This window comes from Nomascus leucogenys, chromosome 5 (genome assembly GCF_006542625.1).
Source record: "Nomascus leucogenys isolate Asia chromosome 5, Asia_NLE_v1, whole genome shotgun sequence".
NCBI lineage: Eukaryota > Metazoa > Chordata > Mammalia > Primates > Hylobatidae > Nomascus > Nomascus leucogenys.
In genome coordinates this window covers 77,177,777-77,321,955 of record NC_044385.1, presented here as the reverse complement: position 1 = coordinate 77,321,955, position 144,179 = coordinate 77,177,777, and the positions used below count along the sequence as shown (strand labels likewise).

The 144,179-nt window shown below is 43.3% G+C and overlaps 2 protein-coding genes across 2 annotated transcripts; both read left to right on the top strand.

The window, feature by feature from the left end:
- Positions 1 to 29,262: 29,262 nt before the first annotated feature.
- C5H13orf42 (chromosome 5 C13orf42 homolog) lies at positions 29,263 to 58,113 on the top strand. Its single transcript, XM_030812522.1, has 4 exons — positions 29,263 to 29,680; positions 52,859 to 53,006; positions 55,377 to 55,617; positions 56,636 to 58,113. The coding sequence occupies exons 1-4, from the start codon at positions 29,276 to 29,278 to the stop codon at positions 56,808 to 56,810; spliced, it is 969 nt and encodes a 322-aa protein (XP_030668382.1). The 5' UTR covers positions 29,263 to 29,275; the 3' UTR covers positions 56,811 to 58,113.
- A 20,426-nt stretch (positions 58,114 to 78,539) lies between these two features.
- Positions 78,540 to 134,806, top strand: LOC100600502 (guanylate cyclase soluble subunit beta-2-like). Its single transcript, XM_030813427.1, is given in 15 exon segments — positions 78,540 to 78,607; positions 93,438 to 93,532; positions 107,694 to 107,854; positions 111,640 to 111,739; positions 112,933 to 113,129; positions 114,537 to 114,648; positions 115,912 to 116,015; positions 117,035 to 117,173; positions 117,176 to 117,247; positions 120,627 to 120,947; positions 124,516 to 124,668; positions 125,256 to 125,398; positions 131,397 to 131,554; positions 134,483 to 134,634; positions 134,715 to 134,806. Coding segments are annotated over 14 exon segments (1,971 nt in total). The 5' UTR covers positions 78,540 to 78,607; positions 93,438 to 93,465.
- The last annotated feature ends 9,373 nt before the right edge of the window (positions 134,807 to 144,179 follow it).

Sequence of the window (144,179 nt, the reverse complement as noted above, 5' to 3'; positions counted from 1 at the left end):
CCTAAAGTACCCTAAGGTACCCCTCTTTATGACAGAACAATACAGAAAGACATACAAAGCACACCAGAGTCACTACAGCTTAAGAGTAGCCTTACAAATCCTTTTTCCTATTAATCAAAACTTTACAGAGGAGATAAACAGTGATTTTTACCATTCATTCAATAAGTTTGCACAGAAAGAGAGAGAGAGAGAACAGAAGTCTGCCCAGTAAAAAATTCTTACCCTTTCACCAGCATGCCAGACTTCTGGGTTTCCTTTCCATAAGCGGCCCTAGTGACCTGGCTGGCGGTACCATAGCCCTGGGGTCCAAGCTGCAACACAAAGGAAAGTTATCTTTTTCTGTTCTGGCCAGAGAAAAATATGTGTGACTAAACATAGACATTAGCCACTCTTTTTAGTACCCAGTATCGCACTGGCAAGGCTTAAACTTGCCCCTGGTTGGGCCCTGACATCGTTAACCCAACCTTCAGCCAGGAGTTTCAACATGTGGTCTCTGGGCAAGATTGTTGCCCTGAGTAACAGAAAAGATAAGAAAGGGAAAGGAGAGAAAGAAAAGCTTTGCCTGCGGAAGGGTGGGGAAGGCAAAGAGCTCAGGGAGGCCAGAGAAGACCCACCCATTGCAGTGACACTGAAAAGTTCAGGTGGTTGCTTGTCAGTCATGAAGGGATCTTTTCCAGCAGTCCCATCAGCTCTCAAGTTTCCCCTTTTAAGGAGGAAAAAGCTCCCTAAGTCCCATGATCATGTACATGCCTAATTCTGTCATCCCCAGCTGTCAGCAAAGAGTGCAAGGCAGATTAATCCAAAGAGAAGAGCAGGTAACATCCCATAGTGCCAAACTCATTCTTAGCCGAGAGGGACTTTACTGAGACGGGCTTCTAATTCCCTGAATCTTAGGAAGGACTCTAACCTTCCTGTGTTGGGCCTCAAACCCAAGTTCAGTCAAGCATCTTTGCCTTTTATTAAGAGGAGCCTTTAACCTACTCTGTCTTAGGAGAGACTGTAACTCTCCTAAGTTGGGCCTCTAACTTAGTCCCATCCTTTACCCAGGTAACCCCACCAGTAACCCGAAGTTGGCCGATTGGTGCTTTGGGGCAGGGTTGTCGTCAGTATCATCCTAATGTGGCTTGCCAGAAAGATGTTACCAGAACCCACCACTTACTCAACGTTAGCCTTGTCCGTTCCATGGTCACCAGAAAGATGTTACCAAAAGGAGGTTCCAATCCAGACCCCAAGAGAGGGTTCTTGGATCTCACACAAGAACGAATTTGAGGTGAGTCCATACAGTAAAGCAAAAGCAAATTTATTAGGAAAGTAAGAGTAGCCCCAAGGTTGCCCATTTTTATGGTTATTTCTTGACTATATGCTAAACAAGGAGTGGATTATTCATGCTTCCCCTTTGTAGCCCATACAGGGTAACTTCCTGACTTTGCCATGGTATTTATAAACTGTCATGGCACAGGTGGGAGTGTAGCAGTGAGGACGACCAGAAGTCATTCTCGTCACCATCTTGGTTTTGGTGGGTTTTAGCCGACCTCTTTGCTGCAAACTGTTTTATCAGCAAGGTCTTTATGACCTGTATCTTGTGCCAACCTCCTATCTCATCCTGTGACTTAGAATGTCTCACTTCCTGGGAATGCAGCCCAGCAGGCCTCAGCCTCATTTTACCCAGCTCCTATTCAAGATGGAGTTGCTCTGGTCCAAATGCGTCTGACAGTATAACAAATTTTATACCTGTTGATTAGCAATTCCTCTTTTCCTCATCTCCCCAGCCCCTGGCAGCCATGATCCTATCCTTTGCTTCCATGAGTTTGACTATTTTATTTTATTTTTTTTTTGAGATGGAATCTCACTCATTACCCAGGCTGGAGTACAGTGGCATGATCTTGGCTCACTGCAACCTCCGCCTCCCAGGTTAAAGCAATTCTCCTGCCTCAGCCTCCTGAGTAGCTGGGACTACAGGTGTGTGCCACTATGCCAGGCTAATTTGTATTTTTAGTAGAGACGGGGTTTCACCATGTTGATCAGACTAGTCTCAAACTCCTGACCTCAAGCGACCCACCCACTTCTGCTTCCCAAAGTGTCAGGATTACAGGTGTGAACTACTGCACCCGGCCGGAGTTTGACTACTTTAGCCACTTCATAGAAGGGAAATCATACAGTATTTGTCCTTCTGTGACTGGCTTATTTCTCTTAGCACAATGTCTTTCAGGTTCATCCACGTTGTTGCATGTTGAATGATTTCCTTATGTATATGTATTTGACATACATATATGTATATATATTCATTATCCATTCATCTGCCAATGGACATTTAGGTTGTTTCCACATTTTGGCTGTTGTGAATAGTGCTGCAGGGAACATGGGAGTGCAGAAATCTCTTCAAGATTCTGATTTCAATTCTTTTGGATAAATACGCAGAAGTAGCATTGCTGGATTGTATGGTTGTCCTATTTTTAATTTTTTGAGGAATCTCCATACTTTTTCCATAGGAACTATACCATTTTGCATTTCTATCAACAGTACACGGGGTTCCAATTTCTCCACAACCTTGCCAACACTGATCATCTTTGTTTTTTCTTTTCTTTTTTTTTTTTTTGATAAAAGCCGTCCTGAGAGGTGTGAGGCGGTATCTCATTCTGGTTTTGATTTGTATTTTTCTGATGATTAGTGACATCTTTTCAGATACCCGTTGGTCTTCTTTTGACTAATGTCTATTCAGTTTCTTTGCCCATTTTAAAATTAGGTTATTAGGTTTTTTTGTTTTTGTTTTTGGCTATTGAGTTGTAAGAAATGAAAGCTTTTAACCTACATGCAAATGTGCTGTACAAAATAACTGTAGTGTTCACAGATAATCACAGGATTTCTAAAACTGTGAAGTCATAATATGCCACAGCAGTGGGTGCTGATAACAGGCCACAAATTTAAAGTTGTGTAGTAGACATCTTTCCATTTTGTAGGTGTAGCTCTATGAGTGAATCCTGACATTTGGGGATCCTCTGCCCCTCCTCCTCACCAGGGCCTGCCCTCAGCTCATGGACATTCTAGAAGAATGGGGGACAGAAAGTAGCATGGAAAGGAAGGCCCTGGAAGTGCTAGGGTGCTGAGGACAGCACTGATAACACAAACCCTCCTGCCTCTACACCATAGAACACCATGTAGCCACTTAGAGAGAAGCTGAAGAGCGGTAGACAGTAATCTGAAATAACGCACATCCACGGCACATTTGTAAGTAACAAAAGCCAGTTTCAAAACCAAACCTTGTGCATTGTGGGTCTTTTTGGAGAAGGCATATATACATATGCCAGAACATGAAATCGAGATGAAAAACCCATGAACCCACTGTGGGATTATGTGATTTTTAGTTTCCTGGCTTTCCTAAAACTTCCAGAGTTTTTACGATGAATACATACTACTTTTGTAATCAGATAAAAGTATGTTATTTTAAAATGCTAATATGAAAGAAAGAGGAAAGGAAGAGGAAGGAAAAAGGGGAGGAAAGAGAAAGGGAAGGGGCCCCCTTTCTGTTGTGCTTGGTTGGCTGGTTTCCATCTGTCCTGGGGCTCCAGAGAGTGGGAGACAAAAGGACCGAGAGGCAAGGAGTGGTTCTGGGCCTGGAGCCAGCGGGGGGACAGAGTGGGATATATAGAGTCCTCCGACAGCCCCTTCAGGGAGGGAGAGCATAGACTGGGACAGTTTGTACCCCCAGTGGCCTCATCACAGCCCTGTTCAAGAGTGACAGGACCTGGGAACCCACAGACAGATGCAGACTGTGACTTGGGAGTGACTGCTGGGCATCCCAGGGTTGCACAGACCCCACATCTCCGAGGCTGTGCAGGGTTCAACTCCCTCACTGATTATCTCCATCTTTGGTTACTAGTTATGAAGCATTGTCTAGAAATGTGTCATAGTGTGCAATTTTGGTTAATCTATATAAACATATGTACTGTTTATCAATATAAATAATTTGCATAATTTGTTTAATTTCCACATGCACTCTCTTTAGTTTTCAGGATAACAACGAGTTGCACAGACACATAGCTGTGCGAGACACACACACACACACACAAACACACACAGCTCTTCTCCCTTATGGGGCCAGGTGCTTGACTTTTGCTACTCCCATTCCTCTCCTCTCCAGCTGTCACATCATGTCCCTGAGGGGTCACCTTGTCCCCAAGAAGCCCTCAAAGGAGAAGCAGGGACAGCAGAAACTGGACAGCAAGTTTTATGAGAGCTGGGCCACAGCCTTGCTCACAGCTATATTCCCGGTGCCTGGCATCTTGGTGCTTGTTGAATCTTTGCTGATGAATGACCCAATGCATGAATGCATCCTCAGCACCTCTGGCTTCTCAGGGCCTCGCTCCAGGCTCCTGGGGGTCCTGGCCCTGGGCGGGTTACCCTCCTGGTGTCACTTTTTCCTCCTTCAGGGCTGGGGAAGAATTGTCTTTGTGTGCTCTTTTCCCACTAGGAGTGGTCCTCTTCCTTTGTAGATTCCAAACTCCAGGATGCCTAAGAATCATTTGGGGAGTTTGCCCCACACCCCGGTGAGATCTGGGACCTGCTTTATAGAGAGGTGGCTCTGAAGTATACGGCCCCTCCCATGGGGGCTGCACTTTAGAGCTTAACTTTTTTTTATAACACTTAGATGGGAGCTGTCCAAATCCTTCTCTGCCACGACTAAAAGACTCAGAATCTGATTTGCTCCATAGCCATTTGTTGAGCCTTACGGTTCTGTCTTGACAAAGATGAGTCAGAGTCACTGGGGTTCTCTGGAGGACTCAGCCAGCCTGGGTTTTAGATTCAAGTTGACTTGGGTTCACCTTGCTTCTTATTTTGGGGGTGGGTTGGGTGTTGTCTGTGTCTTGCTACCAGTGGAACGAAACTCAAACACACAGAGTGGTTGTGAGCATTACAGAGATAGTCTAAGCGAAGTGCCTAGCACCCACCAGCTCAGCAATGGGAGCACAATGTGGTGGGGCAGGGGGTTGATCCCACAACCTGGGGTCTGGGGTCACCCAGTGGGAGGCCTGGGGGAGACCAAAGGGTGGGCAAGGGGAAGTGGGAAGTTTGCAGATGGATGGGGCTCTTAACTCTCACCCGTGACCTTGGCCCCAAGGGGTGGAGGTCACTCCCTGCAAATGCTAATCTCGAGTTTACCCTCATCAGCTGCTTGCCTGCTGGACTCTTCCGTCGCCTGTGTGACCAGTGCCCTGAATTACAGTTTCCAGTTTTCAATATACAAGTTGTTTCTACTTTTTTGGTTAGATCCTGACTGATACAGCGAGGAAATGCCACAGAATGAAAGAAGTGAGAGGAACTGCCTCTGACCAGGCCAGGGTAGGAGATGAAGGCAGATTGAAGGCAGATGCCTCTTGGAATCTTGCCAAGCCAGGGAGAGGGGAGGAATCTAGGAAGAAGAAAGAAGAAATTGTTGGGTTAAGGATCACTAGAGGAGTTTTCTTTTTCTTTTCTTTTCTTTTTTTTTTGGGACAAGGTCTTGCTCTGTTGCCCAGGCTGGAGTGCAGTAGCATGATCATAGCTCATTGCAGCCTCGGATTCCTGGGCTCAAGCAATCTTCTTGCTTCAGTCTACCGAGTAGCTGGGACTACAGGCGCCTGCCACCATGACTGGTCAATTAAAAACATTAAAAAAAATAGATGGGCTCTCTCTATGTTGCCCAGGCTGGCCTCAAACTCCTGGCCTCAAGCGGTCCTCCCAGATCCTCCCATCTAGGCCTCCCAAAGCACTGGGATCATAGGCATGAGCAACTGTGCCCTGCCAAGGGGGTGGGGATTTAAGCAAAGGCTCAGAGATCTGTGGCTGCCCAGGGAGTATCAGATCCATCTCAGCACCTTCTCTGGTTCTCTCCACCTGCCCTGTCTCCAGGCTCCTGGCTGCTCTACTCAGCCTCAATTGCAGCCACAGCTGCACTGAGAGCCTCTCGTACCCTCACAGTTCCACTGCCAGGCGAGCAGCTGTGGGCAGTCTGGTTCCTCCCTCCTCTGACAGCCACAGGTGCAGCTCCAGAGCAGGCCATGAAAACTGGCTCCCAAGAGGCCCTCCAGAGGGGTCAAGAGGTTGGGTGAGCTTTGCCCAGGGCAGGCAAGGGGTGGGAGAGGAGGGCAGTGCCTTCAGTGCTCTGATGACTGCTGGGCAGCGAGATTTATTCTCAAGCCTGAGAAGGGCCCAGCTGTGGCAAGGCAGTGGCTGGCACAGTCACGTGTCCCTGGCCTCTGCATCCCATGGTGCTTGCCTCTGTTTCTCTTCCTTCTTTCTCACTGCCTGGAGGATGTGGGCCAAGACAGAAGGTCTTCTGGTTTCCTAGATGAAGACTAAGGCTGGCAAAGCAGGCTAGGTCCAAATTGGGGAGGCTTCTAAATGGCCTTTGAGGAGCCTAGGCTATATCTGAAAGGCAACGTGGAGTCAGTGAAGAGTTTTCAGCAAGAAAGTGACCAGATTCACCTTAAAGAATGTTTACCGAGTCCTTCCTGGGTGTCAGGTGGAGGTTCTACTGGGGCTGAGTGGGGAATGAAAGGAGGCTGGGTCTGTGGAGCAGATCAACCTTGAGGTTGTGCATTTTAACAGAGATGGGGCATGGTCCTAGGGGTGTTTAATGGGGGCTGGGTAGGACTTCTAGAACTCCCTGAGGCCACATCATGTGACACCGCATTGAACTATGGCCCTGCTGACCATCTAAGAGCCATGTAGCAGGGCCCACCTCTCTCTGCGAGACCCTCCTGCAGGTCTTCCCTCTCTGAATGCTCTTCAGCTCTGCTGGTGCCTGTAATCAGAATGATGACAATATGTTAAAAATAATGGCATCAATGTGCTCAGTACTTCATTTAATCCCTCCAACAATCCTAACAAAGTGGGTATTTTTGCCCTCATTGATGAAGAAGTTGAGGCACAGAGAGGTTTTGTAACTTGCTCAAGGTCACATAGCTACCAAGGAGCCGAGGTAGGAGAGTGGAAGGAGCAACAGTTTCCAAATCCAAGAGAAGTCCGCTGCACCTGCCCCAGCCTGACTAACTCTGAGATCCTGGACAACTCACTTACCTTTCTGGCTCTCAACTTTCCCATAGGTAAAATGCCGAGAACTACATGAGCTAGGTACAAAACTGTGTGGTGCCTAGAAAGTAGTAAGTGTGGAATACAGGTGAGCAATTCCACTTCTGTTTTACTGTTACTATTGTTTCACCATGTAGAAATCCCTGCCTGCTACCTGGGCACTGGGCCGTGCCTGGCCCTTCCCTCTGCAGCCTCACCAGCCCAGCAAGCATCGGAAGAGGAGGCTTCCAGGATCATGCTGGAGGTGTTCTCTTCACAGTCAGGGCTTGCCCTAGTGGTTTTCTTTGCATTCTTCTCTTTGCTCCCCCATCATGAGCGCAGAGAAGAGGCCATCTCAGCTCCTGTTGTCAAGAGTATGGATATTCCTGCTGTTTTTTTCAGAGGTGAACTCCGTGCTTGGAGATAGATCAATGGATTCAAATTTTATAGTTAGAAAGGGCATCAGAGGGTTCAGTTTCCCTCATTTTACAAACGAGGAAAATGAAGCTCTAGAAGGGTGAGTGGTTGCTTAGCTGGGTATAACGGGGCTTTCTTTCTCTCCCACCTTGGTCTTTTCAGTATGTCTTTATTTTGTCTGTTCAAATGATACATGCACCAGCTCCTGGACTTCCTTGCTCCTTGCCTGCAAGCCTCAGCCTCATCGACTGCATCTATGGAGTGTGATGCTTTCAGCAGTCATCACTCTCTTATCCTCATGCTCTTAAAATCAGATGAGCTGAGTGCCCAGTGCAGAGGTGGTGTATACCTGGCATGGAGTCAGTCATTCACAAGGCCTAGGGCCTTTGGACTCTCAATCTTACCCCGCTGTGGCTGGTGGCTCCATCCAGGTCAGGAGAGAAGGCTGTGAGGTGTCACTGCAGGCAGACCAATCTCGGAGGCCATCAGACTTGTAACCTGATGTGCTGAGAGTTTCTTGTCCCCTTGAGGTGGCACCACAAAAGACCCCTTCCCTCTTTCTAGGTGGATATGGGCTTGTTCATAAGAAAAGGGAGGCAAACACCCTAAGCAGTCACAGAAATTGCTCTGGGGTAGAGAATGTGCTCACATCCTCTCACCTGGAGCTGGGTCCAGCAGGTTTTTGATGCTGGTGATCAAATTAACCTCAGATAGGAGGAATTTCCTGCCTTGCTTGTTTGTTTAATAAAAGAACAAGAATTGGAAAACAGTTAAGTTGGAAAAATAAGTATATGTTCATTCTTGCCTATTAACCATCATGAATCCCAAAGGATTTAGAGTTTATAGGAAGATCACTGACTCTACACTCTGTAACGGCCCCTTTGCTGAGAGGTGTCTATCCACAGCAGTTGAGTATCAGATGGGACGTGGCTCCCCAAACCCCACCAAAACAGCTTGGTGTTAAGGCAAAGCCAAGTTCATTACATACCCCAGTAAAGGGGATTCTGAGACTGAGGAGTACCTCGGAAAAGAGGGCAAATATGGTGGTCATTGAGTGTGTTGAATCCTGAGTGAGTGAATTTTTGATGTGGGGTTGGATTCGAATTGGGAAAGTTTGGGACATATTAGGGTCAAGGGACACAGGGAGGTGAGGATTTGGGCTAGACTGCTGCTATCTTTGGTCCTGAGAAGGCGGGTAAATGGACTAGATTTTCAGGAAATGCTGCAAACAAACCATAAATTACCTACAGGCTCACCTTCCCAAGGGAGTTTCTGGGAGCAGTGGTGTTGGTGGATGGTGAGTGGAAGGGCCATGGTGTGAGCATGTACAGGATGCTGCAGGTGTGTGGATGCTTGCTCTCCTGAAGGCTGGTGTAGAGGACCCCAGAAAGGCTTCCCTGACTTTTGTCCCCTGTCCTCAAGATAGCTTCTGTCCCTTGTAAAACTCCATGTTGCTCAGCACAGGCCCTTTGGAGTCAGAGTTTCCAGATGTCTGGTATCACAGAGCCCCCTCTTCTGTCTCATTTTTCTCTTGGACACACGGTGGCACAGAGTTCGAGATGCAGGAGGCAAAATGTTGACAGCCGCTGGGAAGGCCCATGTGCACCAGACCTCAGTGCACACAGAGTAGTGCTCAGACCAAGTGAAGGCACCAGGGCACCCACACCTTTCCTGGGGCCCATCGGGGCTGTGCTGCAGGGCAGGCTGACCCAGCCCCAGGGCTCCCAGAGTGTTTCTGAAATTGCCAAATTTAATTCAAAAATATATATTTAATAAATAAAAAAGTTAAAAATAGTAAATGTTCAGTAGAGGAAATTTCTCTTTTTATAGTTTTTAAAATTGTGGTAAAATATACATAACTAAAATTCACAAATTTAACCATCTTTAAGTGTACAATGAGTGGCATTAAGTACATTCCCAATGTTGTGCAAACATCACTACCCATCTCTAGAATTTCCCCATTCCCTCAAACAGAAACTCTGTGCCCATTAAATAGCAACTCCCCATCCTCCCTTCTCCCAGCTCTTGGTAGCCACATTCTATTTCCTTTCTCCATGAATCTGACTAATCTAGGCGTTACTGGAAAGGGGTACCAATCCAGATCTCAAGAGAGGGTTCTTGGATCTTGTGCAAGAAAGAATTCACGGTGAGTCCGTACAGTAAAGTGAAAGTAAGTTTATCAAGAAAGTAGAGGAATAAAAGAATGGCTACTCCACAGACAGAGCAGCCCCAAAGGCTGCTGGTTGCCCATTTTTATGGTTATTTCTTGATTGTATGCCAAACAAGGGGTGGATTATTCATGCCTCCCCTTTGTAGACCATATAGTGTAACTTCCTGATGTTGCTGTGTCATTTGTAAACTGTCATGGCGCTGGGGGGGGAAGTAGTAGTGAGGACGACCAGTAATCACTCTCATCATCATCTTGGTTTTGGTTTGGGTTTTAGCCAGCTTCTTTACTGCAAGCTGTTTTATCAGCAAGGTCTTTATGACCTGTATCTTGTGCCAACCTCCTATTTCATCCTGTGACTTAAAATGCCTTAACCTCCTGGGAAAGTGGCCCAGCACGTCTCAGCGTCATTTTACCCAGCCCCTATTCAAGATGGAGTTGCTCTGGTTCATACGCCTCTGACATAGGTACCTAGAATGAGTGGAATAATACAGCATTTGTTCTTTTGTGCCTGGCTCATTTCACTTAGTGTGATGTTTTCAATATGTATAGGTTTTTAAAAATGTAAATTTTGTACTACATTGTCTTACAGGGATATAAATTGTTTAAATTATTAACATATTTCAAAATTTGAGCAAGTACTATAATGGACACCCAAGACCCCCACCACCTGGATTTCATGGAAGGTAACACTTTGCAGTGTTTGCCTCATAATTATTTTCATAAAGTTTTCACTGAGTCAGGTTCCACTGACTCATAAACCAGTCTTCCTTGAGGGTTCACACACAGAGAAGCAGGGTAGTAGAGAGGATAATAAGGGACCCTGAGCTGCCTGCCTGAACTCAAATCCAGCTTCCCTACTAGCTGTGTGGCTATGGACAAGTTACACAACCTTTCTGTGAATCCACTTCTCTTCTGAAAAATGGGGGTGGTCATACTAATGTCTACCTCCTCATTGCTATCATCAGGATTGAGTGAGTCAGTAAATTGCCTAGACTGAGGCTGGTTGTTATTCCTTCAAGATGTGGCTACAACTTCTCTGTGGCCCTTTCCATTTATTCCCCCTTGTCTTGTATTTTTTTATTTTCATTTTTTTAAGACAAGTCTTCTGCTGTGGTCCAGGCTAGAGTGCAGTGGTGCGATCACAGCTCACTGTAGCCTTGTCCTCCCTGGTTCAAATAATGGCAGTTTCCATGAAAACCCCATCATCTCAGCCCAAAATCTCCTTAAGTGGATAAGCAACTTCAGCAAAGTCTCAGGATACAAAATCCGTGTGCAAAAATCACAAGCATTCTTATACACCAATAACAGACAGAGAGCCAAATCATGAGTGAACTCCCATTCACAATTGCTTCAAAGAGAATAAAATACCTAGGAATCCAACTTACAAGGGATGTGAAGGACCTCTTCAAGGAGAACTACAAACCACTGCTCAACGAAATAAAAGAGGATACAAACAAATGGAGGAATCAATATCTTGAAAATGGCCATACTCCCCAAGGTAATTTATAGATTCAATGCCATCCCCATCAAGCTACCAATTACTTTCTTCATAGAATTGGAAAAAACTACTTTAAAGTTCATATGGAACCAAAAAAGAGCCCGCATTGCTAAGTCAATCCTAAGCCAAAAAAACAAAGCTGGAGGCATCACACTACCTGACTTCAAACTATACTACAAGGCTACGGTAACCAAAACAGCATGGTACTAGTACCAAAACAGAGATATAGACCAATGGAACAGAACAGAGCCCTCAAAAATAATGCCACATATCTACAACTATCTGATCTTTGACAAACCTGACAAAAACAAGCAATGGGGAAAGGATTCCCTATTTAATAAATGGTGCTGGGAAAACTGGCTAGCCATACGTAGAAAGCTGAAACTGGATCCCTTCCTTACACCTTATATAAAAATTAATTCAAGATGGATTAAAAACTTACATGTTAGACTTAAAACCATAAAAACCCTAGAAGAAAACCTAGGCAATACCATTCAGGACATAGGCATGGGCAAGGACTTCACATCTAAAACACCAAAAGCAATGGCAGCTAAAGCCAGAATTGACAAATGGGATCTAATTAAACTAAAGAGCTTCTGCACAACAAAAGAAACCACCATCAGAGTGAACAGGCAACCTACAGAATGGGAGAAAATTTTTGCAACCTACTCATCTGACAAAGGGCTAATATCCAGAATCTACAATGAACTCAAACAAATTTACAAGAAAAAAACAACCCCATCAAAAAGCGGGCAAAGGATATGAACAGACACTTCTCAAAATACGACATTTATGCAGCCAAAAAACACATGAAAAAATGCTCATCATCACTGGCCATCAGAGAAATGCAAATCAAAACCGCAATGAGATACCATCTCACACCAGTTAGAATGGTGATCATTAAAAAAGTCAGGAAACAACAGGTGCTGAAGAGGATGTGGAGAAATAGGAACACTTTTACACTGTTGGTGGGACTGTAAACTAGTTCAACCATTGTGGAAGTCAGTGTGGCGATTCCTCAGGGATCTAGAACTAGAAATATCATTTGACCCAGCCATCCCATTACTGGGTATATACCCAAAGGACTATAAATCATGCTGCTATAAAAACACATGCACACGTACGTTTATTGCGGCACTATTCACAATAGCAAAGACTTGGAACCAAGCCAAATGTCCAACAATGATAGACTGGATTAAGAAAATGTGGCACATATACACCATGGAATACTATGCAGCCATAAAAAATGATAAGTTCATGTCCTTTGTAGGGACATGGATGAAGCTGGAAACCATCATTCTTAGCAAACTATCTCAAGGACAAAAAACCAAACACCGCATGTTCTCACTCATAGGTGGGAATTGAACAATGAGAACACATGGACACAGGAAGGGGAACATCACACACCGGGGACTGTTGTGGGGTGTGGGGACAGGGGAGGGATAGTATTAGGAGATATACCTAATGCTAAATGATGAGTTAATGGGTGCAGCACACCAACATGGCACATGTATACATATGTGACAAACCTGCATGTTGTGCACATGTACCCTAAAACTTAAAGTATAATAATAAAAAAAAAAAGAAAAAGGAAAAGGACTGGAAGGAAATGTGAAAAAATAGTAAACAAGGCAATTTCAGGGTGGTGAGATTAAAAGGCAATTTTAATTAAAAAAAAAAAAAGACACAGTCTTGCTCTGTGGTCCAGGCTGGAGTGCAGTGGTGTGATCACAGCTCACTGTAGCTTTGTCCTCCCTGGCTCAAGTGATCCTCCTGCCTGAGTTTCCTGAGTAGCTGGGACTATAGGCACCTGCCACCACGCCCAGCTGTCTTTTTATATTTCTTTTCTGTAGAGAAGGGTTTCGTCATGTTACACAGGCTGGTCTTGAACTCCTTGGCTCAAAGAATCCACCCGCCTTGACATCCCAGAGTGCTGGGATTATAGGCGTGAGCCACTGCACCAGGCCCTTCTCTCATCTTTTAAAATTCCTCAGACACCTGGCCCTTGACCACTATTGAATTCTTCATTTGTCAGAATAATCAGGTGTGGCATTGGCCTTGGTCCATCTGAAAGAACTGGCAACCATCTCCCCCAGTCTTGGGCAGGAACCCCCCTTGGTAGTTCACTCCCATCGTCCCTGGCCCTCAGTCCTTGGGTAGCCACTTCCCAGCCCAGGATAACGCAGACAGCACTCTCAGAAGTTATTTTGGACCTGGTGAGGGGCTTCCTTTTTGCCTGGCACCTTCCATTTGTAAATACATCACTGTTTGCAAATAAAGCATCACAGAACCCTGGGTGCATGTGGACAATTTAACAAATGGAGCCGAAGGTAATGCTTTTTAAATTTGTAGGTAAATTCTGGAATGTTTTAACTTCAAGGAAATAATTTTAATATGCCCTCCTGCATCTCTGTCTCATCCCCAGCTCATTAAAGATAGAGTTTTGCCTGAATGTAATTAATTTTAAAATGTTCTTCTTAATAGAATAGGTGCTTTATAAGCCAATTAAATGGCAGTCAACAGATTAGAGGGAAATGCTTATTTTACTTCAGTGTCAAAACAAATACACCTCAATGCATTTCACTGGCACTGCTCTTCATATAAAATGCTATTTATAAATAATTTCATTTTAAAGACAAAAACTAAGGCAAGTGGCACCAGTTTTGGCATATGGTAGGTGCTGAACGCATGTTGAACAAAATAGTGACAACGTCTTTGCCACAACTTTTAAGATGTGAATATACATCCACCCGGCCACACACGTAGGCACACAGGCACATGAAATTTGCATACATTCACTAATTCTGACAGGCTTCCTCTCCATCTTGGTGCACCTGTTATTGTAATGGCGTGGATTGTCCTTGCTTTGCTAGTCACACGGAGCAGGACCAGGGCTGATCCTGCGGACGTGCTGCCCCCTGGTGGAATTGAGAAGACTTGCATGGTCAGCCAAATGAAAGAAAACAGTCACCATATTAAGAGCTCAGTTAGCTGTCGTCATTGCATTTATTTAATGACCTGATAGATGAAGAGAAAACTGTGAAGGAGACAGAGAAGGAACAGCCCGAGGAAAACCCTCACAGATCCCAGGCCAGTGATGAGCACAGAGTAGCTCCCAGCAAATATTTGCTGATTAATTAAAAGGATAAGCCTAGGTGCTGTAGATGTTGATTCATAGACACTGTGGGGTGGATCTTGGTGCTGGCATCCACAGTGACCTCAGTGATTCTTCACAAGCACCGAGAATCCTGCTGAGTCTTGAATTTTTTTAATATTCACTTTCAGCAATTGATTAATCCACCCAGCACTGTTAGAGAGGTGTGTGGCTTCTCTCCATCAGCTTTTTGAGTTACAGCATTGAAAGGGCCAGCCATTTTCCACTCAAAGGGAGTTTAAAAGTGTAGGGATAAAATATACATTCTCCACAAGCACAATCTATGCCCTAAAAACCTCAACTGAACCAGGCACCAATATTTGATATGAAGTAGCAGTTTCACTCAAGTTCCTTCCAAGAAGAAAATAACATGCTTTGCTGAAAGGGGCAAACCAGGGAGCTGAGAATTTAGTGGGAAGATAATGCAATTATAGGTCAGGATAGACACGTTTGCCAATCTTCCTGCAAACCTTGAAAGATTTACGACCTCTAGCTATACCTGTTCCTAATTTACTTGTCACAAATAAGACTGGCACCTTTGCCCAGCAGAGAGGCTGTTAATGAATGGAGAGGCAAGGCAGGCTGCTAGCAGGTACTGTATCCTTAGAGCTCTGAAATGATCTTTAGGCCCTTTTTCCAGCTAAGACTTGAGAAGAAAAACACTAGTAAACCTTACATAGAGGGCTTGCCTACAGAGTAAATGTAACAAGTTTCTTTGGAGTGTGACCAAAAGGAAAAAAAAAATTCGTTTAACCCTCAGAAAAAATAAAGGAAGACCCTGCATTAAAGCCACTCTGTGTGTTATGAGGACAACGAGGTTTAATATAAGAATTAGGGTTTGTATGAAGGAACAAGAGCTGGGGGAGTGAAACCAGCTGGAAGGTCATGGAAGCAGCTGGAGGGTCAGACTGAATACCTAAGTGGGTGGTTCTCTAACATTTGCCAGGAAACTGCTGCAATTTTCAAGAAACTCTGGAAAACCTCCTACCAAACCTGGTGCTTGACAAGAAGCCTAGAAGCCATTGTGAACCTTGTGTCTGCTGCGGCCCCCATGACCTCAGGAGAATTGCCTCTCTTTACTGTCTTCCAAAGCTTAGGCAAGTTTCTCTCATTGGGAAATTGAACTCAACCTGTAAACGGCAGGAGATTCTAGGAAAGAAAGATCCAGTGAGAAGCAGATGAAAGTGATGCAAAGCTGACAACTAACAACGTAGCACAACCTGAAAGCACTTAAATTCCTACATTTACCTCCTCATTATGTAACTGCCCAATGGGTTCACCTTGTCCGCAGCCTAGACAGAGCCAATTTATCAAGACAGGGGAACTGCAATAGAGAAATAGTAATTCACACAGAGCTGGCTGTGCAGGAGACCTGAGTTTTATTATTACTCAAATCAGTCTCCCCGGAAACTTGGGGATCAGGGTTTTTAAGGATAATTTGGTGGGTAGGCCAGTGAATCTGGAGTGCTGATTGGTTGGCCCTGGGGATGAAATTGTAGGGAGTCGAAGCTGTTCTCTTATGCTGAGTCAGTTCCTGGGTGGGGCCACAGAACTGGTTGGCAGGTCCAGGTGGGGTTATTCAGTTGCTAGAAATGCAAAAACTGGAAAAGACATCTCAAAAGGCGGATCCTAGGTTCACAATAGTGATGTTACCTTCAAGAGTAAGTGGGGAAGTTGCAAATCTTATGACCTCCAGAATAATGGCTGGTAATATTTAGAATTCCAGCCCCTCTTATTCTAACTTGGTGGCTGGTAGCTTTTCATTTGTTTTACAGGGACAGTTTAGCTGTAAACTATAAACTAAATTCCTTCCCAAAGCTAGTTCAGACTACGCCCAGGAATGAACAGGGACTGTTTAGAGGTTAAAAGCAAGATGGGGTCAGGTAAGTCTGATATCTTTCACTGTCATAATTTTCTCAGTTATAATTTTGCAAAGGCGGTTTCCATTATGTGGGACAAATTATTCATTCATGCACTCAATAAATAGTAAGTACTTGCAGTGTGTCAGGAATTGGGTTAGGTGATAGAGGTGGATTTAACTTATGTAGAAGAATTTATTCCTGCCCCATGTGAGCTGACATTGAACTAAAAGGGAGAAAATGGTTTGAATACACAAACCGTGATGATGCACAGGCATTTTTAGGGCTGTTCAGAAATATTCTGGCTCTCCTCCAGGCACATGCTAAGATTGTACTTCCCCACCTGCTTTGAAATTTGAAGACAGCGTATGACTTGCTTTGGTCCACAAAGTGTGAGCAGAAGTGATGTGTGTAATTTGCATTTGGAAGGTTTAGGAATGATCCATGATTCACCATGCTGTCTTCCCCCTGCCATGATCAATCTGTTGAGATGAAGCTTGGGTCAGCCTTAGTCCCAAGAGACTAAGCAGAGCCCCCCCCCCCCGCCACCCCCAGCTGACCTGCAATAGATATGCAATATGATTGAGAAAGAAATCTGTGTAACAAGCCTATAAGAGTTTGGAGTTATTTGTTGTCACAGCAAAAGTAGCCCATCCTGACCGACCTGTAACAAGAGTGAGAACAATGAGCGGGGCTGGGGTCCCTGGGGGAGGGAGGAACTTTTTCCAGATTGCCTTGTACGTTGGTTAATCATTCACCACGTGTGGCTTTGGCTTAGCTTGCTCTCTGGAGAAGATCAAAGAAAACAGATTAGCTAGGGAGATACAGCAGTGGGCAAAACAGACCACAAGTATCAATCTATCTTTCTAATGCTATCAGAACATCTCCTTTCTCCCCCATTGTTTTCAGCATGCACTGCCCCTGCCTCTTGGTTTGACTTTAGATGACAGTGAACTGATCACCACAAGACTGGTGAGGATAGAATAACAGTGGGTGTTTTAAAAATTGTTTCTAACATGATAATCAGAAACAAGAACAAAACTGAAGAAATGATCAGAATAGAGATCTACAAGGCCCTAAGGATTTACCATCCAATTTTAAGACTGGTCACAGTTTATTTCAGGGGAATTGATAAGGCTGTAGCTTGGTGTATCAGTCAAATCTACTTGTAGTGGGCAGGAATTCAAGCACAAAACAGCTGAGCTAGCACTTTATAACAAGATGACGGTTTAAAAAAAATTTTTAAGCTTGTAAATGCTGTCTTTTCTTTTTCTTTCTTTTCTTTTTTTTTTTTTCTTTTTGGAACAGTTCTTGCTCTGTCGCCCAGGCCGGAGTGCAGTGGTGCAATCTTGGTTCACTGCAACCTCCACCTCCTGAGTTCAAGCAATTCTCCTGCTTCAGCCTCCTGAGTAGCTGGGATTACAGGCATGCACCATGATACCTGGCTAGTTTTTGTATTTTTGGTAGAGACAGGGTTTCACCATGTTGGCCAGGGTGGTCTCAAACTCCTGACCTCAAGTGATCCACCTGCCTCGGCCTCCCAAAGTGCTGGGATTACAGGCATGAGCCACTGTGCCCAGCCCAGTGCTTTCTTTTCTAATCATATATTCTGGTCATATATATTTCTGATATATATTCTTTATATACGTAAATATATATTTTCAGTATTTACATTATACCATATTTACTATTTATATATTTTCAACCTTCCTTTTTCTCTTAATATACTAAAATTATTTGTGTATTTATTCTTTTTCTACATGACTTCAAAACAACACATTTGTGTACTTAATACATGAAATATTTATTATACAGACACATAAAAGGGAATGTATTATATATACTGTTTTACATTGGACTTTTCCCATTACATTGTGAATATCTTTTTAACATTACTAATTATTGCTCTAAGACATCATTTTTAGTAACTGCTGTGTTCCATTATACGAGTGTAATTTATTTAGCTAATTCTCAGTTGTAGAAAATTTGTGAGGCCAGATGTGGTGGCTGACGCCTGTAATTCCAGCACTTTGGGAGGCCGAGGCGGGTGGATCACGAGGTCAGGAGTTTGGGACCAGCCTGGCCAACATGGCGAAACCCCGTCTCTACTAAAAATACAAAAAATTAGCCAGGCATGGTGGCACATGCCTGTAATCCCAGCTACTCGGGAGCCTGAGGCAGGAGAATCACTTGAACCTGGGAGGTGGAGGTTGCAGTGAGCTCGAGACCGCACCATTGCACTCCAGCCTGGGCAGCAGAGTGAGACTCTGTCTCAAAAAAAAAAAAAAAAGAAAGAAAATTTTTTTCAGGCTAGATTACTAGAAGTGGAATAGCCAAATCAAAGTGAATGCACAATTTTAAGGATTTTGACACGTATTTCCAAAATACCCCATACAAAAGTTATTCCAATAGATGCTGTCACTAACAGCATATTAGAGTAACTTTTCCCTGAAACTTTCCCCACCCTTGCAACCCCGGGTATTATTTTTCTCAAAGTCTGGTCTAACAAGTATTAAATGTGGTTTTATTTTAATTTAAATGTCTTTGGTCGTCAGTGAGGTATGCAGTTTGGAATCATTCCACACTTCCCGCAGCACCGTTCTAGGTCTCTGGGCTCTGATCTGCTTGGTGAATTCTTCGCAGTGTTCCTCAGGATAGCTCTGCGCCCTTTTGAGTGCAGAAGGGCAACTCCATCCTGCTCTTAACCCTGAGCTCAGCTACCAACCACAAAGCTTGTGTGGCTCGAGAATCCTTAAAACCCAACCACCAGGGGGCAGAAGAGGGCAGGGTCTATTACGACGGGCATTTATTTGTTTATTGAGATGGAGTCTCTCTCGGTCACTCAGATTGGATTTCAGTGGCGCGATCTCAGCTCATTGCAACCTCTGCCTCCCAGGTTCAAGAGATTCTCCTGCCTCAGCCTCTCCAGTAGCTGGGATTACAGGCACGTGTCACCACGCCCGGCTAATTTTTGTATTTTTAGTAGAGACAGAGTTTCACCATGTTGGCCAGGCTGGTCTTGAACTCCTGACCTCAAGTGATGCACCTGCCTCAGCCTCCCAAAGTGCTGGGATTACAGGTGTGAGCCACCGCACCTATGACGGGCATTTGACTGAAGAAGAAACCAAAGGCTTTCCCAAAGTCACACAGCAATAATTGACAGATCCGAAAATAGAACCCAGGTCTTCTAACTCTGTATCTGGTGCCTTTTCAGGACCTCTGAAGTTAGAGACAAATAAAGAAGCTGGGAAGTGGTGGAAACAGTCTCAAGGCATTTCTCCTTTGACAAATATTCAGATAACCATTTTTTATGACCACAAAAAGGTTTAATCTCATTTAACACATATTTATAAAGCTCCTACTACATATCTAGAAAGGCATTGTGGATACAGCAGGGAGCAAAAGCATCCACAATTCCTGCCCCAGTGGAGCTTCTCATAATGCGGCAAGGATGCCCACTTCCAGTGACACAGCTTCTGCGTGCACATCTCGGCTCTGTCACACAATAGATACAGGATGCCAGTCACGTTACTTAAAAAGGTCCACTGCTAAATGTCCCCATCTCTGTAGTGGGGACAATAATCATACCTGATAGGTAAAGTTATAAGATTCAGTGAGATGACACATGTAAAAGCTCAGCATACGTCGTCAGTGCTTGCAAATATTAACCATGATTATTACTGTAATTCTCAAGCGGAACCTCTACAGATGAAACCATTTGCATTATTAATAACAATGGCAACTATTATTGACCGACCATTTATTGAGTGCCTATAAATCAGCGTGGACTTCAGTACTTTCCTAAACTTCCTCGATGGTAATAATCCTCTGGGATGCTTTTCTTTTTTTTTTTTAAAGGAAAAATTCCCAGATTCTCCAATCTCCTTGAGTCGGGAGTTCCTCTAGAGGGTCTTGGGAATCTATTTGTTTTTAAATTTATCATTTTAGCCATTTTTAAGTGTACAATTCAGTGGTGTTAAGTACATTCACACTGTGCAGCCACCGCCATCCACCTCCAGAACTCTTTTCATCTTCCCAAACTGAAACTCTGTCCACATCAAACACCAACTTCCCATTTTCCCCTCCCCTCTGCCCTTGGCAACCACCATTCTTTCTGTCTCTATGAATTTCATTACTCTGGGCACCTCATATAAGTGGAATCATACAGTATTTGTCTTTTTGTGTCTGTCTTACTTCACTTCGCATCATGTCTTCAAGGCTCATCCATGTTGTAGGGTGTGTCAGAATTTCCCTCCCTTTCAAGGCTGGGTGCTATTTCATGGCAGGTATAGACGACATTTGGTTATCTATGCATCTGTTGATGGGCATTTGGGTTGCTTCCACCTCTTGGCGATTTCCCCTCTCAGTCTGTACACCATGGCAGCAGGAAAGCATTCAATGCTTTTCTGGCTCTGCTAGAGACAAGCTGATCAGACAAACGAGGACTCTTTTTGAGCATTTCGCACCCACTGATATCACCTGTGAATTCACCAGGTTTAGTGAAGGTTACTAAATTCCGAACAAACACTCCTTTCCCAGTGCACCCAGGTGTTATTAACTGAACCATTTCTGAAACCTCTCATTTCCTCTTGATGACTTGAGGATCTGTGGCTCACTCCATGCTTGCAGCCACAGGGTGTGCCATACACCTGGGCATGCCATACGCCTGGGCATGCCATACACCTGGGGATACTGTACACCTGGGCATACTGTACACCTGGACATACTGTACACCTGGGCATGCTGTACACCTGGGCACACCATACACCAGGGCATGCCATATGCCTGGGCACACCACCAGGGCTTGCCATATGCCTGGGCACACCATACACCTGGGCATACTGTACTCTTGGGCATGCCGTACACCTGGGCACACTATACACGAGGTCATGCTGTACGCCTGGGCACACCATACACCAGGGCATGCCATACACCTGTGCACACAGTACACCTGGGCATACTGTACCCTTGGGCATGCTGTACACCTAGGCATGCTGTATTCCTGGGCATACTATACCCCTGGGCATACTGTATTCCCAAGCATGCAAATAAGGCCAGGCTGGCTGTGTCACTAGCACCCTAGGCTACAAGATCATCTATTTGGGGTGCTATTCATAATTATGCCATAGACAAGTAGTAGACAAACCAGATGTATGGTCACTCTATGTACAGGGATTGTTTCACCTAAATATGTTCTGAGTTCTTGCTGCTGCCTGAAGAAGAGTCACCACTTCTTATCGATGAAAGCAGATAGCTGAGGCTGCCTGTGTAATAAAACCACCAACTTGAATACCCCCATCAGGGCAGCTTCACTCTCTGCCCCAGTGTTGACTGACTCCTGATTCTAGGGAAGACTCACTGAGGCTAATCCAACAGCAAATGCCTGGTGGCCCAACACTTGGAGCCCCACAAATCAATCAGTTTCCTTCCATTGATTGAGGAGGTGAAGACATGAGGAAGCGTGAGGTAGGAGGCCTGTCGTGCCCCGCTCCAGGTGTCTTTTGGAGGACTGTTGTGGAGGAGGCAGCAAGACCAGTTCCCTGTCAGGGGATAAATAGTAAAGTAGACTTTGATCTTGTGAAAAGCTAGAAAGTTGTTTTTCCCTCGATGTCACTACTCGAGGTCCAGATGAAGAAAATGTCTTCCTCATCTTATTTCTCTTCTCTTTCCTAACTCCACAAATGAAACTGAGCCATCTATCAGAGATTGTTGGTTGCCTCCCCCTGACCCCAGAGCTGCTATAGCAACAGAAGTTGGAACTGGACACAAGATCATCCCACAAAAGACCACATTTCTTAGCTCCCCATGCAGCTCTGGGTACCTTGTGAGTAGATTCTGGTCAATGGGAGGTGATTACAAGTGAGAGGAATGTGCAAAGCCTTTTCTTTCCCATTTTTCTATTGGCTGAAACAAGGATACTTTCTTCTGAGCCACTTTTGACCATGTAGGCAAGAGCAACATACTTAGGGAGTGAGGGAGCAATGACATGGAAGGAGCCTGGGTCCCTGAGTGTTCACATGGAGCAGAGACATCTCCCCTGGATTAGCTTCCTCTGTGCTGTTACACAAGATAAAAATAAATATGTATATTCTTATTTCAGTTATGGTAGCCAAACTGATACTAGATAGCCTTAAATTAGAGAAAAAAGAAAAAAAATAGGAGGGGAGAGGAAGGTCTGTGAAGAGTGGTAAGTAGGAGGTAGGTGCAGGAGAATGTGAAAAAAATACTGGACCGCAGATATTTTATTTATTCCAACCCCAAAAGTACCATCAGTCTCAGACTTCTACCTTGGGTTTGGAAATTCACACTCAGTTTTTCTGTTGATTGTCAAGTAAATGTTTGACAAGGAAGCATGAGCATTCATGAGAAGACTATGTCTTTTTTCTAAAAGTTCCAGTAAAATGCTGCAGTATATCACTTTAAAATGATTAAAGATAAGGCTCAGTCCCTGAATTTGTCTTTCCAAAGTATTATATAATCCACTCCTAATTATTCACTTTCCTTTTATATTTTCGGAAAATGAGACCTATTCCTACAATGATTTATGAAACTCGATTTTAGGCACTATAATCTATTTTGCTATTAGTCTTTGCTGAATACATTTAGAAAAATAAACTGACTAGGATATATAGTATTCTCAAAGCCAACTACAAATAATTTGGAGCTTATTCTTAGAAAAATCTGTTCACTGGCTGCTGTCCAATGAAGTCCTCCCCACTTCCACCTGGATGGCCATCTTAGCTTCCTAAGGAACTGTGGCAGTCTACTATACCTGTGGCCCCAATGAGCCATTCTTCTAGTACTCACACCCTTGTGTAGTCCCCTCCCCTTAATCTGAGTTGGTCCTGTGATTTGACTAAATCGATAGAATTGGGCAGGAAAACCAGGGCGCTAGTTCCCAGTTTCAGTCTGAGGCTTGGCTGTGTCCACCTTTGAACTGTTGGATGCCCTGAGCAGCCATTTAAGTATTCCAGCCACCTCGCTGGAGAGACCATGTGGAGAGGGAGAGACTCCCCATTTGTGCCTGGACCCAGACAACCCACCACTGAATGCAGCCACACAAGTGCCACTGGCACACCCAACAGAAGCCCAGCTAAATTGCAGATTTGTGAGCAAATATAATGATCATTATTTTGAGCCAGGAAAGTCTTGGGATGGTCTGTACACAGTAATAGATAAACAAATAATTAGCCTTTCTTGAATCATATGGAGCTCCTACTTAAGTTTCCTAAATGGAATTTTCTCACAATTCCATTTGCCACATCATCTTCTGTTCTAAGTTTTTAACCAGCCAGGGTCACCATATACTGTTGTGTGGGTTGTACACTGTACCAGGGCACCTGCCAAGGGAGCCGGTGGGGACTGCTTACCTGGCCTTCACCTGGAGAGGGCACTTTTTCTAAATTGAGTGAAAATGTCTTATGGGCTCCCAGAGGTCTGATAACAGGCACCTTGTAGAATTGAATCGAAAGTTGTTGAACTGGCCTTTAAGACCCTCCTTTAACTGCCTGTTGCCACCTTTGCCCTTCCCTTCCAACTTTCTCCAACCCAGCCTCTCATTACTCATCTCCAAGCTTGGCTTAGCCAGGTTACCCTACCTCCCATTGTCAGATGTGCCCATTCTGCCTGATGGGCAGCAGTGTACACGATGCTCCCAAATTAGGGCCACGCCTTCTAAAGGAGGATATAGTCCTGCCACCAGCCCTTTGTGTACTCAAGCACCAGGACATTTTCAGTCTTGTAAACCTCAGAGGATCTAATGTTTGCTTACAGGGACTTTTTTTTTTTTTTTTTTTTTTTTTTTTTTTTTTTTTTTTTTTTTTTTTAGAGGTTTCCAAGCATGTTAAAGGAAGAAGGGATGGTGTAGAGATGTGTTATTCTGCTTTTGGTCTTCACATGTGGAGGGCCGAGCCCAGGGAGATTTGGAGCTGCTCTTTCCCCAGGGAACTGTGCTTCATCTGTCAAAGATCTAAAGCACAAGGCCTTGCTGTCTAAGCCAGGGAAGCTGGTCTCCAGGGAAAATTCTTTCCTCAGAATTCATAGTGCAACCAGAAAGCTAAATGTTCCAATACACTGTGCAAATGGACTTGGACTTCATGACATGGGATACACGTTGTCGAACTTTGTAATCTTACCCTTCATTCAATATTCAACACATTTATTTGATCTCTTCCTTTTCTCAGCGTCCCCTTCTTCTTCTGCACTCTTCCTTCGTTCCCCCCCACCCCTACCTCCCTGCCTCTGGGAAGGACCGACTCAGAGTCACCTTCCTGTCAGGGGAGTGGTCGAGGGGATTTCTAGATGTGCAGTTAGGGACCAAAGTGCTGATTGTTTCCTTTGACTCAGGACTCTAGGTGAAGTACAGTTGCAGGCTGGTGGGATTAAAGGAGCCATGACCTTGAGAGGTGTATGCCACAGACTATCCCCGGTTACACCATGATATGAGGCAACGTCCCCAACTGTAGGGAGGAAAATGATGAGGTGCTCACCTGAATCCATGCCTGAAAGGGACAGGATGCCTGGTCAAATGCCCCGTAAGCAGGTGTGCTAGTCACGATAGGGGGAACCAATGAACATCTTAGGGAAACTTAGCACTCTTCAGGATAGTGGGTGAAACTAGCAGTTTCTAGCTGATTATTGTAAAGGATGGCCCATTTGAGCCTGTGATCTCTACAGATATTGCAGGATGAAAGGCCCCTTGAATTATAATTGGATTCCAAATATTTGCCTGGAATAATAGCTTGGCAACTATATGCTGGGAACTGTGAAGCAGAAGTAGTAGTAATCATATTTTTATATTCCTATAGGTAATAATTACTATGATTGAGCAAATATGCATATTAAGTGCTCTCTATTATCTCATTTATTTTTGTTTTTTAATTGTATTTATTTAAGGTATATGACATGATCTTTTGATATACAAAGTGATATGGTTACTCCAGTGAAGCAAATTAACATATCTATCATCCCACATGGTTATCCATCTCCCTCCTTTTTTTACAAGAACACCTAAAACCCATTTTGGCAGAAATCTCAAATACAACACATTATTATTCGATGTACTCCTCATGTTGTACGTTAGAGTCCTAGACTTGTTCATCCTACATATCTGCGCATTGCAGCATTACTCACAATAGCCAAGATACGGACACAACCAAAGTGTTCACTGATGGATGAATGAATAAAGAAGCTGTGTATCTATCTATCTATCTATCTATCTATCTATCTATCTATCTATCTACATCTATCTATCATCTATCTATCTATCTATCTATCTATCATCTATCTATCTATCATCTATCTATCATCTATCTATCTATCTACATCTATCTATATCTATCTACATCTATCTATCATCTATCTATCTATCTATCTATCTATCTATCTATCTATCTATCATCTATCATCTATCTGTAGTAGAATATTATTAGCTTTAAAAAAGAAGATTCTGCCACTCACCACAACATGGGTGAACCTGGAGGACATTATGATAAGTGAAATAAGCCAGACCCAGAAATAAAAATTCTGTACAATCTCACTATATGTGGAATCTTAAAAAAAAAAAGTCAAGGCCGGGCGCAGTGGCTCACGCCTGTAATCCCAGCACTTTGGGAGGCCGAGGCGGGTGGATCACGAGGTCAGGAGATCGAGACCACGGTGAAACCCCGTCTCTACTAAAAAAATAGAAAAAATTAGCCGGGCGCGGTGGCGGGCGCCTGTAGTCCCAGCTACTCCGGAGGCTGAGGCAGGAGAATGGTGTGAACCCGGGAGGCGGAGCTTGCAGTGAGCAGAGATCGCGCCACTGCACTCCAGCCTGGGCGACAGAGCGAGACTCCGTCTCAAAAAAAAAAAAAAAAAAAAAAAGTCAAATACACAGAGATAGAGAATAAAACAGTATTTACCAGAGGCAGGGTGGGGGTGCAGGGAGGAATGAGAAGATGTAGGTCAAAGGATATAGTATCTCATTTAATCATTACACCAGCACTATGAAATAGGTGGTATCTAGTTTTGGAGGTGAGAGATCCAGAGTTCAGAGGTTTAAATAACTTTCTTAAGCTGGTAGGTAGTTGAGCTGTGATTCAAACTCTGAGTAAGGCCCATACTCTCATTCTCTCCTGCTACCCTGGCCTGCCCTTCCAGTCATGAGCAACACCACAAGACCAGGCTCGTCTAGGAGCAGGCAGAGGCTCAGTCTGCTCTTCTACACCTGCTGCCTGTAGCTGCCCCCGCCTAGCACTGCTACGTGGCAAATCCTCTGGACTGCTCAGCCGTCACTCTGGGGTTCTGCCCTTTACATTTGAGAAATTCTGCAATAAAGCAAGTTTTGTTACACAAGTCACTTTATGCAGATTCTCTGGCCAAGCCTCAAGGCTCTGACACCACCAGGAAGAGGAAATCTGGTCTGAGCCCAGTGAGGAGCACACAGGCAGTGGGGCTGGTGGGGAGGGGCTAGGCTGGGGGAGAGGACGCAGGCTCTCTCTCCCTGCTTGGATGTTTGTCCACATTCCACAATGTGTAAAAAGAGTCAACCTGGGGGGCCTGATTTGGGGTTTGATGGGCATTTGTAGTTTCCTTGTGATACACTTTGTGGCTAGGTATGGTTGCTCACTCCTGTAATCCAGGCACTTTGGGAGGCCAAGGCAGGAGGATTGCTGAGACCAGGAGTTCAAGACCAGCCTGGGCAACATAGCAAGATCCTGTCTCTACTTAAAACACACACACACACACGTACACACGCACACACGCACACACACACACACACGAAATATACCTTGGAAAACCACAAGGTGATTTCACACCTGTTTCTTATAGCGTAGGCTGTGAGAAAATCTAAGTAAGATACATTAGAGGCAGTCACTATTCTGGATGAATTTCCTGCACCAGCAGAGGTGACAAGCATTTTGTAGGGAGAAAGCATTCTTTCCCCTCACCCAACTCAGTAGGAGCTCCAGGAGGGAGGCGGCCTCAGGACAGGACTGGCATGGGAGGTGACTGATGGGAGTCAGCTGCTGGGTCATGGCTGCTGCTTAATGTCCTGTCCATTTCGTGTTCGCGAAATGTTCCGCAGGTTGATGTCAGTAGAATTTTCTCTCAATTTTCTTTCTAGGTCTGACCCTTGGGAAGAATCCAGCAGGAGGTAGGAGTGAAGAAAGGAGAACGTAGAGGAAGACAGTTTTATTCCCTTTGTGATCAAGATGTTAGGTCGCTTGTGGCATTCTAGACATGGAGGTAGACTTCATTTTTATTGATTTAAACTCTCCAAATCCATGTAGAATAAGCGTAATCGTAAACTCACTGGCACAAGCTACTGAGAAAGGCTGTGTAGTCATAGCCTGTGGATACCTCTGAGAAGAAGTTCAGTCAGCACTTACCCATCCCGGGTGCTTTGATATCATGCATCAGTCAAGGTAGAGAAGTGGTTTGGAGAAAGACTTCCCCTGGATACCTGGGAACTCGGTGACTTTATGAGTTCATTGCAGTGAGGGGGCATTGGGACCAGCATAACGGGCTGGAAGCTGGACAATTGGGTCTGAGGACTGGTTCTGCACTCACCTGATTGAGACCACAGACAAGTCTCATAACCTCTCCAGGGCGCCCCTTCTTCATCTGTGAATTGATGACCACTAAAGATGATAATGGAAATAATGCTTCTCTTCCAAGGAAGCTACAAATATTAAATAAGTTAATATGTGTGGAGATGCTTTATCATCCCTAAAGCATGCTACAACTGTGAAGCTGAAATGCTCCACATGTGAGGGGCTGTGCCACCCCAGTGCTTAGAAGAATGCCACAGGCAGAGGATGCCCTCAGTAGGAAAACATTTATAATGATATTTTACAGTCATATAAAGAAAAGTATGGTTATTGTTCTGATGCAGGATAGAAACATTTAAAAATGTTTTTATTTGCATCGCAGACCTCTGAATATCTGATAAAACCATGAATCTTTTCTTTCTCTTAAAACACACACACATACACACACACACACCACACAGAGCAAACAGCAAAAATAAACCATGCTAATACATTCATTCAGTAATGCTCTACATACAATTTCTGAGGGCTCATAGTTTCTCTTAGCTCATAGCTTAAGAAAATGCCTGACCTAGAGACTGGTGCAGGCTTGTACTCTCTGACTGTAGTCTAGGAGAGAAATAGACTGCATAGAAGAATGAACAAAATAACAATGTTTAGCATCTGCCTGAGAAAAATGCTACAGAGAACATCTCTGGAATCCTTATAGATTCATACAACCCTCCTGAAAAAAACAGTTTATGTCTGATGTTAACTAGTCTAAGTTAAAAATGTGCTCAGGCTAAAGAAAGTGTCTGCCCCATAAATGTGGCCACCCTTCAGCTCACTGATGCTTTTGTGCAAAAAGTCGTGGTCTGGATATCTGAATCCTCCTCCTGCCTCCACAATGGGCTGCTATCCGGTGACGGCTGTGAGGTCCCATTACCGCAGGGCGAGGCTCTTCCAGGACGCTCAGATGCCTGCTCAGAGCCCGGCTTATCGGGGGATCTGCGAGCTCCTGTCAATGCCCTGGTGTGTCCACCCTGGCCCATCTTAGGGGACTAGATTTTACCCTGAGCAACACATGATTTTTGGGTAAGGGCTGTCCCTGCTAAGTAGAATTTCATTTTGGATTCAGAGAATTCAGAACTGGAGCCAGCTCAGCCCAGGTGGAAATGTAAAAATCCACACCAAGATCAACTCAAACTGAGTGAGACCATGGCCAGCGATGGAAAGTGAAAAGGAAAGAAAACTGAGCAGGCAAAGCTCTGTCCCACTTTCTCCATCCAGCTGGGGCCTTCCACGGGAGAGCACAGAAGGTATTTACACCCAATGCTTCATAAAACCAGCCAGGGCACTCGCTTTTGAGCTCACAGTGCACTACCTTCTATGTTCGGGTTGTTTATGGCCTCTTGGTTATAGGATGTAAACATCCCCCATGGGAGATGTGCAGGTCACCCACCTGATCAAGCCAGTGCTCCCTGGGATGCCAGAGATCAGAGGCCTCCTGGAAGGCAGATGGTGCGAGGCCTGGATGTCGGCTCCTCTCCCCGCATCTAGATCAAGTGGCGGTAGCACAGGCAGCTGGAAGGTACCCACAGAAAGAAATCTAGCACTATGTTCAGAAAGATCCACTCCATCTTTAACTCCAGCCCACAGAGAAAGACGGCTGCCGAGAGCCCCTTCTACGAAGGAGCCAGCCCCGCAGTGAAGCTGATTCGAAGCAGCTCCATGTATGTGGTCGGGGACCACGGGGAGAAGTTTAGCGAGTCCTTAAAGAAGTACAAAAGCACCAGTAGCATGGACACCAGCCTGTACTACCTGCGGCAGGAGGAGGACCGGGCGTGGATGTATTCGCGCACCCAGGACTGCCTGCAGTACCTGCAGGAGCTGCTGGCGTTGCGCAAAAAATATCTCAGCAGCTTCAGTGATCTGAAGGCCCACCGCACCCAGGGGACTTCCTCAACCTCCTCCAAGGGAGGGAAAAAGACTCCTGTCCGGTCTACTCCCAAAGAAATAAAGGTAAGTGCTGCTGAGCAGTACAGTTTAGATGAGGGTTTTTCCGAGAGCCTTGGACAACTGTTTGAAAGCTTCTTCCCACCTCTGCATGGCTTAATTAATCTGACACATTCTGAGCCACGGCGCAATAGTCCTCAGATGCTTTATGCGGCCATCTCCCCAGCCTGGAGAAGGGTGGCTAAGCCTATGTTTATTACTCATTTATTTATTATTAACTTTATTTTAGGTTCAGGGGTACACATGCGGGTTTGTTATATAGGTAGATTGTGTGTCACAAGGGTTTGGTGTACAGATTATTTTGTCACCCAGGTAATAAGCATAGTGCCTGATTGGTAGTTTCTTGATCCATGTTTATTTTTAATACCCAGGAAGCAAAAAGGAGCAGGTAATGGTGTCCACAGAGCAGCTCGGTGGGGAAGACATGGGTTTTGGTGTCAGGCGGCACCGTATTTGCATTGCACATCTGTCATTTACTGCCCAGTGTTATAGGTGAGATAATGCTTGCATGGCATTTGGATGACAGCAAATCACTTTTCAACAAATTGTTGGGTTTTAAAAAATTATTGCTGTCACATCTAAAAATCCTGGTGAAAAGTGAAATCATCATATGACTAGATGTTTTCAAACATTGAGGTGCTTAGCCCCACGCAAGCCAAACAACTGGAAGATTCCTCCATCTGTACCTCAGACCAGGCATGTGGTGGCTCAGGCATGCCACAGAGAGAGTCTGTGTCTCTTGGGAGATTCCCGGATGGCTTTGGGCACTGGAGGTCTCCAGACAGTCACAAGCATGAAATGAGTGGAAGAAATAATTTGCATTTATCTCTTTGTTTATACTTATTGCAGTGTTTTGTATATATCATCTTTTCTTGAGCATCCCAGTAAAGCCAGTACAGTAGGTGGGGAGGAACTCCTTCAGTATCACAGAAGGGCAAACTGAGGCTTGGTGACGCGCCTCTAGGTGCTAGGTCACCTAATTTTAATTATGAGCTGGGAATTCATTCAGTTACCCTTTCCTTCATTTCCTCAGACTTGTATTTATTTAGAGACAGAGTCTCCTGTTGCTCAGGCTGGAGTGCAGTGGCACGATCATAGCTCACTGCAACCTCAACCTCCTGGACTCAAGTGATCCTCCCACCTCAGCTTCCCAAGTAGTTGGGACTACAGGCACCTGCCACCTGGCTAATTTAAAAAAAATTTTTGTAGAGACGGGAGTCTTGCTTTGTTGCTCAGGCTGGTCTCAAACTCCTGACCTCAAGCAGTCCTCCCGCCTTGGTCTCCCAAAGTGCTGGGGTTACAGGTGTGAGTCACCAAACTCAGCCTGCTTTTATTTATTTCTAATGCCCGTAGGTTGAGGCTGTTTTGTTGTATACTTCTATCAATCATTTTCTTGTTGACCAGATGAGATGTTTGAAGCAGGCCTGTCTCCCGCTTCCTTGCTTTCTCCCCAGAGTGTCCTGTAGGCTGTGCAAGCTCCATTAATGTTGAATGACTGATTGGCCCACTATCAAATCTCTAGGGCTTGGCCTAACCCAATTGGTTTCAACTGTCTGCATGTTATACCAGGTGGGAACAGTTTAAATAATCATTTTAACTCTAAAAGTATGTCAGTGTTGGGGGCCCATACAAAAGGGTCCTAGTCGCGGGTCCTGATGCTGACTCTGTGGCCAGCCAGCTGTAGATCTGTGGGCCAGCCACCTCTGATGACAGAGAGGGTTGCAGTGGTTTCTGGACTCCTTTCCAGCTTGGATATTTTGGGGTAGTAGGCACTGGCTAGGTTTCCTCTAGGTACTACATTTCTCTGCAAATGGAGCTCTCTCTTATAGGACCTACCTCCCCTTCCTTGTTGAGCTATTTGAAGATGGAGGGAATAGAAGCAGAATGACCAGCTCTAGCCCTTTGAATGGCTGTGCAGAGGCACATGGGCCTGATATAATGCAGGGATCTCCTTCGGAGATGCCTCTCACCACAGCGCAATCAGGAAAGAGTTTTGAAAGGACACAAGTCAATCAGAACAAAATTTGAATTTTAGTTCTGCTATTTACCAGCTGTGTGCCTTTGTTAAGGGAAGTTCACTTCTCTGGGTCTGTTTTTCTATCAGGTAGTAATGGAAATGATAATGTGAGGCGTAGGCTCCTGCACTTAATTTTTCCTAGCACATACCAGGTACTGACTCCAGCGTTCACTGACTCTGAAATGTTGGGTACAGGAGGCTCTTAGCAGTCTTTTCAGCTGCTGTCTTTCCCCATGGCACTGACAGAAACAGCTGTATGCTGGGCCTGCCTGTGAAATGATGGGTTCAGGCTTCATGGCTGGTGGGGTGGCCCATGGCTGCTTGGGTCTCTGTGCATTGCCGGGACAGGGGACCAGAAGGACTCCTTTGCCCTGGAATGCCGTTACCCCATGCTTTGGGAGAAAGCCCTGCTGACATAGCAGGTTTAGGGAAAACACCATTCTTTCCCCTGACTACTTACTATGAGTTGAACTGTATCCCCTCAAAATGTATATGTGGAAGTCCTAACCCCCAGTACCACCTCAGTTAGAAACTCGGTGATTGCAGATGTAATTAGTTAAGATGAGGTCATGCTGGAGTAGGGTGGGCCCCTAATCCCATAGGCCTGGTGTTTTCATAAGAAGATGGCCATGTGGGGACACAGAGATGCAGGGAGAATGCCATGGACAGAAGCCAAGGACCTACCAGAAGCCAGGAAAAAGGCCTGGAACAGACCCTTCACCAGCACCTTCAGAGGGAGCATGCCCTGCGGACACCTTCTGGCCTCCAGAACTGTGAGATCTGTAGCTCTAAGCTACAGAAGCCACCCAGTTTGTGGTGCTTTGTTACAGTGGCCCTAGGAAATGAATATACCCCTCTATAGAATTAGCCTCTTCTCTTCTCCAGCATTGGTCTGAACACACCTCTATTTTAGCTTTCATCACATCCTACTGTGGTTTGTTAAAATGTGTGTCTCCCCGGTGTACTGCAGTGAACTTGGTGAGCTTGAAGCTGAAACAGTATCTTTCTCATTTTTCTATCTCCAGAGCATAAGAGTGAATACTATCAGTCATTTGTAGATGCTTTGTAGCCTTTAAAAGTCTGATGTCTTTTGTGCCATACAGAGGGGAGAGCCGGCCTCCATATAGGGAGGGAGCAGTGTTCTCTGTGACTCCAGGGCACCATGGCAGGCCCTCTCTGCTGCCCTCCCTCCATCCAGATGCAAGCCCCTGGCCTGGCCACAGGACCTAAGTTCCCTTGTCTGTCCCTCTTTCGTGGTAAGATAGTGGCTTTTAAACTATTTTGATTAGAATCCATTGCAGTAAGAAACATATTTTAGCTACCGACCCAGTTTACCCAAACACACAAACAAAACAAAAGTTTTATGAAATAGACTTACTCCTGTTCCTTGCTTAGCACTCTGATGTTTTCCAAAGCATTCCATGCTATTCTAATTTTTTTAAAAAAATTGTCATGACACAATAACTTGATTTCACAAGCCATTGCTGGATCAAGACATATGGCTTTCATACTCTGGAGTGAGGCTTTCTAACAGGTCCCATTGACATGTGAATGGCATCCAAGGCCAGGGTACCAAATGGTCTGTTACCCCAGCCCCCTGGAGATACCCAGAGCCTAGAAGACCACCCATGTGGGTCGATGGGAGGAGGAAGTCAGGACACACTGGAAGTGAGGTGAGCCTCGGGTGGGTCTGGGAGCCCCTCCTGGGACCCTGCATGGTGGGAGTCTCTGCCAGGCCCTGTGGCAATGTACTCCTCCCTCAGAATAGGTCATTATAAAAATGAATGAGATACGCTTTTTGCAACATTTTAAAATCAAAACAACAACAAAAATCCATATGTGAGGATTTTTGTGCAGTGTTGGGAATGAGCTGCAGTTTGGGACTCATTGTTTAGGAGCTAAAAAGTTAGAATTTCTAAGCCAGGGCACAATGTGTGTGGCAGAAGGATGGCATGTTTGAAGTGTGTCTTGTCAAGGAATGTAGAGTCTCTGAACCAACAGGACAAGCCTCCTCCTGCTCTGGGCACCTTGGGTGTTTCTTGCCAGTGAGGAGGAGCAACGATGTTCTCCTCTACACCCACTTCCCCTGCTCCCGTGCCATAGCCCAGGCACAGTCAGGAACAATCAGCTGTTATTCCTGACTTCTAATCACTCTCCAAACCTGACCTGTTGGCTATTAGCCTCATTCTATAAAGGAGAAAACTGGGGCTTGGGGGCGTTAAGAGATTTGTGTAAGGCCATGCTCCTGATGAAGAGAAAGCCAGGATTTGATCCCAGTCTGTATCGTGCCAGAACTCACACTCTTGTCAATGTATCCACAGCATCTTTTGACTGGAAAACATGTTTTGATCTTGTATAACATAGAAGATGCAAGAGTGTGCACCTCAGGATGCAGTGCAGAGGCTGCTTTATCCTGCACACCTGGGCCAGGGAGAGTCATTAGGGAGGTAGCTACGTCATACTGCATGTGGATTCTGTGTAGGGTGAAGCCCTCCCAAAGTGGGAGAGACTGGGCTTCTTTTGTTCAAGAGAAACCTGGCTGAAAGGAAGTGGCCAGAAGGTATGCTTTAAATTGTTTTCTTTCCACAATCCATGGATGGAATTTATCTCCATCTTGACTTCTTTTCACATGGCTGCCTGTGATTCCAGTTTTACTCTAGGTCTCCATAGCATTGAAATATTGAGTTTGTATATCATCTACTTTTGCACTTCTCAGTACATACTAGGAAAAGAGCTGAGGAAACAGTGCAAGCACAGCTACAGTCGGAACTTCATGATGGGAAGGTATTATGTCCTGAAATCATTTTTCAACAATATGCTTTCATATCTCCAGGTCATTCTACAAAGTATCTGAGATGAAGTATCTATGGCAGCTGAATTAGCTTCTGTATCATGTCAGAACTCATACTGTCAATATGTCTACAGCATCTTTTGACTGGAAAACATATTTTGATCTTGTATAACATACAAGATTCAAGAGCATACAGAATTGTTAAGTAGCACCAGAAATTGGAAAATCAGGAGAGAAAAAAAATCATAGAAAATCAAGACCACTCAAAATAATATGCAGATCATAGAAGCGAATTCAGCTGCCATAGATGAGCCTTAGATTTGGCTCTGTCCTTGCTGGAAACTAAGATAAAAAGAGCTGGACTTGTTTCAAAATTCCGATGATCTGAGAAGAACCATACCCATTGCTTAGGGGAGTGAGATTTTCCCCCTGGCTTTGAATTTCAAAATATCTCATATGGCACTTGACTCAGGGAGTCTTGTGTGATGTGGTTAGTGATGCCCTTAATACTATTTTAGTAACACTTTATTAATATATCACTCACTTGTCCCTTAACACATATTGATTGAGCACATACTATGTGTCAGGAGCTGTTCTAGATGCTGGTGAAGAAGACAAAGTCCCTGTCCTCATGGGGGCAGTCGGTCTTGTGAGAGAGCAAGACCAGTGTTCCTATGGTGATTTCTCAGAGCCCCAGCTGTAACCACACAGGGTGTGGTCCTGAACTGCATCTTAGTGAGAGACTACGGATTGGCAGCTCAGCTGAGCTCAGTAGCTTCTGCCAGTCCCTTCTGAGCCCAGGGAAGAATTCAAATGCCAGAGGTATGGATAGATCACACACCCTTCCAATGGCCTTTGTCAAAATCCTCTGAAGAATTGATTCACCCCAGGAGAGAAAAATGTCTGAAAAGTAACAAGTTGTCCTGCTGTGTTTTTTGCTATTCCCACTCCACCCTGCATCCTAGCATGTTAGACAGCCGATTGCTCCCTGTGGAGTTTGTTCCAGGGTCACGTATGGGATGTGACTGGCTTCAGCCTCTGTGTGTGCCTGTCCTTGCTTGTTCTTGTTGATTTCTTCAAGCTGCAGCCCTCTCCTGCTATGATGAGCCCTGGGTTATTTTACTTCTCTCTTTTCTCACCTACTCATAAACATCACTTTTCTTAGCTTGGCTTTTTTAAAAAAATATAATGGCTTTAATTCACATACACAAAACTCACTCTTTCACAGTGTACAAGTCAGTGGTTTTTAGTCGATTCAGTATTGTGTAATCTTCACCACCATCTAATTTGTAAACATTTTCATTACAAATTTAAGCTTTATTTTGGTGTGGTACAATAAATGTAACATAACTTTTACCATTTTCACACAGCACTTCACGGTTCCTGAAATGAGTGCTTTTTAATGTCCTCAGATTATGGGTAATGAAGTCTATTACAGTTAACAAATTCTTAAGAAATTAAATATTTTTCTCGAACTCCTGGACTCAGGCAATCCGCCCACCTCAGCCTCCCAGAGTCCTGGGATTACAGGTGCGAGCCACCACGCTCCATGTACTAAATGCTTTTCTTTGAATGACTTTGTATCAATTTTTTTAAAAGTAAAAGTGTATACTACTAGATATCCTTCAAAATGTTAATAGCCAGACAATAACCAGGGTCTTTCACACTAGTCTCCCATGAGCTTTTCCAAATTATTGTTTATATAAATGTATAATAATTCATCCAAGGGATTATTAAGCCCTAATTAATGTATTTTTAGAACACTTTATGAAAGTATTGTTAGTAGTACCCTAGAAAATGAATTCCTTAAAAGATTGTGGACCCTCTCAAAGTACCTCATTTAGAAATCAGGAAAATGTTTTTATAAAAGGTTTGACAATTATTTCTTTAAATATGAAACAGTCTTTAAAGTAAAATATTTTAAAGTTACCATTTTAACTATTTTAAAGTGTACAATGCAGTGGCATTAAGTACATTTACAGTGTTGTGTAGCGATCACTACCATCCATCTCCACAACTTTTTCATTCCAAACAGAAACTCACCCATCGAACACAAACTCCTCATTTCCCCCTTTCCCCAGTCCATGGTAGTCTCTGTTCTACTTTCTGTCTCTGTGAATTTGCCCATTTTAGCACCTGACATAAGTGGAATCATACTCGTTCTTCTGTGTCTGGCTTATGGCACCTAGCACAACGTCTTCAAGGCTTGTCTGTGTTGCCACTTGTGTCAGAGCTTCCTTCCTTCCTTTCTTTCTTTTTATTTTTTGAGACAGAGTCTCGCACTGTGGCCCGGGCTGGTATGCAGTGGCCTGATCTTGGCTAGCTGCAATCTCTGCCTCCCGGGTTCAAGTGATTCTCCTCCCTCAGCCTCCTGAGTAGCTGGGACTACAGGCGCTCACCACCACGCCCGGCTAATTTTTGTATTTTTAGTACAGACGGGGTTTTACTAGGTTGGGCAGGCTGGTCTCGAACTCCTGGCCTCATGATCTGCCTGCCTCAGCCTCCCAAAGTGCTGGGATTACAGGTGTGAGCCACCGCACCTGGCCCAGAACGTCCTTTCTTTCTATGACTGATCAGTCTTGGTTTCAATGGGCGGTGAAGAGGAAAAGTTGAAGCCTGTGCTCTGCATCTGACTAGAGTGCTTGTTGGCATTTGGGGTCCTCCCTGAGGACAGCTCCCCACACTTTTAGGGCCAGAGAAACAGCAACAACCACAGGCCACTTTGAGAAATGGGCCATCTAAGTGGACCCAAGCCTGGCTAGATCACAGAGAAGAGGCTCGGGAGGCTGGTGACAGAGCCAGGCTGCTGTTTTGGGGTTGGCAGCAGAACCCTATGGAACCCCATGGCTCCCATGCAGTCCAGATGGTTCACGTTGGACATTTTCTCAGGCGGGGTTACCTGTTGATGTGACTTGACTCTGTGTCTCCACCCAAATCTCATCTCAAATTGTAATCCCCATGTGTCAAGGGAGGGAGGTGATTGGATTATGGGGGCGGTTTACCCCATGCTGTCGTGATAGTGAGGGAGTTCTCATGGGATCAGGTTGTTTTAAAAGTGTGGCGCTTCCTCTCTCGCTTGCTCTTCTCTTTCCTGATGCCTTATGAAGAAGGTACTTGCTTCTCCTTCACCTTCTGCCATGACTGTAAGTTTCCTGAGGCTCCCCCAGCCATGTGGAACTGTGAGTCAATTAACCTCTTTCCTTGATAAATTACCCAGTCTCAGTGTGAACATGGACTAATATACTGGTCACTCACCACAGTCAGAAGAAACCTCATTAATTCTCTCATGGATCCCTGAGTAGCTTGGATTTCTGATATGTCTGCCTGGATGAACTAGTTGCAAAATAGACACCCTGCCCTGACCCTCAACTAATGAAACTCACCTGTTATAAGAATGGTTTAAAAAGAACCCATTGAATTCTGAAGAATAACTGTCAAAAGTGATTGATTTTTAGTGAAAACAGTTTTATTTTGAAAATAGTTAGCTTTCAGAATTAATTTTCTATTAAGGCCACTCAAACTTGGCTCATAAAATGAGACCATATCAACAGCCTGTAGAGGCTCTTTCTCCTCTATGGCAGGAGGGTCTGAATCCAATTCATCTAAAAAGACTCCAAATCATCTGTATATTAATTGCATATGGGATAGGAAGCAGGTTCTGGATCTGTTTTACACCATTGATAATTATTTTTTAGGTCTGTTGAGAATTTCTGCAAACACAGTGATATTAAAATGCAGGTTTTCTGTGAGCATCAGTTACTGGCAGGGGCTGGGGAGCTGTCTCTATCACTTGGCCAGTGTCTGGTTTACATAGTTGAAAGGCAGTAAAAATTCAATGTGAACTGCAAAAAATTTCCTATTATGCCTGGCAGAGTTCTCCGCAAGATGGCAGACAGTATAATAATGATTGATAACCATGCATATGATTCCTGTAGTCCCTCTCAGTCAAGCTGCAAGACGTGTAATTATATTCCTAATCTATCCTCTGAGCACAAGCTGTTTGCTCTGCCTAGAAACAATACTTCCTCCTCCCTTTTTTTCTCTCCCCCATACCACCTTGTTCACCTGGCTAACTTCTTGTCCTTTGAGACAGCAGAGAGCACTTCCTGGGAAGCCTTTTCTCACATCCACAATTCAACACAGTGGATTTCCCTCCTCCCTACGTCTGAGCCTTGTTTTAGCACTCAGCACACTGTAATTGTCTCTTCTTTTGCTTATCTATGCCACTAACTGTGAGCTCATTGAGCAGAGGCATTATATCTTATTTATCTTTTTAACTCCAACCTCTAGCATGGTTTTAAGCACATGGTAGATGCTCAGTAAACCAATTACTTGAGAAACTCCAATTGTAATTTAAGAAGGAAACTGTTATAAACTTTGATGGAAGATCTGGAAAAGTCATAGGTGTGTGGTTTTGATGCCTTTTTTTTTTTTTTAGTGGAATAGAATATAGTTTGAGTATATTCATGTGGAATCATATCCTATAATTAAAATAGCCATTATGTAATTGATTAGAGCCCACCATCAAAAACATACGCTATACATTTTTTTCTGATAATAAAGTTCTATTTGCTTATAAGATGAAATTCATAATATACAGAAAAGTATAGGGAAGAAAATAAAAATATCTTAGAATCCTACCATCTAGATAGAGGTACTCACTATATAATTTTTAGGTATATTTTATTTTAGTCATATTTTTCTGTGTATTTGCACATATGTGCATTGGGGTTGTAAGATAAAATGAAGAATGCCTGGCAAAAATTAGAATTTTTTAGTATAAGGATGTCCCATGTAATATTTGGCATGTATGTATATGAAAAATTATTCATTGTTTATCTGAAATTAGACTTCAACTGCCATACTTTATTTTAATTTGTTAAACCTGGCAACCTAATGTCCATATATGTATAAATGTACTAAATTTGGTTCATACCATATATACATCTTTGTATTCTCTTCTCAGTTAATGTTATATATTGTCAGTTCTTTTCCATCTCATTAACTACTTTTTGAAAACAAAAGCTTAAAAGGCAAATTTAACAACTCATCTTCTTTAAACAATTGCTAAACGTTATAAATAAACACATTGTACTCTATGTCTATAAGGCATTTTTTAGCAGAGATTCCTAAAGTGTGATTAATGGGTTGAAAGCCAAAGGTCATTATTTTTTAGGGATTCTTTTACATATTACTTTCCAGAAACACTTTATCAATTTTTGCTTTTCATCAACAGTAGGTTTCTAATAAGCTCTTCTATTTGCATTTTATCAGCATCAAGTACTGTCATTAATTTTAAAAGTTTGCCAATTTGATAGATAAATTGCAGTATCTTAAGGTACTTTTATTATTGCTTGCATAATGACCTTTGCGAAGGGTCAGTGAAGAATGACCTTTTTTATCGTCATAAAAATGCATACTTCTTATTTAGTGGATTGTTCATTCATGTCTTTATACATTTTCTTTTGGCTGTATTAAAGTTTTGTTATTTATTTACAGGGACACTTCTTATATTTTGTTATTTACAGGGATTTTTGAGGATATTAGTGCATTGTCTTCCATATATGTTAAAATATTTTCTCCAAGTTATTATACATCTTTTCATTTATTTGACATTTCTGATGTGCAGATACTACTTATTTTTGTGTCTTCAATTTTCGTCTGTAATTTCTTCTATTGCTTTCATGCTTAGAAAGTCCTTCCATGTTCCAAGGTCAATTGTGTATTTGCCATATTATCCTTTTTTTAATAGTTCCATTTTTCTTTTTTTTTTTTTTTAAAACCAATCCCTTTGTCTATCAGCAATTTATTTGGATATGTAGTAGGAACTGAGAACACAACTTGAATTTTCCCAAATAGCAAAGTTTTCCAACACTATTTATTGACAACTGGCATGTATATAAGGGTGTACATTCCTTCTCTTAGTGGATTGTGACATTTCACTTACTGTATGTGAAGATTTTACACTATGCTTTAAGTCTGTTAATTCAGTTCTATCAGTTAGGCTTCTAACAGTTTCATATATATGAGCAACATTTTATTAACTCAGTGTTTTGTTAAAGCCAAATGATCATTTACATGACATATAAGGCCAGGAGTTACAAGGGGCTGACAAAATAAGTAATGGCTTTAAGATTATAAAGCTGGGCCAGGTGAGGTGGCTCATCCCTATAATCCCAGCACTTTGGGAAACTGAGGTAGGAGGATTGCTTGAGGCCAGGAGTTCGAGGCCACTGTGAATGATGGTCACGGCACTGCACTCCAGCCTGAGTGACAGAGAGATATTCTGCCTCTAAACAAACAAAAACAAACATTATAAAGCTGGGGAAAAAGTAAGCCTAAAACTGTTAGTTGGATCCAGTGAGTCTACAACCTCTGTTACCAGAAACGAAAGATATGCAGCTGTTCTCCCAAAACTATTTTAGTATTTAGTTATAATAGATAATACCATGGTTTAGTTATACTAGAGTTTCTGACAAACTTCTTATTTTTATCTCTTTGTGATAATTTTCTCAGCTCAATTGTCTATTTCACTGATTTTTTCTTCAGCCCTGGCAAGTTGACTATTTAGCTCATCTATTGAAAATTTGTATGTGGCTATGTGTGCCTATGTACTTAAATTTCAGTGATGATACTTTTTTCTAAGTTTTTTTCTTCTTAGTCTACAGTTCTTGTTTCATAAACTCCCATTCTTTTTCCATAAAACCCTATTCAATTATAAGCATACATTTCCTTGGGTGCTGTAATGTAAAAGAAATAGATAAGTATCACTTTTGACTTGGTCCTGTACCTCCATCCCAAGGATAGCAAAAGGCAAAAAAGATGCACTAGATGGAACTTTTAAGGTTTAAAACCAGAAAAACCTTATTTGGTAATATTAAATTGCTTGTGGGTAAATTTGACTTGTTTTGCATTTAATTTCACCCAGTTGAATGATCCAAGTGTAAAATGACCTTCTCAATCAGGACCAATTCCACATTTTACCCTGGAAATTTCATCACCAATATTGACATTCAGATACCTAGGTATGATTATCCCAAGAAAGTATTATTAGCACTTCACAGAAATTGAAAGTAGAGTTCCTAAAATTTGCCAAATTAAGTCCCAAAGTATAAATTAGCAACATATGAATTGGTTGGAAAATATAATTAGGTAATGGCATGTATATAACGGTGTACATTCCTTCATTCAACAAATAGTTATTTCAGTGCATCAGGCACTGAAATAGATGCTCGATGTTCATACATAAAGACAACATATTTGCCCTAATGCAGCCCATAGCCTGAGGCAGCAACTCTCAGTGTCATTGTTTGAGCCACACTGGTGTGTTGAGGTGCCTTGGATGAGAAACAGGCGGAATTACAACCAGAACATTGGGAGTTGTGAATATCCTGCAACCTGTCTCATGTATGCAGCAGCTGGCAGTGTGCATTTATCAATAGGGGTATGTCATATTTGTGAGTGTTATTTGCCAAAGTCATCTCACAGAAGAGGTTGAGGATCATTGGTCCAGTGTGAATTTATACAGTGTGCGATGTGGAGCTATCCAATGAGATAGAAAATGAGCATAGAAAAGATGTGCCTGGGTCTGTCTGCGACAACTGGTGAAAGATTCAGAGAGGAGATGACACATGAGCTGACCCTCTGAGGAGATGAGGGGAATTGCTAAGTAGAAGAGGTGAGAGGGGGCTGGATGCATAGCAGTGGTCTCCTTGGCATTGGCTGGGTTCTCCTTTCTGACACAATGTTGCTGTTTACAACCGGAAGTTTATTTTGTAGAATTTAGATCTCTTGCAGAAAAATACTGACAGAGCCCAGAAGAAAATGAACAGACCTGGGAAGGGAGCATCTCAGGTACCCAGAGGGTGGTGAAGCCAAGCAGGATGGCAAACTGATACGAAATGCAAAAAAATAAATAATATAAAATTAGAAACTGCCCTCAAGGAATTAGAAATTGAAATGAGAAATACAAAGGAGTTTTGTTTGGAAAGTGCAAAGGATTACATCTGAGAAGAGTAATCCGAGGCTCAGGCCTGGGGTGGGGAGGTGGAGCAGGGAAGACTCGGAAAATGATAACCCTAAGGCCATGGAGGGTTAAATGTGAAAGGCAAACTGGAGTGGAGCTGGCAATGAGATACAGATGCTCTTAGAGAAAGCTTCGTCTCCCTGGGCTACTTCAGGGCTGATGGCAAAGGGACATGGACCCTGTGAAACTCAGCCGGGAAGGCTGCAGCAGGAAACAGCCTGGGTTACATTTGGCATTTCCAAAGACCAAAAGGTCTGGGCTAGGAAAAAAAAAAAAATCAAGATTGAGAGAGAAGCAATCCACTTTTGCTTGGAGTTGTGAGTTCAGGGAGGGAAGACTTTTGGGTTTCACCTAGGGGTGTTGATGACTGAAGTCTCATTTTGCACAACCACCTCTTTGTAAAGTAGATTTTCCTGTGACAATAGCCTGAGCCCTGAAGGAATCACTGCGGGAATGTCATAGTGTACGTTAGAAAGCCCCATGGAAATTGTGAGAAGGCAGAAAAAGCTGAGCTCAGCATGAGTTCAATCCAGGAATAGAAAAGGCTCAGCCCCTGACCGGTAGTTTAGACTTGGTACTTAGAAAATCATCATAGAATCTATTTGGTGACCTTTAAAAGTATAATTTATAAAAGGACAATAGAAGGTCTATTAACCAAACCCTACTTAACTAACTTGCCAGATTACTTGATGCTCACCATTCTCTCATTGAGACACCCAGAGCAAGCTGGGTATTTATAAATGGAAGGCTATCTCTAACTACAGTATTACAGGCAAAATACAAAATGACGTATGACAAGATTTTCATTGCCGCACTAATAGCAAAAGATTGCAAACTACCCAAAGATCTATCAATCGGGGACTGTTGTTTGCATCTATGCATGTCTGTACAATGGAGAACTACGCAGCTATTAAAAGGGATGAGGAGGATCTCTATTTACTGCTATAGAGTGATCCTCAGGATACATTGAGTGAAGAAAGCAATACTCACAGGTGTACATGGTATGCTCCTTTTTGTTTTTTTAAAAAGCAGTAAATACAAATATGCTTGCTCGTATTTTTGAAGAAATGATAGAAAGATAAACAAAATACTAAAGCAAAGATAGAGGAAATGAGGAGAAGGGACTGACATGAAAGCAAGCCCTCTCTTGAATGTTAGTTATAGTTTTGGTTTTGGAGCCATGCATATTATTTACATAGTTTTAAAATATTAAAGCAAAAAGAAAAAAGCAATCCTTAAACAGGAAACTCAACTGAAGCATAGGAATCTAACAAATTACCAAGTCAAAAGCATAATCACACAGAAAAGCATTATTTCAAGAGACTTTAAAACAGAATTTTGGTTTATACAGTCCAACGACAAAACACACACACACATGCAGATGCACACACACATCTTAAACTGCATTCAGTGGGCTTACTATTGGAATGTTGATGTTACTATTTTGAAATGATTATATATAGTAGGGTAAAATAAATAAATAATCTTGTTAATGTTGCATGGAACCAAGATATTCAGTTTAATAGAGATACAAATATGAACTAAAGAAGTTAAGTATGAAACCTCTACTATTCAATTTGAATTAGAGAGACTGTCAGTTTCTGCTCAGGGTGTGGAGAGCAGGAAAGAATGTCACTCTCAACCTTACAAGGCCATGGAGAAGGCCCATTCCCAGGGACACAGCGCCTGCCTGAGACTGGGGCTTTATCCAAAAACAGTGAATGCCCTCTTGCCTCTCACCACCATCCTAACAAGCATCAGGTAGAAACTGACAGTGGAATACTGCTAACAGAGGGGCAAAAGTGAGGAGGGAAACCCTCTCTTTAGGAAAGCAGATAGGAAAGACCTAAAGCTGAGGATGCAGCAGACATTGAGGACAAACTCTCTGGAAAATTAGCCTGTACTTTAAACTCAAGGTATTTCTAGAGAGATTTAAAATCTGTGATGTACTTCGAGTAACCATAGCAACAACAGGCCCAGTCCCAGCTAAAATCTTATCTAGATTGACTCAAAACCAAACTAAAGGCCTAGCCAAAGGAAAGACCATTTGCAGGCATAAAAACCTCGGTGTCTACTGACCTACATAAAATGCCTGGCTTTCAACAAAAAAATTATGAAGTATATGAAAAAGCAAGAAAAGAACAATGAAGTACCAAGCAACAAAGCAACTGATAGAACTAGACTCAGATATGACATGAACATTGGAACTATCAGACAGGAAAATTTTAAAAAATTATAATTAATATGTTAAAATCCCTAATGGAACAGGTGGAAAACACACACAAGATCAGATGGATAATTCCAGCAGAAAGATGGAAACCATAAGAAAGAACTAAATGAAAAGACCAGAAATGAGCAGCACAGAACAGAGATGAAGAATGCCTTTGCTGGGCTCATCAGTAGACTTGCTACAGCCATGGAAAAAATCAGCAGACTTGAAGATGGGTCCAAAGAGATGACCAAAACTAACACAAAAAGAAGATATAGTTAAAAAAAAACCAAATAAGTAAATAAATAAAAAACAGAGCATCCAAGAACTATGGGACAACATCAAGGGGTCTAATATAAGTGTAGTTGGAATCCCAGAGAAGAAGAAAGAGAGAAGGGGGTATGAGAAATATTTGAGGGAACAATGGCTGAGATTTTCCCCCAAATTAGTGACATATAATAAACCACAGATTAAAGAAGTTAAGAAAACACCAAGCAGGATCAATAACAACAACAACAGTGATCTAAGAACAACACACATAACAACAAACACAGATCTAAGAAGTCAAGAAAACACCAAGCAGGATCAATAACAACAACAACAGCAACAACAGTGATAAAACTTACATGTATCATAATTAAATTGCTAAAAAGACAGAGAAAAATGACACATTGCACAGCATAACTAAGATAAAAATTACAATAAATTTCTTATCAGAGATGATGCAAGCCAGGAAACAATGGAGTTGTATTAGTCTGTTCTCACACTGCTAATGAAGACATACTCAAGACTGGGTAATTTATAAAAGAAAGAGGTTTAATGGACTCACAGTTCCACATGGCTGGAGAGGACTCACAATCATGGCGGAAGGCAAAGGAGAAACAAAGGCACATCTTACATGACAGCAAGCAAGACAGCATGCACAGGGGAACTCCCCTTTATAAAACCATCAAATCTCAAGAGACTCACTATCATGAAAAAAGCATGGGAAAGACACACCCCCATGATTCCATTATCTCCCACAGGGTCCTTCCCATGACACATGGGAATTATGGGAGCTACAATTCAAGATGAGGTTTGGGTGGGGACACAGCCTAACCATATTAAAAGTGGTATCTTTAAAGTGCTGAAAGAAAGAAAAATAATACTTATCAACAGAGTTCTATACCCAGTGGAAATATCTTTTAAGACATGAAAGCAAAAGAAATATTTGTTAGACAAGCAAAAACTGTGAGAATTCATTTTTCAGCAGACCTGTAGTACAATAAATATTAAGGATATTTTTTGAAGAGTAAATGTGGTACCAGATGAAACTTAGATCCACACAAAGAGGTGAGGAGGACTGGAAAAAGGTAAAAATACAATTTGTGGGTTTAAAACATTTTAAAATTCTCTAAATTATAACTAATTGCCTAAAGCAAAGAGGGTAGAATATATTGTATGTTTACAGCACAATTAAAAATGAAATGTATTGTAGCAATAATACAAAGTGTGGGAAGAGGAACTGTGAACACATCGTTTTAATTTGAGTTGCAAATACCAGTATGAACTCAAGACTTTTTTATTTCTAAAAAATTAGTATTCCCTCGTTTATTGCACTGAAAAGGCCTAGAAGTAATGACAACCCTGTAGCAATAAAATCCCTAACATGTATATTGTGCTATCTAGATGCCACTTCCAACTAAAAATTCAGTTTTTTTTGGAGAAGTAACAGAATCCAGGTCTGGAGTAGAAAATGTACAAGATGAATATTGGGCGTTTGTTATGTCTAAAAGTTCAGAGGTTCTCCCAGGAGGCGGAGCTTGCAGTGAGCCGAGATTGCGCCACTGCACTCCAGCCTGGGCGACAGAGCGAGACTCCGTCTCAAAAAAAAAAAAAAAAAAAAGTTCAGAGGTTCTCAAAGATACCAGGATTGTGTCAAAGAGACTCAGGATCCACCATGAAAGAGTTCTTGCTCTCAAAATACAGGACAGTGTGAGCATCAAAAAGGATAATTACAGCTGATGAAAAGACATCCAATATGTTAAAAATACATGAATTTTAAATAATACCCCCCCAAAACAAACAAGCAAGTGAACCTTATTGGTTACCTCGAAAACTTTCTAGGGTATCAATTTATTATATGGGAAAAAAAGAGCAAGTATTCTGCCATTCCTAAACAGACTATGTGGTTGATGAGGGAAAGTTCTTCATACCAAAAGCACAGTTAATAAATGCAGGAAGGTTGAAGAACTGGAAAAGCAACATTTTGCAACTAGTAGTAAAATAATGAATCTAGACAATGATTGCTAAAAGCATTAAGTAAAAGGTAGGTGGCAAATTTTCTAGTAGATGGATCAAGCCAACATCACATAAACCCCCAATCAATGTCAACATTGCATGAAACAGGAAAACATGCACTGTGTGCCTCCTGGTGTGTGATACACAGCACCACTAACCTTATTATTAAAAAAATTAAATCTGAATTGAATTAAACCTTTAAATCTGAACTTTGCAATTCAGTAGCCACCAGTCACATATGGCTATTTAAATTTAAATTTAAGAATTAAAAGTTCAGTTCCTCAATCATGGTAGCCACTTTTCAAGTACTCAATAGCCACACATGGCTAGTGGCTGCCATATTGGATAGTGTAGATGTAGAACATTCCCAGCACTACAGAAAGTCCTACTGGACAGACCTGCTCCAGATCTGAGGACCAGTTATAGGGAATTTGAGGAAGAGAGAAACATGTGAACCAATACCCAGAAGAAGGAGTCAGTCAAATCTAGAATGTGAGAAAGTCTATAGAACGAGAGATGCAGATTCTTCAATTAAATGACCTGCATAAATCATTAAAGAGACTTAAACAGGTAGCAACTAAATGTGGACCTTGTTTGGATCCTAACTTGAACAAACCAATTTGCACAAGACATGTTTGAGTCAGTCAAGAGAAATAGAACATAAACTAGGTACTTGCTGATATTAAGAAATTATCAGTTTTGTTGAGTATTATATTGTGGATAATGTTGCTGAAAACTCTTATCTGTTAGAGATACATTTTGAAGTATTTATGAGTAAAATTATCTTTTTTTAGGATTAGCTTTCAGAAAAAAAGTGAGAGGTTGATAGATGAACAAAAACGGCAGAAAGGTGATGGTTGTTGCTGATGATGAGTATATGAGGTTCACGGTTCTATTTTCTATAGTTTTTGTATTGAAAAATTTTTTATAATAAAACATTTTTAAAACTAGGATATGCCTATGTACTTCTCAGCTTCACAAGTTGAAGGACTTGCTTATTAAAATTAAGTTATATTTCTTCCCAAACTGGTTTATATAATTTGGACTTATTGTAATTTATAGTCATGTATTTTAATTAAATATGGTAATATATGAATGATAAAATATAATTTCTTTTATGGAAACTAAGTTGAGTGTTTCAGAAAGATTCACTAATAGAGAGTTGGTTTTTAAAAAGCAACAAAATGAGGTTTGGACAAAGCAAATGTGACAGATTTGAAAAAAAAATTATAAATTATAAAGAGCTAGAAGGATTTTACACTCAAGTTTTTTTCTCAGGTGCCTAGATCACTTTAAATGAACCAAATCCGGAAATTTTAGATGAGATATTGTGGATAAGATTTAGGTGAAAACAAATGAATAATTCAAATGAATAAATCCTATTCAAAAGATTGGTGATCAAAAAACATGGATTAAAGTGAAGAATTTAGGAAAATGTTATGCATATTTACAGTAACTTGATAATAAAATGCAGCTTATTGCAGGTGGTAACAGACTTGGAGGAGGTGGCACAACTTGTGGTTTATATGATAAAGGACCGGGTAATTTATCCCCCAACTAGGGACACGTTGGAGAGTGAAAAGAGGTACTACGCATAATCCCACTGGGATAACAGGTGTAAACTGGGATGATTCCTGAGCACACCAGGATGATTTGTCCCCTGGACAATAAGAGATAGGATTAGAATCCCAAGCCGTTTTTAACACATTAGAGCAGCAGCTGTTTCTAGCCAGAATGAAGTCTGGCAGGGATGAATGCCAAACATTAATTCAGGAAGCAAACAAAACTGCATGAATACAAGCAGAGGAAATGTCTGCCTAGGAGGTGGCTTAGGTAAAGTTTGGGAATGGGAAAGTGCGCCCCTGTGGGTGAGATGTTCTTATACTTTGGGCCAATAGGAGAGAGCAGCAGGGGATGGATGGAGTCCCGTTACCTGGGCTTCTTTGTGTGCTAAGCCATAGGAAGGACACAAAGACATGAAGAGTCTGGGCCCTTTAACCCAGAGTTTTGTTCTCATCCCTCAGTGACCTGTATCCTGTCCCCTTGTGTCATGTCCCCTGTGTTCTTGTCATCATGGAGACACTCCTGTCTGCTCTTGCAAACCCAGGGAGTGTAACCAGGATTTGAGGTTTTCCACTCTAAACCAGTCATTGAGGTGGAGATCGTGGGCCCCTTTGCTCTCTCCCCTATGTTCAGGTCCCTGTAGAGTGATGATTCAGCCACTGTATATTAGAATCACTTAATTGTCTAAATTAATTGGTTTAGGAAAAGGGCAGGCATAGATATTATTTAAAAGCACCCCAGGAGAATCTAACAACCACTGGGATTAGGTACCACTGTTACAGAGTCACCCTGACACTGATGGGGGATAGCATTATCACTCTCAGGACTGGGATCTCAGACTGGGTCAAGGGGCAGGGAAAGCAGGCGGGGAAGGCAGGCAGGGCTAAGTAGGAGAATAAAGCAATTTGTTTATTCACTTACACTTGTTTATGCCCCTGCCTTATCCCATGAAGGATTTGGGGCAAGGCAGTGGGGGGACTAATGAAGATAATCGGACAAGTGGAGGAAAGCCCTCTTTTGTGATGAGAGTTAGTCACACAGGCACATATGGGTCAGCCACAAATAATGTCACCAGTGTGCCGCCACTGACTCACTCCCCAGCCACAGCAGGATCCAAAAGATCTTTCAACAGAAATGAGTTTTATAATGACCATGGATTGACTGGGCCAGCAGAGCCCAGGAAGTGGGACCTGGAAGAACAGGCTCTTTAGTGTCAGCCAAGGAGCTCACTTGTCAGTGTTTCAGAGTGATCCTGGGATGGTAATTGCTGCTGAGCTTAGCAGAAATGTCAGGGTGTGGGAAAGTGACCCAAGTCTTGAATCCTAAAGCTGAAGTTTTGGAAATAGGCGACGTGTTTGAATATTTGGAATCTCACCTCCAGAAAAGGTGCAGCTGAAAGGGCTATTGTCCACTAGCTTGGATGACAGAGAATTCAGTGGCTGAGGTGGTGATTTCTATGCTAGTGTTTTCTTTTTTTAGTTTATAAGTGTTATCCTCAGAGGATAATACTTGAGGAGATTCAGGAGATTCACAACAAGACAACATTCATGTTAAGCTAGCCAATGGCGGGATGCTTTCTTAGCCTTTAATAGCTAAGACACCAACATTGACTCTTTTCCTAACTCTCTAACAGCAACTGACTCAGGCTGCTTTGAGCTGCTAGCCAAACCCTCCCTCCAGAGACACTTAGGACTGAATCACTTAAATCAAATAATAGGGTAACCCAGATAAAAAAGAATATGACGAACATATACAAGACTGAGACATTTGCATTAAGCTAAACGCTGATGACAGTTGCCTTCTGAAGACTTGGAGATGTCCCCTCCATGTGGAGGTGGGTTTTGAGGTGCAAAACCACCATGGACCTTGCATTACTATTAAATAATACCCATCCTTCCTCAGGGGTCAGGCTGAGTCAGCCTGACCCTCAGGGGTCAGCCAAAGAATGGCTTTGTCTATTCTTTGTTTCTCTCTTCTCCACTTCACCAAAAATCTATAAAGTGATATCTGTCATCGTAGACTTAGGTTAGGTACTGAGACCCATGGGAACCTAGAGGATGGAAACTTAGCCCAGGAGAGGGGTAGGCTTCCTGGAGAAGGAGCAGTTCCAGCCAAGATTCAATGGATGAATTTGGAGTCAGCCAATGAGAATATCCAAGGCAAAGGAAGCAGCAAGAGAAAATGCAGGGAGAATAAACAAGTGTGGACCTACCTCCAGGTGTGAGCCTTCTGTCACCTGCCTTCAAGAAGGATGCCTGGCAGCTGGGCCTGCTGTACTAAGAGACTGAGCCTCCTGGTTTTTTAGTTTCATCCCATGCCCAGCCCTTGTTGTGCCTGGTGTCACCCAGTCTAGAGCATCTCCACTTCCTGAAGGTTGAATTGTCCCTCTTCTCAGCTGCCACCCCACCCGTGATGTTCTGGGACCTAGTCCTTCTGCTCCATCACATTAGTCACCTCTCCACCTGCTTTCTGATTGGCAAAAGGTTTTGGAAATTTCTCTCCCATAGTTGGCCTTTCTCTTGTTCTCTTTGTTCTTGAGGTTTCTACTTTTCCTCTCCTCAGTTTCATTTTAAAACAGAAAGGCCATCTGTGGAAGAGAGATTTCCAAAAGCTTCTGCCAGTCAGAAATCAGGTGGAGAGTGACCAATGTGATGGAGCAGAAGCACCAGGAGACACTGCTGAAAAGATCCTACCCAAGACTGGTAATTTGTAAATAAAAGAGGTTTAATTGACTCACAGTTCCACATGGCTGGGGAGGCCTCAGGAAACTTACAATCATGGTGGAAGGTGAAGGGAGAGTAGGCAGCTTCTTCACAAGGCAGCAGGAGAGAGAGGGTGAGCAAAGGGGAGGTGCCACACTTTTAAACCATCAGATCTCATGAGAACTCACTCACTATCATGAGAACAGCAAGGAAGAAACCGTCCCCATGATCCAATCACCTCCCACCCAGTCTCTCCCTCGACATGTGAGGATTACAATTCAGGATGAGATTTGGGTAGGGACACAGAGCCAAATCATATCAAGGTGTATATTGTGTTCCTTCAACATCTTCCTCTAAGAAAGCTCTTAGAGCTTTCCTTTGATATTTTGCAAGTATAAAAGGAAAAAACCTCTCTATTTAAAAATGTTTCTTAGTAGTACAAAATGCGTACACTTAATAAACATCTTGTACACATAGAGATGCTGTTTTCTTTCCTGACACACCAGTCTATAACTAAATCATATTCACTTTTAATACCATCCTATTTTCGGAATGCCCATATAAAATAAAATAACTCTACATTGAATCAAAATGCCCATATTAACACATCTGTCCCTTTTTTTCTCTCCCCAAGTCCTCTTATTTCCTAAATTCCTCAGAGAGTTTTTTTATTAGTACACATATTGATTTGGTCAGTTCTAGAGACAAGGAGTTCTCCACTGAAACCCATCTTGGATCTTGAACTTCCATGGTATCAGTCACTCATGACCGGACTGTTGTGAAGATCATGAAGGGAACAGTCTGGAAAGAGCCTGGAACCTCGTTAGCTACTGCATAGATTCTTGAAACTCTCTATTTTATTATTCCTTGTACTTTTCAAACAACCATACTAATTTTAATTTATTCCACGATTTGAGTGTAAATTTGGTTCCTTTAGAAACTGAAAACATTTTTATTTAAAAAAATTTTTATTTTTAATTTTTGTGGGTACATAGTAGGTATATATTTATGGGGTACATGAGATGTTTTGAGACAGGCATGCAATGTGAAATAATCACATCATGGAAAACGCGATATCCATCCCCTCAAGCATTTATCCTTTGTGTTTCAAAAAATCCAATTATACTCTTTCAGCTATTTTAAAATGTAGAATTGAGTTATTATAGAAACTGACAACTCTTAGAGCATTTTCAACATATCTGGAGATCTATCATCTCTTTCCTGTGGTGAGCGTCTCACCACCTACTTAAGGAACTGCACAATCTCCTAATTCGGTGTTTATCAGCAAGGAACAAGGCTAAAAAAAGACTAATTATTTTGCCTAATGTCTGACAGCAAATCTGTGATGAAGAAAGAAGTAGATCTGGTTGTCCTTTCACTCTCCCTTCTTGAGATAATTAGAAATCCATTGACCTACAGCAATTATGGACCTGGAGTATCTACCTTCCTTCCACAGGGCACTTATTCATAGTTACCTTTGAAACCTCACAAATCCCTAACCCCATGCACATTTCGTTTTAGCAACATTTCACCCTTTTCTGAGTCTCTGGCTTACTGGCCCAGGCAACTCTCTCTTCTCCCCTTCACCTCTTGCAGAAAGCAACCCCAAAGAAATACTCACAGTTCAGTGCCGATGTGGCTGAGGCCATTGCTTTCTTTGACTCCATCATTGCAGAGCTGGATACAGACAGACGGCCCCGGGCTGCCGAGGCCAGCCTGCCAAATGAAGATGTGGACTTTGATGGTGAGTGCCAGGAAGGCAGTGGGAAGATGGTGGCCGAAGGCAGGTGGGGCTGTGATGCTGTGAGGATGGGCTGGGGGCTCTGGGGTGGACTTATAGGATGGGCCATCAGGAATCCCACCTCCCTGATTAAAAGGAAACCCTACACCTCCAAGCTGGAGCCTGGCCCTGAGCTCATCCTCTGTGGGGATCTCTTACTTCAGTTTTCTCTGCTGCCACGGCTCCAGCCTGCCCCTCCAACACTCTGGCGCCATGTTTGGACAATGTTTTCCCTGTGGTCCACTTACCATGGCTGAGATAGGTGGGACTTTCCTAAGACTCCAAGAAGGACAGCAATAGGGAAATGATGAAGGATGGAGAATCGATGAGGGGTGTCATTTAAAGGGTACAGTTTCAGTTTTTTGAGATGAAAAAGTTCCAGAGATCGCTTGCAAAACAACGTGAATATACTGAACATGACTGAACGTCACACTTAAAAAATAGTGATGATGGTAAATTTTATGTTCTGTATGCTTCACCACAACTTAAAAAAATGAAACGAAATGGACAAACTGTATTTGAGAATCCAGCTTCTGACCATACATAGGCTAGGTAGTAGGGTGGTGCATAGGGCAGGAGAGGCCCATGGTGGCTGCCCAGACCCAGCCTGGACTGCTGGAGCTGGAGTGGGATGAGGCCTGAGGCCATGCTTCCCTCCTCACCAAGGCGTGTCCTGGGGCACCCCTCCTGATGGAGAGCAAAGAATCCAAACACATTCATCAGTCGAGCACCCTTTACATTCCATCATGTGACTATCAGTTTGTTTAACCTTTGACTTGCCCCCCATGGTGTAAATTAATGATAGTTTTATTCAGGGGGCTCACTGGCCTCTTATACTAAGGTCAAAGCTTTTGGTACCAGTATTAAATAATTCATGAGTGTTTTCTCTAATGCTTGAAAGAAGCTTGTGATTTGTTGTTGTTGTTCTGGCCTTGATAGATGTGTATCTGTGGGATTTGGGGTTTCAAATTGGGTTCTTTGCAGTTTCACAGAGGGTTAACCCTGCTCCCCAAGCTTATTCTTATCCTCCTCCTCTCCCACACAGCCCCTCTGGTCCCTGACAGACAGCAGCCCTGCCCCTGGGAGTGAGGGGGCCTAGGAAATTCAGGATATTGGTGAAAGGATGACAAAATCCACTAAGGATGCAAGGGTCATTTTCAGAGTTATAATTTTTACTAAAAATGAGTGTGACCAAGTCATTTTTATTAAGTTCATGAAATGGCCACTTTTCTCCTCTGATAACAAAAAACATACCAAAGCGTAAAGAAGAAAGTAAAAAATATGACCTGCAAAACTACCACCTAGAGATAATCATCACCATTAACATTTGGGGATATGTCTTTTTGAGTGTGGTTTTAACACACACACACAGACACACACACTCTCTCACACACACTCACACACACACACACACACATACACACACACAAACTCACAGACTCATTTTAATTTTTTTGACATAAAACTAGGATGTCCTTTCATTTAACAATTTACAATACATCTTGGGCTGCTTTCCAAGCCAATAAATATAGATCTGTGTCTTCATGTTTTTTTTTTTTTTTTTTTTTTTTTTTTTGAGACAGAGTCTCGCTCCATTGCCCAGGCTGCAGTGCAGTGGCGTGATCTCAGTTCACTGCAAGCTCCACCTCCCGGGTTCATGCCATTCTCCTGCCTCAGCCTCCCGAGTAGCTGGGACTACAGGCACTCGCCACCACGCCCGGCTAATTTTTTGTATTTTTCAGTAGAGACGGGGTTTCACCGTGTTAGCCAGGATGGTCTCAATCTCCTTACCTAGTGATCTGCAGGCCTCAGCCTCCCAAAGTGCTGGGATTACAGGGGTGAGCCACTGCGCCTGGCCTTTTTTTTTTTTTTTTTTTGAGACGGATTCTTGCTCTGTCATCCAGGCTGGAGTGCAGTGGTACGGTCTCGGTTCACTGCTACCTCTGCCTCCCCAGTAGCTGTGATTACAGGCACCTGCCACCACGCCCGGCTAATTTTTGTATTTTTAATAGAGATGGGGTTTCACCATGTTGGCCAGGCTGGTCTCAACTCCTGGCCTCAGGTGATCCGCCTGCCTCGAACTCCCAAAGTGCTGGGATTACAGGCGTGAGCCCCTGCACCCGGCCTATGTCCTCATTTTTAATGGACATATATTCCATTGCATTCCTTCTGCACCACAACTGCAGAGTCAAATCTGCTTTGCTTGGCTATTAGGAACCTGGTTGCCTATACCCATTTCCTGTGAGTGTTCAGTCCAATCCGCCCTCTCCTTTGCCTTATGCGCCTCCCAATGGCAAGCCCTTCCTTCCCGGGTCACACGCTTGTCTCTTCCAGTGGCCACCAGCTCCAGGGAGCACAGCTTGCATTCTAACTGGATCCTGCGGGCGCCGCGCAGACGCTCTGAGGATATCGCTGCCCACACTGTGCATACTGTAGACGGCCAGTTTCGAAGGAGCACCGAGTGCAGGACCGTGGGCACTCAGAGGAGACTCGAGAGGCACCCCATTTATTTGCCCAAGGCTGTGGAAGGGGCCTTCAACACCTGGAAATTTAAGCCCAAAGCCTGCAAAAAAGAGTAAGTGCTTGACCTAAATAGCATGACCAAGATGTTCTCGTGGCCTCCAGACGCTTGGGGTGATCCTTAAGGTGCCTTGAGCCCCATCTTACATGCCAAATATTATTCTTATATACATATGTATATATTTGTTGTTGTTGTTGGTGGTGGTGGTGGTGGTGGTGGTGGTGAGGTCTTAGTTTCAACATTTTTTTTTGGTAGTCTGCACTCTAGCCTGGTGCACTGCTGTTGCCTGCTCCTAACTTGCTTCTTCCTGGGTCTGCCTCCCTTTCTCTCTGGCCCACTTAGCCCATGCATTGTGCCATCCACCTTCATGGATTCCCCCCGGTGCCATTGACGCATTGCGTGCTACAGACTTTTAATGAGTTTGAGGTTCAACAGAGCATAGCACCAAGAGGAAACCAACATTAAATGAATCAGATGCCCCTGTCTTAAAACGCACCGGGCAGGCTCCGAGATGTAGAACTTCTTGCTGGCCAGGCCCCTCTTGGGCCATCTTACCACCATCTCCTCTGGCCTCTCTCCTTTTAGATCCTCCTCCCCGAGGCCTAGTTACCGTCACTAACCGTCAAATTCCTGTTATCCACTCACTCAGAGCAGTAAGCTCTTTCTGGGTTTGGGCAACCCAGGCCATGCTGCAGGGCCTTGCCTGTCACAACGGAAGGGCATGTCAAGCCTCATCAGCTGTCTTCCTTTGCTTCTACAAAAGCCACTAAACCCTGTTGGATTTAGGGGCTTTCTGGATAGCATTTCCCTCCCACAGTAACAGACCATGCACTGGACATATTAAAATCACAACCCAGCCCTCACCACCCATCCTTCCCCTTCAAGGCTGGGCCAAGGTCCAGCTGAGGTCTACCCATGGCCCCCATTGCGACACCATTTGGTCCTCCCCAAGACCCAGGACTAGGGCAGCAATCTGAGGGTCTCCATGAGAATGGTGGTCATCGAGCATCCCTTCCTTCTGTGTGGCCGGCCAAGCCGAACTTAAACCTCCCGCCTCATTCCTTCCTTCCAGCCTGGGGAGCTCCAGACAGATCCTTTTCAACTTCTCAGGAGAAGATATGGAGTGGGATGCAGAGCTCTTTGCGTTGGAGCCCCAGGTGTCTCCTGGGGAGGACTACTATGAGACAGAGAACCCCAAAGGACAGTGGCTGCTTCGAGAAAGACTTTGGGAGCGGACGGTGCCCTGACTCCATCTGGGTTCCTTGACGTGTCTCAGGCTGGGTCCCTGAGAAGCTTTCCGCTTTCAGCGCAGCATGAGGTATTTGGTAGAGTTGAAAATGCAAATTGTAACACAGTCAACCCCCTCAGCACACTGCCTGCTGGTGCCGCGCTAGTGCCAAACAGACCTGTGGCTTCCCAGGGGACAGGTCTCAGGACACTCTCAGAGCTTGAGTTTCTCTGCGTGGGCTGATGCGCAGGGACTTACAGCCTGGCTGGTCTTGAAGAGCTGAAGGAATGGAAGGTCTTGAGTGGAGTGTCTGGGCTCACTCCCCTGACCTCACCTGGCCTGGTCCTCATTCTCCACGTGTCTGTCCAGGTGGCTGCTAGCAATGTGCTCAGTACCAGAAATGAACTCACCTGTAGATTTCTGGGCCAAAGCTTCAAAGAGGTAGCTCCTCTTTCTATGAGGCTCAGAGACACGCTGGATCTGCACTGAGGTTGCCTTCTTGTGTGCAGAATGCAGTTGAGAAAGCAGCTCCGTTTGCTCTCTTTTCAGAGTTTTCCAGAAACTCCTGCTGCATTAAGCTAAGATGAGGCTAATGCCCTGGCAATGGGGTGAGGGAAGGGGTATGTCACGAGCCTGCCTGGGGGCCACACTGTTTCCTCAGGCCCAAAAACTCAGCTCCCCTTCACACAGGCAATTGACAAGAGAAGAAGGGAGATGGGGAGATTCTTTTTCTTTTTATTCTAATTCTTACCCAGAAAAATCTTTTTAAATATCCGTGGAACCAGTTTATGACAGGCCACGCCTTTCCCTTTCCCCAGTTAAGAGAACAATCAGAATCATTACGTTCTTTTGGTATAGAAAGGATTTCTGTATTTTAGGAACTATCTGAATCAGAATTACATTTAAAATATATTCTTTGTATTTCTAAATACTTTTTACATTTTTGCAATAGTTGTGCCCATTCAAGCTTGAGAACCACTGGTTTGGAGAATATACTGAACTTTATCCATTCTCACTTCTTTTTTTGGCATTTTCTTGTAAACCAGTCTGTGCATGTATAAGGGCCTTTGGGCAGAAGGAAGGGAGAGAGACAAAAAACAGAAAACAAAACAAAACAAAACACAACCAATCATTTGAATTAAGCCAAGGATGTTCTAGGCTAAGGTCAGGCTAAGAACTGAACAGAGGCTTCCTTTCTGCCATGCCTCTGGGATGATATTCTTATTGTTCCATTTTTTAGGAAGACCCTTTTGTTTATGTGAACCTGATCATATGAATCTAAGAATATTCAACTCTTACAAATAAAAGACAGCTAGTAATTATATTGCATTCTTAGAAATTTTATCTCAACATGTTTTCAGAATGAAACCATACTGGAAATGTTTTAATACTTCTCTTTATTATTTTTCGAGTGCCAATGTCAATGTTTGGAAGGTTTCTTTCATTTTGTTGCTTGTACTAACCCAACTATAGCCAGAAGCTTGACTGGAAAATAAATATTTAGGAGATTTGTTTTATAAACTGCATTAAAGCACTGCCATTTATCACCACAGATCTTTTCTTTTCTCTAAATGTGGCCTTGTTTGAAGCCTCATCTATAAAAGTTCATTGTTGGGGATAAACTCAGGATAAAGGTGTCTTTACTCTGCCTCTTATCAAACTACAGTTTATCATAGATCCACCCTGAAATTATGTGGTGAAGATACTGCGTACATTTTGTTTTTAAAGATAAGAAAAAATAAACATGACTGAGAGGATGTTTGGAGTCCTGATTTTTTTTTAAAAGCATTTATTGTTTATGGCACATGAAGCTGTGCTGTCTTATTTTGCTTTGTTTTGTATGTTTTTTGTCTTTCACGAGACTATACACAGACAGCCTGAAAAATTCCATGACTGGGAAACAGAAGGTTGTCTGGTCTTTGGGGATCATTTTTAGGTGTTTGAAGATGGTGATAAACCCAAGGATCTGGGCTCTGACTGGGGAATCTTGAGATGCTGTCTGGTGGGGTTTGAGATAAATCAAATCTGAAACAATAAAAGTCAATTCAGAAAACCCAGTTGAGTTGACAGATTCTTTTCTTCCTTAGATTGGCCAGTTATTCAATGGAATCAAGCTGGTCACTGGGGCTATGTTAGCATCTCTGGCTTTCCCAGGATTCTCAGTTTTGATACATGAAAATCTACCTATCCCTAGAAAGAATGTCAAAAAGAGAGGATGTGCATCCCTGGCATCTGGCTTGTTTTTTAGCCCCTGGTTTCTAGCTGTCGCTACAGACTGTCTTCTGCTTCGTGGGGCAAGATGCATGGAGCTGCTAGTTCGATTTGAATCGTGTGTACCCAGCCATGTGCCATGCGACTGAGAGCATTGCTGCCAAGACCGACCTTCCTGGTGCCCATTCTCAGACACAGAGCCCAAAGTGTCTCTAATAGGACACTGTGTTCCTCTCACCACTGATTGCCTTTGCATAGAGGGTGAGTTTTCTGTTGCTGCTGTAATAAATTACTGCAGACTTAAAGGCTTAAAACGATATATATTTATGCTCTGACAGTCTGGAAGCCAGAAGAACCAAAATCAGTTTCACCAGGTTAGGTCAAGGTGTTGGCAGAGCTGTGTTCCTTCTGGAGGCTTTAGAGGAGAATCCATTTCCTTGCCTTTTTCAGCTTTCAGGGGCTTCCTGCATTCCTTGGCTGGTGACCCCATCCTTGCATCACTCCAACCTGTTGATTCCATCATCACGTCTCCACCTGCTCAGTCTGTGCTTCTGCTTCCCATTTATAAGGATTTTTTTTTTTTTTTTTTGAGACAGAGTTTTGCTCTTGTCGCCCAGGCTGGAGTGCAATGCGCGTGATCTTGGCTCACCGCAACCTCTGCCTCCTGGGTTCAAGCGATTCCCTTGCCTCAGCCTCCTGAGTAGCTGGGATTACAGGCATGTGCCACCACGCCCGGCTAATTTTGTATTTTTAGTAGAGATGGGGTTTCCCCGTGTTGGTCAAGCTGGTCTCGAACTCCCGACCTCAGCTGATCTGCCCGCCTTGGCCTCCCAAAGTGCTGGGATTACAGGTGTGAGCCTACGTGCCCGGTCCATTTATAAGGATCTTTGTGATTACATCACTCTCACCTGAGCAATCTCTCCATCTCCAAATCCTTAATCAAATCTGCAAAATATCTTTTGCCGTATAAAATGACATTCACAGGTTCTGGGGATTAGGATGGAAACATCTTTGGGAAGCCATTATCTAGCCAACCATACAGCATCACAAGATGTTCTAGTCCTTCTAACAGACCCAGCCCAATTCCCTTTTAAGCTTCATTATAAAAGCCCAATATCTGTGGCTAATTCTGACTTTACATTTACATGCTTTCATTTACAAACTCCTTTGGTACCAGCTCCTCCCTTGTAATTTGATTAAGGTGAAATTCTGTCTTGTCTGACAGGTTCCAATTTCAGAAAGACTTTTCAATTATATCAAATTCCCAAGTGGAAAAACATGTCACTTCAACCCTATAAGGATGAGGAATGGGCAATGGTTCTAGATAAACATCGCTGCTGGTCAAGAGTGATGTTTTCCTTCAATGAGTCCATTAATTGCTTTATTAAGCAACTGCTACTTGCCAAGCAAAAGAACACTTCATCTGCTTTCTGCCCTTCAGCAGTTGGTGATCCAAAGGGAGAAAACAGGATGAACACAGAGAAGCTGTGCTGAGCTCCTTCTGCTTCACTGAGTGTCACTGTCTACCTACAAAAGGAGCTCTGGGAAGGGAGAGAGCCCACGGAGCTTGAGGTGTTGGGAAAAACGTCATGGCTGGGGTGGAGCCTTGAAAGATGGATTTGGACTTTAGCATAAGACTGCTGATGGGGAACAGCATGAAAAAGCACAGCCATGGAAACAATATAAACTGGAAAGGATGGGGGACAGTAAAGAAGCACCCTTGACTGAAGGGCAGGGTTTCTATCAAGCCGCCATAGGAAATCAGACTGAAAAGGCTGGAAGAAGTCAAAGGAGGGGCATAGAGTTGGGCAGATGGGGATAAAGAATTGCACCATTATTGCATCTCGAGTTGGAGAGTGGAAAGGTGAAGTAGAATCCAGTACAGTTAGGGGGAGGAGTGGGATCCCTAAGTCTGTCCCCTGAAACATTGTGGGCTTAAACCAATCCAAGCTGCCCATGTCCTCAGCAAGAGAGACTCTATAGCCTTTGTCCCACCCCTGACTGTCCTCTGCCTCCCTTGGTTTCTCCATCCTCTTTGACTTCTTTCCTCCCCAGGGTGTGGTGTTTGCCCCTAAACTCCCCAGATCTGGCCAGATCAGACTCTTGTGGCAGGTCTTACCCATGGTCCCATGTCGTTCGCCTGCATCCTCAGGGACTGTCTTCCTTCAGCTGTTCCAGCATCCCTGATCAAACACTGGGTGCTCAGCACCACCTCCAGTTCTTCATAAACACTCTGGTTCTATGCAGGTCTCCTTGAAAGGAGGAGGGGGAGTGTGGTGAGAGGAGTAGAGGTTTGGGCAGGCACACTTTGTAAATCAATTCACATAGTCATTCATAGCCAGTTTGGTTGATCTCACAGGACACAGAGAATGCCAAAGTCTGCTGGACATTCTCTTGGGGGAATTGCCTATGTTTGTTTATCCTTTCATCTGTCATTTGACAAATACCATTGAGCATGTGCTATGTCCCAGCCCTGTGTCTTGGGATATATCATAAAAAGAGCCTCTCACAGAGCTTTTAGTCTCACAGAAGAGACAGACATTAACCAAAGGATTGCACCAACACATGTGAATCAGAATTGTAGTATGTGCTGTGCCAGAGGCCCAGGGTGTCCCTAAAAAGTTGTAACAGAGGAATCTGAGCTAGTCAGGGCAGGGTGGCTTGGGGAGGACACTCTAGATCCCACGTGGTTTCATTTGTTAGGCTCCAGCACTCAACAGTTGCCTTCTCAGAGAGGCCTCTCCTAACCACTGGATCTCAAGCATCACTGCTTCATCCCTACCATGCTGAAGTTTTCTTTGTTGTGTTTACCATGATCTAATGCACACACACAGACACACACATGCATGCACACATGTCTATGTCCCCATTAGACTTGAGCCCCATGTGAGCAAGGGCTTAGTCTGCTCTGTTCACTCTATCCCTGGGACTTAGAACTACACCAACTGTGTGTTGACTGAATGATTGACAGATTGAGTAAATGAATGAAATGACCATGAGCTGAGACCGGCAGGAGACCATGAAGCATCAAAATGTCAAGGGCTGGAGGTCACTTCCAAGATGGCCGAATAGGAATAGCTCTGGTCTACAGCTCCCAGTGAGATCGATGCAGAAAAGCGGTGATTTCTGTATTTCCAACTGAGGTACCTGGTTCATCTCATTGAGACTGGTCAAACAGTGGGTGTAGCCCACGGAGGGCAAACTGAAGCAAGGCGGGGCGTCACCTCACCCTGGAAGCACAAGGCGTTCAGGGATTTCCCTTTCCTAGCCAAGGGAAGCCGTGGGTGACTGTACCTGGAGGAATGGTACTATCCTGCCCAAATACTGTGCTTTTCCTATGGTCTTCACAACTGGCAGACCAGGAGATTCCCTCCCATGCCTGGCTTGGTGGGTCCCACACTCACAGAGCCTTGCTCACTGCTAGCGCAGCAGTCTGAGATCAACCTGGGACTCTGGAGCTTGGCGGGGGGAGGGGCATCCACCATTGCTGAGGCTTGAGAAGGCAGTTCTATGCTCACAGTGTAAACAAAGCAGCAGGGAAGCTTAAACTGAGTGGAGCCCACTGCCGCTGAGCAAGTCCTACCGCCTCTCTAGATTCCACCTCTGGGGGCAGGACATATCTGAACAAAAGGCAGCAGACAGCTTCTGCAGACTTAAACGTCCCTGCCTGACAGCCCTGAAGAGAGCAGTGGTTCTCCCAGCACGGCATTTGAGCTCTGATAACGGACAGACTGCCTCCTCAAGTGGGTCCCTGGCCCCCGTGTAGCCTGACTGGGAGACACCTCTCAGTAGGGGCTGACAGACACCTCATACAGGCGGGGGCCCCTCTGGGACGAAGCCTCCAGAGGAAGGATCAGACAGCAATATTTGCTGTTCTGCAGTCTCCGCTGGTGATATCCAGGCAAAAAGGGTCTGGAGTGGACCTCTAGCAAACTCCAACAGATCTGCAGCTGAGGGGCCTGTCTGTTAGAAGGAAAACTAACAAACAAAGGAATAGCATCAACAAACAGAAAGAAATAGCATCAACATCAACGAAAAGGTCATTTACAACAAAACCCCAACTGTAGGTCCCAACATCAAAGACCAAAGGTAGATAAAACCACAAAGATGGGGGGAAACCAGAGCAGAAAGGCTGAAAATTCCAAAAACCAGAATGCCTCTTCTCCTCCAAAGAAACACAACTCCTCACCAGCAAGGGAACAAAACTGGATGGAGAATGAGTTTGACGAGTTGACACAAACAGGCTACAGAAGGTCAGTAATAACAAACTTCTCCGAGCTAAAGGAGCATGTTCTAACCCATTGCAAAGAAGCTAAAAACCTTGAAAAAGTTAGACTAATGGCTAACTAGAGTAACATGTGTCGAGAAGAGCTTCACTGACATGACAGAGCTGAAAACCACAGTACAAGAACTTCGTGAAGCATACACAAGATTCAATAGGTGATTCGATCAAGTGGAAGAAAGGATATCAGTGATTGAAGATCAAATTAATGAAATAAAGCGAGAAGACAAGATTAGAGAAAAAAGAATGAAAAGAAATGAACAAAGCCTCCAAGACATATGGGACTATGTGAAAAGACCAAATCTACATTTGACTGGTGTACCTGAAAGTGACAGGGAGAATGGAACCAAGTTGGAAAACACTCTTCAGGATATTATCCAGGAGGAATTCCTCAACCTAGCAAGACAGGCCAACATTCAAATTCAGGAAATACAGAGAACACCACAGACACTCCTCAAGAAGAGCAAACCCAAGACACGTAATTGTCAGATTCACCAAGGTTGAAATGAAGGAAAAAATGTTAAGGGCAACCAGAGAGAAAGGTCGGGTCACCCACAAAGGGAAGCCCATCAGACTAACAGCAGATCTCTCAGCAGAAACCCTACAAGCCAGAAGAGAGTGGGGGTCAATATTCAAAATTCTTAAAGAAAAGAATTTTCAACCCAGAATTTCATATCCAGCCAAACTAAGCTTCATAAGTGAAGGAGAAATGAAATCCTTTACAGACAAGTAAATGCTGACAGATTTTTTCACCACTAGTCCTGCCTTACAAGACCTCCTAAAGGAAACATTAAACATGGAAAGGAACAACTGGTACCAGCCACTGCAAAAACATGCCAAATTATAAAGACCATCAACGATGTGAAGAAACCGCATCAATTAACAGGTGAAATAACCAGCTAGCATCATAAAGACAGGATCAAATCCACACATAACAATATTAACCTTAAATGTAAATGGGCTAAATGCCCCAATTAAAAGACACAGACTGGCAAATTGGATAAAGAGTCAAGACTCATCAGTGTGCTGTATTCAGGAGACCCATCTCACATGCAAAGACACACAAAGCCTCAAAATAAAGGGATGGAGGAAGATCTACCAAGCAAATGGAAAGAAAAAAAGAAAGAAGCAAGGGTTGCAATTCTAGTCTCTGATAAAACAGATTTCAAACCAACAAAGATCAAAAGAGACAAAGAGGCCATTACATAATGGTAAAGGGATCAATTCAACAAGAAGAGCTAACTATCCTAAATATATATGAACTCAATACAGGAGCATCCAGATTCATAAAGCAAGTTCTTAGAGACCTACAAAGAGACTTAGACTCTCATACAATAATAATGGAAGACTTTAACAGCCCACTGTCAATATTAGACAGATCAACAAGACAGAAAATTAACAAGGATATCCAGGAATTGAACCCAGCTCTGGACCAAGCAGACCTAATAGACATCTACAGAACTCTCCACCCAAAATCAACAGAATAGACATTCTTCTCAGCACCACATTGCACTTATTCTAAAATTCATCACATAATTGGAAGTAAAAACTCCTCAGCAAATGTAAAAGAACAGAAATCACAACAAACTGTCTCTTAGACCATAGTGCAATCAAATTAGAACTCAGGATTAAGGAACTCACTCAAAACCGCACAACTACATGGAAACTAAACAACCTGCTCCTGAATGACTACTGGGTAAATAATGAAATGAAGGCAGAAATAAAGATGTTCTTTGAAACCAATGAGAACAAAGACACAACATACCAGAATATCTGGGACACATTTAAAGCAGTTTGTAGAGGGGAATTTATAGCACTAAATGCCCACAAGAGAAAGCAGGAAAGATCTAAAATTGACACCCTAACATCACAATTAAAAGAACTAGAGAAGCAAGAGCAAACAAATTCAAAAGCTAGCAGAAGAAAAGAAATAACTAAGATCAGAGCAGAACTGAAGGAGACAGAGACACAAAAAGCCTTCAAAAAATCAGTGAATCCAGGAGCTGGTTTTTTGAAACAATCAACAAAATACATAGACTGCTAGCAAGACTAATAAAGAAGAAAAGAGAGAAGAATCAAATAAATGGCATAAAAAATGATAAAGGGGATATCACCACAGATCCCACAGAAATACAAACTACTATCAGAGAATACTATAAACACTCCTACACAAATAAACTAGAAAATTTAGAAGAAATGGATAAATTCCTGACACATACACCCTCCCAAGAATAAACCAGGAAGAAGTTAAATCTCTGAGTAGACCAATAACAGGTTCTGAAATTGAGTCACTAATTAATAGCCTACCAACGAAAAAAAGTCCAGGACCAGACAGATTCACAGCCGAATTCTACCAGAGGTACAAAGAGGAGCTGGTGCCATTCCCTCTGAAACTATTCCAATCAATAGAAAAAGAAGGAATCCTCCCTAACTCATTTTATGAGGCCAGCATCATCCTGATACCAAAGCCTGGCAAAGACACAACAAAAAAAGAGAATTTTAGGTCAATATCCCTGATGAACATTGATGCGAAAATCCTCAATAAAATAGTGGCAAACTGAATCCAGCAGCACATCAAAAAGCTTATCCACCACGATCAAGTTGGCTTCATCCCTGGGATGCAAGGCTGGTTCAACATACACAAATCAATAAATGTAATCCAGCATATAAACAGAACCAATGACAAAAACCACATAATTATCTCAATAGATGCAGAAAAGGCCTTGAACAAAAGTCAACAGCCTTTCATGCTAAAAACGCTCAATGAACTAGGTATTGATGGAACGTATTTCAAAATAATAAGAGCTATTTATGGCAAACCCACAGCCAATAATATACTGAATGGGAAAAACTAGAAGCATTCCCTTTGAAAACTGGCAGAAGACAAGGATGCCCTCTCTCACCACTCCTATTCAACATAGTGTTGGAAGTTCTGGCCAGGGCAATCAGGCAAGAGAAAGAAATAAAGGGTATTCAGTTAAATTGTCTCTGTCTACATTCAGTCAAATTGTCTCTGTTTGCAGATGACATGATTGTATATTTAGAAAACCCCATTGTCTCAGCCCAAAATCTCCTTAAGTGGATAAGCAACTTCAGCAAAGTCTCAGGATACAAAATCAGTGTGCAAAAATCACAAGCATTCCTATACAACAAGAACAGACAGAGAGCCAAATCATGAGTGAACTCCCATTCACAGTTACTACAAAGAGAATAAAATACCTAGGAATCCAACTTACAAGGGATGTGAAAGACCTCTTCAAGGAGAACTACAAACCACTGCTCAATGAAATAAAAGAGGACACAAACAAATGGAAGAAAATTCTATGCTCATGGATAAGAAGAATCAATATTGTGAAAATGGCCATACTGCCCAAGGTAATTTGTAGATTCAATGCTATCCCCATCAAGCTACCACTGACTTTCTTCACAGAATTGGAAAAAACTACATTAAATTTCATATGGAACCAAAAAAGAGCCCACATAGCCAAGACAATCCTAAGCAAAAAGAACAAAGCTGGAGGCATCATGCTACCTGACTTCAAACTATACTACAAGTCTACAGTAACCAAAACAGCATGGTACTGGTATCAAAACAGAGATATAGACCAACGGAACAGAACCGAGGCCTCAGAAATAACACCACACATCTGCAACTATCTGATCTTTGACAAACCTGACAAAAACAAGCAACGGGGAAAGGATTCCCTATTTAATAAATGGTGCTGGGAAAACTGGCTAGCCATATGTAGAAAGCTGAAACTGGATTCCTTCCTTACACATAATACAAAATTAATTCAAGATGGATTAAAGACTTAAATTAAGACCTAAAACCATAAAAACCCTAGAAGAAAACTTAGGCAATTCCATTCAGGACATAGGCATGGGCAAAGACTTCATGACTAAAACACCAAAAGCAATGGCAATGAAAGCCAAAATTGACAAATGGGATCTAACTAAACTAAAGAGCTTCTGCACAGCAAAAGAAACTATCATCAGAGTGAACAGGCAACCTACAAATTGGGAGAAAATTTTTGCAATCTATCCATCTGACAACTGGCTAATATCCAGAATCTACAAAGAACTTAAACAAATTTACAAGAAAAAAAAACAGCCCCATTAAAAAGTAGGCAAAAGACATTAACAGATGCTTCTCAAAAGAAGACATTTATGCAGCCAACAGACATATGAAAAAATGCTCATCATCACTGGTCATTAGAGAAATGCAAATCAAAACCATAATGAGATACCATCTCATGCCATTTAGAATGGCGATCATTAAAAAGTCACAAACAACAGATGCTGGAGAGGATGTGGAGAAATAGGAATGCTCTTACACTGTTGGTGGGACTGTAAACTAGTTCAACCATTGTGGAAGACAGTGTGGTGATTCCTCAAGGATCTAGAACTAGAAATACCATTAGACCCAGCAATCCCATTACTGGGTATATACCCAAAGGATTATAAATCATGCTACTATAGAGACACATGCACACGTATGTTTATTGCAGCACTATTCACAATAGCAAAGACTTGTAACAAACCCAAACCCAAATGTCCATCAATAATAGACTGGATAAAGAAAATGTGGCACATATACACCATGGAATACTATGCAGTCATAGCAGTCATAAAAAATGATGAGTTCATGTCCTTTGCAGGGACATGGATGAAGCTGGAAACCATCATTCTTAGCAAAATATCACAAGGACAGAAAACCAAACACTGCATGTTCTCACTCATAAGTGGGAGTTGAACAATGAGAACACATGGACACAGGGAGGGGAACATCACACACCAGGGCCCGTTGGTGGGTGGGAAGCTTGGGGAGGGATAGCGTTTTGAGAAATTCCTAATGTAAATTACGAGCTGATGGGTGCGGCAAACCACCATGACACATGTATACCTATGTAACAAACCTACACATTGTGCACATGTACCCTAGAACTTAAAGTACAATAAAAAAAAAAGTCAAGGGCCATGGGCCATGGAGAGAGACTCAGGCTGAGGGAATACCATGGCAAGGCATCTGTGCTGGAAGGAGTATGGCTCATGCAAGGCGGCTCCAAGATGTCCCTGATTGCATTACTGAGCACCGGTATTTGCCAAGCACTCTTCTAGGTCCTGAAGGCAGAATAGGACCAGATCCCGTCCTTCAGAGCTTTTAAATTTGGGGGCAGAGGTGTATAGGCAATAAGTAGTCATCTATGACATGCATATATATTTACGTAGAATAAAGGGCCGGGGGTGAAATGCTGTGAAGTCTGGTGGAGAAAGGCAGAGAGCATAGAGAGGCGGAAGGTGGGGTGTTCAGTCAGTGGAGGCCTCTCAGAAGTGGTGACACTTTAACAGAATGAAATGGGGGATTAATGGAGACCAGAAGGAGAACTGCCCAGGCAAAGGAAGGCTCCACGTGAAACAGCATCAAGGGATCTTGAGGAGAAGAAAGGAAGGTGCCCAGGAGTGCTCGAGGGTTCTGAGCAAGGGAATAACACCATCTGATCATGTTTTTAAAAGATGATTCTGGCTGTTGGGTGAGGTTTTGACTGGGGATGGGGGTGGGGTGGGGCAGCTGTTGAGCAGCTCTGTGGGGTCCTGAGGGAGTGGCTTGATCAGGGTGGGGATAGGGAAGTAACTAAACATGATTGGATTTAGGATCAACTCTGAAGGAGAACCTTCCAGTATTTAGGTTTGCTGTGAATTCAATATGGAGACATGGGATCCTGATAGAGGTTCCCTTTATTGAGTTGAATGAGGGATGGGCTGATGCACAGGGGTATTTGGTGGTGAGGGAAATCAAGAGATCTATTTTAGGTATGTTTACTTAGAGCTTTCTGTAGACCTCCAAGTAGAGATGTCAAATGGGAAATTAGATATCTTTGTGTAGAGCTCAGGGGCGTGGCTTGGTCTAGGGTGTAATCCCGGGGCCATCCTCGCAGAGATGGAATTTGAAGCCACAGGGAGGTGAGGTCACGTAGGTGCTGAGTGGAGATGTAAGAGGGAGGAAGCTGACACCTGAGGCCTGGAGTACCCCAGCATGCAGAAGCTAAGCAAAGGAGGAGCAAGTAAGGTTCGAGGAAGAGTGGGCCAACGAGGAGGAAGTGCGGACTGAGTCCAGAAGGCGAGAGGGGAAGCAGCATGGGTGACCGGCAGCGTTGGTGGAGGAGGCTTCATAGCCAGGTGAGAAAAGTGGTCTCAATTTTGATTCAAAATTGCACCGTCCACAGCCCAGAGAGTTCACTAACCTGTCTCATGAGACCCAGCTCTGCACTCCTTCTGACTGTTTCTAAAACTCAAGCCCTGCTGAGAGACAGTTGCCTGTAGCAGAAGTCCACGGGCAGCTGAAGTGTCATTCATGACTTAGGTGCTCCTTTCACTGAGTGGTCTCTGGCCTGCACCGGGTGGGAGTGCGGATGGACTCTGGGTTCCGAGCACCCCCTCATGCAAAGAACAAACTACCCAGCCTCACCCCGTCTCACACGGTCTCATCCAAGCTGCCGGCCTGAGGCCCTGGCTGTGTAAAAGTGGGCAGATGATTCAGGCCCTCTATGCCTTATTTTTCTCAAATGGGAATTGGGCATGATAATAACATTTCTTAACATATAGTGTCATGGTGAAGGTTAAATGAATTTACACCTGTTAAAGTGCCTGGTAGATAGTAACTGTTAACTATTGTCATAATGAAAGAATGTTGATTTGCTATCACTTAGGATATTCAAAAATTGTGCCACACACTCTGAAAATAGCTGTAAAAGAGAAATTCTCAAAATGTTTCAATTGGAGGAAGTATAGTCTCCTGAGAAAGCTGTTTTGAAGAAGACAGCACTGTACCGACTTGTGGTTAAGATTGGGCTCTGTAGGCAGGAGGTCTGGCTTGAATCTTGGTTCCTCCACCCACTGGCTGGATGGCCTTCAATGTGCTACTCACCTGCTCCCAGCCCCAGCTTCCTAACTGTAAAATGAACAAAGCTCAAGTGCCTACTTCATGGGACCCTCATGAGCACCTGATAGCATAATGCACGTAAAGCCCTTGGCCCGGTGGCTGGCAGAGTAAGCACAATAAATATTCAGTTCATATTATTATTATTATTAGGGCTCTCAAAATACATAAATCTGCAAGTTACATTCAGTTGGTTACAATGTAACAATCCTTTTTGGTCATACCTCCTTATATATGGTCCCCAGATCACCTGGTTTATTTGCAACTTTTCCTTTATCAAATGGAAGTATAGATTAGGTTAGATTTGAAGATTGTTGACTTTGGTCTTGAGGAGCCCTTACCTCGAGTGCCAGTGTTGCGAGACCTCACCTCCATTCTTGCCTGGGTTCTGTACATAATGTACAAAGTCAGATGTATATTCACTTTGCAGTTCTGGGACCACTGCACCTGGAGAAGGTGGTAGCCTCAATTCACACTGAGGGGCACCATCACTTGGGGAAGACAGAGGACTTTTTCATGATTAATCCAGACCTCAAGTACCAGTTCCAGGGTGAAGACTCAGACCTGAGCCCAGGCCTCTGAGCCGTGATCCTCCACCTGGTCAGGATTTGTGAGTCTTCAGAGCCACACACCTCCTGTCTCCCTTCCTGCGGAAATGACTTACAGAGCGTCCTGTTGGCATGTGGGGCTTTGGCCACACGGTGGCGCTTTACGCTCAGCAATCCTGCTGGTTCTCTTAATGAGTCACTGAAGATTTGAAAATCAAACTGAAAAGGAAAGAGCCCTGCCCTCTAGTTCTTAGAATACACAGATATCATTGTCAACGAGTATGGGGCTGTTAGCAATGGAGGAGGTGAACTGGGTTCACTAGCTGGTTACCACCCTGTAGGAAATGCCTCAGTTCTTGCTGGTTTCATCCATCCTAAGGGGAAATCAAAGGACCTCTTGTTTGAAATCAAAGGATTCAGAATTCCACATTCAGAGCCCATTTTCAGGTGTTTTTCACAACATTGTACTCAACCACATGTGTGAATCAAACCTCACTTTCCAGTGTGGCAGATGAAATAAAATGGGCCCACATAAGCCAGAGTTTTGACATTCCTGGAAAAAGAGATTTTTTTCCTGAAGATATTGCCTGACTCCAAAATAGGCCTAAACCTCTTCCAGAAAAAAGAGAGGGGTTAACAGCAGCTAGTTTTATTCTTCTCCTGAAGGTGATATAGGACATAGGCCTGGTTGTGAATGCCGGCTCTGACACTAACTAGTTTTGGAGCCTCAAGGAAGCTACTTCATGTCTCTTCACCTCCATGCTCCCATCAGTCAAGGGTGTTCATGATAATAGGACCTACGCTATAGGATTGTGGTAAGGCTGAATTAATATTAAGTAGAACCAAATGAAAGTGGTTCAATTCGTTCAATTCTAAAGTCTTTGACCTGTAAAAAATGGCAATTTCATGTGGCTCATTCTAAAACATGGAAAGTGCTTTGTGCCAGGCATATTGTGAGGCTTGGTAAAAGTGAGTGATTATTATCACAGCTGGCATGAAAAGAGTACAAGCACTTACTACGAACATTTAGGAAAACAAACCACCCTGTCTTCTGGATATTTTTTTCCTGAAGATTCTTACTGATAGCTGACTCAGTTGTTGCTGCACACGAAAGTTTCTAATACGCAAATATGCCAAAAGAAATCTGGCTCTTTATCATAGCTCCACCTTTAGCCAGGTTATCCCAGCCTCAAGACATCTTTCAATGAGATATTAATCCTACCAAGGGAGAAAACTCAAGGCCATCCCAGTACCACCTGCCACACGAGTAAAGCTGAACTCTTTCATTCTGTGCCTCTGTGGTCTCTAGGTGATGGAGACCTCCCTCTGCAGAGCCTGCCTCTCAGAGAGCACTCTGTGCCTTGGACTGATGTGGAAATTGATCCTCTCAGTCCCTCTGAAGCACACACATCAAAGTTGACCTGTTCTATGTCCTTTTGCTTCTTAGGTGAATACTAGCTAATCTGTTTAGCCAAAGGAATATATTTTTATTCTGTCAGAAGTTTCCCAAGTTGTAGCTAAAAGGAATGAGAATTTCAGAGACCTGGCAGGCCTGGGGGGTGGGGGGGTTGGGGGGCGTATTTTTTAACAGACAGGCCTCTGGGAGCCCAGCTTCAGCCACACCATGTCTTGTGTCCGGGGACACCTTCCTCTGCTGATGTAGGCCCTGGAAAGAAAGCCAGCAGTGGCTCAGAAGCCAGGAAGTCTGAGGTAGCCTGGGGGGCAACAAATCAACCACAGGAAAGGCTTCCTACCAGGAATGAGGCAGCTTCGTTCCCAGAAATGCACAAACAAACCACCAAAAACCAGATCAGGGTTCTATTTTCTTCTCAGACACCCTTACCTTGCATTCTCCCTCTAGTTTCTTTCCTTAAATGATAGAGGTTTACTCCAGTGACCTCCCAATGGTATCCCGCCCGCCCTGCAAGTCCATGAAAAATAAAAGATTTGTGTTTCTCATTGCACATCATACATAGACGACGGGAGATGAGATGTGGCTTATTGGATCTCATCACATATCACAGGACACGCATCAAGTGAGACTGTGTTTACATACATGTTACTAATTTGGGGAATGATGTTTGAACCCTTCAATGCACCAAAAGTGAGTTAACAAGTTAAGCCAGGCACAGCAGAGAACAGACTGTATTCACGTGAAGTTTGAGAGGAAGCAAAATTAGTCTGTGGCGATAATACGATAGCAATCGGAATAGGGGCAGCTGGGGGTGGTAGGGCCGATTGAGAAGGGGTACGGGAGAACTTTCTATGACCACAGAGATGTTCTTTGTCTTTATTAGGGTGTGAGCTACACAATAGTATACATTTGTCAAAGGTCATGAAACTGCTCACTTAATATAGAAAAAGGTAACAGCGAAAAATATCCCTCAAAACAACAGTCACAGTATCGGCAGGGAGGTCCATTATGTCATGGAGGAGAGAAGGGGAATTTCCATATAGTGAAATTTCCTCCCTGGCTGTCTATGCAATTGAAAAACATATAAAACGTCAGCCAATTTTCCAGACAGTTTCAAAATCTAGGGACTTTTTTTTTTTTTTGGTACAAGCACTGTCTATGTCTTTTCAAATGTTTACAGAGTATTTACAAAAAGTAGTCCGTTGGGTGGCAGTTGTAATTAGGGAAACTGGCAGTGAAAATTAACACATACCATAAAAGAGGGATAATTACTCCACTGTCATATACAATATTATTATCAAATGGTATTCACCCAGGAATCCAATTGGTTCGTTCCCACTCAGCCTTGTTGTTACAGGAAAGACCCTCCCTTCCTTGTTACCCTGGTTATGAAGCTGCCACGTTCCACGGATGATATGCCATATGGTACTTAACATCAGAATCAAAATGAGCTTGTGCTTTTTGTGTGAGATGTTGAAATTTATTAGAAAATCAGAAAGCCTAATTTCCACCAAGTTCCTGAGAACTGCCATCTGCCACATGAAAAAGAAAATGGAGATCTTTTTTTTAAAACCATTTACTTATTGTGAAATGTGAGGGTGCTGGTGTATGTGTTTGAAAAAGCGGGTTGGGGGCGGGGAGGGGGTTTGTGAGACAGCGCCAGAGCAAGCCCACTTGGCAGGGCAGAAAGAAAGAGTGTCAGCTGAATGGAGGCAAGGGCTTGCGAAGCGTAATTATGGAAATCATCTATTCCTGAGCCTTTTTTTTTCTCCTCCTGCCACATGTTCCTTCCACAGAGGAGCAGCGCATAGAGTCCAGCTTTTGAGAATAAGTAAAGTTCCCACTTCAGAAAGAAGAGGGGGCTGAAACCAGTCTCTCCGGGTGTCAAGTCCTTCTATGGAGGAGCTGGCATGAGTTAAGCCAGGAGAGTAAAGGCGAGGGAGCCAGAAAGGCTGAGTGGAAGGAGGACCAGGAAGTCTTTCTAAGGAGAGTGACAGAAAGAAGGGCAGGCAGGATAGGAGAGGGATGCCAACAGGGGAGAGTGAAGGAGTGCCTACTGAGAAGGGAAGAATCTTTCAGCAAACTTTGGATGCCAAGGGAAAGATGCTGAAGTCTTCCAGGAGGGCGTGCGATGCCTGGACATTCGTTTCGGTGGACGGCCCCAGTCTATGGCATTGTGGTTCCCGAGAGACTGCTTTAACCATGAGTCACATCCATCTAGTGCCCCACACCTCCACACTGCCTGGAGGGCTTACCCCAGCCTTTGATTTTACTAAATCTATTTATTTGTTCTCTGTTTTTACACCAAAGCTAGCATGTGTGTTGGAACAGCTACAGACAACATTTGTTGGACCTGGTTAGTGGCTGGATTTCTCACCTCTGACCACAAGTAATACTCAGGAAATAGACCTCTGGCAAACAGCCCACCAGAGCCTGAAACGGAACAGTGATGAGGATGGAGGATAAGGCTCAAGGCACCAGGGGACTTCCCATGATGACACTGCAGGGCCAAGTGTTGGTCAAGGCAGGCCGTTCTTGGATGGCATCCTATGTGGTTTAATTAAAGATACACTAAAAAGATCACTCAGTAGACAGCCTCATCTACAAGGCAGTCTTCCTACAGGAGCTTAGGGGTGTACGCTTTTCTGTGCTGGCAGAAAGGCGTTCTGTGCCGTTGGCACCTCGGGGAGAGGCTTCAGGTTTCAGGCTGAACTCCTGAGAGCTTAGCGTCCGGGTTGTGCACAACTTGCGGTGCCAGGCAGCAGGTCCCACTCGCTCATCGGAGGTGGTGGCCTTACACTTTACCCCCCAGGTGACTGAGGACCCAACAGTGTGCTCCTTGCTTGGAGGCTAGTGATGAGCTCCTAATTTCACCGCGGACTTCCCGGACTTCTACCAGACAGGCTTCTGGAGACGCTGTGGATTCTCTCCTGAGCGACTAGGGGCTGGCAGGAAGGGCTGGCGCTTGCTGCTGCATCTCAATCCCTGTGGCCCCAGAAGAAGCTGCGGCAGGAACACGGTGAGCAGCTCTCAGCACCCTTGGCCCTGACTTTCCCTCCGCTTCTGTTTGTTGAGCACCTATTGTTCAAAATGCCTGTTATCTAAGAGGCTACAGTTTCCTGAGCGCTTACTATGTGCCAAGTACCTCACACATATTACCTCATTTAATGCTTACTAAAACCCTATGAGGAAGTGACCGTTCTCACCCCCATTTTCCAGTTGAGACAACTGAGGGCGAGTAAGATCTGGCCTGAGTCAAACAGCAAATAAGACTTGGGGTCAGCAATGAGCCCTCATGGTCTAACTTCAGAACCGTTACTCTATAACCCCAACAACCATCCTCCAACAGAGCAAACGGTATTATTTCCACTTTAGCTCATGAGCAGACTGGGCTCAGAGAGGTTAGGCAATTTACCCAAAGCTGCACAGCTACAAGTCACAGAAACAGAAACCCTTCTGGCTCCAGAGCCCAAACCCTTTCTCCTAAGCTGTACTCCCTCTCTGGGCTTACTGAGGCTGCATTTTATTTTGAAGCCACATTCCCCAGCCAATGCCTGGCAGGCACAGTGAGTAGGATTGGATATGGAATGTGAAAACATCTTTACAGGAGAAAGATTTGGCTAAACCTTAACATTTTCAGACATTTTAATTGCTTCTTTGGAACACAGATGTTTTTCGGGGTGCTGCAGCCATGGCCCAAATAGCCTCTGAAAGATTTGGGTGTCACCAGCAAATGAGAGTCCCTGCCTGCTTGCTGATCTCACTGGTCGAGCAGCACTAGTTCCAGCTGGTTAGAGAACTTTGGTGCTGGCTTGCCATTCTTACCTATTTCAATGAGGCCCTCAAATGTGTAGGGAGTGTGTCCTACTGAGTATCCCCCTCCACCTGGGTGTGGGCAGCAAACACCAAGGTCCCTGCATATGTGTGGGATCCATTGCCTCTTTTGCTCTCTCCAGGGGCAGAGAAAGTCACTTGATTTCAGTGGACAGGAAAGGGACATGTTTATAGTCAGTAGAGGGTGAGGGGGCCACTCTCTGATCTATAAGCTCAAGGTCTCTAAATGATTAACTCTGGTACCAGCTTGGGGAACTGCTGAACACCAAAGACAAATGCTGGACCACATGACTCAATGACCCTAAATTCATCAAACAGAGGCACACTATCGGGGTGGTCATGACCCAGAAGTAGATGATGTGGTTATCAACCAGCAGCGGACTTCAAATTCCCCAATGCCTCAGTTTCCCTTGTTACACACTAGAAGGTTGTCTCTAGTGCTCGGGCAGTGGGCATGATGTTTTATTTGATTGGGCATACTTTTGCAAAGATTGCTAAGTTGAACAATTGCTATCTTTGTTTATATTGGATTGATGTTGAATAACTGGGGTTATTTAAAGATTTTGACTTGAGGCTTCAATTCAGTACTTCCTTACTTGATAAGTATTTGTTAAATACCTCCTATGTAGCAGACACTGTCTTGGCACTTTAGTCAAAATATAGATAAATGACACTTCCTGACCCTGAGGAGCTTGCAATTTAACAAAGGACAGGAAAAAAATATATACATACACACACACATATGCATTTATACGTATACATACCCACATATAAACCTACATAATATAAATAAGTATATACAAATACATGCACACCCATACATATATGTCTGTGTGTATATATATATGTGTGTGTTGATAGATACAAAATCCAAGCGTGTGCCTGTGATAGTTTAACACACCAGCTCTGTGGTGATGAGGACACAGAGGCATCCAGCAGTGAGCCTGACAGGAAATGATGGCTGGGTCTGGCAGAGGGAGAGGGAATGGTTCCGCAGACCAGGCAGTAACTCAGTAGCATCAGAGCCTGGCCTTGCCCTGGGCTGACTGGGTGAGAAAGGAGGAAACTCTATCCATTGAAGAAGTGACATCTCTGTTTGGGGAAGGGCGGTAGGCATTTTGGATGAGCCTAAGGCAGCAGGAGTAGGTGATAAAATAAAACAAATTAAGACAGTTCTAGAGAGTGCTCTGAATGCCAGGCTAGGGTGCAGGCACATATTGGGGACCATAGAGCCGGGACAAGATGGAGTAAGGAGTAAGGATGACATTGGTGGTGGGGAACTGGAAATGTAGCCCAGTAGGACAAATATTTCCATTTCTGGAAAAGAACTACCAGAGTTTAGACACTCTCCTTCCTGTTGGCACTGGGCTCTTTCGCTTTAAGAAATTCCTATATATATGAAAATCCAAACTCATAAAATAAATCTGGAGCCTGGTATTTGTGGGACAAAAGAATTCTTCCCTTCAAGAAATATTTTGAAAGCTGAGCTCACACAGTGCTTTCAAAGATAACTCAATCACCCCGCTTGTGTTAGGAGCCCTGAGTTGCGGAAGGCAGGTGGCCTGCCTGGGGCACACTGTCCCTCACTAAGCAGAAGTGTTCATGGGTCCTCTTTTTTTTTTTTTTTCTGATGGAGGAAGAAGAAAGAGCACAGATTAATGAGCAAACCCAGAAGACAGTTCTTTCTGCTAACCTGGTGCTGTCTTTCTTATTGGAGTTTCCTCCTCTGTTTTCCTGCACTCGTTATATTCTCCACACACACACCCAGGTATAGATTCATTTTTATAAAGAAAAAAAAATCGTCCTGTCACTGCCCTTTTTTTTTTTTTTGAGACGGAGTCTCGCTCTGTCGCCCAGGCTGGAGTGCAGTGGCGCAATCTCGGCTCACTGCAAGCTCTGCCTCCCGGGTTCACACCATTCTCCTGCCTCAGCCTCTCCGAGTAGCTGGGACTACAGGCGGCCGCCACCACACCCGGCTAATTTTTTGTATTTTTAGTAGAGACGGGGTTTCACCGTGGTCTCGATCTCCTGACCTCGTGATTCGCCTGCCTCGGCCTCCCAAAGTGCTGGGATTACAAGCATGAGCCACCGCGCCCGGCCCTGTCACTGCCTTTTTGGAATTAACATGAAGTGTGTGCCCTCCCTTTCCGCCAGGTGTAAACACCCCCATGCCACTGGTGTGTTTTTGAATTCTTTGTTCTAACAAACCAGTTCCTTATTTCGGAGAGGATTATAATTGACAGTAAATACTTTCTTTACCTTTCTCTAATTACAATTTGATTTTGATGTAGTTCATATGTTTTCTCTATGGAAATAACCCAACCGGTGGGGTGCCAGGTTTTCCCTAAGTTGGGAATGAGCAGAGCTATTAAATTAAATCACGAGAAACAAGGAAAAGGTATAATTAGTTTCTCCAAGAGGATGCCATTGCACATTTCCTAAAAGACATGAAGATGTGTATGACTGGGGATTTCATGCCTTATTATATATATTTTTCTTCTGGTTTTGTATTCTAGTATGGACTTATCAACACCTGTCTGCAATCTCTTGTGATAGAGAAATTTGGCGAAGAAACATGGGAAAAATTGAAGTAAGTATATGAAAGGGAAGATGAAGTATCTCTGGAGCAACTGGTAAGCCTCCAGTGTTTTCAAGGTTATAGCTTTTTACTGACCTTTTGATTAAGCCAGTTAGTTGAATGAACCCATCATAAAAGATACAGCTGGTTCTCAAAGAGATTCAGTTACTAAGGAGATCAATTCCAGTACCGTAAACATATGAATTAGCTACAGAAAACACCTGGTACGCCTTATCTGTCTTCGATGAAGGTATCAGTCTTAATTACTAAAATCAGCCTTAAAACGGAATCTCACTGTAAATAATACCAACATTATTTTAACTTTTATCTCGTGAATGAATTCTCATTTTCTCTTTCTAATCACAAAAGAGAGAGCAACTGCATTATTTCCATTGTACATCAATGGAGCTGCCAAACAGAAGAGGGGAGATACCTTTTAAGTTTGACCAGAATCACTTCTTACGTGTTCTTTAGTTAATTCTTGGTTTTTTTCCTCTGCCTCTGTCCAGTAACCCCTTAATGCCATCATTTATATCTCCACATAGTCTCCTGTCTGACTCCTGCAATCTTGTGCTATGTGTCTGCTTCCCTAGAGGCTCCCAGACCTAAAGTGTTAGAGGTTAGGGATGAAAGTGCCTCAGAAATCACTTGATCCTAGGAAGGGAGAGGAAAACAAAAATATGGAAAAATGATTGGCTTCCTCAGTTCATCAATGCCATGCAAATTAAAACAATTAGGCACTGCTTTGCCTATTAAATCTCCAAAAAATTTAAATGATAATAACCAATTCTGGTTAAGATGCAGCAAAATGGGTAATTGCTGATGGCATAGTAAATCAGTGCAGCCCCTTTGGAAAGCAATCTGACAACATGTACCAAAAGCTGTGCAAATGATCAAATCCTTTGAAGCAGTAAGTCCATTCTTGAGAATCTATTCTGTTAGAAATGCACACCTTTATGCACACATATATGCATATATATGCAAAAAGATATAATGTAGCTTTATATTTATAAATAATAAAAAAGTTCTTTAGTAGTTAAAAACAAACCAACAAATAGAATGACAAAAGAAATATGCATTATTATATGATGATTGCAAAGATCATGAAGCAACTTGCAAATTTTTATGACAATACTAAATTAAAAAAACAAGAAAAAAACAAAAAAGACACAAGTTACATATCTACTAGGTAAATTACACAAATGAAAAAGGATTAAGAGAAAGACCAAAATAATAACTAATAGTGACTGAATTAGATAAAATGCTGGATGATTTTTTTTCCTAACATCTATTTCCCAAATTTTCTTTTTCTATTTCCCAAATTTGCTATATGTTTTTATTGCTTTTGTAATGTAAAAACAACTTAAATGCTTAATGCAAACTTTCCCTCCTCTTCCTCCTACCCCTATTTTAAAAATAAAATAAATCGAGCTGAGAGCACAGTGACCTGCCACAGCTAGGTCCTGCCCAGACCCATGGCCCTGCACAGGCCTGGGCACTGTAGCCCACTGCTCACACACAGGGCACCATCAACCATCTTATTCTAGGGAAGGCAGCCCAGGGGTAAATCAGCATCTCTGGGGTAAATTGCTTACAGCTCCACAAGTTTAGATGGGAAAAAGGAGCTCTGGCCTCATAGAGGCGAAGAATACTCATTTCCAAATATTTTAAGTAGGAGCACTGAGTAACTGTGATCAGAGAAACCTTGGACTCGTGGACCCTTGAGAGATTATTTAGCCCAGATCTTCTCAGTTGACAGGTGAGGAAACTGAGGCCCAGAAAGGTTAAGTGACTTGGCCAAGACTGCACAGCAAGGGGGCAACAGGGCCAGGATGCGCTGTCAGAACCTTAAAGTGCTCCTTTTCAGCCCCCTATGCGGCCGTGGGAAGAGAAGCATCTGAAGACTTTTTTATTTTTTATTTTTTTGTAACAGCCATTGTGTTGTAAAGGCTAAACTCAGTAAGAATAGAGGACAGGAAAAGGCAGTCTTCTTATTTTAAGCACTTACTTTGGGCCACGCCTCTTATGTAACAGTCTTATGAAAGCCCAACAAGAACACTGCAAGGCAAGGTATTGCCCTGCTTCACCAAAGAGGAAACAGTCCCGGAGAGGATGAAGCTGAAGACTGCACAGTGCATAAGGGGGCTGGGGTGGGGACACAAATCCAGGTCTGTAACTGCGAAGACCCCTCTTTCTATTAGGCCGTTCCACCTGGGGAAAGGAAGAGCAACTGGCAACGGGAATTCATTTTCTTTTTTCTTTTTTTGTGAGATGGAGTCTCACTCTGTCACCCAGACTGGAGTGCAGTGGCGTGATCTCGGCTCACGGCAACCTCCGCCTCCCGGGTTCAAATGACTGTTCTGCCTCAGCCTCCCGAGCAGCTGGGACTGTAGGCACCCGCCACCACGCGGGAATTCATTCTCAGGGGCTCTGGGCGAAATAAGAGAGGTGTGTCTTTAAACCTGTGTTTACTGAGCTCCCATAGTAGGCCTGGTACTGCGAAAAACCACTGGAGGATTGAAGAAGCATATAAACCATTTGGCCTGGATGGCTTTAGAATCTGTGGAAACATTACAGGTATGGCCGGGCGCGGTGGCTCAAGCCTGTAATCCTAGCACTTTGGGAGGCCGAGGTGGGCGGATCACAAGGTCAGGAGTTCGAGACCATCCTGGCCAACATAGTGAAACCCTGTCTCTAGTAAAAATACAAAAAAATTAGCAGGGCGTGGTGGCGGGCGCCTGTAGTCCCAGCTACTCGGGAGGCTGAGGCAGGAGAATGGCGTGAACCCGGGAGGCGGAGCTTGCGGTGAGCCGAGATGGTGCCACTGCACTCCAGCCTGGGGGACAGAGCCAGACTCTGACTCAAAAAAAAAAACATTACAGGTATGCCCGGAACACAGGAACTAGGGTACTGAAGGGCCATGTCAGATGGGAAACTGGGATCATTTCCTCTGCTACAAACTTGACAGGGGCAGGTCAGCTCCAGCCACGCACACCTGGGCCTTCCAGAGGATCAGCTGCTCCCATGCAGAGGGCGAGCAGTCTTAGGAGGAGGAAGGAGAGACGGCAGGCTCAGCCAAGCTGTTGGGTGCACGCTGCAGGGTGGGGTGGGGAACCAACTTGGGAAATAGGATACTCATATTCTCAGAAACAGGGCATTGTTGCAAGTCCTTAGGAAGCAGTCGTTGGATTCAGCGAGGGCTCTGGGGCTACAATGCTGAACTCAAAGCCCAGAAGCAAGGCCTACAGTATGTATAACCCTGGCATGGCACTTAACCACTCTGCGACCCAGGTATTTCATCTGAAAAGAAAAATAACAAAAGTAGCTAACCTCATGGGGTTATTGCAAGTGTTAAATGAGATTGATGATACAAACCAGGCACTTAGAAAAAATGAGTGGCCCAGGATGAGCACTCAACAAATGCAAGCTGCTGTTGCATAATGGCTGCTTCAGTGCTTGGTATTGGCTTATTTTCGAGATGCTGGTCCTCACGTGGGTTGGGGGAGAGGTGGGGGGCAGTGGCGTGCATCCCATTGGACTGGATTTGCATCTGGGCTCTGCTGCTCAGAGCTCTGTGATCCTGAGCGGGTTGCTTCACCTCTCTGAAGCTCTGTTTCCTCATTGATAAAGGGGGAATAATGTACCTATCTTCCAGGGTTAAGGAGAGAATTGAGTGGTGCAGTCTACACAGAAGTACCTAGTAGAAAGTCAGTAAGCATCCTTCCTCCTCCTCTGAGATATAGGTGCTACATTAAGATTACATTATACTTGACACTATTAGAACCACTTTGCTGCTGGTCAGATACTGATGCTTTCCATCTTGAAGAAGCAGATGTTCCTCAAAGGCTTTCTCTTGGCCCAGAGACCTTGCCTCCTAAAGTTAGTGTGATTTGCTGAATGGCTTTATCTCCACTCCTCATTTCAGTCTGATCTCCTGACACCCAGTGTGGGCCACTGTCTAACCCTGCCTTGAGGAACCCTCATAAATGCTAGGGACCAGGCCGTGAGGGGTAGAGATGGATTTTTGTTGATTGATTTTTGACTTATGAATCTTCTACTATGTGATTTCCTGGTTAGGACCTTTAGCCTCAGCTCGGCTGCTGCTTAGAAGAACCTGTCCTTCCTAGGAGAAAGGCCAGGGCTCTGGAAATCATTGAAAATAGCCAGAAATAGCCAGAGCACTTAGACATGAGCAGAAGTAAAATGACGTGTTCAGCTCTGCCTATGACAGGCAGCTGAGATGTGCTGTTTAAAGAGGGACTCTCACCCTCCGGGTATGACTGAACACAGGTAGCATGGCCAGCTGCTAGAACCTTCATTGGTTGAGATATTCAGCATATCTTTCCAAATCAAGGAGGAAAAAATCCCCAGCTTTCCATATGTAAGTGGATGGAAGAGACTTTTTCCTTTTTGCATCCTTGGTGCGACCTCTCTGAAAGGCTGGAATGTCATCTCTTTCTTCCTTTAGAAGAGCAGTTCTCATAGCATTCCCAAACAAACAGGAATCCACATGACCTCCAGGGGGATAAAGGACATTTGAATGAGGGTACAAGAATGCAAGGGAACCAGAGAAATATGTCTGGGAATAGAGAACCCAGCAGGGCACATCCTGCGCTTGTGTCATTAGGTTTTATCTCTTTCATCTTGAAGTCTCAATTATCTGCTTAATTGGGTCTCAGGATGTTTGTATACAGAGCACTAGACATCTATACGATTGCAATGGAAATGCATCTTTAAGCCAAAAATAAAGCCAATTTAAGAAGTCCACCAGCTATGAAAATTGCATCATATTAGAATTTACTAAAAAAAAAAGAAAAAAAAACTAGTGCAGAAAACTCAGCTTTTAAAGGAGAAATTAAGGCGAGATTATTGGCTGTGCAAAAGGATTTGCTTCAGGCCAAATTTAAATAACAAATTTCCTAATGCTTTTAGAGTAGAATTTCAGCTGAGAAAGAAAAAACCCATCAATTCCTACTGAAATTTTAAGAAGAAATGATTAGGTAAAATGAAGCATGTTTCCAGACCTTATGACATAAATTTTATCTTAACATGAAATAGGAAACAGATGTTTCTCCTCCTTTGCTTGCAGTATTTTCCTCTCTTATAGTCTAGATTTGTAGATTTCTAATTATAAATCACTTTATCTTTTTTTTAAGAGACAGGGTCTCACTCTGTCACTCAGGCTGGAGTACAGTGGTACGATCATAGCTCACTGTAGCCTCAAACCCTTGAGCTTAAGTGATCCTTCCACCTCAGCCACCAGAGTAGCTGGGACTACAGGAATGCACCACCACGTCCAGCTAATTAAAAAAAAAATTTTTTTTTTAGAGACAAAATCTCTCTATGTTGCCCAGTCTGTGAACTTCCGGCCTCAAGAGATCCTCCTGCCTCAGCCTCCCAAAGTGCTGGGATTACAGGTGTGAACCACTCTGCCTGGCCTAAATTGCTTGTTTATAATCTTTTGGTTAAAACCTTTATTGAAACTTAACAATGAGAAGGAACTAATGGATTAGGAAGAGTAAGGCCTTTGGAATCAGATAAACCTTTACATTTTGCCTGGATTGCTTACTTGCTGTTTTACTTGGGCAAATGTATTTATTCAAGTATTTAGCTTCTAGGATGTGCTGAACAAAGTTTCAGCCACTGGGAATAGAGGCAAAGGGAATAGGCAAGGGCTCTGTTCCCTGGGAATGTATTCCAATGGGGAGGACAGTAAACAGGCAAATAAACAAATAAAACTCAGGTTGTGCAAAGAGCTAAATTTAGAGTATTTAGTGGTGACTGGGGAGAGAAGATGCCAGTTGCCCTGAGTTGGTTAGAGAAAACCTCTTGGCAAAGGTAATGTTTGAACTGAAAGGAAGGAAGGAGCCAGCCCCGAGACAGAGAAGTTATATGTGTTCCAGAGAAAATGGCAAGTGCAAAGGTCCTGAGGTCAGACTGAGCTCAGTGAAGTTGAGACCCAGAAAAAAATCTAACATGCTTGGAATATCATATGTGAGGAGTCTGATAGGAGATGAAGGTGGAGAGGGTTTTAGGGATCAGAACATATAAATGTGTAGAAGATGAGAAGGAGTTGAACTTTTCGTCTAATGGCAATGGGTTACTGAAGTTTCTGAGCCTTGGTGTGCTCACTTGCGAATGGAGATAATCATGGTGCTCATCTCATCCACTTGTGAGGACTGAGGCAGCTAACACAGGTGAGGCGGCTAACATCCCCTTGGCACTTTGGTTGCAGAACTTAGTCCAGGATTTTGCTTCCAAGGATCAGCAATCCACTATGTAAGCTAACGTTTAAAGGAGTTACTATAAAGATTCAGAAGACTCTAACAGAGTTCAATTGCAGGAAGTACAGAGAAATCTCAGAGGAAACAGAAAGTCAGCAGGCCTGTTTCCAACCCTGCGTCTCCCTTCACGTTTACTCTGTTTTCCTGGTTCTCTCTTCTCTCTGCAAGTCTTTTAATTTCTGTTCCTTTTTTTTTTTCTGTCACCCAGGCTGGAGTGTAGTAGCATGTTCATAGGTCAATGCAGCCTCAAATCCTGGGCTCAAGTGATCCTCCTGCCTCAGCCTCCTGAGTAGCTAGGATAAGAGGCACATGGCACTGTGCCTGGTTATCCTAGTTTTTGGTGAGACAGGCTTTGCTTTGTTGCCCAGGCTGGTCTCAAACTCCTGACTTTAAGTGATCCTCTTGCCTCAGCCTCTCAAAGTGCTGGGATTACAGGTATATGCCACCATGATTGGACTTAATTTCTGTTTCTTCCAAGCTTTTCTATATGCCCTTTGGATTCAAGAGATCACCATCATCAGACTGGCTCAGTTTCTCAGTACGTCAATTGCAGATGCCTGAGAAAGAGGGTTTGATGGTCTTTGGTCTGGAGTCCATATGTATCCCATTCAGATGGACTTTGGAGGGTGGGGTCTCTAAGAAGAGGTAATGGGTAGAGCCATCAGGACTGATGTATATTCTCCACTGTATAAATAAATACATGAAAAAGGAATGAATGGTTGGATAATTCATGTGTGTATGAATGGAAGATGAATAAATGAATGAGAGGTGGATGTATGACTACCAAGCCCAACCAACCCATTTAAGGAGAGAGCTGGGTGGGATTACATGGCTTCTCTCTATGTCATGGGTTCTTAACCAGAGGTTCATGGATAGGCTTGAAAAGGTCTGAGAACCCTCCGAAGTCATCTATTAAAATGTCGTGTACATGTGACTATGTGTATTTTCTGGGGAGAGGGTTCATAGTTTTCATCAGAATCTCTAAGAACGCTACAATCTAAAAAAAATCAAGGATCCCTGATTATGAATCCTTGGGATTTTTGTTCTTGCTAAATAGGAAATGCTGGCAGGGCACAGTGGCTCACGCCTGTAATCCCAGCACTTTGGGAGGCCGAGGCGGGCAGATCACGAGGACAGGAGTTTGAGACCAGCCTGGCCAACGTAGTGAAACCCCTGTCTCTACTAAAAATACAAAAATATTAGCTGGGTGTGGTGGCGGGCGCCTGTAATGCCAGCTACTTGGGAGGCTGAGGCCGGAGAATCGCTTGAACCTGGGAGGCAGAGGTTGCAGTGAACCGAGATTGCTCCATTGCACTCCAGCCTGGGCGACAGTGTGAGACTCCATCTCAAAAAAAAAAAAGAAAGCTATTACTATTGTGACATCCTGAGAAGCATTCCTTCAAGCCCAGTATATTGCAAAACTAATTGAGCCAGAAAAAGTCAGAATTAATTCATTCCCTTTTCTGCTGTCCCTCGTCCATCCAATTGACTCACCAAGTTTCTTACCCCCTCTTCAAGACCGAAAGCCCCTGTCCCTCCATGTTACCTACTTTTCCCATAAATGAAGTCTAGTTAAAAAGTAGCTGAAAGCAGAGAGTTTTTATTTTTAACTTTGATCCAAAAATGTTGCTTGTCTCCCCACTTCTGTCCCTTTCCTGGCCACAAACGTTTTTCCTGGTTCATCTAGCTGCCTGAAACCACAGCCCCTCAGAGCCAGAAGGGCCCTTAGAAATCAATCTGGTCAGAGCATTTCACCTAGAGGACTCAGCCTCCAAAAGATCATATGAGAATATCTGTGGGAAATTCTAAAAATACAGTGAATATTATAATATTAAATATACAAAGCAGAAGTATTTTTTTCTAACAAAAGCTGCCAAAGGTAAAGCTTGAGAAATACTTTTGTTTAGTAGGACTATATGGAAGATAAATTTTTTTTTCTTCTTTTTTTTTTTTTTTTTGAGATGGAGTCTCGCTCTGTCGCCTAGGCCGAAATGAAGTGGGGCGATCTTGGCTCACTGCAACCTCTGCCTCCTGGGGTTCAAGCTATTCTCTTGCCTCAGCCTCCTGAGTAGCTGGGATTACTGGCATACGCCACCACACCTGGCTAATTTTCTTATTTTTAGTAGAGACAAGGTTTCACCATGTTGGCTAGGCTGGTCTCGAACCCCTGACCTCAAGTGATCTGCCCACCTTGGCCTCCCAAAGTGCTGGGATTACTGGCGTGAGCCACTGCGCAGGGCCTGGAAGATAAACTTAGTAGGAGTAGAAACAGATATCATAAGCCCTGAAGCTTATATAATTTGGGAAGCCTCCTTTAAAATATAATTACCAATAACAATTTAGCTACAAAAATAAGTACTTTTTTTAGAATTAAGGAAGAAAACTTTAAAGCTGAAGGATAACATAAACATCAAAAGCTGGAAACATGTTTTTATTATTGGTATCATAAATTAACTAACCCTCTTTTATAATACTTTTCTGCATCTTTGGCTGTATTTTGCTTTTTCTGTTCATCAGACAATGATTTTATAATGTCATTTTCTATAAAGAGGATAGAATGAATATTCTAGTATGGCTGGCTGAAAATTGTATTTATTGTATTTTGTTTTCATTGTTAGCTTAGACAAACTTCTTTATGCACATCCATAACTTTCTCAGTAGTTTCTTGCTGAAGTGTTCTTCTTTCCTGGTGGCAAGTCCTGGGAAAACTGCAGCCTTTGATCTCCCTCGACCTGTTCCACCCCTCTCCCCTACTTTTAGGCAAGTCCTCTTGGACCAGGCAGTCCCCACTGGGAATGTGCAGCCTCTCTTTCAGATGCCTTTTGGGGGGTCAGAGTAGAGTCTGGATGTGTGTTGAGTCTACCAGAAGCAAATGGTCCTGAGGACTGGGTGGTCTGCAGCCCCACCCACAGGCATCCAGGACCACTACCAGGGCATATAAGGTGACCCCTCAGGCTGGGGATGGCTCCAAGCTAGAGGGGGCCAGGTGAGGCTGCTTCCTGCCTGTCCTGGAAGCCTCAGCTTCATTAGCTTCCAAAGCAAACCTGAATCACTCTTGATTTAAATCAGAAGTTCTTAAACACTTTGGTATTCAGAAGCCTTTATACTCTCATAAATTATTGAAGACCCCACAGAGCTTTTGTTTAATCTATGCGTATTTATGGTATTAGAAATTAAAACAAATTTAAAAAAACATTTTAAAATTCATCTAAAATAATTATATGTTATAATATATAATATAATTATGCTATAATACATAATATTACATGTTAGTGTAACATATTTTTATGATAAATAACTATATTATTCAAATAAATTAATGACAAGATGGCATTACTTTACAGTTCTGGAAATCTCTTTTAATATCTGACTTAATGGAAGTGATGGAAGTGGGATTCCATCTTCCACAATGTATGTATTCTGTAATATGATTTTGGTCAAAACTTATGAAGAAAATATGGAAGGAAGAAGAATTTAACACTCTTCTCAGATAATTGTGCCTATTCTTTTAAACCTCACAAAAGCTTGACAAGTGGTATTTTCTCAAAGGTCAGTTATAATGTTGAATCTGTAACTGTACTGATGACCTTCTTCATACCCTGTTATATTAAAATCTCTTGATCTGTGTTACGCTTGGATAGAAATTTTTTAGCATCATTTTGTACTAGCTTGCATGAGTTATTTGGAAACTATTAGCTAACTGACTTGTGCTAATCTTACAAATGTTGACATGTTTCACTATACAATATCAAAATTGCATTTGTCAATATCATCATCATCTTAGCCTCTAAGGACTAGGATGCTAATAAGCTTACAGTATAAGATGCGATTTTTTTTCCCCAAACTTGAGTTTTGTCATTGGCAACACATTCTGCCAGTTATTTTCCTTGAAGTGACAGGCTAACTTTGTTCTTTTCTTAAGAAAATGTGTGCCAAATATCCAAGTCTGAGTAACCATAGTTCGTCTGACAGTGGTTTTTTAAGTGGAAATGATGTTCCATTAAAAAAAGTGGCTAATTCAGCTCATAACTCAATCGTGTAAGTACTTTTCCTGGAAGTGACCATTCACACCCATGCATATAGGAGAAGTACTTTATTTGAGTATGTACTTCCCATTCTGTTACACAAAATATTCAAAAGATGTATACTCAGGGTCAAAATTTCATAACATTGGTAATTTTTACTACCTCAAAATGAACAACCTAAAGTGAAACTGGCATTTTTTTTTTTTTACTGCACATATGTGACAGTGAGGAATATGATGACTATAAATAATATACTGAAGATTTAAAAAAGGATATAATAAAGAATGTAATAGTTTTGTGCCACTGTCTTAATTCATGCTATAAGGCACCAAATTTTACTCACCAATGCTTATGTGCCATTAGTGCAAACACCAATCAGTACAAAAGGCAAATAATGTCTTAATTTGGTTTTGAAAATAGTTTGGCCCCATGGATTCCTAAAAACACCTTAGGTATTCGCAGGGGTTCCATGGGTCATACTTTGAGAACTGCTGGCTTAAATGCCTTAAGCATCCTTCTAAGTGAATCAGAGGTCAAGGAAGGAGACATCATTAGCGGCTGAGGGAGAGAAGGGGAGGACCAGACATGACAGTCTTCATGACAACAATGACCTAATTGAATACTATCATTGTAAAAATGAAGAAATGGAGGCACAGTGAGATTTGCTCCAAGTCATCCAGCTAGATGGTGGTAGAGCCAGGGTTAACTCCTAGGTCTCCCCCAACACAGAGTCTGTGAGCCTCTGTCAAGTTAGGTCTCTCACCTAAATTATGTTACAATTATTTATTGAGTACTTGTTGTGTGCCAGGTACAAGGCTAGGTATTGAAGATATTAAATCAAATGACATTGTCACGATCCTTCAACTTGGTAGTCTAGGAAGCATGCAGATGGGCAAATCAATTCCTCTCACAGTTAGCACGAAGACAGGTGATACAGAGAGCACAGGGGCCTCAGAGCAGGGACGCCCGGATCTGCAAGTGGCTGAGAATGTCCAGAATCGGGATTCTGACACTGAGTTGGGAAGGAAGGATCAAGTTAGCCAGATCAGGGAAAGTGAGAGCTTTTCTAGTGGAGCAGAGCCTGTGAGAAGGCAGGGAAGAGAGGAGCTTGAGTAGCTGGAGGAATGGATGTATGGGAGAAATGGCTGGAGGTGAGGAGTGGGTGCAGAGGCTGGGTCGTGGAGCTGGGTATGTCCACCTAAGAAGTCTGGATTTTATTAAGAAAGCTGTGGGGAGCCAGACAGGCTAGATGGAGGACAGGCTAGAAAGACAGTCTGGTGCTTTTTATAAATTCCAGATGGTCGTGACACCAGGACAAATCTTTTGCCTCTCTGGGCCTCCCTTTCCCCAAGTACACCTTGAGTCACACATTGATAGGCAAGTTTGTTATATGAATTCCCCACCTACCATTAAGAGAGCTGTTGAAAAAATGAGTTCCTATGGCTTAAATTGATCCCATTCTCTTGGCCTGAATCTTGCTACAAAGAGCTGTTCATTTTTCCTATGGGCTTTATAGCTCACCCTGGACTCTGAAAAACCATTACATCAGTTTAGTAAGGTTGAACCACGTAAAATGTATCATTTGTAACCTGTTGCCTTGCCAGACTGAATCCTAGAAAGTGTTTCTGTGCAGTGGTTTTCAAACCTGGACAGTCATCTGAGGCAAGTGGTTAAAAAAATATGGATTTTCAGACACCACCTACTGGGGCTCAGGAATCTGTGTATTTATTTTGCTCTGTGAGTTGCTCTGCTATAGGCAGCCTGGCCCTGATTTTCTGCTCAGATATTTTGGGTATTGCTAGTTGGAACTAACTAAAGAGGAACATATACTGAATGCCTGCTGGTGCCAATTAAACACTGATTCCTCAGTCTCCTGCACATGGATGCATACAAGCACCTATGTGGCTGACATTTTTCATGTACCATGACAGGTACTCCTCTTTGTGTGAGCTGGAAACATCTAACTCTTACTTCATTTCCCACATTTCTTGCATCTCCAACTCTCGATCTCTTCAAAATGCTTTCCAATAGTCATTTTTCTCTCTTTCTCCTCTGCATGTGAGAGGCTTTGTCATCTCATTGGAAGATATCAATTGGTTTATTTATTTTAAAAAAATTCTTGGTGAACATACTGTTTTACTAAAGCAACTTGAATGACTACATATGCAAGTGTGCACTGGCTCTGTGGGAAATGTTATATGCAGGATCGTGGAGATCAATAAACAAGGCTGAAAATCCCTGTATAATCATAACAGTCTGGGCACGTCTGGCATCCCAGCAACGTGCAACCTATATACAAACCCAAATAAATATTTGACACTAAAATATGATCAGTTCGGCCTACAGGAAAGAACAGGCTGCCAGATCCAGAGATGGGTGAATGGGTGGTCCCATCAGAGGGCCGGGGAGCGCCACAGAGTTTGTTACGTTTCTGACGGTCCTGGAGGTCACTTAACCCTTTCTAAGGTCTTCAGAACACATTATGACAATGTGTCAAGTTTAAACTGGGGTCTTGTCCATGTGTTTCCGTTTTGCTTATAGGCACAGAAGGAGGGCACATGTTTTCACAGAGACTTGTGGGCCCCTGGGGGCGAGTAAGAGGCAACTCCAACACGGTGGAGAGTGCCCCACTTAGGCAGCAGTGGTGGTGTACAGCACTCCTCGCCTGAGCAGGTCTACAGCCGGTTTCTCTGAACAGCTGCCTCCAAAGATGCTTAGAAAGCACTGTATAGGCATGGGCCAAAACAGGAACTCTTACAGGTGAAGGAGAATTCAAGCAGCTTCTAGTCCAGGATCCTCAACTGCGTGCGCAAGCGTTTCTGGGGCTGTCTGAGAATCCCCAGTGGATGTGTGTGTGGCAGAGAGGTTAAAAAAGATGGAGAAACACGAATCTTGCCCAGTACTTCCTTTATTTTACAGATAAAGAAATCAAGGCCCAGGGGGGGGAAAGTGATTTTCCCTTAGAGCTTATTTGTGTAAGGCATAAGCTTGGAACCAAAGTCTCCTAAACCCCAGCCCTGGTGACCTCCCACTCGCTACGCAGCCCCTTTGTTCTCATTGTCATCACAGCTCTCCTTGGATCTGCATGGTGGTTCTCATTTTCCCCAAGCTCTTTCAGATTTGTTATCCTGTTTTATCCTTACCAACACTCCTGGCAGATAGGAAGGGCAGGTAATAATAATTGCCACATTGAATGAAGTCCAGAAAGATGATAAAGAGATAGTTAAATTTAGTGATGAATAAGGATCCTCAAACATTAGAAGGTTAGGTATCCAGAAGAGGGACCAGCCCAGTCTGCATTTTCCTAAAGGGTAGAACTAAGGCCAGTGAGTAAATTCCCAGCAGGACAGTACATGCTGTGGTGGGCTTTGAAGTTCAGAGCCCAGATCCTTCTCTTGTCAACCGGTGACCATAGCAAGACATTTAATCCCTCTGAGCATCAGCCTTCTCAACAGTACCAGGAATGATAAGTAATAAACTGGTCATCTCTTGGGCCAAAAGCACATGCTCAATAAATAGGAGGTATTATGAGGGCCCAGAAGGGGGTTTCATTTGAACATAAGAAAGACATTTCCATCAAAGAGAACAGTTGGTAAGTGGAATGTGCTGCCTTGCAAAGGAATGAGCTTGTTGTCACTGGAAGCATTCAAGAAGAAACTGGAAAACCAGCAGTCAGAAATAGTATGCAGTAAGAAATTGGACATTTAGAAAATTGGACATGTAGAAAATTCCATACTTCTCACAATGTCAAGATTCTATGGTGTGCTCTGGATAAGCTTGAATGCTCTGACCCCTCTCTGTTCTTCAAACATGCTCTCTGCTGCCTAGAAGCCTGTTCTCTCTGTCCAGAAGGCTCTTCTTTGCCTTTCTATCCTTCAGTCTCAGCAAAATCTCCCTTTCTTAGAGAAGCATTCCCTGACCAACCTCCTTCCCCCATTTGTTAACTCAGTTGCCAACTACAGTTTGATGGCTCACATAAGGGCCAAACCAAGGGTGCAAGTCTCAGACTCCCAGGCTAAGCCTCTTTTCAGCAGGCTTGGCTAGCTGTTGAAGACTAAAGTCCATCCATAACTCCTGCAACATAGCCAACTACACTGCAAAACAGTGAGAAACTCAAGCAGCTGCTCTACCATTCAGAGAACAAGACTCTATGACCATTGAGTTCCAATTTACTACCATATATTAAGTTCTGAACATGTGCTCAGTACAGTGCCACTGGCTGGGTGTTCAAAGATAAAAATAGGTCACAATGCTCATCCTCAAGGAGCCCAGGCTAGTGGGTAAGACCAACAATCTTTATATAAGTTGAGGAAATGCATAGCCTATCCTGGGTACTTGAGAAGGGATCTCCAGGCTCAAACTGAGGTCCAGGGAAGGCTTCTTGGAGGAGTTGACACCCAAACACTCCAGTGTCTCACATTCCTTATGATCAAGAAGGTTATTGCTATATTATATCTTGCTGGGTCAGTGGATATATTCCTGGGGCAAAGCTCCAGCTGATGAGCATTCACTGCACCTCGATTTCTCCTCCAGAACTTCTGCAGAAGTACAAGATGCCTTCATGACCTACACAATGTATGATGACATCATCACCATTAAGCTCATCCAAGAGGCCTGCAGCATTCTGGGTAAGTATGAAAGAACTTGTTTTGCTTTCTTAGAGCTGCTGTAACAAAACCCAGTTGATTCTCATTATTTGCAGTGGTTATAGTCTATAAAGCTGCTGCAATACTGAATTAGTGAATACCAAACCATTGTTCCTAGGGGAAATACAGGGTTAGTTTCCTGAAAGTCTCTGGTCACAAGATTTTTGCCAACCAATCAATGCATAACTTTGTTTCATGTGTGCTTCTGTGAAAAAAATACATATTTAATATACATAGTTGATTCATTCACATTGAAGTGCTGGCCAACCATACCGTAACTCATGCCTGAAGGAGGCTAATCTAACACTGCTTTTTCTCTGGAAGGATGTGACAGTCTTCTTGTGCTTAGGGACACTAGATGGCACTTCAGCCTACACTTGGGGTTCATTCTAAACAGCAAAATCACCAACAGAAAAGCAGAAAAATGTGAAAAAGATGACACTAAATAGACTGCAAGAAGGACACTTGGTTATAGTTGGAACTAAAATGAGAACATAGAGCACAGCCTTGTTCTACCTTGACTAGAAGCATTCATGTTGGCCAGTGGAAATTCTATGTCTGTGAATGACCTTGACAGCTCTGTGAGTATTGATTTCGGGGCTACAGATAAATAAGTAGCCAAATTTGTAATATGAAATCCTCAAATAATGAGGACCGACTGTATCACAACCTGGGTGGCTTAAAACTACAGAAATTCATTCTCTGTGGTTCAGGGGACCAGAAGTCCAAAATCAGGTTGCTGGCAGGGCTGTGCTGTCTCTGAAGGCTCTCAGGAAAAATTCTTTCCCTCTTCCAACTTCGGGTGGCCCCAGGCTTTCCTTGGCTAGTGGCGGCATAACTCCAGTCTCTGCTTGTGTCTTCATGTGGCTGTCTTCTCCCTGTATTTGTGTCTCTGTGTCTAAATTTCCATCTTCTTATTAGGACATCAAGCACATTGGATTTAGGGTCCATCCTAAATGACATCATTTTAACTTGATTACCCAATTTCCCAACAATGTCACATTCCCAAGTTCCTGGTAGACATGAATTTTGGGGGCACTCTAACCCTGTAGAGGGCTCAGGTATGACCCTTTCCATTTGAGTGGCCTTAGGCTTCTTACAGACAAAAATGATGAGCAGCACCGTCTGCACCACCGCCATCATGTTTGGCTTCGATGTTGGCCTTACAGGTGTTGCAATACCTTTAGAATGGTCTGCTATGATTACCTCTGGGTGTCAGGAGGAACAACATTGAGAATCCACCTATGCCACCTACACTCGTGCTTACCTGGAAATGGACGTGGGGTGCTCTGCAGCGTGCTGAGGGCCCTTCCCCCGTCTGCTCTCCATCGCATATTTTCCCATCTGCCTGGACATGAAAATGCCATTGACAGGGTCATAGGAGGGGGACCATGTGTGGATGGTCACACTGACAATGTACATGTCCTCCCAGGATGGTTTTTGCTGTGGATGTATTAGCACTGGATTTTTTTTATCTTGTTTATCTGCTCACTCCCTAGGCCCAGAGGGGAAAAGGTACAGGACAAAAAAAAAAAAACAAGAAAAAAAAAACAACAAAGAAATTAGCTCTGCCTCTTTCTAGTTCAATGACTGAGGACAAATGACCTAAATAGTCATAGTTTTCTCATTGGTTGAACAAGATCTACTCTTCAGAGTTATTTGGAGGATTAAATGAGAAAATGTATGTGAAAATATCATATGTGGTATCTGGCATATAATAGGCTTTCAGAAAACATTTCCTCCCTCCCTCCGTCCCTCACTCCCTCCGTCCCTCACTCCCTCCCTCCCTCCCTCCCTCCTTCCCTTCCTTTCTTCTTTCTTCCCTCCCTCCCCTTTGTGTTTCCTGGGCTGCTGTAACAAAGTACCAACAACCAGGTGGCTTCAAACAATAAACATCAATTCTCTCCCAGTTCTGAAGGCCAGAAGTGTAAAGCCAAGGTGTTGGCTGGGTTCATTCCCCTGGAAGCTCTAGGGATAACTTGTCTCTTGCTTCGCTCTCAGCTCCTGGCAGTTGCTGGCACCGCTTAGCCTGTAGACACATGTCCCCAATCTCTGTCCCCATCTCCACAGGCCTTCTTCCCTGTGCGTTCACGTGACCTTCTCATATGGACAGCAGCCATTGGATTTAGGGCCCACCCTAATCCCTTATGTCCTTACCTTATTTTAACTAGCTACATCTGCTCTCTTTTCAAATAAGATCACAGTCTGAGGTTCTGGGTGGACATGAATTTGGGGGCACACTATGCAACCCAGTACACCCTCCCTTTCTTTATCCTTCCTTCTCACCAGCACTGAGTACTCAATGAGCCAGGGCAGGCCTGAGGGGAAGGAGGGGCAGGCAGCCTCCACTGTCCCAGGCTCCAGGGATCTATGCAGGAAGCCGAAGCCCCCCTCTGTACTTCCAGGATCTTTGATGAGGTCCCTCTTTCCATTCCCATTGAACTTCTTTCACCCATTCCTCATAGGCGGTGCTGCCTTGGATCACTGTGAGAGTGTGAGATGGCGTTTAAGGATGATTCCAGGCAGACGCTGCATCAGGCCTCATGGTTGGCACCTGGTACTGGGTATAGCCCTGTTGGAAGTGTCAGGCTATGCCCAGTCCCCAGGAGTGTGCAAGCTGGCTCTTATGCAGCCTGCAGAGGATCTGGCAGCAGGGGCCATGGTTTTGAGTTGGTTTCATGGTGCCTCTGAGGGCCTAGCAAATTGGCTTGCCATTCTCAGGAACAATTTGTGAAATGATATAGGTTTAAGCCAGTAGCAGGTGTCACAGTCATCAGCCCAGCAGGCGTGCCTGAGAACACACCAGGGCAGCTAGCTAATGCTAAGCCCCCCAGGGACAGGCAGCTTCTCCAGAGCGCAGCAGTGATGTGGAAAGTGCCTGTGTCATGTGAGGCATTGAGCTTATTTCCCTTTCCTTTGGATTTCAGAAAAATTATCTGAATATTAAAAAGATAGTGCCAGCTTTACTCGCAGGCAACTGGATCTGACAGATGAGAGGACTTTTCCCATGGCTTTCACATGGCGATGTGACTGATATCTACATCTCTTCTCATGTTGCTGGTCATCTCCTGGATTCAGAAGACCTTCCAGGGATCCGTATCCAGGAGAGGTCCAAAGTCTCTGCCAAGCTGGGTGGGGGAAGTCATTGAGGCTGAGGAAGCTAGATGTGTGTGGTGCTCAGAGTCCTCTCTGGTAACAGGTGGTCACCTGCTTCCCCTGCCCACTCTGGGCCACCTGCTGTCTCATCTCATCATGTTGCTCTCTTGGAGCCACAGAGCCAAGCAGGGGCCAGAGCTGCCAACGAGGCCTGGCAGGTGATGGTGATCATAGCTAGGAGGAATCTGGTGTCCCAACTGGTTGTTAAAACAACTTCCAACCAGATGTATTTTAGCCCCTGGTCACTTCCCACCTGCATCTTTTGATAGAACCAAGGTTGTATCTGAGGCTGGAAATAAGGCACAAGGAGTGAAACAGTCATTTGCTCCTTCAGCTCCTGGAATTCAGGCGCCAAGAGCAGCAACATCTCCCGGATGCTTCCTGAAGCCAGTTCCCAGCCTGCCACCACGGCAGCACTTAGAGGGAGGACGCAGGCAGCTGGCAGACAGGGCTCATGTGGCTTCCCAAGAATCACGGCTGGGCCTCTCCCCGAATCCACCAACCAACTCTGCTCTCCAAAGAAGCTTACAGAGAGACATTCCAGGCCAAAGCTGGCCCAGGAACTGGGAAGTGTCAGTGATACCTGCAAACCTCACCCCTATCCTGTCCAGCCTGTTTTGGGGGGACTCCCAGGCCCTTTTGTCTCTCCAGCAGCTAACACCAGGGGAGGTTTCTGTGGGGCTGGGCTATCAAAAAGCACACAGCATCGAGCTTTCTGCACTCGAGTCTGAGCGTGGGATGTGTCCTCTTTACAGCACTGTGCTGCTCCCAGGAGCTGCAGCCTGGAGACCTGGGTTCTCGACTCAGCTCTGCTCCCCAGCTACGGCCTTTTTGTTCAACAGGTGGCAGCAGCACAGCCACCCCAGAGGGTCACCTGTCAGCCTTCGTGCTTGACACACCTGCCAAGGAGATTACCTGTTTTATTTTCTTAAGCATCACTTTAATTTTTTTAAAAGTATGCGATTACGATGTTAAATATGCTTTTGCAAACCAGACAGACAGATCCCCTCTTGATCCTAATATGTCCACCCCACATAGGCAAAGCCTAGGTGCTGCCCTTGTGGCTGACAGTTCTGCACATCTGTGATCCCAGTGAGCGCTGGAGGTCCACAAGCAAGTCCAGTGGTTTGCAATTACCTCCTTTCTTCTAGCTAAGTAAGAGGAGCATCTGGTAACCTTCCTTCCACAGGAAGAATACAAATCATTAGGTGGAAATTCTGTAATGAGAGATGACTACTTTTGAGCTGAAAATCTGGAGTTTTGACAGAGCTTTCGAAATAAAAGGGCAAAAAAGCTTAGAATGAGTAGTGAAATTAAGCCCACCTTTAGTCTTTTCTTGATTTTATTCCAAGGGAGCCCAGCAGCAGAAGGACGTAGTGGCTGTATCGTGTAGTCTTGATTTGGTCTGAGCCCTCTGCGAAAGAACATCTTGTTGTTATTCCAGAATGAGAATGGAGGGTGGATTCTTTTCTGTCACACCAGCTGTGTGACCTTGGGCTAGAATTTCACTGAGCGTTGATCTCCTGCAAAAGGAATAATACCTTACAGGGTTGTGGGAAGGAATGAATTAAATCAAATAACAAATGTAGGGCACTTAGCAACATGCATGGCACATACTGGGTGTTTGGTAAATGTCAGCCGAATGTTGAGTCTGAAGGAAGGATGGGGGTATTTCTATGTTTTGTACCTCTAGATACTGTCCCTTATAAGAAGACAGGCTTTGCTGTTCACTTCAAATGGCTGTGGTAAAAAATTATGTTCTACATGTACACAGGGAGGGGAAAAACACACACTGGGGCCTGTTGTGGGGGTCGGGGAGAAGGAGAGCATTAGGAAAATTAGCTAATGTATGCTGGGCTTAATACCTAGGTGATGGGTTGATCCGTGCAGCAAAGCACCATGGCACACGTTTATGTATGTAACAGACCTGCACATCCTGCACATGTACCTTGGAACTTAAAAATAATAAAATACAATAAAATAAAATAAATTATGGGCCAGGTGCAGTGGCTCACGCCTGTAATCCCAGCACTTTGGGAGACTGAGGTGGGTGGATCACTTGAGGTCAGGAGTTCAAAACCAGCCTGGGCAACATGGTAAAACCCCGTCTCTACTAAAAATGCAAAAAAACCAAAAAACAAAAAACAAAAAAACCAAAATTAGCCGGACGTGGTGGCGTGCCCCTGTAATCTCAGCTACTTAGGAGGCTTAGGCAGGAGAATCACTTGAACCTGGGAGGCGGATGCTGCAGTGAGCCAAGATTGTGCCACTGCACTCCAGCCTGGGCAACAGAGCAAGACTCTGTCTCAAAAAAAAAAAAAATTATGTTCTGAGCTCTCTGATTAGTGGTCAGCAAACTACATACAGCTTATGGGCCAGATCTGGGCCCTTGCCTATTTGTGTAAATCAAGTTTTATTGGAACACAGCCGTGCCCCTTTGCTTACACATCGTCCATGGCTGCTTTTGTGTTACAGTGGCAGGGCTGAGTAGCTGCACAGAGACCATATGACCTGCAAAGCCGAAAACATTTATTATTTACTATCTGCCCTTTACAGGAAAAGTTGGTCGTTTCATGCTCTCAAGGGTGGATGCAGATCTTTTTCAAGATTCTAAAAATATCCTTTAACCTAAGAACTGCTCTGGACTGAATTGTGCCCCCATGCCCCAAATTCATATTTGGAAATGGGGCCTTTGGGAAATAATTAGGTTAAGATGAACTCATGAGGGTGGGGCCCTCTTGATAGGATTGGAGCTCTTATAGGAGAGATACCAGAGTGCTGGCTCTCTCACTCCCTGTCACATGGGGACATGGTGAGAAGGTGACCCTCTACAAGCCAAGTAACCATGTTATCTCCTTGATCTCAGACTTCTGACCTCCAGAACTCTGAGAAAATAAATATCTGTTGTTTAAGCCACCCCATCTATGGCATTTTGTCATGGTGGCCCTAGTGGACTAATATAAGAACTTGAATCAGCTTGTATATCTCCAGAAAGAAATACTCTGTATATATCATATCACCCCAGTCCATTTTTGTGGCTGTCTGTGCTCATGTACATCAAAGGGTGTGGCAGTACCTTCAGCAGTGAGATGCCATCACATACCTGCCCCACTGCCGTCACATTCCCAACCCAATCAACATGTGCAGAGGCAGCAGCCAGTCTATAGACCAATGTGTGGGCTGGTCCACATCACCTTTCCACCGAAAGCCAATGTACATCACTGTGGTTTCTCTCTGCCTAGCTTTGAATGTCAGAAGTCTTTTCTTTTTGTCGTTTATTTCCATAACATCTATTGGCCTGTATCTATCTGAAAGAGTAAATGAGTATGGTGAATGCATTTTTCAAACAAGAAGTTGGGATGCAAAATCGAGTGAACATATGTATGAGATGTGGAATCAGGACTGCCCCAGGAAGCCCGTGGTGATTCTGTATGTCTACAACTCCCATGAGTCTGAGAGAGCAAGACCCAGCCAAAGAGAAGGCTACAGGAAGGACATTTTACTGTCTAACAAAATATACTGGTCAGTTGAAAATCCTCCCTTTGACAAAGGAATAAGAGTGCTTAGTCACCACTAGCGAGGGCTTTGCTTTCCATGCGGGCTTCAGAATGCAATTTCCCTACCTTGAAGCAATTGCTGGGACTTTTCCAGACCGCTCTGCCACTGCATAGCTCTGTGCTTTCCAATTAGCATAATTCAGGAGGGGACCAGATGGCAGGTTGAGCATTGCATAAGGAATTGTTCTGTATATGAATAAGTGCCTACTTAGTGTGTAAGTGGGTTATTAGTGATCTGAAGTGACAAAATTCAAAACAACACACAACAGCCATTTGGCACAGCTGTGTCCGTCTAGACTTTGCTTGCGAAGACACCCATAGTAAAATGTGTTTCAACAGTTAGCTATCAGCAAATGCCAGCAAGCCTCTCTGCACTCATGTCTTTAAAAATAAGAACAAGACAAAATTGACAAAGTCTTGAAATCAGGCATTATAATGTTTGCTCTTCACTATTCTCCTCTGAAGATGGGACAAGTAACCCAGGCTGTGCAACCAGCCACAAATGGAGACTGCTGATTCCAAGGCTGATGCTTAATCCCACAGACTGGAGGGGAAGTCGACAATGTCTAGAGCAAGGGCTTTGGAATCAGACAGACCTGGGTGAGCCCCCTAGCTACACCAGCTCCTGATAATATAACCTGGGGTAAATGTTCCCCTGGTAATGCAGCAATGATACCTGTGACGTTTTGCTCACCTTATTTGATTTCTTCTGTAGGACAACAACCCAGGGGGTTTCATCTACAGAAGAAATCAAATAAGGTGAGCAAAATGCCTGACACCAAGTGGGTACACAACAAGGTACCTCGCCCTGTCCCTCACCCCTGCTCGCCACCAGATAGACCCCTGGCCCTCTGCTGTGGCCCTGATAGGGCTGACTACTCTGTTCCAAGGTTTGACGGGAACCAGGAGGCTTCTTCTCTACCAGGCTTCAGCGGAATTGCTTCATCCCTGCAGAGCACCACCTTCCTGAGCTGCCTTAATCGACTTCCAGTTTATTTTTTCTCTATGCCTGTATAAACTTACGACTACTTCTGAAACCCAACCCTCCCAATTTAGAGTCTTCTTCCTCCTTGCAAACTACAGCATGGACACGGGCAGATTTTTCTTTCCTTTTCTTAAACTCCTCTTTCTCCTACTCCAAAATATTTCCCCATAAACTAACTCATGCCTGACATTAGTGATATCATTGGAGAAAAAGAGTATGTGAGATTATGGCTCTTTTCAGGTATCTGAAGAGTAATCCTTTGGATACCAACACTTTGGGGGAAAAATTACCCATTTTCAATGGGAAACTTTGTCAAATGTAGAGCATGTACTTCTCTTTCCTGTTGAAGAGCATATGTTTTGCTGGGTGACTCAGGAAGAGTGCCATGAGGAATAGCTCTTGTTGCCTGTGACTTGGGTGATGGGAGGTGGGCAGGGTTCTTGCAAGTCTGGCTGTGAGTGGGCTGTTTGTCCAGGAGGCTCTGCTCTGGTGGCTATGGTGTCCCTGCCAGCCTCCTCACTGGGGCTTCAACAGGTGCCCTCTGTCCCCCTGCCCTGGACAGCCCAACTCTACTCTTTCCAGTACCTTGAGCTGAAACCCAGCAAGAAGCAAATGTTTCCCCGTGACAAAGAAGACCCATGCTTGTTAAGTCAGAAAGTTTGAGTTCATGCAACATTCCAATGTAAAAGCTTGGTAGAGGTCTCCACACCTGGGGAACCAAGCATAGAAGCTTTGTGACCATCATTTTCCTTCCGGAAAAAAAGTCTTGTCTGGGTGCTGTAATCCCATCACTTTGGGAGGTCAAGGCGGGTGGATCACTTGAGCCCAGGAGTTTAAGACCAGCCTGGGCAACATGGCGAAACCCCCATCTCTACAAAAAATACAAAAATTAATGAGGCATGATGGCACACACCTGTAGTCCCAGCTACTTAGGAGGCTGAGGCAGGAGGATCACCTGAGCCTGGGGAGGTTGAAGCTGCGTGAGCCATGATAGCACCATTGCACTCCAGCCTGGGCAACAGAGTGAGACCCTGTCTGAAAAAAAAAAAAACAAAGGAAAAACAAACAAACAAACAAAAAACAACCAACCAAAAAAAACTCAACTCCTTTATTTATTTATTTATTTTAAAAAACATGTTTTAATACATACACAGAAGTAGAGAGAATTGTTTACAGAAGCCCACATACCCTCCACCCAGCTTCACTAATTAACAATATTTTGCCAATCTTATTTTGTCTATCTGATTCCTCCACTCTTTTTCTGGTTTTATTTTTTCTGGAGTGCTTTAAAGCAATTACCAGGTTTCTTACAATTTCATCCATAAATATTTCAGTATGAGTCTCTAACAAGATATAGACATTAAAAATATACTGATAATGCCCCGATTATAACTAACAAAATTCATAACATTACAGAGGCCTGGGCTGCAGCTGTATTTCAGCTGGCCATGGATAAACGTGGCCTTTATGGTCTTATTATGTAAGATTGCCTATGGTCTTTTCAGAGCAATCAACAGACTCTTTTTTACTTTGACATAATTTCAAACTAGCAAAAGGCTTACAAGAGTAGTACAAAGAATTCCCATGTAGTCTTTACCCATATTTCCCAAATGTTGACATTTTACCATATAGTGTCTTTCTCTTTATATCTAGATTTATACTTTTTTCTTGAAATTGTTAGTATGTTGCAAATGTGATGCCTTTTTGTCCTTAAAAATTCTCTTAAATAACTACGGTACAACAATCAAACTCAGGAAATGAACATAGATATAGTGCTATTATCTAATCTATAGTCCTTATTGAGAGTTTTCCAGTTGACCCAATGATGTCCTTTAGAACAAAAGAAAATCCTGGATCATGTCACTTATCATGTCTCTTCAGTATTCTTTGGCTTGGAACAGTTTCTGAGTCTCTTTATGTTTTATAAAATTGGTATCTTTGGAAAGTTCTGGTCAGACATTTTGCAAAATGTCCCCCAATTCAGGATTATCTGATATTCCTCATGATATAATTCAGGTTATGCTTTCTTGGCAGGAAGATCACAGACGTGATCTTTTTCCTTCCCAGTTTATCATATCAGGAGGCATATTGCATTGATCTGTCCATTATTAGTGAGGCTAACTTTGATCACTTGATTTACGTAGAATTTGCCAGCTTTCTCCACTGTAAAGTCACCTTTTCCCTTTGTAATTAGTATCTTGTGAGGAGATACTTTCAGATTATGCAAATATCTTGTCATTTCTCAAACTCCCTCTTTCATAGTTTTAGTATTTATTTATGATTCTTTTCTGAATCGCTACTTATGATGGAAGTCAAATGGTGATTTTCTAAGATATTATTCCTTTTGTATTTATTCACTGAGTTTCTGTAAGGAAGAATTTCTCCCTCTCCCCCATGCATTTATTTACTTATATCAATGTAGATTTGTGATTCTTATTTTTTAAAAACAGGCCGTAATCCTTTCCTTTTATTATTTATTTTGATGCTCAAATTCTGCAAGAGTTAGCCAGTAAGAGCCCCCCTAAACTGGCCCCCGTGTCCTTTTGACATGTCCCCATCATTCTTTGATCACTTCTTTACCTTCTTGCATAACAAGATATTATAGGCTGATCTCATCCTTTCCCTGCCCCAGCCCTGGAATCTGCCATTTCTCCAAGACCCTGATTCCTTTTACAGGAGAAGGTCGTTTAAAAACTAAGATCTAGACATTAGGCAACCCCACTGCTACTGGGATGTCACTGCTTTTAGGCCCTCTTAGTGGGCAGTACTGGAAAATAGATGTCATATACACACACCCAAACCCACACACACATATACACATACATACATCCCTCTCTCTCTATATATAATATAGATATAGATGTAGATATATAAAATATATATATATATATCTAAAACCATGATAGATTTAATTGTCTTATTATGTTAGATTTTCTAATCCAGAGGCACAGGTTTCATTCCTCCCCTTTCCATAACTGTAACTTCATTCTCAGATAATGAAGAACCTGGCTCCCACTATCCACAATATATTTACATGTTCAGAACATAGTTTCAGAATTGTTAACCCACACTGCTGTGAAAAAGAAGCCTACTAACTACAGTAAAATATTTGTTTAAAGTTCTTTTTTTTTTTTTTTTGGCCTGAGGACACAGTAGTGTAAATACTATGTTCAAATATTACTGGGTTAATCTTTTTCCTAGGTAATTATGTTATTCAAAACTGTTCTGTTGGCTGGGCGCGGTGGCTCACGCTTGTAATCCCAGCACTTTGGGAGGCCGAGGCGGGGAGATCACGAGGTCAGGAGATCGAGACCACGGTGAAACCCTGTCTCTACTAAAAATACAAAAAAAAAATTAGCCAGGCGTGGTGGCGGGCGCCTATAGTCCCAGCTACTCAGAGAGGCTGAGGCAGGGGAATGGCATGAACCTGGGAGGCGGAGCTTGCAGTGAGCCGAGACTGCGCCACTGCACTCCAGCCTGGGTGACAGAGCGAGACTCCGTCTCAAAAAAAAAAAAAAAAAAAATACTGTTCTGTTGAAATGCTGTTCTGTGAATTTGTTTCTGTTTGTACTCCATCTTAGGGGTTTTCTCTATCCTTGTTGATCTTATATTTTATTTATTATAAGCATATGAAACATTAACATGACTCCCCAAACCAGAACTGTTCAAAAAGTTATGCTCAGAAAAATGTCATTTTCCCCAACTCCACGATTTTTCTAATCTTTCCACCCCATTCCCTACCAATGTCCTGTAGGTAACCAATCTCAATAGATCCAGGTTTATCCTTCTGGTGTTTAATTTTGCACAAGTAGGCAGATAGATGATTATTTCCTTGTTTTCCCTTCTTTCTTACATTAAAGAATACTAAGCATAGTAAAAATTCTCCCTTGCACTATCAAAAAACATTTTAAGGCACCTAAATTAGTTTAGTTCTTTCTTGCAGTTTCTAACCATTTCCTGTATATCTTGGATCCCCTATGACTTAGCGGGTTTTTGGAATCTTAAATACACTGAGGTGAAACTATATAAAAGACTAAGACAGGTGTTGATTTTTTTAAAAAAGTGGCCTTTATTCTCTGCTGGACAAGCATTCTCAACTAAGAATTCTAGAAGAAGCTCCAAACCCATTACAGGTGGAAAACATCACACTCAAACCCAAGATCCTTGTTTGGGAAACAGTTCATCTCTCAGCCAGATGTCCTTTCCTTTTAACAGAGCTGGGCATCCACAAACAAAATAACCAGAGCCTGGAACAAACAGCTTCATGGATTTTTGTAAGTTTAAAGATTTAAAAGTCAAACAGGCAGTCTTTTACCCAAAGCTGGCACTCTCACTTGAATATAACTTTGCTTGGCTTATAGGCAGCCCAGTCCTCCTGGCAGAGGTTCTTGGGAGAAGGGGGGTCACTGGGACCCCTGCTTTTCCTGGCAGGTAACAGGATGCACCTGCTCAGAGCTCCGGCCTCCAGGATGCACAGAACAGCTGTTTTTTCTTAGTCTGAATAAGCTAGATTTAGAGGTAACAGAGGGATGGAAGCAGGAGAGCAGAAGGACAATTTCCCATCTGTCTGTCTACCTTTTAGCAGTCCTCCTCCCAGAGACTCAGGCATTGGAAAGGAATTTGGTGGAAGTTGTCTCAGATCTCCTATGGGTTAGCAGGTGGCCCCTGAATACTGGTATAGACAAGCCTGCCTGCAGCCAGCCAGGATGCACCCACAAGCAAAGAATCCGATGGAGGCAATTAACACAGGCCATCACCACTGGCTTCTCTACCATCCCAAGCTTCGTCTAGATTCAGATCAGACTAATCAGTTTTTGGAAAATATGTATAACTCATCTTGGAAAATATGTACAATTCATCTCTGACAAAACTAGATCAATTCAGTGGGGACTCTATCCTGCTCAGATTACAGAACAATTATCTGCCCCATGGTCTGGCTGTGGACTATGAGCTGTAGGGAAACTGCTCTTCAGACCATCCTAGGAAGCAAGCAGGGGCTGGAGAGTGCCTAGACCTCCTTGGTCTGTCCTCTGTAGGATTTAGCCCTGGATAGCTCACGAGACCTGGAATGTCCCTTGCTGTGAATTCCAAATCCAGCCAGAGCATCATAGAGTTATTCAAGGATGCAACCACAGATACTGGTGATGGTGAGCTCTTCAGGCCTTCCATAAACCTGGGCATTACAGACATTTGCCCCAGCCCCCAGGACTCACATGTGTCACAGCCTCATTGTAAATAAGAGGGCGTTTCTCACAGGAGCTCCAGACCAGCAGCATGGATGGATGCCCTGTCTCCTATGTCAGTGATGCCAATGCATAAGCAGCGCTTGCCTTGGGGAGACTCCTTGCTTCTCTCATTGCTGCTTCAGAGGCTGGGGGATGTGGTACAAAAAGTGCTAAACTTAGAGTTGGAGCCTCTTCAACAAATCTGGCCTCTGCAACTCTATGTGACTGGAGTCAGTTCACGAAGATGACTCAGCCCCAACAGGCTCAGCTGTAAAAAGGATGTGATAATAAGGTTAGCTACCTTATAAGAGCTGGGCAAACATTGAGTAACAGAACCATAATTAATGTGTGTTGTCAGAACTATAAAATACTCTTTTAAAATGTTTTCTGTCTCTCCCATAAAGCGGACACTTGCTCACTGTCTATTCCCACAGTGCAGACTGGGGAGTGGGGAGGTGGGCAGCAGCCCCAACTAATGCTGCAAATCTACCTCCAGGTGTTCATCAGGCACCTACGCTGTGTTTAGCACAGAAAACGTGTAGGACCAGGCTGCTTCTCTCCAGAATTACCATGAATTAGGAAGAAAAAAAATGCAACACTTAGGAAGAGAGAATTCAGAGAAATCTTTATGGAGAATGGAACATGGACACTGGGCCTCACGGGGAGGCCAGGATCTGATGAGGTTAGGAGAGAAAGGGAAAGACACTGCAAGTATTTGGTATCATCTTTTTGGTAAATCAGGATCCTGTAGCCTTGAAGGCATAGTTTTTTCATTGTGTATTAGTTATTTCTCAGAGGCATCCTTGTATTCTTGTTAGAGACTGACTGTTACATTAAGATGTGGGAGGTATTGGGAGTGATCGTGGAGGGTCGTGCCCTCCCCACCCAGAGTGAAGCTTGTTCTGGGCACTGGCTTCAGAAGCTAAGCGGGTACAGCATCTCTGCATCCCTTTCTCGTCTTTGAGGAAATATTTGTCATGGAGACTTATGTTTCACAAGCACCTACCCAGTGCCAGGCTGCACGGGGCTCCTCACAAAAGCCCCATGACATCAATGTGGTTATTGGCATTTTACCAAGGAGGCAAGTGACAGCTTAGAGAGTAGCTCAATAGTGTCACACAGCCAGGATGTGAACCCTTTGGAAATAAATGAAGACCACACAAAGGACAAAACACACCTCCAGGGGGTTTTATTTAGGGGGTATGCTTTGGTTTCTACAGGTGTCTCCATGGAAGCCATCCTGAAACTCTTTGGAGAATACTTCTTTCAATTCTGTAAGATGTCTGGCTGTGACAGGATGCTACGGACACTGGGAGGAAATCTCATGGAGTTTACTGAAAACCTGGATGCCCTCCACAGTTACCTGGCACTCTCTTATCAGGTAAGGCCACTTGAGTCTGGTCTTGGCTGCCCAAGAGGAAGCAAATGCTGTGGCAGTCCTGGGCCAGCTCCCCGCCTCCCCCAACAGAGGCGTGGTTGCAGGAGAACTCTCCCATCTGCAGAATCCTTGGTACCTGGTGTTGGTGGGCTCAGGAGTTCTTTTTGGAAGAGAATGAAAAAGAAACACCTGCTGGCCACTTTTATAAACTGGCTCACAAAAACCGAAGGGATGGCCTTTTCAGATAGGGTGTGGTGTTGATTTGGAATTAAATCCTGGAGACTCATTACAGTTGGAACAAAGGCTGGAAAACAGTCAGGTTTCAGTGCATTTGCAAAAGCTCTCCTAAGGTTTCCTGGCCAGGATGGAGCTGATAAATTTCATATGCAGCCAGATTCATGTTATTCATGTATCAGAAGGGAAGACTTGACAGGGCTAAGAGCCAGAATCGAAACCATCCAATTCTGATTAACCCATGGGTGACTGACTGAGGTGTTAGGAAACTAATTTCCCTACTGGGATATATCCTTTTGGAGTTCTTTCCTTGGGTTTCTTGTTTGTAGAGCTCACTGGAAATTCAAATGCCTAGATTCTCTTTTATTTTTTGGACAAGAAAAGGTGAAAGAGCATTTATATATATCATAACAATAGTTTATTACTTTATAGAACATAGTTTAATTTTAGGGCCTTTTATACTTCACCGAGATTCTTCCTTCACCATTTCTATATTGGTGTTCATATCCACCCTTTCAGGGTTGTCATGGGGACAAAATGGGATTGTGGATGTTAAAAAGCCTCAGCAACCCTTACACCCCGCCGTAGACGATAAATGGGATAAGTATTATTTTCTCCATTTTTCATATAAGGAATCAGAGGCTTGGAAGCCTTAATTGACTTCAATTATGAGTCATGAATAGTTGGGCATGAATAGCTGGGCCTGTCCTATTGTTATCATGTGAACTATTCAAGGGTTGAGGAAGTGGAAACAGCCCTGCTTATGGGGTCAGATGGGCCCATGAGACTGTCCCACTGGCTCTACCACTTAACAGCTGTGCAATCCTGGAAAAGTTAGTTGCCATCTCTGAATCTCAATTTATTTTATTTAATAATATTTACTGGGTAACTAATATTTATTGAGTGATACTATGTATCAAGTACTTTTTAAGGTATTGGACACAAACAGAGACAAAAAGGAATAAATAGGGAAAAAATAACCTACCTCATAGCAATATGTGGATTACAAGAGATAAGATGTAAAAGTCTCTAGCATTGTAATCAGCCCAGAAAAATCAGCTTTCCATAAATAAATAATAACTCTATTCCCTCCCCTTTCTTTTCTCTCTGTTCTATATGGCCAGTTTAAGAATTACGATAATTTGCATGACAACTTCCTTTCAATTTCTTAGCTAAAGCACAACAATTAGGATATAAAGAAATACAGTTAGGCCCTTTTAATATTTTTTATAAGACATATTTTTTATCCTATGATCTTTTTTTCTTTGCTTTTTTATAATTTCAAATTTTAAAAAAAGATTCAGAGGGTACAAATGCAGGTTTTTTACATGGGTATATTGCATGATGCTGAGGTTTGGGGTATGATTGACACTAACACCCAGATAGCGAGCATAGTACCCAATAGTTTTTCAACCCTCGATCCCCATCCCTTCCTCCCTCCTCTAGTAGTCCCCAGTGTCTGTTGTTGCCATCTTTATGTCTATGTGTATTTCAATGTTTAGCTCTCACTTATAAGTGATGCTAGAGAAGCAATAGAATAGAACTTCTCTGGTGGTATTTGAGGACATTTTGCATATAATGAGATAAATAAAATATTTAAATATTATAATATACAAGTTGGAAGAAAATACATGCAATGATACCTAACAGCTATATAGTGCTTTTTTCTGGGCAAAGTATTATAGATTGTCTCTTTAGGCAAAAATATTTTTTTATTCTGTTATTCTTTGCCCTAATTCTCCACTTTTAAAAAGCCCTATTGGAAGCAAGAAATAAAATTATAACTATATTATTTAGAGACTTAGTGACATTGACCTGAAGAACTAAAAGCACAAACCTTTGGAAGTGTCTCTGGGCAGGGGGTAAGAAGTGAGGGGCATGAAACAGGATCACGGGGAGTTTCTTTCAGGCCTCTGTATTCTGTTACTTTATTTTCACTATGTAGGATTTGGATATAATTTTTAAATTAACTGTTAATTTCCTATTTTATTTATGCTTTTTATATGTGCTACCTCAACTACTCTTTACATTTTGTCAAGATGTAAACACACATACATACAAATAAATATATGTACTTTCTCTAGGTACATACTTTTGGAATTATAAAAAAAAATGCTATTTGAGGGCTGGGTGTGGTGGCTCATGCCTGTAATCTTAGCACTTTTGGAAGCCGAGGTGGACAAGATCATTTACGCCCAGGAGTTTGGGAGCAGCCTGGGCAACACAGCAAAGCCACATCTCCACAAAAAATACACAAAAAAAAGTAGCCGGGCATGCAGGTGGCGTGCCTGTAATCCCAGCTACTCAGAAGCCTGAGGTGGGAAGATCATTTGAGCCTAGGAGGCAGAGGCTGCAGTGAGCCGTGATCGTGCCACTGCATTCCAGCCTGGGCGACAGAGCATGACCCTATCTAAAAAAAAAAAGATAAAAAAGTATTTGGGGAAAAAAAAGAAACCCATTTTAACTAACAACCTTTCACCATGGAAGATGACAAAGATCTTGGAAGGAACCCATCTCCTTTACCTATTCCCTCACTTGGACCAAAAGCTGTGTGTCCAGGGTGCTGAGTTGCCCACTAACTAGCTAGAGACTCCCCTAGGAAAAGTCTCTATCCTTTCCTGGTGTACATCTCATTTACTGTGAAATGATACGTACTTGAATGTCAATATTTCTGAAGAAAGGGGATCTCTTCTGATGTATCCTTGAAGGTTCTCCCCCCCTTTTTTTTTTTTTTTTTTGAGATCGCTCTATCTGTCGCCCAGGCTGGAGTGCAGTGGCGCCATCTCGGCGCATGGCAACATCCGCCTCCTGGGTTCAAGCGATTCTCCTGCCTCAGTCTCCCGAGTAGCTGGGACTACAGGCATGTGCCACTATGCCCGGCTAATTTTTTCGTATTTTTAGTAGAGACGGGGTTTCACCGTGTTAGCCAGGATGGTCTCTATCTCCTGACCTCGTGATCCGGCCGCCTCGGCCTCCCTGAGTGCTGGGATTACAGGCATGAGCGACCACGCCTGGTGGAAGTTTCTATTTTCTAAATGTTCAAATTGACATCACAGATGACATTATCCTTTCAGAACAAGACATTGATTAAGTCTACTTGCAAATTCTCTGATTCCCTGATATGTTGGAAAGTGAAGATGCCCATGGTCACTTGGTCACAGGCCAAGCGCAGCGGAAACTCACTAAGGCTTCCTGTTACCAGCAGACAGCTGCTTTTGAAATATGGGTAGAAACAGCATGGCACGGTGCAAAGGTTCATTTGGGAATCAAATGTTGTTTACCATTAACCTAGGTTTACCTTCCCTGAGCCTCAGTTTCTTCCTCTTAAAATGGAACTAGTACTTGCCGTATAGAGTTGTTTAAAGTACAGTAGGTATAGTATAAAATTCCTGACATACAGGAGCAGAAACAGTGGGAGTTTTTATGTGATTGGAGAGAGGGTTGGGATATAGTTCTGTATGATGTAATGGATAAATACTATTGTTTCACAAAGCCTCAAAAGCATAATTTACACAATTTGTGTCCACTGGGAAAAATGTGTGTCTTTTAATTAGGAGATGAATGCACCATCGTTTCGTGTGGAGAGAGGAGCAGATGGGAAAATGTTTCTCCATTACTACTCGGATAGAAGTGGTCTGTGTCACATTGTACCAGGTATGGAAATGGCTTAGCTGGCCGCAGAGCTATGGGGCTTCTGAAGTCAGGAAGGTTTCCCCATAGATTTTCCAGGATGGCTAATAACTGGCTACTGGTAAGAAGTTAAGACTCTCTTAGAATGTGTGACTTCATATCATCTTGACCACTGCTCCCAATGTCCTTGAGCTTTTAAAATAAGTTTCCAAAATTCCACAAAAATGAGTAATTTGTATTTTTCTTTCAACATTTTAAATTATACAGGTTTTTACATAGTTGTGATAATTCTGCATATATTATTTTGTATCAGCTCTTTATTTGCATTTAGCATTGTAGAAAAAGCATGTTTCCACATAATCTTTAAAACCACATATTAAATGGCCGAATGATATTCCATACTGTAATTATCTTAACTAATCTCCTATTATTAAATTTTCCATTGATACTAATATTTTGCTTTTGTAAACAATGCTATCATGAACATCTTCATACATGGTTTCCATATATATATATATTTTTTTCTTTTTTTTTTGAGACGGAGTCTCCCTCTGTTGCCCAGGCTGCAGTGCAGTGGTGCGATCTTGGCTCACTGCAAGCTCCGCCTCCCGGGTTCACGCCATTCTCCTGCATCAGCCTCCCAAGTAGCTGGGACTACAGGTGCCCACCACCACACCTGGCTAATTTTTTGTATTTTTAGTAGAGACAGGGTTTCACTGTATTAGCCAGGATAGTCTTGATCTCCTGACCTTGTGATCCAACCGCCTCAGCCTCCCAAAGTGCTGGGATTACAGGCGTGAGCCACCGCGCCCGGTGCTTTCCCTATATTTTGTATGTAAACTTGGGATAGATTCCCAGGGGAACACTTTTTTAAACTTGATCCTTAATGCTTTTACAACTGAATTTTGCTTACATTATCTCTAGGTTTATTTGTTTGTTTAATGAGTTAAATGCCTACCTGAAATAACAAACAAATGAATAGATGCCAAACTAGAAATTAAAGTGGCATGGATATATTTGGCATCCAAACATGTATAACTTCAGTCTCTGCATATTTTTATTTAATTGGCTGTCACTGAGGTCTGATTTGAAGCAGGGCCTGGGCTTGGTGAACTTCAGAATATTAATCAGAAGTTTTACAATTTGATTATTTTATGATTTTTGCTGATAAAGTTGCCTTCGGCCATCCCTCGACAATAGGTGTCCTTCTGCTGCAGGTATCATTGAGGCTGTGGCCAAAGACTTCTTTGACATTGATGTAACCATGGACATTCTTGACATGAATGAAGAAGTGGAGAGGACAGGGAAGAAGGAGCATGTTGTGTTTCTGATTGTACAGAAGGCTCACAGGAAGACGAGAAAGACAAAGCCAAAAAGGTTACAAGACAGTCAGGGCATCGAGAGAGACCAAGAGGTACTGGGTTTGCTGTGCCTTTAGAAAGAACAGTTGCACTTAAGTAGAGCTACCAGTCTTGGAAAAATCTATACAAACAACAGAATCAACTGGACCTTTTGTTTTTTTGTTTTGGTTTTTTACATTTTCCTTTAAGTTCTGGGTTACATGTTTTGAACGTGCAGGTGTGTTACATAGGTATGCATGTGCCATGGTGGTTTGCTGCACCTATCAACCCATCATCTAGGTTTTAAGCCCCGCATGCATTAGGTATTTGTCCTAATGCTCTCCCTCTCCTTGCCCCCTGCCCCCTGACAGGCCCTGGTGTGTGATTCTCCTCTCCCTGTGTCCATGTGTTCTCACTGTTCAACTCCCACTTACGAGTGTCTACAGCTATACCACCTTGAATGTGACTGATCTCAGAAGTGAAGCAGAGTTGGTCCTGGTTAGTGCTTGGATGGGAGACCAACTGGACCTTCTAATAGTGGAATTAAGGCAAAGTTTCTCAATTTTGGCACTACTGACATTTTGAACCAGATAATTCTTTGGTGTTGATGGGGTATCTTTCACATTATAGTGTGCTTAGCAGCATCCCTGGTCTTTTCCTACTAGTAGAACCTCATCGCCTCATTTGTGGCAAAAAAAAATAGAAAGAAAAAAAAAGAAATGTCTGCTGGCATTGCCAAGTGTCTGCATAGTGGGGGTAATGGATAAAATCATTCCCAGTTGAGAATTGCTGGGTTAAGGTTAAGTGGATATATACTGGGAAGCATTCTGGGATGTACCTGAGCCTGGACAATTTTTCACCTATAACAATAACCATATGAAGGGTTTGAAATTTGAACTTGATGGCTTTTTTTTTTCAATCCTCCTCAAATAAATTGATCTTTCCAGTCTTCAGTGCCCACTTCCGCAGCTGGAACTAGTCATAGGTCCTGAGTCAACTCAAGACTCTGTACGTGGCCACCTCAGTTGCAACTGATAGGGTGATCATTGCCTGCTTAGGTTGCGACGTATGTTAGGTAAACAGCTCTCCATGCACATAGCTTGTGAAAATACCCAGATTAGGATTAGTCTGTGATTCCTTAGAGTATTTTCAAAGTCCATCCCAGAGTCTGTTCACTGCAGAATCTTCAACCACAGGAAGAAATGTTCGTGCATGATTTTCTTACCAGATATCATCCTAGTTCCCTCTTGAGATTTTCTAAAAAGTTATTGCTTTCTTTGATAGAGAAACAGCATGAGGACTAATTTGATTAAAAAATACCGGGAATGCTAAAGTCTTGGTAGAATTGATCTTGTAAGCCCTCATGATATTCCTCGGGCCATGGACACAGTTCCTTATTTAAAGGTGGACCCCATCACAGCAAATGGGGTTTGTGCTTCTCCAGTCATGTGACCAGGTACCTGTCTCCCTGCCATCTGCAGGCCCTCCAGGCAGCTTTCCTCAGGATGAAGGAGAAATATTTGAATGTCTCTGATTGTCCTGTGAAAAAATCCCACTGGGATGTTGTGAGAAGCATAGTCATGTTTGGAAAAGGTAAGTGAGTGATTCTCCCAAGCTCAGCTCTGAGATCAGAAAGATTGCTTGATTCTCAGGAGTAGTGGCCAGTGTACACTGACAGGGCCAAGCCCTCTGCGATTATGTTGGCACTCATTTCTGCAAAGCTTGGATTTGGTGACCATGGTTTTTAACTTTAAAATGTCAGGCTCTAATTGTCCTTCCATTGCCTCTCATTATTTGTGCCAGGTGACATGGAGACATCGTCTCCCCTGTCCTAAGAAAAAGTTTTTGGAGACACAATTGGAATCACCCCCAATAGGTGATGGGTGGAGAGAAGGAAGATGAGCACTGATGTGCCATCAGGAACAATGAATTTTCCACAGCTCCTCTTCTGCAGTCAGGGCTTCTCCATTTGGACACATTTCTGGACTGGAGATCTGTGGATAACAACCCTAGTCGCCCAGCAAACGACACTAGATCAAGAGCCAAGAAAGCAAGTTTCTGGCTCTGTGCCTAAGGAGCTGTGTGACCCTGGACAAGAGTCTCCATCTTCTCATTTGCAAAATGCAGGCATTAGGCTTGCTAAGGTACCCCTGTGGGCACTGAGCCCGTCTAACGATTAGCACCTAACGCCTGAGTCTGAATAAGGGCTCTGATCCACTGGGAGAAGGGAGTTAGGGTGCTCTGCGTCACGGCTCAATGGGCCAGGTGACATGCATCTGGGAGAAGGTCTGCAGGGCTCAAAGGGCTGCATTTTGCGTCCTTCAAGCCATGGCAAGTGAGTCAAACACGCAATTGACATCCTTTGTCTAGGAGATTTTCATATCAAAAAGGCTCCATTTCGAATCTCTACCCCCTGCCAAATAGGACTGTTGGTTAAATTTTCACGTGCCACCCAAAACTGTCAGTCTAAAAAGCTCCATGGCAAATGTCCCTGATGCTGGGCCCGGAGCACACGCTCTGCTCTGCTAGCTCATTGTCTGGCTGTCACCATTTCAATGCCGACTCTGTGTTCATGGCGAGACATACTCAATTGGCCCAGAAACTCTTCAGTGGCAGGCAGAAACTTGGCAGGGGGCAGGAGGGCTTCTCAACCTGGTAGCAAGTTTTCTGTTTGTTTTAATTTGGAAGAAGAATTGCTGTGGCCATCTGGAGATGCTGAGGGAGCCCATGCAAAAGAAGTGAGATTGCACTTTGCTTGTGAAACACTTAAGATACTATCCCTGTCCCAAGCTCTGCTCTGTGCAAGGGTGGAGGTGGGAGCTGCTTCTCATCAGCACTTTCTTTTTCTATGTCCAGGGCATCTCTTGAACACCTTTGAGCCAATTTATCCTGAGAGACTCTGGATTGAAGAGAAGACATTCTGCAACGCTTTTCCTTTCCACATTGTATTTGATGAATCAGTAAGAGACTCTTCCCTCTGTAGCTTAGAATTGGGGCTAAGCCAGGGAAGTGAGCATGATTTACAGTCCTTCATGAACAGTGGAGATTTTCAAGTCCCTGAGAAATTCACAGGGCTTGGGAGACTAGGCTTTACCCTGGCAGGACCATTGATTTCCTTTTCATATTGTGGTATCCTCCAGAATCCAGAATGCAGAATCTTCTTGATAGGGTAGAAAGGGAGGTTTGAACTAGTAAGTGCATGGGAAAGCTTACCATTAGAAAAAATGGGAAAAGGAAGTGATGCTAAAATTCACTACATAAAGAGACAGCAGAACACAGTCAGTAGCAACAATAGGGTGGAATTCTACCCATGAACTCTTCCCATCCTTCTGACCACCATGTATGTCTCCATCCCACCCAGCTTCACATTCTGCATCTTGAATATGGGGAAGGGGTCATGTCAACTCAAGCCACTGCTCTGTGAGAGTTGTGAGCATAACTATTTAAGTTTGATTGTTAATCCATTTCCATGGATAAAATATATGTCAACTGAATTGATTATGAACTCATTTAAAGGACACCTATTTTACTTCTTCCTTCTGTGTGTTCACTGGAGATAGTAGTGAAAGTTATCCCCCCACCCCCTTGATGGATTTCTTCACCCAGGCCTGGGTGATAGATCCACTGCTATAGAATTTGCTAGTTTCTTCATTAGTAGATGTTAGAGAGGGTGAGAGAGAGTGTTGTCTCAGAGAGTGAGGGAGGAACTATTAGCCCTATAGAGAGCTGTAACCTCATTTCTCTTTAGTCAGAAATAAGCCTCTCAGCACTCTTGTACTATTCTTTTCTCTTTCAGACATTAGCACAGATTTGATTGTTTCAAAAAAATTTATTACTTCCATGACGTTGATTCCATTACTGACCCCCTTTCCCGATAGTGAGCCACAGAACATGGCTAGAATGTTATTTCCAAGGGGAAGTTTACGGGGATAGGGGTTGCTTTCTATTCCTCAGTCTTATATCTGTCCCCTGTGGATAGCTACGGGTGACGCAAGCCGGAGTGAACATTCAGAAGTACGTACCAGGACTCCAAACCCAGAAGATTCAACTGGATGAGTATTTCTCCATCATTCATCCTCAAGTTACCTTCAACATTTTCAGCATCCGCAAATTTATCAACAATTTGTCCTGAAGACACGAAGAGAAATGATGCCTGTAGCATGGCAAAGTCAGACCACACTCAAACTTCGAGGTAATCACTCACTCCTTTCCTGTTGTTCCCCGCCTGTTTGAGAGATTGATCAGAAAGGGAAGAGGCAAAGTTTTCCAATTTCCTAAAAGGTGGGATAGGGGCTATGTTGAGAACATGTTTTCTTTCTTCTGACGTTTCCACTTGACTTGATCTGTAAAGAATATATTTTGTTTCCTCAACTATCTCTGGTTTAGACATAAACTATATATGTAATATAGTTACATACATAATTATAAAAGTATATACATTATGTAATTATAAAATTCTGATATCTTACCAAAATTTTCAGAATGCATGAGGTACTATTGGTATTAAATTAATGTCTGTATTTTATGTAGCAACATGATCATCCAACTCACTATTAGTAGGGCCCACGTTTTGTTTTTAATTGTAGTAAAATTTACATAACAAAATTCACCATTTTAATAATTTTTAAATGTACAGTTCATTGGTATTAAGCACATTCACATGTTGTACGTTGTACCTTCACTACCATCCATTTCCAGAACTTTTTTATATTGTGCAAAACTGAAACTCTGCCTATTAAACAATAACCCATTTGTCCTTCCTCAATTCCCTGGTAGCCAGCATTCTACCTTCTGTTCCTATGAATTTAACAAGTCTCGATACCTCATATAAGTGGAATAATACAGTACCTGTCCTTTTGTGACTGGCCTATTTCGATTAGCATAATGTCTTTAAAGTTCATCCATATTGTAGCATGTGTCAGAATTTCCTGCCTTTTTAAGGCTGAATAATATTCCATTGTATGAATATACAACATTTTCTGTATCCATTCACCCATCAATGGACACTTGGATTTCTTCCACCACTTTGCTATTGCAAATAATACTACTACAAATGTTGGTCTACAAATGTCTCTTTGAGTCCCTGCCATCATTTATTTGGAATATATATTCAGAAGTGGCATTGCTGGATTATGTGGTAATTCTATTTTTAATTTATTAAAATTAGGAACTTCCATACTGATTTTCATAGTGTCTGCTCTATGTTACATTCCTATCATGGACATCAATGGACAAGTGTTCCAATTTCTCCACATCCTCACGAACACTTATTATCTGCTTTCTAAAAAATAGTAGCCATCTTAATGGGTGTGAAGTGGTATCTCATTGTGGTTTTGATTTGTATTTCTCTAATGATTAGTGATATTGAGCATCTTTTCATGTGCTTAATGGCCATTTCTTATTCTTCAGAAAAATGTCTATTCAAGTCTTCTGTCCATTTTTAATTGGGTTGTTTGCTTTTGCAGTTGAGTTGTAGGAATTTCTTGTACATTCTGAATGTTAACCTCTTATCAGATATATAATCTGCAAATATATTCTGTGTGTTACCTCTTCACTGTTGGTTGTGTCCTTTGATGCACAAAAGATTTTAATTTTGATGAAATCCAATTTATCTATTTTCTCTTTTGTTGCCAGTGATTTTGGTGCCACATCCAAGAAATTGTTGCCAAATCTGATGTTGTGAAACTTTTCTTCTATGTTTTCTTTTAAGAGTTTAGGTTTTAGCTCTTACATTTAGGTCTTTGATTCATTTTGAGCAAATTTTTGTATATGCCATGAAAGGGCACACATTTTGAGCTATCTTTCTATTAGAGGGATGTTTAATTATTCCAGGGATAAGCACAGGCAGAGCTGGGGGGATGTCCGAGGGGAGAATGACATGTTCTGGGAACCTGAGTGAGGTGTAGAGTGGAGTGATGGGAGAGGAGGCTGGCAAGATGAAGACTTGAACTCTATCATGCAGCTGGAAACATGTTGAAGTGTCTGCCATGATCAGATTTGATGTTTAGAATGATCACTCTGGAGGTGTGTGAAGGATGGGTCCAAGTGTAGAGAAAATGGATCCTGGGAGGCCAGACAGAGGCTGCTTCTAGAATGCAGGGAAGAAACTCTAAGGTGCTAAACTCTGGCAGTGGCACTGGGGTGGCAATTGGAGGATAGACTCACAAGATAATTAAGGCAGGACTTGGTGACTGGATGTAGGGGGTGGAAGAGAATCGTTAGGATAATTTTTAGCTTCTTTGATTGGGTAACTGGGTGATGAAGGTGCAATTAACTGAAAAAAAGACATAATGTAATGTCCTTGAGGCAGAGATTTTTGTCAGTTTGAGTCACTGCTGTATCCTCAATGCTTAAAACGGTGTGCCTAGCTCATCATAGGGACTAACCACATATGTAATGAAAGAACTAATAGAAAGAGAAGATTTGTGTAGGGGATTGAAGATGAGTTCAGTGCAGATATCCATGAACAGATACCTAATAGGGAGCACAGAAGAAAAAGAAACACTGTTCATGGAGGTATTAATTGTCACAATCATCCTAGAGGGTACTTTGGCAATATGTATCAAAAGCCTTAAAAATGAGCATATTCTTTGTCTAAGTAACCCGTGTCTGAGAATATATCTTTTTAACAAACTAACTAGCCATGATTATACACAAAGACTGCCTCAAGCTTATTCAACACAATGTTGTTTATACAATGATAAGCTAGATATAATATAATCAATACTAGCTTATTATTTAATAAAATACAGTATGAGCAAGGTAACCAGCAAAAATTAAGATGCATATCTATATTTACTATGAAAGAATATGTTATATATTTTAAGTGAAAAATTCAGATTATGAAAAGAAGATGCCATGTAATCCCTCTTTTTTTGTAAAACAAAGATATACTACAAAATATTAACAGTAATTTTCCATGTGGTATGATTATGGGTGATGTTTACTATTTTCTTTCACTTTTTTTGTTTTCCGCAGTGAATGTGTACTGCTTTTACAATGACATAACAAACATATCTATTTTTAAAGAAATACACATATTGAGTTCAGGAAGCAAGGTTTCTCTGGAAATTCAGATTCAGTCAGCATGGTGTAGGATGCAGTTGTGTGATGCTAAATGAGAATACCAAGACAGAACCCTCAGGAACACTAACGTTTAAGGAATGAGATTAAAATAATGTAAATAAAAAATTCGAAGAATTAGGGGACATCTCAGAGAGAAAGCAGTGTCAGAGAAGTCCTAGGAAGTGAGATTTCAGGAAGAAGGGTCTGGTTAACAGCATCAAACAGCAGAAAGGCTGAGTAAAGAAAAGGCCAAGAAACTTGTGTTGGCATCAGTAGCATGGAGGCCATTGATAGATGGTAGCCACTTCAATGTAGGCAATGGCCAGAGCTGCTAGGGAAAGAGGGGAGATGAGTAAGTTCTCACAGACCTTGGGTAAAAGAGAAAGAGCGTGACTGTGCAGTGGCTAGAAGCACACAGTGTGGGAGATGATTGGTTGTCCAGCGAGCTCGTCTCAGTCCCTACTGGTGACATACTCTATTGTTGCATTTCTCTCCATGACAGCAAGGCCAGATGATCTGGTTGGAGTCCATGTGGTGCATGGTGTACCTGTGTTCTCCGAAGCTCCGCAGCCTGCAAGAGCTGGAAGAACTCAATATGCATCTTTCTGACATCGCCCCCCATGACATCACCAGGGATCTCATCCTCCTGAACCAGCAGCGGCTGGCTGAGATAGAGCTGTCCAACCAGCTGGAAAGGAAGAAGGAGGAGCTACGGGTCCTCTCCAAGCACTTGGCCATTGAAAAGAAGAAAACAGAGACCTTGCTTTATGCCATGCTGCCCAAACACGTGGCCAACCAGCTAAGGGAGGGCAAAAAGGTGGCTGCAGGTAAGGCACCCTCTCCTGCACAGGGTCCTCTGAGCAGAGGGTGGTATGTCTTAGTGGTCAGAGCCACAGGCTTTGAAGCCAGACAGAAGTGGTTTTGAATTCTGGCTCTGTCACTTGTAAGTGACATGATCTTGGGGTAACTACTCCACCTGCACATTCTTAGGTTTGTTCTCTCTACATTGATAATAATAATAATAAAAGTAATACAAGAGTGAAACATGAATTATATAAAAATGGTTGTCAACCACACACACATTAAATTCTCTAAGAGTTTAAGGATGTGTCCTGAGACTGGCCTCATTACTCAGTGACAATGGGTAGGGTTCTTAACTATAACTAGAAATACCACACTCACACACTAGTTAAATCATAGGGTTCCTCTGAGGACCATTCTGGGACAGTATACTATTTATGGAGGCAGGGATGCCGTGTTTACCCTGAACTCACTTTCCATTTGTCATGGGATTGTGTTCATTCACCAGACATGCCTGGCGAACTTACTCTGTGCCAGGGTGCTGCTCCAGATCTGGGGACACAGAGGGGTTTACAGCCTTGTGAGTTTGATAGATATATGCAGAATAAATTAATGGGGGTGGAAATGACCAAAGGAAAAGAAACTAATTTGCATTAAGGAGCAATCATTGTGCCAGGATCCATGTTAGACATCTTACATGTGCTGTTTCATTAAATTTTCTCAACATTTCTATGAGGGAGGTGTTGTCCATACCATATTGCTGAGCATATTGACATTCAGCGCAGCCGATAAATGAAAGAGCTGGAGACTAACTGTGTTAAGGCCGTCTAACTCCAAAATCCATACTCTTTCCATCACATAAGGTGCTACGGCAACATGGGGACAGGCAAATTAATAAGAAATAGATGTCAGGAGATAAGGAGATGGGGGGTGGGTTGGAGTTGTGGAGGCACCTCTCGAAAGTGTGTGACACTGGAGTTGGGCCTTGAGGCTGAATTTCAGCAAGCAAAGAGGAAAAAGGCATTTCCAGAGAATGGGCTAGTAAGAGCAAAGTTAAGGCAATGTGCGAATAAATACTATGGGGCATGTTCCCAGAGCATGGGGTATGTGGAAAAGTGGGGTCTGGTGACACTGAGTGGGTAGGGTGGGGTTCAGGTGATGCAGTGATGAATCTGGACTATTAAGGAAAAGGAAATTGTCTTTTATTTTGTAGGCAGTGAGAATTCATTGAAGTTTCTTCTCTTATTATGGAAGCGACATGATGAGTTTTATAAATCCGATTTTGGCTGCAGTGTAGTGAATGCGTGAGGCGGGGCTGAAAGCCCATAAGGGCACAGCTGATTGATGGTAGAGGCCTGAACTAGGGCAGCCTGAGGAAGAATCAGCAGGATTTCCTCACTGACTAGATGGGGAAGGTAAGACAGAGGAGGCAGGCATGGGTCTGAGGCTTCTTGCATGGAAAAATGGGATGCTTTATCCTAAGACAGGGCCAGAAAGAAGAGCAGGATTGGGGGGAGAATGATAAGGTCCATTTTAGAACCATTGAGCTGGAGATGTCTGTGGGATACTCCACATAGCCTGATTGTGGTAGGAATCTTAGTGAGAGCTCATAGGAACATTGTGGCATGGAGCTATACATCTGGCAGTTATTGCAGTGTGGGCGGGGTTAATCATAGACTCTGTGAATGGTGGATAAGATCACCTAGAGGACAGGAAGTGAGAAGAGAGTGGAGTATTACTCTTTAGGGAATTTTTAAGAAGGTTGAGAAGCCAAGGAAAGATATAAAACAAGGAGATCAGAAAGATAGGAGGAATATGAAGAGAGGACGATAGGCCAGAAGCCAAGGAGAAGGGAAAGTTCCACAAAGGGGAAATTACCATCAGAGCCTTAACTAACAAAGAAGGCACCCGGCTGCATTCAAGGAGTCATTGATTCACTCACTCAATGTTTATTGAGCATTTACTATGTGCCAGGCCCTACTTTAGGTGCTTGGGATATGGTAGAGATCTAAACTGACAGTTTCCTGTCTCATGGAGAGTTGTATTCTAATGGGGAGGTAGACAATAACCAAATAAACCATTCCATACAAAATATGAGGCCGGGTGTGGTGGCTCACGCCTGTAATCCCAGCACTTTGGGAGGCTGGGCGGGCGGATTGCCTCAGCTCAGGAGTTCGAGACCAGCCTGGACAACACGGTGAAACCCTGTCTCTACTAAAAATACAAAAAATTAGCCAGGCATGGCGGCATGTGCCTGTAGTCCCAGCTACTTGGGAGGCTGAGGCAAGAGAAATGCTTGAACCCAAGAGGTGGAGGTTGCAGTGAGCCGAGATCATGCCACTGCACTCTAGCCTGGGTGACAGAGCGAGACTCTTGTCTCAAAAAATATATACATATGTGTATATATATATTTACATATACACACACACATATAGATGCATATATGTATATGTGTTTATATATTTACATATATACACACACATATATACATATATACACATATATGTGTATATATATTGTGTATATATATTTACATATATACATTTATATATATTTACATATATATACAATATATACACATATATGTGTGTATATATGTAAATATATATGCACATATATATACACATATATGTATGTATGTATATATATGTATGTATATATAATGTCACATGTGTATGGAGTGGGTGGAAGGCAATTGAGCTAAGAGGTTAGCCAGTCTAGGGGCTATTTTATACAGGGTGGTCAAGAGAGTTCTCACTGTGTTGGTTACATTTGAAATGTGAGTAACAGGCCCTGTAGATATTTGAGAAAAGTGTCAGGCAGAGGAAACACCTGTTTTTTTTAGGTGTAGAAGCCCGAAGGCAGGAGGCACTTGGCATGCTGGAGAAAGCCCATGAGGCCAGTGTGGCCAGAGTGGAGGGAGCCAGAGGGACATGGGGTCAGAGAGGTGGCAGGGACAGAGGTGGGGGGTCCTCTCTGTAGGCCATGGTCAGGACTTTGGGTTGCATTCTAAGTGTGATGGAAGTCATGAAAGATTTGAGATCAAAGAATGGGAGATCTGACTTAAACAGGGCATCTGGCTGCTATGTGGAAGTTAGCATGAATGGGGCCCAAGGTGGAATCAGGGGCATGATTTAGGAGCAAGTGTTCAGGACAAGGTAGCTTCCCTGCCATACAAAGACGGGGACCCTCCACTTCACAGTGACCAGTCTCTGTCAGCCCTGTCCCCAGGTCTCCTGCAGCTCAGGCTCTGCTTGGCCCACTTGCTAGGGGCCCTTTCTGTCCTCTCACAGCACTGGTCGCATCTTACTAGAAGCATTTGTTCACTTTTATGTCTCCTTCATTAGACTGGGGGCTCCTTGGGGGCGAGGGCCTGGTCTGCTTGCCGCCTGTGATATGATTCTCCTAGTAGGACTAGCTTGCAGCGGGCACTCAGTAAACGTGTGCTGGGTGATGTTGAATGGGGAATGGCATCCGGCTCCTTTTCCCACAAGGCACAGGCAGGTTTGATTCTCACAGGGCCTCTTAATCCAGAATTCATGGACTTATTAGTCGATCTCCTTGTTTCTCACTGATACCTGGTTTCTGTTGTAGGAGAATTTAAAAGCTGCACGATTCTTTTCAGTGATGTAGTGACATTTACTAACATCTGTACTGCCTGTGAACCTATACAAATAGTGAACATGCTGAACTCCATGTACTCCAAGTTTGACAGATTAACCAGTGTGCACGCGGTCTATAAACTAAGTGTCTGCAGTGTGGGGTGTTTCACGGTGTGCTCACGCAGGGCGAGTGCTTGATTCTAAGTCTCCCTTTGCCTCTGTCTGCATTGGTCTGGGGTTTGGTGTGCACGAGTGTGGGGTCAGAATAAAAGCTGAAAGGGAATTGGAAGTATTTTAGGAATTCTAGTTTTTAGGAATTCTTTTTAGAATGCTCAGTGCTAAGATGGCACTCTGGTGTCCTTGAGGGGCACCTAGATGTCAGATGTTTTCCTAGAGCATAGTTCTCCTACTCCTAAATTCAGCAGAAAATAGAATCCAAACAATGTGTTATCTCACATATAGCATCACATAACTACTCCAGGAGCTTCCACTTCTCTGGGATTTGTTTCCACCAAAAGCAAGAAAGGCCTTTTGGCTATCTCATGGTTGTTTCCTGAGTCCTTTTCCTTCTCACCTCCTCCCTCATGCCCCTCATACCCTTAGCAAAGAATCAATCACCAGCTTTAGTATAGTCCCTTTGTCAATATATGGAAAATGAAAAAAAGTGTAGTGACATGTTTAGTGCATGAAGGAATCCCTCTGAATACCTATTTTTTTTTCTCTGATAGGTAGAAACAATAGGAGATGCTTATATGGTGGTAGGAGGTGTACCAGTGCCTATTGGAAGCCATGCTCAAAGAGTGGCTAATTTTGCCTTGGGGATGAGAATTTCTGCAAAGGAAGTGATGAATCCTGTTACTGGAGAATCCATCCAGGTAGAGAGCAACTGAGTACTTGGCTTAATGCCAAACATCTCACACATGGAAGTAGAATTCTGCTTATGTGCTTAGGTGATTACTGGGTAAGTTGCCGTCATTAAAATGGGTAATGTATCCTAGCCCTTTTCTTCTCTTGCATATGTCCCTAATAGAGATATTCCTAAGGCTACTATAGTCTCAACTTTTCTCAAATTTCAGAGGCGGCTGCGGTGCTCAAGGTTTTCCTACGATTGACTGCAAGCTTCCTTTGTTGGTAATTTAGGACAGTGCTGAGCAGTTCTTCCTATTTACCTAGCAGGGCTCAATCCATCTTAAAAACCAGCTCATTTATAATTCCTGCTTTTTTGTTCAAGCATTTCAACAAGTGGTTCAGGTTTAGTGAGCAGCCAACTTTCCCTGCTTAGGAAATTGTGTCTCCAGCATGCCATCTGACAGGTTCAGAACTCAGGCTGAGGTGTGAAGCTGCCTGCAGTCAGCAGGCCAGGCACCGTGATGCCGTAAGATATGCGCACATGTACCCTAAAACTTAAAGTATAATAATAATAAAATAAAATAAAAAAGATATTCAGAATGGCTTTCCTTCCACCATGTGGCCACTAGCGAGACATCTGCTCGCCTTTCTCACAGAAAAGTACGCTTCCAAGTCTGGAAGTTTGTTCACACTCTAAAAGTTGAACAGTTTTGGAGATGAAAAATGAATGTCCTCCTCTGCTGGCTCAGCAGATCCTAATGCTCCTCGGATGGCTGAGAGCGGCGTCTCTCTGCCTTTGATTTCTAGATCCTTCCTCTGCTAATATCAGTCAGAAATTCAAAATAAACTAGTCAATTCAAAATAAACAAAGCCAACTATAAGATGGAATATGATTTTTTCCACATTATAACCTTTTTACAGGAGATTCTGAAAATGTGCTGCACTCACTCTGACCATGGTGAGTTACAAGCTGAGAAACAGTGCAGATCATGACTACAGCATCTACTGTAGTCTTCTAAGTAAAAGCTGGCCTTAGATAGTCACAAGAACAAGACAGCTGCCATAATGACTCATTGTAAACACAGTGTGCATCAGTGGAATAAAAATCCAATGTAATGAATAAAAAATCAGGATGAGAGGTAATGAGGGAAGAGATATAAGAAGGTTAGATAAGAGATAAATGTTTCAGTTAAAGGACGCTTGTGTAAGTCACTGGTGAAAAAATAAAAATAAAAATGGAAAGCGTAGTGTGCGTGTGTGTGTGTGTGTGTGCGTGTGTGTATGAAAGGGTCATAGCGCCAGAGATGAAAATAATGCTACACCAATAAGAATGAGATTAGACAATGAATTCTGGGAAACTCTTAAGGTGGATTTACCAAGAAAAAAATAGGAAAGGATGTTAGCAATTCCAAGGTAAGACTATGGACATAATTAGGAGCATCATTAAATATCCACCAGAAACAGCATACCACATGGGTTTATTCAAGGATGTAGGGGAAAGAACTGGAAACACTTTCTCTCTTAACAGAATTGTGCAATTATTTTGCACTGAGATATTCTATTATTTTATTCATATAGCTTTAATATACATTTACTGAGATCCATCCATGTATGAGACAGTATTACTCAGTGCTTTGAAGGGTTCAGAGAATCCTCTTTTCCTAGAGGAAGTTACAATTTTATTTCAAGGAGAAGAAAATCTAGCAAGTAAAAATAACAAGCAATCTGATTAGGTTGTAGAAAGCTGTAAGAGACTGTTGTTCCCATGCTAGCAGTTTTTTTTTTTTCCCACCAGAAAGCAAAGGAATCAAAATAAACTAAATTCCAGGAAGTGACAAACCCTTTCAAAGAGAAGTCACCCATAATTGCATTCAATCTTGGCAGGGCAGCAGAAGACGTAATCCACCAGAGGTGAGGGTAGGGATAAGCCTGTCTAAATTTTAGTGGATTTTTAATGGTCACAGGGCTGAAACAACAGGTTAGAATGCCAAAGAGTCCCAGCCACAGAGTCTGTACTCATCTACCAACTCTTCCTCATAGGCCAAGTGCAGGGGATTAGTCAGCCAAAAACTAGGACAGGAGAGGAGAGCTGAGAGAACTCCCGAGTCCCTGAGGTGTTTGGGGCCTTTCCCAAATGCAAAGCAGTGGCCCATTAAAGGCTAATGTTAGAGTAAGAGAACTGAGAGAAATCCAGCTGAAGTACTCTTCGTCTTCACCAAGTACACTACGATGACCTTTTGAAGTATGAGGGCAAGGAGGAGTGGCAGAGAAAATTTTCCCAAGGTGCAGAGAGCCAGGGTGGGACTGAAGAGCAAAGAGACTTCTGAAAATCTCACTATTGGGCTGTAATGCAGAAGGAGATCTCCTACAATTCCAAAAGCTGTGGATTGGCTGTACAGTATTCAAGGTCCTCAGAGCCTTGCTGGTGCTCAGATTCTAAGCTCTGCTGTACTGAAAGTTCTGATTCAGCCTTCATAATATTTGAAACCAGTGGTGCATGGAATCTACCAATATTTCTAGAAAAGCCCTGACCCAACTCAAATATGGATTAGATTTACTTACTGCCCATTCCAGCAGCCTAATTCTGTAGGGATGTAACATTTTCTGGAGGATAAATATTATCTACTTCAGTCTCTACTGTATTTTCACACACAATATGGGTCATTCAATTAGATAATGAAAAATATGAGATGCAAGAAGAAACAAGAAAATAGTAATGTAGTGGACAGCCAATAGAGAAGATAGCCAATAGAAGCAGGTCCAGAAATAGCCTAGATGTTGGAATTATCAGATAGAATCTTTAAAATAAGTCTGATAAATATTTTAAAGGGTCTATAATAAAAAGGGCAAAACAAGTGTGAAGATATGGGAAATACATACATACTGTCTATATTTACATCTATATCTATATCTAACAGAAAACTATGATATCAGAAATCAGAAATAAAGAATTAATTTTATGGGCTTAACAAAGACTAGACACAATAGAGAAAAAAATCAGGGAATTGGAAGACAGAGAAATAGAAATCATCCAAACTGAAATGCAAAGAAGAAAACAGGGTAAAAAAGGGGAACAAGACACTCTATATCTGTAGAACAATATCAAATGGACTCCCATATATGTAACTGAAATGCTAGAATGAGAACAGAGTGAGAATGGGTAAGAAGAAATATTTGAAAAGATAATAGTTGAGAATTTTTCAACATGAAGGATATCAATGCAGACATCCAGAGCTCAGCAAACTCAAGCAGAATAAATACAAAGGCAACCACTTCCAGTTAAAGCATACCAAAAACCCTACCCAGTGCACTAAGCAAGAAGAAGAAATATAAGACATTAAGTTTGGAAATGAATGAAGAAATAAAATTATCATTATTCACAGAACAAATAATGGTGCACCTAGAAAATCTTATACAAACTACAGGAAACCACAAGATCTAATAAATGAGTTTAGCGAGGTCATAGCATAAATAGAGGAAAATTAATTAAATTTTTATATGCTAAGGACAAAAAATTGAAAATGAAATAAAAAGAAAATAAAATTAAATTTCTAGGAATAAATCTAACAAAAGATATACATGACCTCTATGCTTAAAACTATAAGATATTGCTTAGGGAAATTAAAGAAGACCTAATTAAATGGAGAGATATACTGTATTCGTTGGAAAACTCAATATATTTAAGCTGTCCATTTTCCCCAAATTGATGTATAGATTCAGTAGAATACCAATCAAAATCCCTGCAGGCTTCTTAGAAAATATTCACAAGCTGATTTTAAAATTTATATGGAAATGTAAAGAATCTAGACTAACCCAAACACTCTTAGAAAATAACAAAATTGGAGGATGTACACACTAATTTTAAGACTTATTCTAAAGCAATAGTAAAAAAAATACAGAGTGAGATTGGGAGAAGAATAGACAAAGAGACCACTGGAGCAGCACAGAGTGTCCAGACATAGACTCCATGTTTAGTCCATTGATTTTTGACAAAGGCACCAAACAATTGAGTGGGGAAGGCAACCTCTTTTTAAAAAATGATTCTGTTACCATTGAATATCATATGGAAAGAAAAAATGTACCTCAGTTCTACCTTACCCCATATACAAAAAAACATTTGATGTATATCACAAATCTAAACATAAAATCTGAATCATAAAGCTTCTTGATGGAAATAAAGAATAGCATCATGACTTTGGGGTAAACAATGATTTTTTTTTTCTAGATAGGACACAAAAAGCACTGACCATGAAGGGAAAAAATTGACAAACTTCATTGTTACGGGCTGAATTGTGTCCTGCCCAAAATTCTTGTTTTGAAACTCTAGTACTCAGAACATGACTGTCTTTGGAGCTAGAGCCTTTACTGAGTAAAATGAGGCCTTAAGAGTGAGCCCTCATCCAATGTGCTTGATGTCCTTATAAGAAGATGAAATTTGGACATAAAGAGACACTAAGAATGCATGTGCACAGAGGAAGGACCGTGTGAGGATACAGCAAAAAGGTCGACAACTACAAGCCAAGCAGAGAGGCCTCAGGAGAAACCGACCCTGCCCACAGCTTGATCTTGGCCTTCCAGGCTCCAGAATTGTGAGAAATAATTTCCATTGTTTAAGCTACACAGCCTGTGGTATTTTGCTATGGCAGCCTAAGCAGATGAATACATTCATCAAAATTAAAACATTCTGCTTATTAAAGAAAATAAATACACAAACCCACAGACTGATAAAAATATTTGTAATACATACATATTACATATCCAAATATGTGTACTTCTCATACACATTAACAATAAAAGACAAACAGCTCAATTTTTAAAACAGGCAAAAAATTGAACAGACTTTTTACAAAAGAAAATATATGAACGGCCAATATGTGTGTGACAATGTGCTTAACATCATTAGTCACCAATTTAACGCAAATTAAAACCACAGTGAGATATCGTTTCACACCCACAAGAAGACCAAATGATGGTGAAAATGGGAGCAACTGAAAGTGTCACGTTGCTGATAGAAATGTAAAACAGTAAAACAATTTTGGAGAATTGCTGGGTAGTTTTTTTGCTTGTTTTATTAAAAAATAAAATTAAATATGTATCTACATTGCGACTCAGAAATTCCACTTCTAGGTATTTACTTAAGAGAAAGGAAAACATGTCTACAAAAATATCTGTACAGAAATGTTTATAGCAGCCTTAATTTTAATAGATTCAAACCGAAAAATAATCTAAATGTTTGTGAAAAGGAGACTGGATAATGAATGTGGTGTATTCTTACAATAGAATACTATTCAGTGATAAAAACAATGAACTACTGATATGTAAGACAATATAGATGAATCTCAAACACATTATGTTGAGTAAATGAAACCAGATATAAAACAGTATATACTATATGATTGTACATATGTGATGTTCTAGAACAGGCAAATCATTCCTTGGTAAAAGAAATAAAAAAGGCTGGGCGCGGTGGCTCATGCCTATTATCTCAGCACTTTGGGAGGCTGAGGCAGGTGGATCACCTGAGTTCAGGAGTTCGAGACCAGACTGGCCAGCTGGCCAACATGGTGAAACCGTGTCTCTAATAAAAATACAAAAATTAGTCAGGCGTGGTGGGGGGCACCTGTAATCTCAGCTACTCTGGAGGCTGAGGCAGGAGAATCGCTTGAACCCGGGAGGCGGAGGTTGCAGTGAGCTGAGATTGCGCCACTGCACTCCAGCCTGGGCAACAAGAGTGAAACTCCATCTCAAAAAAGAAAAAAGAAGAAATGAAAATGTAGTTATCTCTGCTGAAGAAGATGGGGAGAGAGCTTAACTAGAAGGGGCACAAGATAATTTTTCAAGGTAATGGAACTAGTTTACATTTTATTTTGGGTGGTGGTTACAGGGATATAAGCACTTGTCAAAACTCATGGAGCTAAACACTTTAATATTTGTTTTTTGTATTTTATGTAAATTATATCTCAACTTACAGATAAAAGCAAGAGTATTAGATGTTCTCTTTTCAGTGATGCTCTCTCTGTACAGATCAGAGTGGGGATCCATACTGGACCAGTCTTAGCAGGTGTTGTAGGAGACAAGATGCCACGGTACTGCTTGTTTGATGACACTGTGAACACAGCTTCTAGGATGGAAAGTCATGGGCTTCCCAACAAAGTGCACCTCAGCCCCACCACAGCCTACAGGTAGCCTTCCATTTATTCATGCCTTCCTTTGTCCCTCCCTCTTTCTAGAACTTACAGAGTGCCTAGCAGCCATGGGTTGGGGTAGTGCAGGAAACTCATGTTTTTTCTTCCATGTCTCAATGGCTTACAGAAGATATTGTGGCAGATAATAAATTTAGTTGCTCTTCTAACTGTAACATAGTTTTTACTCTCAAGGAGCATATAGTTTAGTTCAGAGAACAGCATATCATAACCCCACAGACCAAATCTAGTCTGCTGCTCATTTTTGTAAATAAAGTTTTATTGGAACACAGCCATGCACTTTCATTTACATATTGTCTATGGCTGATGTCATGCTACAAAGGCAGAGTTGAATCACTGCAACAAAGACCATATGATACACAAAGTCTAAAATATTTACTATCTGGTCTTTATTTATATAAAAAGTGTGCTGACCTTTGGTCTAGCAGAAGAAAAAAGAAAAGTTGTAGTTGATTATTTTTAAAGTGAGATAAGTACAATGATAAATATGTGCAAAAAACAATACTTATAGTTTCTTGGGCACTTAAAATAGGCCACATTCTATTCTAAGTTCTTTTATATATTAATTCATTTACAGTTGCAACAGCTCTGTGAAGGTACGTTATTATTATTATTTACATGAAAGAAAAGGCACAAAAAGGTTAATCATTTGCCTCAGGACCAGGTAGGCTAGGAAGGAGAATAGCTCAGATGCTGCCCACAGAGTCAGAGTTTAGTGTTCCCCCTTTAACTGCTGCACTCTTATCCTCAAGGTAGTCACCGGGGGTGCCATGAGAGCCCAGGGCAAGGGTGCTTGACCCAGTAAAAAAGGGCTTCATGGAGGAGATTCCTGAGCTGAATCTTGAGCAAGGAGTTCCAGAGTAAAATTTAGCCAAAATTGGGGTATTGGGTGTAAAAAGTGGGTAGAGGCTCACATGTAGAATAGGTGCAGAGAACTACAAACACCTGAGCTTTTCTGTATTGGAAAATATGAGGCAGGAGCGATGAGAGCTGCACATGCCTTACTGAAGGGCAAGGGCCCTGTGCCGTAAATGAGGAAAAGCCCCCAAGGAACGTGAGGTTGAAGACAGTGACAGGGTCAGGGTCCTATTTGACACTGACCACTCTAGAGACCCTGAAAGGACATATTTGAGAACCAGAAAATGAGATAGATGATACCTGTTAGGAGTTTGGTCTGAATCAGAACATTAGTGGTGGGAATATGGGGGAAAATAAAACCAGCTAAAGTAGTTAGAAATGGGGGAGGAGAAGAAAAGAGGAGCCCAGGTCTCCATTCTGGGTGACTAGGGCTTGAATGGTGGCCTCGCCATCTGCAATGGGACAAATGAGAAGTATCCCAGATCATAGGGGCAGACAATGAGTTTAGGTTGGACACATTGGGTTCAAAGGAACTGTGGAACATTCAGCTAGAGGTGCCACAAAATGGATGGAGTTGAGTTATTGAAGATCCAGACTTGGAGTAAGTAACATATAGGTGGTAATTACAGTCATGAGAGTTGATGAGATCAACCCAGGGAAGGATGTAGTGTGCAAAGAACAGTGGGAAAAGAATGGAATCCTGTGCAGAACCAACATTTAAGTGGCACAGAAGGAAGAGGAGCCCAGGGAAGAGACAGGAGAAGAAATACTCAGAAAGGACCAGGAGAGTTGAGGGTGAGAAGCACTCTTGTGGATGACTTTAGGAAGGAGGAATTGAACAAAAATGTCAAATGTAGTAATAAGGACTGAAAAATACTCACTAGAGGTTTTGGGGACATTCTCAAAAGTGGTTGTAGTAGAATGGTGCGATAGACCTTGGGCTGAAGAATAAAAAAGAGAAAATTTGTATGAGATTAAAGCAGGTGAGAGGCTGTTTTGTTTGCTTCTGTTTAGGATGGAAGAGACATAAGCACACTGAAAAGCAGAAGGAGAAAGGCAAATGGAATGGGAGCTGAAGATGAGCGTGGGGTGGCCAATGGAGTAAGGCCCAGAGGTGGTGGGAAGGGGGCATGAGTGAGGAGCCCCTGGACAAGAAAGATACCTCATCCTTGGAGATTGGGGGACAGGATGGTGTGGTCATGGGGTGAGAAGTCACAGGCTCTCACCTGTAATCAATATAATTTTGTAGATGAATCAGGGCATAAAGTAGGAGGCACAGCCACTAGTGTATGAGTGAGGGGAGCAGATGCCAAATGGAGGCACAAGAGGAGTGTGCTGAAGGTCTGAACTCTCTACCAACCTGGCCAAGGACAAGGGAAGGCTCGATGGAGTGCTGAGGCAGGTGGTCATGAATTTGAATCTTCATTGGTCTGAGTGGTTCTTTGGCTTTTCTCCAACATCACTTGGTGGCCAGTAAATAAATAAACAGGGAAACATTTTGTAATTATCCCATAGCTCTGTCTCTTTTCATGGTCGCTACCCTATAGTCCTCCTCCCCAGTTCCTTGACAGACAGAAATTATGGTGGAGAAAGCTCGGGTAGTTAGGATGAGCATAGTAGCAAGCATGGGTATATGGTGCACTTGGGGAAGATGGAAAGAAGAGTGTTGATACCCAAGAGTCTTACGTGGCAGAACCATGAAAGGTGGTGTCCACATGGGCACTGACAGCATGGTTTGTAGAAACATGAGAGATGCCCATACGAGGGGTGAGCTGGAGGGAGGAAAATTGGTGGCAGGGTTGGGAGGGTTTTGATGGGTCCCTGTGTTCTCTTTTGGCCTTTGGCATCCTGTTCAGAATATCTTATCCTCACTTTCCCCATGGCCTCTGTCCTGCTTCAGCAGGCGGATGTCTGGGATCTTCCCTCCCCTGCTGTTGTGTGTCCTCTGTCCTGGACTTTTCCTCTTGAGTAGCCCTTTGCATTGTAGCCAACTCTTGAGTTACAGACCCACAATCTTTGATATCTGATGCACTTTTTTTCTCTGTGCAGAGCCTTGAAAAATCAAGGATTTGAAATCATTGAGAGGGGTGAAATCGAAGTGAAAGGTAAAGGGAAAATGACCACATACTTTTTGATCCAGAACTTGAATGCCACAGAGGATGAGATCATGGGGAGATCTAAAACCCCACTTGATCACAAGGGTAAGCAAAAAAGAGAAGCTTTGTCATTAGTGTTGAGTAGTTTTTCCACTAACCACTTCAGATATGTTTAGTATCTGCAGGGTCAACACAGATAGCATCCCTGCCCACCACCAAGCTCCAGGATTCAGTTCAACCATCTTGCCCTGAACATTCTTCTCTTGCATCCTGGTAATTATGATGTTCTTTGAGCTGGGCCGATAGATCCAGCTGAAGAGTTCTACATACATTAGTCTTCAAGGTTCTTCTCTCGGTGTTTCCCATGCTGCTCTCTGGTAGCTGGGGAATGATTTGCGAGTGCTTTGTCTGCTCTATAGCCTCAGAGGCTCCAGCACAGGCTTCCCTCGCATGCTGGAGCCTTTTGCCTTCCACATTTTGTTCTAGCTTCCAAAACCGGGATGAGGGACAAAATTTGTGACTCACCCAGCTCCAGGAATGACAAGAGGGTGGGAGTTTAGGGTAAAACAAGCCAGTACTAAGCTGGACCAGGATTACTGTTTGGCTCATGGTACCTCCAAAAAGAAGCTGGAATCCAATGGCGAGGTCTCCATCAGCTGCAAGGCTGGTCAATCCCACACACTCAGGGTCCCTTAGCTACAGCCTGGCTAAGATGGAAGTGCTGACCTGAAGGGGAAACCCGGTAGCAGGAGGCAAGCCTTTCCGAACCTCCAAGAAGGGAATGAATTCCTTCTGACAGGAGCTAAACTTTAGCCACTCCAGAGGCCCACAGGGGGAATCTCGAAGTCCAGAGGTTCCTTATTTACACAGCTGTTATATGCAGTATGTCTCTTTGGGACATGTGGATTATGATGACTATTTTTAAAAGTGGGGCTATCCCAAAGAAAAGATGGATTATTTGAAGAATTTTTAAAATTCTTGTCATAATGCTTTCATTCTAATATCAGCTCACCGTAGTATCCCTGTGAGCTATAGTTGGTTTAGGCCACATTTTACTGTTGTAGACACTGAGATACAAATATCTAAATAAAAAACGAGAAATAACTTTGGTAATAAGGACCAGGAGCAGTCCTCATTAGAGGTTTTAGCCCCAGAATTTCCAGGCTCTGGGCACCTCATCCACTGCTATCTCCGACTCCCTCCCACCCACCATCATGCCAGCCCCACAGTACAGAGGGTTTCTAGAGAGAAGGAAAACAAAATTTCCCCCCTTTTCTCTTCTTCGTCAAGAAATGGACAAAGTAAAGTGGGGAGGGGGCGTCATGCCACGTGATCATTGGAGAGGGGAAGGCAGGGCTGGAGGCTTTGGCACAGGACAGGGCAGATGGGTCTCAGCTGTGCCTGGCTCTAACCCCACACTGCTCTCTCCCACTCATCCGCTGAGGGTTCCCACACTTCTTAGAGAACCAGTGCTCTGGAGCAAGGTCTGAGTCACTAGAATCAAACCCACTTTCAGTTCTGAGCTAGGGAAAAGCAACCCTGAGTAGAAAGTGAGGAAGGGCGCCTCAACTGGGAGCCCTCAGAATGGAGCCTGAGAAAGAGGAGGGAGGGTAGGTGTGAAAGGAGGTCAGGGGATAGCAGCCCCCATCCCCCGAGGCCCCAATCAGTGTCTCTATGCAAATTAAGAACAAGGACCCCTTTGTGGGCTATGGGGTCGACAGCCCCCAGACATGGCTTATCATAGAGGAAAATGGCAACCCTCTGTGTGGGCTGAGGTCAGTCCTCACCCCGAACCCCTTGGCCAGGTGCCTCCATGTAGAGAAAACTGCACAAACATATATGTGGTCCCAGGAAGGAAGGATCCCAACCCTTTTCATGCTTCTGTGCATTTCCCAGTCCCCTCTCCCTTTCCCCAGCAGCCTTGGATTTCCTGCTGTGAGCCTCAGCCACCAGGCTCTGGGGGAGAGTGAGTCTGTCTCTCCCTGCCTGCCTTCATCTGCCCTGAGTGCAGCACGGGGGCTCCAGCAGGAAGGCCAGGAACTCTCAGGGGAGACCTCATGCAGATACTGCTTCCTAAGGAACCCCATTAACTTCCGGGGGCCAGGGTGTTTTCTCCCAGTGACCACTGACATCTCCATGAGGCAAGATAGAGCCTCTCAAAGACAGTGATAGGGGAGGGGCATGGAAACACTGTTGTGTTCACTGATACTCTTTGCACATGGGTCTATTCCCTCAGATTATCTCCCATGGGACAGACACTATTTTTGTGGGGGTTACTTAGGGAGGAGCAGGAGTGAGGGCACTTCAGTGATTCTAATGTGCAGTCAGCATTAAGAACTATGTCTAAGACCAAAGCAATGCAGAAGAAAGGGCCCTGTGGGGTCTTTCTTGTGCCCCACTCCACCCTAGCACAAAGAGACCCAGAAGGTGACAGGAACAAAAAGGATAGTGTCCAGGAGAGGTCTTCCTCAAATGAGCCTCCTCTCCTCCACTTTGTTCTCAGACAGTGCATTTCCTCGTTCTAGGTAATGAGTACATGAAACACGTTAAATGTCCTTCAGCCTCCCTAGCACGACATCCAACAGCTGGAACTTCCATCCAGTCCTTCACATGATGGGCACCTGTGGGAAACCTGCCAGGGGCAGCCGATGTTCAGAGGCATCCAAAAAAAGTCTCCCACTTTGGCCGCCATGAAACCCACTCATGCAACTGTCCTCACTTTTCCTTCCTCTCACGGTTTTTTGCAGAAGCAAGTGCTCAGGGAAATCAAGACAGGAGAACTGTTGCCGTCATGAGCTATGCCGACAGTCAGCAGCTGACCCCCGACAGAGACGCAGCAGATGCAGACGGTGAGTACAGCAGGCCTGGTCTAAAATACTTCCAGTCTTGCATTGCTCATAAAGACAATCAGACACTTCAGAGGTCACTTCATGGGCAGTGAGAAAGAGCTGGGAAGGGATAGCACAGGTGAAGTTTGGGGTCCTGGGGCAGGATGCTACTGACTTGCTCGCTGTATTTTGAATAAACTGTTGTTTTGAGCACCCCCATCCCAGGTGTCCCAAGGGCTCTCATTCTGGCAGGGCCTTCTATACTCGCTTCCAAAAGAATCTCTAATACCAGAAAAACATATTACTTTCTGTGCATCCACAAAACAAAGTTTCTCTGGACAGCGTGGCCCTCAGTAGCTTGCCTTGTCTTGCTGAGAGCTGAGACTTCCTCTTCCTGCACTATCTGGTGCTTTACAGAGACCTCAGGGCATTGACACTTCCACAGAGTAGCCCAGTTACTCTCTTCTCCACTTTGTCCTGAGGGTCGTAGGGACAGGAGGCTTTGCTTAATTCATGCTTATTCTGGATGACCTTGGCAGTCATTCAGCTCCCTCGGAGCCAGAGCCATTCTCAGGACTGACAAGGCTTGATTTTGAGTATGGAGTCACAAAGGAATAATGAAGAACCAGGGATGGGTGGACAACATGAACCCCTGTAGCAGCAGCTCACCCATCCTTTTCTAGAACCCCCATGCTAGGTGATCCATGTGGAGTTAAATGCGGCACGGCCACAGTATATGTTTGTTAGAGGGGATCACATCTCATGCATTTTCTAAAAACCATCTCTGGTCACTGAGACAATTTCTTAAGACAAATGAAATGATTCATGTGATGAATTAGAACAGCTTAATAATCCATATAAAAAGTCTAGCTCTTGTTATCTTTATTAGACAATATCTCTAAAGTTGAGTGTTGCTTGAGCCCTTGGCTTTGGCATTGCCCTGATGCCCGAAGGCTTCTGTCTAGCTTGATCCTAGAACCTGAGGTTGAGGGAATGAACAGCAGCCTCCTGTTCATTTCAGGTGAGAGGAGACAGAGCAAAACTTCTCTCACTCTGATCCTGGGCTCAGATGGACATTTGCATTCTGGGACATGAGAAGCTCAAAGCAAAGTTTTTGCCATTGCCTGGAGGCATTTCCCTCCTGTCCCCACTCTTCTCCTTCCTGGAGTTGCATGTTTCTGGCAGTGCCCAAAACCCTGAGTAGTTGTCCAACCTATTATAGAATTATAATATAGAATTATAACACTCATAGATCCATTTGATAGTGTTCATTGGAAAACTTGCTGCTGCAGGAATGGACAAAGCGTCTAGTCAGTCCTGGGATCTGCAATGCTCACTGAACTAAACACGTGAGGTCCCTGCCTTTGGGCAGCTTGTGGTTTAGTAGAGGGAAACAGACAATTAACATGTAACTAAACAAATAAGATCATTTGGGTAGTGATGAATGTTAAGAAAAAAATAAAACTAAGTAAAGGGCCAGTGAAGTCTTCTGAGAGGGAGCAGCATTTCGGCTGAGATTTGGATGAAGGAAGAACCCCCATGTGGCTACCTGGGTAGGGGCTTCCAGGCAGCGCTGTGCCCAAGGCAGAAACCGCCTTGGCAAGTTCACAGGAGACAAGAAGACCAGTGTGCCTGGAAAGGGCTGCAAGAGGAAGGGAGACATAAGGATGAAATCAGACAGGTGCGTGGGGACCTGGGACAGTCTTGGCCTTGAGACTGCTTATCGACGTGCAAAAAAGCATGAGCATGAAATAAGGGGTAGGTGAGGAGGTGCTGGGGCTCCCGGGGACCTTCAGAGGGAGAATGGCTCTGCCATTTGAATTCCTAAATGGAGGTTCCATAAACAGCTCAGAAGAGAAGGTCTAAAAACTCTTTATGCTCCAGGAAGATGAGTAAATTAATTTTTCAAACTTCTGCTGCGTGGGAGATGGGGAGGTCCTGCCACAGGGACCAGCAGGGCTGGATGTCTTGCTTAGAGGTGAGAGACAGAAATTTCACAGCACCTCTTCTAACTGTGGCTTTCCTGGACAAAAAGCAACACTGAACTAGAGAAGGAAAAATTGAGGCCACCTCAGTTTTGGCGGGAAACTCGAGGGGTGAACTGGCATTTTTTTGGCAACTACTTGTGCCAGGCATTTTACCCACATTATCTTATTTACACAACAGTTATATAAGGTCCCACAACTAGTAAGTGGAAGAAATAGCATTTGATCTTCATTTTAGACTTGTTTATCTTGGGCAGATCACTTCCCTGTGAGGTCGTTTTGAGCATCAGACCAAGACAATTACATAGTTTCCGTAAGTGGTGGCCACTGCACTTGAACTGCTTGGGTTGACAATGGCCCAGCCATGTGTGTCTCAGATCCTCCGGGCCCCATCTGAACAGATCTCTGATTGTTCAGTGTATTAGCAGGTGTATTAATGAGGAAGCACTCCCACACTGTGGGTTCATGACAGACCGGTGTGCACCAGGAGTGCCACTGGACCCAAAGCTACTCACACCCAGACGTACTGAACTGTGAAACTGCCCTTTCATAATGTGCCCCAGTAATCTGAGTTTGGGTTTACCACCGACATGGGCTTCTTCCTCATCTCTGACAGTTGGCAGCAGACATAGAATTTAGCAGTGGAGGCCGGGCGCAGTGGCTCACGCTTGTAATCCCAGCACTTTGGGAGGCCGAGGCGGGCGGATCACGAGGTCAGGAGATCGAGACCACGGTGAAACCCCGTCTCTACTAAAAATACAAAAAAATTAGCCAGGTGTGGTGGTGGGCGCCTGTAGTCCCAGCTACTCGGAGAGGCTGAGGCAGGAGAATGGCGTGAACCCGGAAGGGGGAGCTTGCAGTGAGCCGAGATTGCGCCACTGCACTCCAGCCTGGGCGACAGAGCGAGACTCCGTCTCAAAAAAAAAAAAACAAAAAAAACAACAAAAAGAAAAAAAAAAAGAATTTAGCAGTGGAGGACTCATGCCACCTGCTTATGGGACCTGCCTCTTCACTGTGGTTCGGGTCCTGGTTCTCATGGGTTTTCAGGTCCAGCTAGGTCTCCTATATCATGCTTAGCTCTGAAGTCAGTGAAGGCTGCCAGAGTGTCACTGTGAGAGCCCCCACCCTCGCCACTACCCCTGGGCCATCGTGCCCGGCCCCTATGTGGGCATCACGATGGGGAAGTGTCTCCATCAGTAGCCATGACCTGTCTGGACTCCTCAGAGACCAACCTGCTTCCCAGGCTCCAGGCAGCTGGGCGGACATTCAAGACTTGCTTCATTCGTCATCTCTGCCACCAACCTCACCAGGTGGTCACCTGGCTGCCAAACACATGGCTCTTCAGTTGCACACCATTCCGTCTGACTTGGATCTCTTGGGTGGGAAACAGGCACTCCTGGCCCCCTCTCCCCGGAGAGGACCATGGATCCTGACAAAGTATCTCAGAGTCTTGGTAGCCTGTGCAGCTGCAGCGCACCTAGACTTCTCTCTGCTGGCCAGCTGAGGCCTGGGGCTCACGCGTCTCTCGACCCTCTTTAAAAAGGGGGCCACATGGAGTCCCTGCAAGGCCCAGCCACCTTCTGCCAGGGCAGTAGGGAGCGCTCAGCGGGACCCAGGCCTGCAGGCTGCACGGAGGGCCTCATTTGCACTTCAATAACATGCTTTTCTTTCACTTAACTATGTATCTTGGTGTTAGATGTGTCAGTGGAGAGACTCCCCAGTGCAATTAAACGGGAGTATTGAGCCGGAGAGAAATCAGTGTGTGTTGACTCAGATATTTAAGCAACCACCTTTCATTATTGACTCAGAAATTGGCCTTCCAGCTGTCCCTGCTGGCAGACTCTTCTGGCATCTCGTCAGGCCCCTGTTAATGTGTTTTTCAAATTTCAACTTGCTTCAACTTGTCTCCTAACTGATCCTCCTGCTGATGATAATAATGGTTTCCAGGCTGACCTGCACACAGCACTTAGGCAAGTAGCCCAGGCCCCTCTCTGGAGGCGACCCCTTCCTTATAAATCACAGTCAGAGGGCGTCTGCTTGCTGGGTTCGTGGCAGGTTAAGTCAGCTTGGGGGAATTCTCAATCAACTCCTAATTATTCCTCTGGAGAACTTGAGTGGTGAGGGTCTCTCTCCTGATGGGGTTAGACTTTAGTGGTCTGCTGCTGGAGGGGAGCGGGTTGCTGATTCCCTCCAAATTTCACTCACTTTTCCAAACAGGAAGAACTTTCCCACCATTTGCAGTCCCCCGATGAGTAATTATTGGATGGGTTTGTGGTCACTTAATTGCCAGGGCCCTTGCCCCTTGCTTTACAGAGTCGTGACTATACAAGCACCTTTCCCAGACGTGGCCAATTAGGGGGGTCCCAGCTGGTTTGGAGCCAGGCTTCTAAGGAAGGCTGGGTCCCTGTTCTCAGCTCCGAGGCCTTTCTGCAGCCTCTCTCAGTCCTTCCTAAGTGCGGCTGTCAAACTTTGCTGACCTTTCCCCCTTGGGGCTAATGAGTGTCACAGCTGTTTTTAACCTTGGGTTTTCTAGAAGTTGAGCCGTTAACCTAGCTCCTACAGAAGGAGGACCCTGGGAGGTATAAATGAACTCTTCACACACAAGGAGGTGACTAAGGAGGAACATAGGATTTTCAGCGTCAGGGCTAGCCTTGAAGTTTTGTGTTGACACCCTTGATAGCATCGACCAGATGTCAAATCAGAGCTGGTCAGCACAGGCGGCATGGGTGGGAGGGCAGCCGGATCATCTGTGGAACAACCTGTTGACAGTATAGACGGCTGAGCCTCACCTGAGAGGGATTTGGCAAGTCTGCAGTAGGGCTGTGACTGGTTCATTAACCAACTTTATAGGGGATTCTGACGAGCCAACCGGCTTGGGGATCACCATCATGATGGAAAGGGCAATAGACTGAAATCAGAATTCCAGGTCCTGGCAGTCAGTGACCTGTGTGTTACTTCGGGCAAGTCTTCTTCAAGCCATTTTTCTCATCCTGAAGGCAGGGGTAATAGAGGGCCTTCTTCACAGGGTTGCTTTGAGAAATAGATGAGATAGTATGTAGCATCTGAAAACAGCAGTGTCAGGTGTGCGGACTGCTGAGTCACTTGGGCATTCATTTGCTTAACAAATATATGGGTCTTAACACAAAACTGTAAGAGGTACTGCAGAGGTTTTTTTGTTTTTGTTTTTGTTTTTTTTTTAAGTACAATCTGTTGCGTGCAAAGAGCTTCAGACAAATGGGACAGAGGAATCCACACAGGAAGTCAGGATCCCAGCCTTGTGCAGGGTGCTCCAGCGTGACAGTGTGCACAAGTGATGCTGAAACACACACTGGGATTTGGAAAACCTCTTAGACAAGGTGCACGCAACAGCAGAAATGAGAATAGGCAAGGATCTGCTCTGGTGTCTGGAAAATGTGGGGACTTCTGGAAGCTGGGAATTTATTTCCTGCACGGCATGGATGGAAAGAGGCAATCAGGCAGCGTGATCCTAGAACGGACACCCCTTCCCTCATCCTGGAAATGCCACTGTACTCTTTGTATCACTAGGGTAGAAGTCTACACTCACTGGTAGAATTTCCCCTAAAATTTCATTTTTGGAATTTGTGTCTCTTATCTCTGTTCACATGTCCCCTGCTCTTCCTCTAGGATGAGGGTGAATGCTGGGAAAACTAAGATGGAAGCAAGTGGGAGGGGTACAGGGCTCTGCACAAGTGGAGACCACACAGAGCAAAGGCCAGTCCAGGGTGGGGAAAGAAGTGGGACGGTGGCACAGGCCCTGTGCTGTCAAGGACCAGGATGGGGTGAAGCCGTGGGTGGGGTGAAGCCATGGTGGTGCAGTGCCCTGGAGACGACTGAGTGCCTGCTCAGGCCAAACCCTCCACCCTAGTCGTGGAGAATCAGTGTTGAAACCAAGATGTGGTCTTCCATATCTTATTCTGTTTAGAAGGTTAGAAACAGATGCAGAAATGCTGTGAAGTGATTATCTTAATGGCAAATGTAAGAATCCTTCCTGTAACCCCATATCATATCGTGTATGACTCATAGAGCCTGCCTGTGATAACAGGTGATGATCCACATCCCACCTCTATTCCCCAACAGAAGCAACAGCATTTCCTCACATTCCACGCTGCTATCACTGCAGCCACTACCGCCCCCCACAACCCCAGCCTCCAAGTTTGTGTTTGACAATCTCACGTGATAGGTGTTTTCCAAATGGGAAGATTTCTTCCGCAACCATTCTTTTCATTTAATCTGTTCTTGACCTATATTGAGATAGATTTCTGTGCTGATTTTAATACTGAGCTATGTGATTTTTCCAATTAAAGACTATTTGTTTATTTGTATTATAGAAGAAATATTTAATTTGTAATAAGTATGGATAAACCAAAAGAAGAAAACCAAAGCACCTATAATTACATCATTCAGAGAGGCTACTATTAAAATATGGGTCATATCTTCCTTGACTTGTATATGGAAGGCTGTGTGTATGTCTATACAGACATGCTTTTTCTTACAAAAATGGAATTTTCATGTATATACTGTTTTGTAATCTGGCAGGTCATGAATTTCTTTCCTTTGAACATTTAAACACTTAATAATACTGAGGAGGAAAATTTAAAAAAGATATAATGTGCTTCACATGGTACCCTTATTTCCCATGTGACTTGTGCTATTACATACCCCCAAACCACTTTTACATTGTACCAAATGAAAATCCCAATTATCTTATACTACCCACATCTACAACACACTTTGGTACCCTTGATGTTCCATGAGTCCGGAAGTTTCCTCTAAATTTTCCAAGAAAGACTAAACTTGTTCAAGTTAGCTTTGGTGT

Bases quoted from the DNA above. Each gene is read 5' to 3' on its own strand.
- C5H13orf42 (XM_030812522.1), top strand. From the start codon at position 29,276: ATGTTCAGAAAGATCCACTCCATCTTTAACTCCAGCCCACAGAGAAAG. The intron at 53,007-55,376 runs GTGAGTGCCAGG...TGTCTCTTCCAG, and splicing joins TGAAGATGTGGACTTTGATG to TGGCCACCAGCTCCAGGGAG. The intron at 55,618-56,635 runs GTAAGTGCTTGA...CCTTCCTTCCAG, and splicing joins CCCAAAGCCTGCAAAAAAGA to CCTGGGGAGCTCCAGACAGA.